General features: G+C 44.7%; 7 protein-coding genes across 13 annotated transcripts in view; 2 read left to right on the forward strand and 5 right to left on the reverse strand.

Annotated features, from left to right (window-relative positions):
• Positions 1 to 8,185: 8,185 nt before the first annotated feature.
• LOC120311970 (urokinase plasminogen activator surface receptor-like) lies at positions 8,186 to 26,075 on the reverse strand. 3 transcript variants are annotated; one of them, XM_039352103.1, is made up of 9 exons: positions 25,963 to 26,075; positions 19,876 to 20,322; positions 16,544 to 16,657; positions 14,724 to 14,759; positions 13,941 to 14,087; positions 11,398 to 11,535; positions 10,557 to 10,733; positions 9,499 to 9,630; positions 8,186 to 8,536 (listed from the first exon to the last, which is right to left on the reverse strand). In XM_039352103.1, exons 2-9 carry the CDS (start codon positions 19,964 to 19,966, stop codon positions 8,352 to 8,354), a joined length of 1,020 nt encoding a protein of 339 aa, XP_039208037.1. In that variant the 5' UTR covers positions 19,967 to 20,322; positions 25,963 to 26,075; the 3' UTR covers positions 8,186 to 8,351. The 3 variants fall into 3 exon arrangements, with proteins under 3 accessions (XP_039208037.1, XP_039208039.1, XP_039208040.1); XM_039352105.1 differs by having other exon boundaries at positions 19,876 to 19,977; positions 25,963 to 26,069; XM_039352106.1 differs by having other exon boundaries at positions 19,876 to 20,060; positions 25,963 to 25,994.
• A 75-nt stretch (positions 26,076 to 26,150) lies between these two features.
• On the reverse strand, positions 26,151 to 41,676 carry LOC120311971 (urokinase plasminogen activator surface receptor-like). Of its 3 annotated transcripts, XM_039352108.1 has the most exons (8): positions 41,438 to 41,676; positions 39,544 to 39,663; positions 38,292 to 38,426; positions 37,315 to 37,455; positions 35,644 to 35,787; positions 32,297 to 32,434; positions 28,682 to 28,865; positions 26,151 to 26,235 (listed from the first exon to the last, which is right to left on the reverse strand). In XM_039352108.1, coding segments are annotated over exons 1-8 (909 nt in total). In that variant the 5' UTR covers positions 41,484 to 41,676; the 3' UTR covers positions 26,151 to 26,234. The 3 variants fall into 3 exon arrangements, with proteins under 3 accessions (XP_039208042.1, XP_039208041.1, XP_039208043.1); XM_039352107.1 differs by lacking the exon at positions 26,151 to 26,235 and having other exon boundaries at positions 28,314 to 28,865; XM_039352109.1 differs by lacking the exons at positions 26,151 to 26,235; positions 28,682 to 28,865 and having other exon boundaries at positions 32,336 to 32,503.
• A 4,859-nt stretch (positions 41,677 to 46,535) lies between these two features.
• LOC120311973 (interferon-inducible GTPase 5-like) lies at positions 46,536 to 55,785 on the reverse strand. The gene is made up of 3 exons (XM_039352112.1): positions 55,653 to 55,785; positions 54,291 to 54,924; positions 46,536 to 48,607 (listed from the first exon to the last, which is right to left on the reverse strand). The coding sequence occupies exons 2-3, from the start codon at positions 54,872 to 54,874 to the stop codon at positions 47,404 to 47,406; spliced, it is 1,788 nt and encodes a 595-aa protein (XP_039208046.1). The 5' UTR covers positions 54,875 to 54,924; positions 55,653 to 55,785; the 3' UTR covers positions 46,536 to 47,403.
• Positions 55,786 to 55,927: 142 nt separating this feature from the next.
• LOC120311972 (interferon-inducible GTPase 5-like) lies at positions 55,928 to 61,435 on the forward strand. Of its 2 annotated transcripts, none has more exons than XM_039352110.1 (3): positions 55,928 to 56,063; positions 57,427 to 58,128; positions 59,880 to 61,435. In XM_039352110.1, exons 2-3 carry the CDS (start codon positions 57,434 to 57,436, stop codon positions 61,042 to 61,044), a joined length of 1,860 nt encoding a protein of 619 aa, XP_039208044.1. In that variant the 5' UTR covers positions 55,928 to 56,063; positions 57,427 to 57,433; the 3' UTR covers positions 61,045 to 61,435. The 2 variants fall into 2 exon arrangements, with proteins under 2 accessions (XP_039208044.1, XP_039208045.1); XM_039352111.1 differs by lacking the exon at positions 55,928 to 56,063 and adding an exon at positions 56,737 to 56,829.
• A 2,858-nt stretch (positions 61,436 to 64,293) lies between these two features.
• On the reverse strand, positions 64,294 to 67,989 carry ZNF576 (zinc finger protein 576). Its single transcript, XM_039352113.1, has 3 exons — positions 67,413 to 67,989; positions 66,397 to 66,595; positions 64,294 to 64,948 (listed from the first exon to the last, which is right to left on the reverse strand). Exons 2-3 carry the CDS (start codon positions 66,587 to 66,589, stop codon positions 64,416 to 64,418), a joined length of 726 nt encoding a protein of 241 aa, XP_039208047.1. The 5' UTR covers positions 66,590 to 66,595; positions 67,413 to 67,989; the 3' UTR covers positions 64,294 to 64,415.
• A 2,551-nt stretch (positions 67,990 to 70,540) lies between these two features.
• On the reverse strand, positions 70,541 to 75,099 carry ZNF428 (zinc finger protein 428). 2 transcript variants are annotated; one of them, XM_039352115.1, is made up of 4 exons: positions 74,916 to 75,064; positions 74,485 to 74,588; positions 72,977 to 73,072; positions 70,541 to 71,887 (listed from the first exon to the last, which is right to left on the reverse strand). In XM_039352115.1, exons 2-4 carry the CDS (start codon positions 74,561 to 74,563, stop codon positions 71,319 to 71,321), a joined length of 744 nt encoding a protein of 247 aa, XP_039208049.1. In that variant the 5' UTR covers positions 74,564 to 74,588; positions 74,916 to 75,064; the 3' UTR covers positions 70,541 to 71,318. The 2 variants fall into 2 exon arrangements, with proteins under 2 accessions (XP_039208049.1, XP_039208048.1); XM_039352114.1 differs by lacking the exon at positions 74,485 to 74,588 and having other exon boundaries at positions 74,916 to 75,099.
• A 25,892-nt stretch (positions 75,100 to 100,991) lies between these two features.
• The window catches only part of LOC120311977 (basal cell adhesion molecule-like), a 16,353-nt gene continuing 11,079 nt past the window's right edge, over positions 100,992 to 106,265 (forward strand). The window contains exon 1 of the mRNA XM_039352116.1: positions 100,992 to 101,366. Within this exon, the coding sequence (XP_039208050.1) occupies positions 101,294 to 101,366 (73 nt within the window). The 5' untranslated portion in view covers positions 100,992 to 101,293. The remainder of the gene's footprint in view (positions 101,367 to 106,265) is intronic.

Here is a 106,265-nt window from a genome sequence, read left to right on the forward strand (position 1 = left end):
CTCGCACGGCCTCTGGACCCTCCGGAAGTTGCACACAAGCGCCATGCTCCAACATGGCATCTGGGACCTTTGAAAATTGTGCAAGAATGGGGCATGTTTTCGTGGAGCTTTGGGAGGGGGCTGCAGAGGCCATGGAAGGGCACTCTTTGAAGCCACTTCAAGAACGAAGGGCTTGTGCAACCCAGAGTAGCCTCGGGGCATGGCAGGTCCTGGCTGGACCGTGAGGTAATTGTGCCATTCGCTAAGGCTCACAGGCCTTGGGGAATGGCGTGAGGTGGCCTTTTCGAGTGGCAGGATGGCCTGGGGCTAAGGTTGAGGCCTGCGCCTCTACTTCAGGCCCAGCCTTGAGGCTGCTACTGAATGCCACTGTTGGCCTAGATCAGGGGTAGGGAATCTTGGCTCTTTTATGACTTGTGGACTTCAACTCCCAGAATCCCTGAGCCAGCATGGCTCAGCATGGAAACCTCTCCCTTTCCCCTCAGCATGGCTGGTTCAGGAATTCTGGGAGTTGAAGTCCACAAGTCATAAAGTTGCCATAGTTCCCACCCTGTCTTGAGGGATGAGGTTAGGACAAGGGTAGGCAACCTTGGCTGTTTTATGACTTGTGGACTTCATCTCCCAGAATTCCTGAGCCAGCCATGCTCATTTGCCCAACCCCCAATTCACATTCCAGTGTCTTTCTAATACTTCACAAGAAAAAAAAATCTTTCATACAGGCACCTCACTAAAAGGCCCTTTAAACCAGTTATAGCTTGGCTAAACCCTCATTCATACACAAGCATCCAGGCAAAATGTCCCAAGGCATTTAACTGCCAGTGACAAAGCTATAAATTGCATCCCTTATGTTGTGCAGTTCCTCCAGGCTACAGAGAAGAGAAGAGAAGAGAAGAGAAGAGAAGAGAAGAGAAGAGAAGAGAAGAGAAGAGAAGAGAAGAGAAGAGAAGAGAAGAGAGAAGAGAAGAGAAGAGATCTCTTGGAGCAACTATCAATTGTCTCTTGAACAATGTCTTCACACGCTCTGCCACTGTGAGAAAGCTGGCCCTCCAGAATGGCCCCACCAAAGACATGTTTCCATCAACGAAGGCCAGCTCCTGATTTCAGATGATAAACTACAGGCCTTTCACCTCCACCTGCTGTTTATTGCCAAAGGGAAACACCCATCCCATATAATCTGGTGAGACAGAGAATGTGGATCGACGGGTCCATCCAGAAAGATTATTCGGTGTCAACCTCAGAAAACTAAAGTCATATCTGTAAGCCAAAGAGCAACATCCAATCAATCTGCTGTGCTTCCTGGAAGGTTGGGGGTGAGGGTGGAAGCATTTAATACTCTCAAGCTGATGAGGAACAGGTGCAGGAAATGTACATGTCTCCCATAAGCTTTTCAAGGCATCCAGTGGTGCCTTAGCAACAGCACTTAGACTTAAACACTGGAAGTTTTTAAGAAAAGACTGCACAGCCATTTGTCCGAAATAGTATAGGGTTTCCTACCTGAGCAGGGGGTTGGACTAGATGATCTCCAAGGTCTCTTCCAACTTTATTATTATTATGGATCATCGCACAGTCAGCCAGATATTCAGACTGGATTTGGCATTTTGTCTACCTATCGAGTCCTTACCCCGGACCTGGGATAGGTAGATGTGGATGTTTGATGGTATTACAGATACTGTTGCAGGATGGAAGCAGTTCCTGGTAAGGCCGCCTTTTGCAATTGACTAATGGCAAATTTGTCAATGCCAATGAAGGTGTTCAAGTGGTGCTCCAGTTGTTTTGGGATTGCACCCAAGGCGCCTATTACTATTGGTACTATATTATTATTGTTGTTGTTGTTGCTGCTGCTGTTGTTGCTGCTGCTGTTATTTACCACTTCATCATGCTTTACAGCACTCTCTGATCAGTTTACAAAGTCAGCATATTGTCCCCAACATCTGGGTCCTCATTTTACCAACCTGATGATCAGGACTTAGGAGACAGTATTAATTGTGAATATGTGCAGATGGCCCCATTCTCTCTGGCCATTTGCAGGCCCATGAATGCAGGGTCATGAAAGGACAGCAGAGGAAACACCCAATATTCTAAATCCACCTGAGGACAGCTGGTGTCTTAGGGGAAACACCCAAACCACCCAACAGTGAACATACGGTGTCTCGGGGGAAACACCCAAAAGGAAAGATACTAGCTACTTCTGCTTTCTTCCTTCTTATCCACAGTGTGCCAGCCTTAAAGGGCGAAGTCTTTATCTTATGTGTGTCAGCTTTGCTGCGTGAATTGCTTATATAATCAAAGTAGGTATGAAAATAAGGTTTTTCTGCTATTTGGGGCTTTTTGTCTCTTTGTAGAGAAGCCCATTCTTTGTTCAGTTGAATAAAAAACATAAAGCTTGAAGGCAACTTCTGGTTTCCTGTATTTTCTAAGCAAAACCTCAGAACCTGCATATCAAACCTTGGAAGGATGGTAGGCTGAGTCAGCCTCAAGCTCCATCAGGATCGAATTCCAGGCTGTGGGCAGAGTTAGCCTGCAGTCCTGCCTTCTAACCACTGTGCCTTAGCTAAAGAATCACCACCATTGTTTCTTGCCTTGTTTCCAAGTCTCTGTCCTTCTTTTTTTAAAAAAAAAATGGAGGTACATGTCCGGAATCAAAATAGGGCTTGTTTCCTAGAAGAAAGAAACAGACCCAACACATTTGGAGACATGCTATATTATATATTTCAGAGCGCCATAACTCAGCAGAAACATCTTGATCGAAGGCGAAATGGACTTGGAAAGTTCCAGAGAAGGTCAGTTTCAAGCTTTAAAAACAAGATTAGCTGCATAAAATATCACATGCATATGAACACTTTCTTTCATTTTTCTTTCAGGTCATTGAATGTACCAGAAAATTAATCACAAGGAAAAGCAAGTTCTCCTAATACTGTAATTATTATTGCATGCTCTACTTATCTATCAGTTCAGCAGGTGATCTATATGCTTCCTTATACCAGTATGTTATCTTTTCTTCTAGAGCTGTAAGAGGGATTTTTCTCTTGCACGATCCCAGTAAGACAGGGGTCTTCAAACGTGGCCCTTTTATGACTTGTGGACTTCAACTACCAGAATTCCTCAGCCAGGCACAAGGAATTCTGGGAGTTGAAGTCCACAAGTCATAAAAGGGCCAAGTTTGAAGACCCCTGCATTAAGATAACCATATTTCTGTAAAACATGTCCCTCTTGAACACAACATTGCAGCCCCAAAGTCCTTGAGGTCCCCAATGGCACATATCTGTAAAGGCAGCATATTTATGTACTACAAAAAACTCTCTGAAGTTCCTCCCTTTTATGACACACATTCACGTCTCATAAGCCATTTTCAAATGATCTGTCTATTATTATTATCTGCATACACACACATTGATGTGCCATCGAGTTGTTGTTGATTCTTAACAACCACTTAGATCAGGGGTCTCCAACCCCTGGTCTGTGGACCGGCACTGGTCCACAGCATGCGAACAAGTGGGCTGCACAAACAAGCAAAGCTCCATCCTCGGGATGTAGGCAGTATTCAAAACCACCACCACCCCTCTGGTCCATGGAAAAACCTTCCTCCATGGCACCGGTCCCCGGTGCCCAAAAGGTTGGGGACCTCTGACTTAGATTGATGTTGTCCCAATCTGGTCCTTCAGATCTTCCAATGGTCCACTCATCACCAACGTAACTGAGTCCATCCACCTTACCACCAGACAGATATTATTATCAAAGTAATTCTTCAAATTTTGCACATTAGCTCTTTGTTTGATTGACTGGTCCTGAAATGCTACCTGATTTCCAAATGGCTCTGGGGGGGCTTCCATAGTTCAAAGCAGAAGAAGCCAATGAAAAACAAAAGGGCCTGTGCAGTTAGGCAAAATCATGCATTACGTTACAAAATAATGAGCCGGGGTGGCGCAGCAGTTAGAGTGCAGTACTGCAGGCCACGTTAGCTGACTGTGTTCAGCAGGTCAGCGGTTCAAATCTCACCGGCTCACGGTTGACTCAGCCTTCCATCCTTCCGGGGTAGGTAAAATGAGGACCCAGATTGTTGGGGGCAATGTATGTATATATATATATATACATTGCTTACTGGTGTACACCGCTTAGAGAGTGCTTGCACTTAAAGCGGTATATAAGTCTATAAATAAATAAATAAAATAAAACCACCAGGGAACCAACCAACTGTCTAACTGTAAGCCTGGTTGTAAAGCCATTTTTCAAAGATTAATGGAACCTTGTGAATTAGGAATCTATCCAATCTTACTGAGCAGGCAGAAACCGCAGGAGACACAAGCCATGGAAGTCTCCATAGTGACAATCAGCACTCTGAACTGCATGCAGAAGCAATTCTTTGGCATAACCTCTTAGGAAAACTGTTGAGATCTGGGCTTCAATATAAATATGTTGTGTCAAACTGGAACTCTTACCATGGCATAGCCAATGAGCTAATAATGCAACAGAACCAACAAAAGGGGGGAAAGGAGGGGAATAATAGTTGGTTGTCTACTCCTTGCAACTCCTCTCATAGACCACAAGAGAGCAGAGATGTTCTACCAAGATTGGCTACCTGCTCCTAATCCATCAACTATGTTCAGGATATTCCTATAACTCTCCATCCTCACACCTGTAGTTGGATGGTATGCAGCCAGATCAACAGTCAGGAACTTTGACTAAATTAATGGGGGAGAGGTTAAATTTGTTCTCTGCACTCAGCTAATGGAATGAAAAAGGATTTGGATAGACCTGGCAGAACTGTTCTATAGTGCCTCAATGAAACAAAAATTGCCAATAAAGGAGAATATTTGTAACTTGGGTTGAAACAAGGAGTCCTTGGTGCTCTCTGAGCTTGGTGCCTTGTAAAGATTACCCCTTTGTTGCCGGGAACAGTCCTTCCTCTTCCCATACTTGCAAACATGGAATTTCTTATGGAACGAGAACCCCATTCAGTTATGGCCGGTCAGTCCTAGAGGAGATCAATCCCAACTGGTCTTTAGAAGGCCAGATCCTGAAGTTGAAACTCAAGTCCTTTGGCCACCTAATGAGAAGGAAGGACTCGCTGGAGAAGGGCCTAATGCTGGGAAAGATGGAGGGCAATAGAAGAAGGGGACGACAGAGAATGAGGGGGCTGGATGGAGTCACTGAAGCAGTAGGTGTGAGCTTAAATGGACTCCAGAAGGTGGTAGAGGACAGGAAGACCTGGAGGAACGTTGTCCATGGGGTCACGATGGGTCGGACATGACTTCACAACTAACAACAACAAGGAACTGCCCTTCTCAAAATAATGGGGATCAAAATTACATGGGATTTCAATTCATTTGTACATGGCTTTCATTAAAATTAATTCATATGATTACTCCCTGGTCATGTGTTTATTAATTTTTTTTCCTTCTGTCAGTGTAAGGAGTATAGCTTGCCACACCCAGGATTTTTGAGGACCACATACAGTTCTTGGTACTCAAGTTACTCATCTTTGGATTCCACATCCTTATGCCAGTTCCAAAATCTGGAGCATTGGGAAGAAAGTCTTGGGCTGAGATGGACTCGTGGGTGCATTTGTCTCCTCCACAATTATTTCCTGCAAAAGGTACTAGAGCTGCAGAGTTCTCCAAAATGCCTTTTTACAGAAAGACTCACACCTCAGAACACAACATCTCTGCAAACTGTGTTTTCTTTAATAAGGGGTCTTCTCTCTTTTGTGTCCCCTACATCCCTCATTTGAAGGTTCCTGAAGATCCTTTTGCAGACTAGTGACATTGGCAAATTTCTACACTGGAGAACCACCCAGGGAAAAGGCAGAAACCACAGCCGTTAGTCAGCCTCCACAACATGGACAACAGATTCTCTCAGGGCTGTGTTCTGATTGTCCATCTTTGTGTAAATGTATACACCGCCCATCTCGCTATCCCAGCGACTCTGGGCAGTTTATAGCGATCCTTGGTTCTAGTTCTCTTAGCTCAGTGGTTCTCAACCTGTGGGTCGGGACCCCATTTGGGGTCGAACGACCATTTCACGGGGGTCGCCAAACAACACAGTCCGCCATTTTTTTTTTCCCTTTTCCTTAGCTGTGCTACTCCCTTTTATTCTATTGGCTTTTGAAAGCCAATAGAATAGACTCTCTTGAATAGAGTCTAATTCTATTGGCTTTCAAAGCCAATAGGAATTGTCCAGGCTGTCTCTGCCCTGCTGAGCCCGCCAAAAGTCCCAGTCTGCAAACGGTGCTGCACCAGTTGAGTAGTCCTCGACTTACGACCGGTTGGGGGTCGCGGCATTAAAAAGGTTGAGAACCACTGTCTTAGCTGAATAAAAGCAGGTAGATCCAACCAGTGTTTGTGCAGTGAAATGCAAGGAGTGTGATTTTTGACCCCACTTTGATTCCTTGCAACAAGGTTGGCTAACATCACATCAGCTCGGTGTGAAACAACATGTTTTGGAACAGCCTTCCCCACTTTGATGGTCTCTGAAGCCTGGAGGAAACGCCACGGGGCAATTCCGGATGAAGACGCAGGATCATAAAGTCCACAATCTTGAAGTCCACCAGCAGGGCAGGGAGAGAAATCTCCTGTTCCTGACCGGAGAGCCAAGTCATCCCAAAAAAAATATCGGCAGCATTTGGAATACTGCAGCGGCTGTGGCTTGAGACGATTCTTACCATCCTGGCGAAAATTGGTTCTCTCTAGAAATCATACCGGTTAGGGAATTTTTGCTTATGCAAACCATCGATTTCCATTTAGGCATGAGAGCCCACAAAGAAAAGCACTTGTTTTCACCCCATGAGGGCAAGGAAGCAAAGCTGTTAGAGTCCCTTGGCAGGAGTTAGCCTCAAGAAACTGCAAGGCAGAGAAGAAGCTGATAATATTTCAGGACAGTGAACTTCTGCCCCCATGCCACCCTCACCTTTGCTTGTAAACCAAACCCTCTTTCTTGCATAGGTCACTAAACCTGTCCTTGGAAGCTTCCTATTTAAAGGCAGTGGGGAGAATCACTAAAAATGTGGTCATGTAGGCTGGAGCGATTAAATCCATCTTATGTGCAACACTTGTCATGTTGAATGGTGTGAGGCAAAAGGTGGGCAAGAGGGACAGTATGTGGCTGCAGTGAATAGAATAGAATAGAATAGAATAGAATAGAATAGAATAGAATAGAATAGAATAGAATAGAATAGAATAGAATAGAATAGAATGGAATGGAATGGAATGGAGTGGAGTGGAGTGGAGTGGAGTGGAGTGGAGTGGAGTGGAGTGGAATGGAATGGAATGGAATAGAATAGAATAGAATAGAATAGAATAGAATAGAATAGAATAGAATAGAATAGAATAATGGAATGAAGTAGAAGAATAGAGTATATAGAGTAGAGTAGAGTAGAGTAGAGTAGAGTAGAACAGAACAGAATAGAATAGAATAATGGAATGAAGTAGAAGAATAGAGTATATAGAGTAGAGTAGAGTAGAGTAGAGTAGAGTAGAGTAGAACAGAACAGAACAGAACAGAATAGAATAGAATAATGGAATGAAGTAGAAGAATAGAATAGAATAGAATAGAATAGAATAGAATAGAATAGAATAGAATAGAATAGAATAGAATAGAATAGAATAGAATAATGGGATGGGATGGGATGGGATGGAATGGAATGGAATGGAATAGAATAGAATAGAATAGAATAGAATAGAATAGAATAGAATAGAATAGAATAGAATAGAATAGAATAGAATAGAATAGAATAGAATAGAATAGAATAGAATAATGGAATGAAGTAGAAAAATAGAGTAGAGTAGAGTAGAGAAGAGTAGAGTAGAGTAGAGTAGAGTAGAGTAGAGTAGAGTAGGTAGAGTAGAGTAGAGTAGAGTAGAACAGAACAGAACAGAACAGAATAGAATAGAATAATGGAATGAAGTAGAAGAATAGACTAGACTAGACTAGACTAGACTAGACTAGAATAGAATAGAACAGAACAGAACAGAATAGAATAGAATAGAATAGAATAGAATAATGGAATGAAGTAGAAAAATAGAGTAGAGTAGAGTAGAGTAGAGTAGAGTAGGTAGAGTAGAGTAGAACAGAACAGAACAGAACAGAACAGAACAGAACAGAACAGAATAGAATAGAATAGAATAGAATAGAATAGAATAGAATAGAATAGACAGAGTTGGAAGGGACCTTGTAGGTCCATCTAGTCCAACCCTCTGCCCAAGCAGGAGTCCCTACACCATTTCGGACAGATGGCAGTCCACTCTCTTCTTGAAAGCTTCCAGCAATGAAGCACCAACAACATCAGTCCTGGTGACATTGGGCTCTCTGTTCTCCAGCTTTCTTTGATTTCCTTGAAATTTGGACACTCCAGGCTTTTATCAGAGCAGCCAGAAAAGCAGGAGCAGAAGGACCAAGGCAACATCTCCCATTGGGGTCAAACTTCGGTTGCAGAGAGCGCTGGAGCAGCAGTTGATAGCAGAATTTCGGTCCAGGCCCAGCAACTGTGGTTTCTCCCAACAAAGCTTCTCCAAGCTACAGCCACGCAGTAATGTTTGGCCTTTCTCTAGAGAAAACAAATATAGCAGTAACACCAAATGTCTGAAAGTGGCTGCTAGAAGAAACCACTAAGAGCAGAGCTGTTCTAGAGGTGAGAATGTGGAGAGGAGGAGAGGAGGAGAGGAGAGCAAAATGGAAAGGGACTAGTGGATCATTAGTGACTTGACTATTCTTACATTAAAAATGAAATTAAAGATCAAACCATTATTTACCCATTGGGGTTCTCTGTCTACCCCATCGTGCCTCCTCACAGGGTGATGCTGTCCCTGAAGGAGCAGGTCTACAGCCTGGTGGTCCTCCTGGATCCTGCTAGAACAGCAGATGGAGACTGCAACCAGGAGGACCTTCACTCACCTTTGGTTGGTGAGCCAGTTGAAGCCCTATCTGGATGTTGGGGGGGGAGACCTTCCTATAGCAACTCACACCCTTCTTACTAGCTCTCTAAATGACTGCAACACACTAATAGAATCGCTTTTTAAAGACCACTGAGAAGCTACAATTGGTTTAGAGTATAGTTACCTAATACTTACCAGTGGAAACGCATTATACCAATTATAGAATAAGAAATAACTCTGGTTGAAGAAAATCAGAAGTCACTTCTTTATATTTTCTTTCTCCCTTTTTTTGCATTTTTGACTTTGTCTTTTTTCTTATCTCTTTCCCCTTTCCTTTTTATTCTAAATATGAATTCCTGATATCTTCTTTAAAAGATAAGAGATAGATACAAAAACAGATACAGATACAGATAAAGATACAGATACAGAGAGGTAGAGGTAGAGGTAGAGATAGAGGTAGAGATAGAGATATAAAGATAAAGATATAGAGGTAGAGGTAGAGGTAGAGATATAGAGAGATGTAGATCTATAGATATATAAAATACTGTTCATTTGCATCCCATTTTTCCCTTTGGAGAAGAGAACTGTGGGTGCAGCTCCAATACCCACCTACATATATGCTCACACAACTCACCTGTAACATTTACACACTTGGTCTGCTCCCCAACACACTTGACGTGAGTCCAGTTTCCGTGAGCACATTCACCTTGGCCTGAATCACAGCAACTGGCACATTCCAAGCCATTCTCAGGCTGCTTCTTCACTCCTGGAGAGCAATCAATCAATCAATCATATACAGGCATTAGCAAAATTTCAGAAAGTGAATTGAGCCCCTGCTGATGAAATCAACACCCTTGCTGAACACGTTCCATCATCCTAGACTTGGTTCCTCCTTCTGGAACGTTGAGATTTTTGTGCCTGAGGAAGCTAGGCAGATGCCCTCAGGGACCAGCCCTTGTTTCTTGCGAAGATTTGAGGCTGCATCTGGTATATCCCATCCAGAGGTATTAGGATATAATTTCCAGAACCAATTGGTCCAATTCATCTGGTGGACGCCAAACATAAACATCTGTTTTCCAGCTCAAAAGACAGTTTGACAACTACTGCCCTAGTCGTCTATGGGGATTCTCAGTCAGCCAGGTCATATTTGTCCCAAAGATGCTTTTTCATGAGGCAACTGGACTTTCTTGTTTTTCATTTGAAAACATTTCGCTTCTCATCCAAGAAGCTTCTTCAGCTCTGACTCCCCACCATCCAGAGAATGCCTCCACTTGAGAGGCTGCATCCAGCACCCTTCTCGTTCCTCCTCAGATGTGACATCCTGCTCTCCAAAGAGGAGATATTACAGGGCTACCAAAAATTACATCACAGGAGGGATACAGTACATCTGGTTGCACTCTACTACTCCCACTGTAGGAGATGACCAGACTGATCCCTTGGGAGGGATCAAATGTGTCATAAGTCATGAGTCCCTGCACGGCCTCAAGTGATCTAAGTCCAGCCCACCTTGAATTCCTTTCTTCTCTCCCGCTCATTTCCCTTGACCGTTAGTCGGCCAGATTCTTGCAGAGAGCTTAAGCTTGCAACAAATCTTTATACTCATTTGAACTGCCTGAATCTCCTGATTTCCCTGGTGCTTGACACCAGCCCATATCTCACAGTGTTCTTCCTGGTGGAGGACAAGAAAGCTACCTTGCTCTGAGAAGTGGCTGCAGATGCTTTTAAGGCCAGGTCGCCCATCGTTACAGAGAGGAGTAGAACAGCAGCTGATCTCCAGTCTCCCTGAGAGTTCTGGCATCATATATTGTCGGCGACACAAGGTTTCCAAGGCACATGTCCGGTACGTCATTTTCCAGGCGCCATTGATCACTAGGAATCAAAGAACATGATGGAACACAATGCATCAGACTGTACCAGGGGGACCTCATATTTATGCTGATTTAGGAATGAGGATTTTCCTGAGTTACAACCCACAGAAGTGATCAGCTAGCCTAAATAGTGATTAGCAAAGCTGGAATGTAAGGTTCAACAAGATCTGGAACCCTACATGTTCCCTATTCATAAGTTCATTGTTTCACGTCAAGAAGGAAAGTTCAGGTTTCGGCAATCTTGTAGACCAAACTTGCCCAATTTGAATAATTTTCAGGTATGTGGACTTCAATTTCCAGAACGTCCAGAATTTGCCAGTTGCTGAAAAGTTTAGGAGTTGAAGTCCACATTGATGGTACTCAGAGTATCTTTGCACTCTTCTTTTGACCATCTGTCTCTGTCTCTCTCTTTCTTTTATCATTATCTCCCCTACTTGCCTCTCCTGCTATTTCTCCAATCTTTGTTTCTTCATCTCCTTCAGAATTGCACTGTGCTGTCTAGTTTATTCGTGTCTAGTTAGTGGAAAATCTTACTTGCTAATCTGTGTTCACCTTTCAGGTAGATGGGTAAAAAGATCATAGATATAGTTCATGTATTTGCACTCGGCAGTTCTTCACTCCCTTAACATCCTTCCCAAATGTATTCAAGAAACATCTCAGTTTACCAGTAAAATCCATGCACTGATTCATATCTCCCAAACATTTGACCCGAGTAGCATTCCCTTCAGCACAATCGCCTGTACCACGATCAAAACAGCTGTAGCACTCCATGCCATTGGCTGCTTGGGTGGGGCTGGCTGGAGCTGGGAGAGAAGAAGAGAAGGCTACTGCTGATTGTGGATCTTTAAAAATATACCTCTTTCATTATTGCATTTATTTCTATACCATGCCTACTCCACATTTTGAGGCGTTTACATGTACCAAAAACCAAACATGGTACCATAAAATTGAAAAAAAAAACTCAATATACCTACAAATTCCAGCCCATAACATCCTATCCCAATTAAAAATTGATGAACCATCACCACTAAGATTCAAAACTCCACCACAATCAAATCAACTTTCCTGGCTTGCAAAAACGTCAAAGATGAGTGAGCTAGGAGTAGCTCTGGAAAGGTGTTCTAAAATATCAAGGCTACCACAGAGAAAATTCTGCCTTCAAGTCCGTGTCTCCTTCACCTCTCAAAGGATCAGAACTTTAAGCATCTCCTCCCTAGAGGATCACATAAGATGATTAGGATCCATCTGCAGGAAGCTGATTTTAAGGTACCCTAGAATTTCATAGCACAGAACTTTACAAGTTAAAACCAGCGCTTTGAGTTGGTTTTGGAAGCACTTTTTGCTAACCAGCGAAGGGTCCAAAAATCATTTTGCTCTTCAGAAAAGCTAAAACTCTTCAGCTTTAATGCATTTCTATCAGGCAGAACCAAAGTCCAGTAATTCTATTTTCTGTTTCAAATAGTTGGGAACTGGGAGGACACCAGAAACCTTCTCCTCCCCACCCCACCTCCCACCCCACCCATTTGTCTCCAGAATAATATTACAAGATAGGTTGGGCTGAGACATTGGCCCAAAAGTGCTTCCTTGGCTGAGAGTGGACTAATGACTAGGTCAACCCAAGTCCTAGAATTATAGAATAGCAGAGTTTGAAGGGAGCTTAAATTGGTTGTCCTACCAGTCCAACACTTTAAATCTTACTGTCAACACTGCTAAGAGAGTAGGAGGGGAGGAGAGAAAGAGGAGGGAAGTAGGGAAAGTATTAGAGAGGGTGGATGCAGCGTGGGGGGAAGGAGCAAGCGGCACCTATGGTTATGGTTATGGTTATTTTGTAAAGTGAATTTTGTTGTATATGTTGAATAAATGGAAAATTAAAAAAAAATTGTGGATGGTCCATCATTAGTCCTGGGGGAGGCAAATTTACCTCCCTCAGTGCAGGCACACAACTTGGGTGTCCTCCTGGACTCACAGCTAAATTTGGAACAACATCTATCGGCTGTGGCCAGGGGGACCTTTGCCCAGGTTCGCCTGGTGCACCAGTTGCGGCCTTATTTGGACCGAGAAGCTTTACTCACAGTCACTCATGCCCTTGTCACCTCAAGACTGGATTACTATAATGCGCTCTACATGGGACTACCCTTGAAGAGCGTTCAGAGGCTGCAGTTGGTTCAGAATGCAGCCGCGAGAGCGATTGTGGGCGCGCCAAGGTACGCCCACGTGTCACCTATCCTCCGCGAGCTGCACTGGCTTCCTGTGGGTCTCCGGATGCAATTCAAGGTGTTGGTTATCACCTTTAAAGCCCTTCATGGCATAGGGCCAAGTTACTTACAGGACCGCATACTGCCGCACAGTTCCCAGAGACCGGTGAGGTCCCATAGATTGGGCCTCCTTCAGGTCCCGTCGGCCAGACAATGTCGGCTGGTGGGCCCTCGGGGAAGGGCCTTTTCTGTGGTGGCTCTGACCTGGTGGAATCAACTTCCCCCCCGAGGTTCGAACAACTCCCACCCTGCCGGCCTTTAAGAAAGCTGTTAAAACTCTCCTGTTCCGGCAGGCCTGGGGCTGATGTCCCCGGGGGGGGGATATGATCGGACTTGCGGTATGATTGTATTATTTTATTGTTTTATTGTTAGATGATTGTTTTAATTTTGTACGCCGCCCTGAGTCCTTTGGGATTGGGCGGCATATAAATAAAATTAAATAAATAAATAAATAAAATAAATAAAAGAACACTGCTAGCATCGAATGTTCTACCCTGACAACAAATAGAAATGTAGCCATCTTTTTCCCTTTCGCTTTTAGAGTTAAATGATGGGAGGGGGGAGTATGAATGAGAGTCCAGCTAGACATAACAACACTAAACTTAGCCTGAGAATCAAGGTTATTGAGTCCAGAGCTGATAAAGAATTGGCGGGCTGTAGAGCTGGAGAGCTTCAAGCTAATTGGAGAATGTGATTTATGACTGTTAATTGGAGGAGGGAATTGTGCTTTGATACTATGTGCCCAGGGGAGGGGAATTCAGTTTTTGGCTTTGATTATGCATTGCCAATATTATGCTATTCGAATAAAAGATCCTAAAAGGTAAACAATGCCTCAAAGTTCTTTTGAAGAGTTTCATCTGTCGGAACCATGACACTTACATCATGTTGTTTCTTACTGTTTCTTACACTTTTTATTTACTCAGCAGGTTGGTGTTCTAACTTTCTGTACTTACCACCTGTGAACCGGATATTGCAGAAATTAGAGTCACAGTAATAGGTGTTGTGTACTTCATGATCATCTTCTGAATAGACTTTAGCTGTGCGATTGGATACACCTTCCCCTGAACAGCCTTTCATCACGTACTCAGCAATCTCTAAATCTGGGGTTTAGAAAGACATTGGCTTGAGGAGGCCTCAGCTGAATTGATGCAGAAGCCATTCCATTCTGGCTTAAGAGTTCTGTGAATTAGGCCGTTATCGTCTGATCAGCAAACTTTAACTTTTAAAATCTAAGCTGAACTTGATGGCTGAGGGCAGTCAGAAAGAGCAGAAGATGAGCTGAAATCAGCCCCATAGAATTTCTGTAAAATTGATACCACTAACTGATTTTTTCCGGCCTTAAAATACATTAACTTTTTTCTAAACGTGTATTTATTATTTACTAAATATTTATTATTTATAAATAAAGCACAACAATTACTATTTTCACACATGCTTAACCAAATCGGGTAAAGATTGGGGTTTTGTGTGGCTTAAGACACATACAAATTCAGCCTGTCTTTTGTTTTGTCCTTGAATGAGGTCATTTTCGGTTTTGGCTCAGCTTCTTCTCATATGCATATGAAATAAATTAAGAAAGGTAGCATGTGAGCAAGTGTAGAGCGGATTCCAACCTCATGGTTAAATAGTCACAACCGATCAACATATGGATTGGTGTTTTTAAAATTAAAACATTCCCTGTTCACGGTTGAACCTTGTCTTTCTGGATCAAAATTAATAAGTGCCATCCAACTTACCTGGAAGCAAAAATATTCCTGTATAGTTGTTTGAATCTGGAAAAGAATGGAGAGCCAGAAGGTCAGTCAAGGATGCAGGAGTTATTTTATACAATATAAGTATGATATAAGAAAATATCATTTAGCTTTTGAATAATTTATATTTAAAGTTTAAGATATTACTTGGAAGTGTAGAATAGTTTTTGTTTTTGTTTTTTTATTATTTTTCTTATCTTCTTTCTTTTCTTCTTTTTCTCTTTCTGTTTTTTATATATAATGGAGTTAAAGTACTTAACAATTTGTTTATTGAATGTAATCATATTTGTTTGAGGTTAAAAGTTTTTTCTTTTAAGTTCTAGTTAACCCTGTATTCAGCTCTGGGAAGAATGAGGGAGGGTTTTGGGGTGGGTTGGGAGGGATTGGGAAAGGGGTTTTTATTGTAAAATTGTAAAAATTTATAATAATAAAAAAAAGAAGGATGCAGGAGTTTGTCACACTCAGAATTCAGATATTGCAAATGTTCCCAAATTGGCTGTGCTGGGCTAGAAATTCTAGGAATTGGCATATGGGAAGGATACCAGATTGGAGAAACTGCAGTTTTCCATGTGTTGATGGGCTCCAGCATCTCTCACACCCAATCAATCGTTGTTGCTAAGAATATTAGGGTTCAAATTAAATGTACGTGGAAAGCCATAGGTACCCCATCCCTCAATTACCTAATACAGCGTTTCTCAACCTTGACAATTTTAAGGCGTGTGGACTTCAACTCCCAGAATTCCACAGCCAGCAATGCTGGCTGTGGAATTCTGGGAGTTGAAGTCCACATGCCTTAAAATTGTCAAGGTTGAGAAACATTGGCTTAGATTGTCTAAATCAGAGGTAGTCAACCTTGACTCTTTTATGACTCGTGGACTTCAACTCCCAGAATTCCTGAGCCAGCATGGCTCAGCATGGAAACCTCTGCTTTTCCCCTCAGCATGGCTGGCTCAGGAATTCTGGGAGTTGAAGTCCACACGCCTTAAAATTGTCAAGGTTGAGAAACACTGATCTAATACCTGACTAGCCCTCCCATGAGATGGTGAAGCAGCCATATTGTGCTGGAGGGATTCCCTGGCTATAAGAGGCCCTGAATCCTCCAGCCATTCTTCTTTCTTGAAGAAGGTCCATTGAATAATTTGATTTCAAAAGCCCGACCATTTCCAAAAATGGTTGACAAGAAAGGCCACCCTCTCTTTCATCTCTTCAGGAGAAATGGACCAGAGTGTTGCCAATTTCCAGGGATTGACCAAAACAAGGAATATACAACTCCCATCAGCTTGAGGAGACTCTGCACCAGAGAAGGAAGCATTCAGATTAAAATCAGGATGAGGACTTCTGAAGGACAAAAAGATAGACCAGCGGTGATCGCCATGAAAATCAGAGCTGATGACTGGGGTGGAAAGAAGAGCCAGGGTTAGATCGGTTCTTCGAAACCTCTCTGGACAAGGAGAGGACTTGAGATTACTCATAAGTGTTCCAGACAGCTACTCCTTGCAAGGAGACTGTAAGGCAGCATCCTCTGGCAGATTTAGAGCTCTGGGAGACAAGGGGATGGTCATCTTGGTCAAACTGCAGTCAGTGCTTTTGAAATGGCATTAAGCTTGCATACTTTTTTTTCTAATTATTTTTTTTGAAATTGCTGGTGAACTGGCTAACAAATGTTAGGTCATCCCCTCCTTGTGGAAAGCATTGGGCCATTAGTCTGGACTTCTTGCAAGCAGATAAAAATGGTCCATTTTGAACAGAAAGGTGAAGTAAATGAGCATCCTAGTAGATACATAAAATTGGGGGAGTCTACTTACAGAAAAGTTTGATGGTAGAGGAGAAGCAGGACCGATCCCTTGATGCACACAATTGCTCCGACTGGACACATTCATGGAACATCCCAACACACTGATAGCACCACAGGCCACTCACTATAGAGAAGGAAAAACAACAGGCAAATGGCAACTGTTGGGAAAATGCCAGCCAATCTGAAAGGAGGGAGTCAAGTGAGGGCCTAGCTTGGAATCCTTGTGCCACCACAAGCAACATAAGCTTAACTTCCCCCAACACCTCTGAAACCTTATCTGGTCATGTCCAGGGAAAGACAAGCAGTCTGGTAAGATTCTTGTAACATAAGATGGTTGCTGACTTTTCTTATTCACAAATGGTTCTGGTTTGTTTCACCTGACAATAACATTTTGAAAGCCTTTTGTCAAGTCTTCTAGCCACTGCATAATATGCAAAGCTCTTCTTCAAGCACAGTTCTGATTTCTCCTTATCAAGATTTACTGAGATGGATAGGAAAGGATTAGAAGAATCCCAGCAACTGAATTCTTTCCTATTTAGAACCAATATACGCTATGTGCAGTAAGATAGAAATGTATTTATTTTCCTCCCAATAGCCTGTGATCAGCTAGATCAGGGCTTTTCAACCAGTGGTATGGGTGCCACCTGTGGTACATTGGCACCTGGCAGGTGGTACGCCAGCATCCTAGAAAGGTAGTGGGGGAGGGGAATGAGCTGAACCCATGGCAGCACCACACAAGCCTGAGTGAAAGATGACTGGAGCTGCAGGGCTGTCAGGGCTCAGAAGAAGCACCAGGATCAGCGCTTCTTCGGAACTGTCAGGGCTCAGTGGAAGCACCAGGATCAGCACCAAGCTCCAGCTGGAGCTCGGCGCTGATCCTGGGGCTTCCGCTGAGCCCAGAAGCGTCGATCAGCTGGAATGTTGCAGCCTCTCCAGGGTCTTGTGATTTACATTCAGATGCTTGGCAACTGATTCATATTTATGACGGTCACAGTGTCCCAGGGTCATGTGAAGTGACCGAAACCTGCTGCAACCACCCAGCAGATGGGGGGAATAAAAACCAAACACCCCCCACCCCACCCCCGCTGCCAATCCTCAACAGAAATGCTCACAACAATGAAAACCTCGGACAGGAGGAAGAGCAGCGCCAGGCGGGCAGGCAGGTATCTTGCTCGGTTGTGGCTTGGGGGGGCACTTTTTTCAGTGCCATTGTAACTTCAAACAGTCGCTAAGCGAACTGTTGTAAATCGAGGACTACCTGTACTTTATCACTTTTTTCCTTTTTTTTTTTTTTTTGGTCATCAAGGTTTTGACACCTTGCTAGGCGACTGGTGGTACTTGGATATTGCCATATCCTAAAAGTGATAAAAATGGGTGAAAAGATTGAAAAGCCCTGGTCTAGATTGCTAGAAGGCAATTCACTAATCACAAAAAAGTAATAAAAGCTGGCTATTTACATCTGCCCTTTTTGTCAGCCTGGGGATCAACTCTTACAACTGACTTAAGAAGCAAGTAGAAAGAATAATATCCCAATCTATATCTGGGGTTTTTTGGATGAGCAATAAGGAATTGTGGGGAAGGAGGAAAGAACAGGTAGAATAGAGGACTGTGTGCCAGTTGTATGTCTTGTGTCCTCGGAAGAAGCCTGATATTGGGTTGGAATCACTGCCTTGCCAGCATTGTCGAAATAAGATTAGGCTGCTACACTGGAATTGGACCTAAAACTCACCTGGTCACATAGTTGATTCACACACATAACTGACCACTGTCTCAGCTTGCCTGACAATACCCACCTGATTGGTTTTGGTCTTTTCAGGTCTACCCAGACCTTGACCTATGATGGTTTGGGGTAAGGATGAGGAAACTGTACATGAAAACATTAGCATTTTCACTAAGGTAACATGGCTACCTTTCCTGCAACTAGTCTGAGGAACAGACAGGCTTTTTGTGCATGTGCAAAGTGGCTGTGGGTTTCCCACATTATAAAAGGCAGCTTCTAGTTGAAGGCAAGCCCCATATGGAGATCTAACCCTCCTGGGTGCAGGTTAAAGACCAAAGGGACAGCTGGAGGGATTGTGAAGTTACTCAGCCACTTATTGCCTTCAGAGAGCCAATTCTATTACCCTGATCTCTGCCTGCTTCTTAATGATAAGGCAGATTTACCTTTCTACTAGACCAGGGGTAGGCAACCTTGGCTCTTTTATGACTGGTGGACTTCAACTCCCAGAATTCCTGAGCCAGCATGGCTCAGCATGGAAACCTCTCCCTTTCCCCTCAGCATGGCTGGCTCAGGAATTCTGAGAGTTGAAGTCCACGAGTCATAAAAGAGCCAAGGTTGCCTACCCCTGTACTAGATTAATCATTAGCAATTATTTTAAAAAGTACATCTAAATGTACACACTAGTTTTTGCAAAACCTGTAACTTGATGTCACTGGGAGGAGAGAGTGCAATGCCTTCTCTTTTTTAAAAAAAAAAAAAGCATAAATGACTATCCCATATCCTTGTGTGGCTTCTACCTTCAGTATTATAATTTTTTACATAAATACAGTACCGTATTTATTCACTGTTGTATTTTTAAATGTAGCCCTACACTTAATCTATATTTTAAGAATGTTCATGATTTATGAATAACATTAATTTACCTCTTTTTGGGTAAACATGGAATGTATAGTTTCAGTTTGAATTTTTACATATCAAAAGCCATTTCAATTTAACCTGTCACCTATATGATATGATTGAGAATTTTCTGTTACCTGTTTTCTTTTCGCGTTGCATTTCAAAATTGGTTTTTGTGACCTTCCAACTAAATTAGACAGGAGGAACATCTCTGGAATCGATCAACCAGTCACTTTGCTTAATTTATATCTCATTCGTTTCAAGGGGAGATAATTAGGGCTAGCTGGCTATGCTGACACAATAGGCTTAAATTAACTGTTTTTGGGTATTGCACAGTGCAGAGATGGAACAACACATATTTACCAACTAGTAAGTAGTTGGTTCACACAAAACCCTAAACTACATTCCCCTGCAATAGTTTAAACATAACTGGAGTAATGCTTTTTATCCCGGGGTTTCATCAAATCCTGTGGGCCACAGTTTCTTCACTTTTGTCTTACTGAGTTTAATGGAGATTATTTATGTAATTGGTTCTGCTAAATATTTACGCGGTATTGACCCATAAAGAGGAAAATTGGGGCTCAAATCAGGAGAAAGCTAACGTTTTCCCTGTGTCCATTTCCTTCTATAAAATTTGAAAGGCATCTTGAAGCTCTTTCCTAAACAGTAGATGGTTCCCCTCATCCCACTGAGAAGACCACCCATCCCGACAGGTTTGTTCTTACCTGCATCCAATAGACAGAAGACAAATGTGATAGTCAGCAGTAAGGTCTTGATTTGTTGGCAGTATTCTTCCCACATAGCCATCTTCCTCATACGTTGGACACCTTGTAGTAAGAGTTGGTGGAATAAGCAATCAGGCTAGATTTGATTTACAAACTTGCTCAGTGGGCGAGAAGCAATCTACTATCTACAACAAGAGATGATATATTTGGCTGAAAAGAGGATGAAAAAATGTCATCTGTTCTTGTTGAGAAGTTTGTCACTATACACTGGTGTTTAACTGGTGGCAAGATTAACCAACTGAGGGCATATGTGCAATTGTGTGGGCGGTGGCAATTTACCGCTTGTTTTGGTATGTTTCGGGTTTTGCAATGCAGAGTAAGAGTTCTGAGTTTTGGAAATATACTCGGGGCAGTTTTCTTTCAACTTCTGGAATAACCATCAATCACCTGTCAAGAAGAAAAGAAATTTCACTGGTCAAGAGAATGCCACATCAAACCAGTGGCATTTCCATATATCATGATATCTTCCAGATATTTTTCTTTTGCTTCCAAAATGATGGCTTGTAGTTTCCTGGCTGTATCTCCAGCTGCAAAGATATCCATTTCAGGGAGCAAAAAAATACTTGGTTCTGTTGTTGTGCAGTTGTAAAAAAAAAAAAAGGATGCTTGGCCATCATCACCATGATATATTCTCCAATGTGTTGTCCTTACCCCTGGCAAAATTGGGCAATGCTACCTATAGGGAAAGAACCTTTGCTAGTAATTGAAAGGTCTCATGAACAAGGAAGCAAAACGTGACCTCAGATGCCACAGAGATATTTCTAAAGTTAGGGGTCATAAAAATGATGCAGTGGCTGAACCCACCCAAGGCAGGCCTTCTCTAACTTTCTGCAAGCAAATTTTCCCACTCTGCAAATTTAGGCACTCACTTCCAGAATGTTTTCGAAAACATGTACTGTGTATACCAGGGATGTCAAACTCAATTTCATTGAGGGCCGCATCAGCATTGTGGTTGCCCTCGGGGGGCCGGGTGGGTGCAGCCTACTGGGTGGGCGTGGATGGAGTGGGTGTGGCCTGCTGGGTGGGCATGGCCAGCTCTACATCATTCGCATCAAGGGTGCCTGTGGGGGCCTGGGCAGGAGTGGGATAGATCTGAGGGTCCCTGGCAGAAAGTGGTGGGACCAGGACAGAGCCCATCAAGCCGGATATGTGAAGTAGGAGAGGGCCATTTGCTGGCCACTTTCAGGCAATGGTGCATTTCTTCATTCCTCATAAAGGGTGACACCTCCCCAGCATGCACCCAGGGGGTAGGGCCGATGCGGCAGGGGCTGGTTCCTCGCTGTTTGTAGAGAGCCTTGTGGAGCTAAGACTGAATGCATTTCAGCATAGATGGCCACCACAAAATTGTACATTGGCTCCAGGCTGGCCTGGGCCAGGGCCAAGGCAGCGGGGGCCGTTCCCTCACTGTTTCCAAGATGGCTTCGCGGGCTGTATCCGGCCCCCGGGCCTTGTGTTTGACATGTCTGGTGTACATTGTGGGTGTTATTGCATGCCAGTAGGAATGCATTTATTTGATTGGGTTTTTTTATTCTGCCTTTATAAATAACTCAAGGCAGCAAACATGCCTAGTACTCCTTTCTCCTCCTATTTGCCCCACAACAACAACTTGTGAGGTGGATTGGACTGAGAAAGAATGACTGGCCCAAAGTCACCCATTTGGCTTTCATGCCAGAACTCAGAGTCTCCTCAAGACTGATCCAAAGTCCTCCAGTCAGCTTTTGTGCTTGAGGCAGGAGTAGAACTCAGAGTTTCCTGATTTCTAGGCCAGCACCTTAACCACCACACCAGACTCACTCTTGTGTATTTGTACTACCAGAAAACAGCATCAGAAGTTCTGAAAATGTGATGTATAAATTCTGCAAATAGCCACTGAAAGACTCAGCTTACAAGGTTTAATACCAGCACTTAACGCAGAATCTTCCTCTCAAAGACATTGACCACAAAGCAGAAGGGATCCACTTGTTTTCCAAAGCACTTGAAGGCAGGACAAGACACAAGGGATGGAAACTCATCAAGGAGAGAAGCAACCTGGAATTAAGGAGAAACTTCCTAACAGTGAAAACAATTAGCCAGCTTGCCTCCAGAAGTTGTGGAGCACTGGAGGCTTTTAATAAGAGACTGGACAGCCACTTGTCTGAAATGGGATAGGGTCTCCTGCTTGAGATCTCCAAGGTCCCTTCCAACTATATTCTGAATTAATTAATTACATCTCTTCTCTGTCATGTGCAATCCAGTTTTCAGCACTTTGCACCCATCCTTCAGTTAGAACAGCATTCACTCCCCCTGTGACTGAGCCTTATGCTGCCCCTAGTACTGCCTCTGTTCCCAATCACCACCAGTCCTCAGATCTTCCTCCAAAGCAACCAGTGACAAAGGGTAACTGATTTTGTTCTCAGGCACCACCTTAGTAATGGATAGGTTGCATCACCAGCTGCTTTCATCCTGGAGCTGCCAAGCAGGTTTTAGGCCAAGCCGTCTGTCTCAATCAAATGGGACAGAGACTCAGAACTAGGAATGTTTACCAAGCCAAGCCGCAGAACAGGACAGACTGGAGAAGTGAGACACGAAACAATGAAAGCAGATCCAGAGCTCATCGTTATCCTATTTGCCTTGCTGGCCACAGTTGGGTTGTTGCCAAAGAAACTCCTTGCTACAGTTGAATAATCTTTTATCCTTTCTGCTAGGAAGGGTGCTTCTGATTTCCAGCTTCCCTGGGTTGGGAGATCAGATGCAATAGAGGCAGAACTTCTAAATAGTGAGAAGATATCATTTCAGCAGGGGTTAGCTTGTCCTGTCACTCTGGTCCAGGGTGGAGGGGGAAAAAAATCTGTTTGCCCAAATTCTCTCTTCTCTGCAAGGAGCAAAGGAGAGGCTCACACTTAGCTTAACAATGGTTTGCTTTCCTGCAAAATGGAATCTGGCATGGGGCATCTCAGATTTGCTATTATATCCCATGATGCTTAATCTATGGTATGCATATATGGTATGCACAGTTTAGGAAAAAATCCTCTGTTTGGGGGAAATTCTACAGACAGGTAATAGGGAGGATGAATCAGTTCTCTGGCCTGCTCTGGATTGATTTTCCTCTGAAAGGGGTTCAGTTAGTGCCTGCAGTAATGCTTCAGGCCTCGTTTGTTACACATGCCTGAGCACTCAAGAAAACTGCACCAACCAAGAGCAAATTTGTATCAGGACTGAAACCGTCTGCATGGAAGAAACACGAGCTACTTACAGTAGCTGAGAACTGGTTGGTGCTCCTGGTTGGTGCAGTTTTTTAGGGTTGCTAAGGGAATCGCAGTGACTTGATCTGCAGAAATCAGCAGTGAGGACTACAAACTTGGGCTGATTTTCATCTATCACCTGCTCTCAAAGGCATCGCTTTTGAGTCAGCTGAAAAGTTGGCAGTCCAGCTTGGGAATAATTATGTTTTATGATTCATGGTACAATCAGCCAGATGCTTAGACTGGATTTGGCATTTTTGTCCAATGTTTTGAGTGCTCCCCAAGCATCTGGGATAGGCAGATGCTGCTGCTTAATGATGTTAAAGGTATCCTCACAGGATGCCAGCTGTTCCAAGTGATGCTGCCTTTGGATATGGACTGATGATGATTCTGTCAACGCCAATAGTGCTCCAGTGGTGCTCCAGATATTTTGGGATTGCACTCAAGGTGCCTATTACTATTGCACCAGATTGGGAAAAGTGCTACAGATGGAGATATCAGCTCACCCTCCCCGAGTTCATCTTTTGATTCTACTTTTTTAAGCAAACATACACATAAAAAACAGAAGCAACAAATAAAGTATTAAATACAAGGGTGGGGGGAGCTCTTGAATCTGCATCTAATGGTTACCTTTGCCCAGAGGCAAAATGATTTAGCCAAGGTTAATGGGGGAATGTTTAAAAAATGCAAAGATTTTAGATAAGAGTAGTCCTGACTAAATTCCATACTAACCTGCCTGAATAATTTGTGATCCGTGAAGCCCAACACAGTCCCCAAACAATTTGGTAGCTGCTGCTCTATTCTATTCTATTCTATTCTATTCTATTCTATTCTATTCTATTCTATTCTATTCTATTCTATTCTATTCTTATTTCCTGTTCTTATTCCCTATTCTTATTCTCTATTCTATTTTATTCTTATTCTCTATTCTTATTCTCTATTCTATGCTATGCTATCTATTCTATTCTAATTCTACTCTACTCTACTCTATTCTGTATTTCTATTCTATTCTATTAATTCTGTTCTATTCTATTCTATTAATTCTGTTCTATTCTTTTCTATTAATTCTGTTCTATTCTAATTCTAGTTCTTATTCTAATTCTATTCTACTCTATTCTATTCTGTATTTCTATTCTATTCTATTCTATTCTATTCTAATTCTATTCTACTCTATTCTGTATTTCTATTCTATTAATTCTATTATATTCTATTCTACTCTATTCTATTCTGTATTTCTATTCTATTAATTCTATTATATTCTAATTCTATTCTATTCTATTCTATTCTATTCTAATTAATTATCCAGAAGAGCAATTCCTGCAGATGTGATAAAAGCAGGTAATCCTTCAGGATGGGCAGAACATAAAGTGCCACTGCAATGATTATAATGATGATGATAAATTGGAGAAAAAGGAGCATTCCACTGCATGATTGATTTCCCTGAGAAGGAAGGAAGGGAGACCTTAGACTGGTTAAAATGGGTAGCAGAAAAAGCTGCCATAACGTCATGACGTAGCCATATACTTTATTTATAGCCATATACTTTTCACATTGACATATACTTCTTAGAATGTGATATATTTTCATGACCTATTTTATACCTATCTTATTTGCTCAGTGTTGAATGTTACATGTTCGTAATTTGAAGGCATGTCTGACACGGATAAAGAAAGGCGTCAGAGCCAACTCATGGAAACTCATGAAAATTTAGCCCTTTTTGTAACTAAAAACAAAATCAGCGACTATGACCTGGAAAGGTTGCTGAGGGCAGATTTAGAGAAGATCAGATGCCAGAATATTTCTTTGCTCGGTTACAACTTTTTTTAGAGTTCCCAAAAGGCAGCAGAACATGTAGTAAAATTCAACCCAGTCAGACTCATGAGTAGCAGGCTGCCTCCCCCGCCATCCATTGGAGTTGTAAAACATCCATTGGAGTTGTAAAATATCCATTGGAGAATTACAACAGACACCTCAACTGCAATCCGTTCTCAGATGAGTCATGACAGAATTGCATATGACAGAATCTCACCTCTCTCTCTCTCTCTCTCTCTCTCTCTCTCTCTCAGCAAAGAAGGAGAAATATTCTTAGCTGGGAACAGAGATACAAGCTGAACTACTCATTGGTGAGGTAAAACGCTTGACTATTTCACTGATTTGTTCTTACAATTAAATTGAAAATTGATATACCAAGCTAGAGGTTCTCAATCTCTTGGGGTTAATTTTTTTAAAAAAAGATCAGAATATGAATACAAAGCAAGAATAAAGAAGAGAAAAGCTGGAAGGAAAGGAGTGAGTCAAAAGTATAAGGGCAAAAAAAAAGCAGACATTAAATGATTTAAAAATAAATCTTGTACGGCAAGTTGAAGGCAAAAAGAGCATGATTTTTCCAAGCGTGGCTGCTAGGAAACAGTCCTCAAAAAAGTCCTCAATAAGATCAGTGATGGCAGATCAACCTCTCTGAAAGACATTGATTTTCCCCTAAAGAGTGCAGCTGAGGACACATTTTGAGGTCCCGTCTCAATTCACGGAGGTGGGGAAGAGATGGACACCACAGGTGTTCTTGGAAGCACCTGCCATATACAGGGAGAGGAGGACTTCCTAGGTGGACCACTACAGAATATGGTTTTCTCCTGCTCCTCAAAAGCTTTGGGACACTTTCTTGATTAAATACAGAAAATAAAATAAAGCTGGGAGAGAGTTCTAGCATTAACAGATGCCTCTGAGATGACGTTACAAGGATCACCGTGTCTCCTTTGGATGTTTCTGCACAGTGCAACAGCTCAGATCTCAATCTAAGACATCTTACCTTGGACACAGGTTGAGGGTGCAGGATCTCCACGTAACTTTCTGTCCTGGGAGTCAGTTGGCCATTCTCTAGAACCTTTCCTTCATTCCTTCTCTGAAATTCCAAATTGGGCTCCCATAGCTGGTATGGAGGCAAGAGAACTTTGCTTGTCCGCTGAACATTCAGCAGGATTTCCAGTTGTTACTCATCTTCTGCAGATCAAAGGCCCCTCCCTGAGTTGGCTGCACCTCCTTCATTATTGTAATTACCCTGCCTCTTTATGAACCAGGACATCTGGTTGCAGTTGTTCCCCAAACAAGGATTGAGAGAGTTGTGGCAGGAGACAGAAAAGGAAAAAGACCTTTCGCCACTTGTGAGATAAAACACATTTCTCATTCTATAATCTTTCATAGACTGATACTATTAATGTTATCGGACAGACAGTTGTGTGCTATACACAGTGCATATTCATGCCTAAAAATATAGCTGGACAAACACACACACACACACATACACATATATGTGGATTACTAGAAAACCTGTATGTAGTGGAATGTGGTCTGGATTCCCAGAAGGGAGGGGCTGCATTCCAGAGGAACAAGAGAAGTTTAGATACCTTGGTTGGGAGGAAGAAGCTCCTACCTAGATATACTCCAGAGTATATCTTTAATTACGCAAGTACTTTGCTTTAGTTTGGCAAGATTCCATAGATTGTTGTTGTTAGTTACAAAGTCGTGTCCAAGCCATCGCGACCCCATGGACAACGTTCCTACAGGCCTTTCCTGTCCTCTACCATCTTCTGGAGTCCATTTAGGCTCACGCTTACTGCTTCAGTGACTTCATCCAGTCACCTCCTTCTCTGTCGCCCCCTTCTTCTATTGCCCTCCATCTTTCCCAGCAATATATAGGTGAGGAACAATAAAAGAAATTGCTTACAAAAAAAAAAAAACAACCCATCACTCATCATTTTGGGTTTTGGAGCTTATCACTGTGACCCGATGGGTCGTTGTTTCAGAGAAATTTCCTTATGTAAATAGAGAAAGGGTGACGACCGCTGGCAAGCAAAAAAAAGCAGTGGAAGCAGGAACAACTTTTGACTTCCTGCCGACTTCCCCATTGTCTTTCCTTAGGGAAAGCTGGCAGGCATCCTTGGAAATGACAATCGCCTGGCCATGCCTGAGAGTGGCAGCAGACTGGCATGGGAAAGCGATGGCACTTAAAAGGCCACAACTTTGTCAAATTTTAGTTCAATGGGACTAGCGAATCCCAAGATTTGGGGGAGCCTTCTTTAAGTTGGCTGATTTGAGATACATTGATTCCAAAACTGTTGCCCTACAATGTACTGTTTTGCTGAGTTGAAGGTTCCAGTTTTGGTAACATATAAAGCAGAGGTGTCAAACTCAATTTCATTGAGGGCCGCATCAGCATTGCGGTTGCCCTCGGGGGGCTGGGTGGGTGTGGCCAGGGTGGGTGTGGAGTGGGTGTGGCCTATTGGGTGGGCATGGCCAGCTCTGCGTCAAGAGTGCCTGTGGGGGCCTGGGCAGGAGTGGGACAGATCTGAGGGTCTCTGGCAGAAGGGGGTGGGACCAGGGCAAGTGCCAAGGCATGGTCCACTGGAGGAGCCTCACCGTTCCTCTCAGGCCATGTGGGCGGCTGGATGGTGATGCGGGCTGCCTGGAGCCCTGGGCAACAGAGATCAAATGCCCAGCCTGGCCCTCGAGCACCCATGGCACCAAGCCCAGCCCCACTTCCCCAAGGGGGCACCCAGCTGCACTTACCTCCTCCTCAAGGCTGCTGCTGCTGTGCTTGCTCTCCTTAGCCAGGTTGCTCATGATGGGTACGAGGGCAAAGACAGAGGAAGGCCCATTCCCTCTCCATGGGAGAAGACCCAGCTTTGTATCCAAAGCTTCCTTATCAATAGGACGGGAGACCCCAGGATAGGCCAGGGGGAAGGGGCAAGGGGATGGTAAAAGGGCAGCAGGGCAGGACTAAGGCAGGAGTTCCCTGAGACCCTCCCTCCCCTTCTTTCCTTTCTTCCTTCCTAAGTACAGAGTGATGGGAAAATATTTGAGATGAGGGAGGGAGAAAAACAGGCAAGAAACACAGCCAGGGCCAAGGCAGCGGGGGCCGTTCCCTCAGTGTTTCCAGGATGGCTTCGCGGGCCACATGAAACCACTTCACAGGCCGCATCCGGCCCCCGGGCCTTGTGTTTGACATGTCTGCTATAGATCAAGGGCAAAAAAATAAATAGTAGCAGAGGCATCCACGGGGGGGGGGGTCAGAAAAGTCAAGATGGTGGCTGCAAACATGTGATCAAAATCCTCTCCTTTTACCTGTGAGGGAATTTCATTTTTCTACTAGTTTTAACACTCTCTAGTTTTACTTCCAACAGTCAATATCTGGTTAGTATTTGGAGGGAGAACACCAAGGTTTCCATTTCAATTGGAAAGTCTGAGAAAGCATTTTGGAGAAAGACAGTATCTTCTGTACAGTGGCCTAGAAAACTACATATCTGTGTTTCACCTAAAAATGAGGTCAACTCAAATGAGACCTCATCTTCTCAGTGGGCAAATTGGGAAAAAGAAAAACCACATTTTTAGAAAAGCAACAAAGATTTTACATTTGAGTGGCAGAGCCCCCCCCCCCCCAAAAAAAGAATCACCACCAAAATGTCCCAAATGTATTTCTATGCCCCAGAGGAACCTGGGGTGGTTATTGATAGACTTTGAACACCACCCACCATGAACTAAGAAGGATCACCAGTTCCGGGCTGGTAGGACGGTGGGCTTTGTTACAAAGATTGCTTTTACAACATTCAGCGTGAGAATTTTCTCTCTTCAGTCTAAAATATATATCGGTGTCTCTCCTGCACATGGATTCCGTGGCGCAGCCCTTTTGGACAGTCACCGCTGTGGTTTTATTTTCTGGAAAACAATAACAAAAGGGTATGTGGCAATTCCTTTTTTTAAACGTAATTTTCTGATTGAAGAACCTAGAGAACCTAAACAGTTAAATAAGGCCGTTAAAGTTTTGTGCCCAGTGACGCATCCCCAACAAGAAAAAAGTTTAAATTGCATCAGAAGATTTCCCTGGTTTTGTTTTTTTAAAAAAAAAAAAAAAAAACATTGTGTGGGCTTTTGCAGGAGATGGAGGCCAGAGCTGGGAAGCATTTAGCATTGACATTAATAATAATAATAATAATAATAATAATAATAATAATAATAATAATAATAATAATAATAATAATAATAATTAGACAAAATGCCAAATCCAGTCTGAACATCTGGCTGACTGTGCGATGATCCATAATAATAAAGTTGGAAGGGACCTTGGAGGTCATCTAGTCCAACCCCCTGCTCAGGCAGGAAACCCTATACCATTTAGGACAAATGGCTGTCCAGTCTCTTCTTCTCTCTCATGCTATCTAGCATATTGGGCAGCAAGGGATCTCCAGTATTGACTCCACCATTGCCAGTCCTAAACCCGTATGAGAAAGGAGGAGAGTTGAGTGGCGGGCTAACAACGCATTCCTGTAAAAATTATAACCACTACAGAAACGGAGGAAGAAGAATCTCAAGAAAATTGAGTCAACCAGGTTAGGTGGGAAGAGAAGCATTAAACTACAAGTCACACAGTAATGGGACAGGGAGATTCTCCTGAGAGGTGAAGCCATTTTGCTGCATTATTTTAACAGGGAGGATTGTGCCTGTCTGGTATCTGGGGATAGATGGATGGATGGATGGATGGAGGGATGGAGGGATGGATGGATGGAGGGATGGAGGGATGGATGGATGGATGGAGTGGCTGGAGGAATAGATGGATGTATAGATGGATGGGTTGATATGATGGATGGATGGATGGATGGATGGATGGATGGATGGAAGATGGATGGATGGATGAAGTGGCTGGATGAAAGGCTGGAGGAATATATGGATTTACAGATGGATGGGATGATTGGATGGATGGATGGATGGATGGATGGATGGAGGAATAGCTGGAGGGAAGTATATATAGATGGGGTAGATGGATGGATGGATTGGCTGGATGAATGGATGGAGGAATATGTGGATGTATAGATGGATATCTATATATAGATATATAGATGTATGTATGTATGTATGTAGTGGCTGGATGGATGGATGGGGTAGATAAGGGGACACTGCAACTATGTTAAACATAGTTTTATATATATATATATATATATATATATATATATATATATATAGATGTTTTCTGAGGTTTTCGCGGGTATTTGTATGTAGGTCTTTGGTTGTTCGGGTTTTCTCCCACGTAAAATTGGAAGTGTCTTGGCGACGTTTCGACGAACTCCCATTCGTCATCTTCAGGCTGGTGCTTTCAGCTTCGTGCCTCGAGCAGCAGTGTGTGGTCTTGGCTGTTTCTTCCTTTTAACTGCCAGTGGGGTATGAACTGATTGGGTGGGAGCTTGGCTGTGTTCTGATTCCAAACACATCTTAGATCTGACCAACCACTGCCTATCCAACACATACTTCATCTATAATGGACAAAAATACAAACAAACAGAAGGAGCACCCATGGGATCACCCCTCTCACCTGTCATTGCCAACCTCTACATGGAACACTTTGAACCCAAGCTCTAGAAAAATCTGATCACAAACCCAAACTCTGGCTCAGATACGTAGACGACACCTTCATAATCTGGCCACATGGGAAAGAAAAACTGGACAACTTCCTCACACACCTCAACAGCCTACACCCCAAAATACAGTTCACCATGGAAACAGAAACTAACAACCAACTTCCCTTCCTGGATGTCTTAGTCTACAAGAAATCCAATGGCTCCCTAGGACACACCATCTACCAGAAGAAAACACACACAAACCGCTATCTGCACGCTCTCTCACACCACCACCCAGCACAGATCAACTCTGTAGCCAAGACACTCATCTCCAGAACAAAACGCTTAGCTGACGAACAACACCTAAAACCCGAACTACACACTCTCACCAATGTACTAACATCCAATGGATTCCATAGAAATAAGATTACAAACCTAATCCAAAAAGAAACCCCCACTAAAATCCAAGACAAAGAACAAGAAAACGGCAAAGCCATCCTCCCATACATAAAAGGCATCACAGACAGAATCAGTAAGATCCTCCATAAACACAACATCAAAACAGCATTCTGCACAAACAGAAAAATATCCACCATCCTTAGAAACCCCAAAGATAAAATTGAATTAGAAAATCAAGGAGTATACGAAATCCCATGCACCACTTGTCCCACCACATACATCGGACAAACCAACAGAAGAATAAGTGCACGCATTGAAGAACATAAGAACTCAGTCAAAAAAGAGGAACCAACATCTTCCCTGGTCCAACACCTTAAAGCTACAGGACATGAAATTGACTTTAAAAATACCAGAACCATTGCCAAAAGTGAACATTTTAATAACAGAATAATCAGAGAAGCCATCGAGATAGAAAAACGCCCACACAGCATGAACAAGCGAGATGATACCTCCCGCCTACCAGCCATTTGGAAACCCGCCCTCATTGACAAACGACTCCCTAACACAAAAAATGATACCAGACCCACACTCACAAAAACCACACAGGAGGTCACCACCAAACATCCACGCAAAAAACAAACCCAAAGCCACACTGACTATGAGGCACGACCACAAACCAGAAGCCAGACCACAGCTGCATCATTAGCCACTTTAAACCCCCCCAATCCATACATGAAGCAAACTGACACCCTCCATGAAGAGGAAGCACGACCACGAACGCGAAGCCAAGGAATGGCAGGGCAGCCCAAAATCTTGAATCCCTCTGCAACTCAGACTAACCTGAGCACAACCAAACAGAACACTCCCCCAGCCAATCAGAGCACAGCCAACCCCCCAGCCAATCAGAGCACAGCCAACCCCCCAGCCAATCAGAGCACAGCCAAGCCCCTAACCAATCAGAACACACCTCCACCCAATCAGAACACAGCCAAGCTCCCACCCAATCAGTTCATACCTCCACTGGCAGTTAAAAGGAAGAAACAGCCAAGACCACACACTGCTGCTCGAGGCACGAAGCTGAAAGCACCAGCCTGAAGATGACGAATGGGACTTCGTCGAAACGTCGCCAAGACACATAGAGCCGAGGTGGCGCAGCAGTTAGAGTGCAGTACTGCAGGCCACTTTAGCTGACTGTGTTCAGCAGGTCAGTGGTTCAAATCTCACCGGCTCAAGGTTGACTCAAGGTTGATAATCCTTAAACAATCATGGCCTTAAGTTGAGCACTACCTGTATAGAGATTTTTTTTCACCTCTCTTTCTCTGTCTTTCGTATCAGCTCAATTTTAAGCCTTCTCTTTACCTCCTTTTATGATGCGCACACACCGGTTCATGGCTCCAGGGCACCTCAAGATCTGCCCTTTGTGGCAGGGGCTCTCTCCAAGGCCTGAATCCCGACAGGTATAACACTGTAGCCCGTTGGGCTGTCCAGCGAGGATCTCTGCAGGCAGGGAAAAAAATAAAGGCGCTGATCACGGTTTCTGCCAATGATAAGTGGACACCAGAAGGCCTGAAGGGAAGCAGATGAAATGGAAGAAGTGAGGAAGTTAAGGCAGTTAAACAGTTGCAGAGATTTTATTTATGGTAAGCTAATTGCTGAGCCGAGAGGAAAACTGCTCTTTGTTGTTTGCGTTCAATTCGTTCCCACATTTTTTTTTCCAAATAACTTTAGGTGGATTATAAACTAAAATGTACAAATACAGAAAAAACAATCACATAAAAGGGCCGCAAAAGAATGCCTATAGACAAATAAAATAACACAAAACCAAAACCATGAATTTGCTTTCTAGGAAAATGTTCTTAAAACTGATGCAGTGACTGCTTTTCAGTCTAAGGCAGACATGGCAAACACAAGGGCCGGGGGCCGGACGCGGCCTGCAAAGTGGTTTCATGTGGCCCGCGAAGCCATCCTGGAAACAGTGAGGGAACAGCCCCTGCTGCCTTGGCCCTGGCCCAGGCCGGCCGGGAGCCAATGTAGAATTTTGTGGTGGCCATCTATGCTGAAACGCATTCAGTCTTAGCTCCACAAGGCCGTCTACAAACAGCGAGGAACCAGCCCCTGCTGCGTCAGCCCCGTTCCCTGGGTGCATGCTGGAGAGGTGTCACCCTTTGTGAGGAATGAAGAAATGCACCATCGCCTGGAAGTGGCCAGCAAATGGCCCTCGCGTACTTCACCTATCTGGCTTGATGGGCTCCGGCGGAGGGGTTTCAGAAGGCAGTGAGGCTCCTCCAGTGGACCATGCCTTGGCGCTTGCCCCAATCCCACCCCCTTCTGCCAGAGACCCTCAGATCTGTCCCACTCCTGCCCAGGCCCCCACAGGTGCCCTTGACGCGAACGATGTAGAGCTGGCCATGCCCACCCAGTAGGCCACACCCACTCCATCCACGCCCACCCAGTAGGCCACACCCACCCTGGCCACACCCACCCGGGCCCCTGAGGGCAATCACAATGCTGATGCGGCCCTCAATGACACCCCTGGTCTAAGGAATCCTCGACTTACAACTGATTAGCAACCATTCAAAGTTTCGACAATCCCCCCTCCAAAAGGTACTTATAACACGGTTCCTGAGTTTCAGAATAACAGAGTTGGAAGGGACCTTGGAGGTCATCTAGTCCAACCCCCTGCTCAAGCAGGAGATCCTACACCATTCCAGATAAAGGGCTATCCAGTCTCTTCTTAAAAACCTCCAGTGTTTGAGCACCCACAACTTCTGGAGGCAAGTCATTCCACTGGTTAATTTTTCTCACTGTAATTGTTTCAATGGACCAGGTCACGTCCCTGCAGTCATGTGACCTCATTTTGGATACCGCCCACATTTCTGGCCATCCCATGGTCCTGACAAGGTGATTTACAATATTGTTGCCCAAAACTGGCATTTGCTTAATCTGTGTGAACTTGAGCTATTTATCTGCCTCTATTTTTATTTATTTTCATTAAAAAAATTATTTAACAATGACACAGCATATATATATATATATATAATATATTAATAAGAATAGTGAAAATAAAAATGTGATTCCTGGGTGAATCCATAGTCAATTACCAATAAAACATGAACACCAGGAATATAATAAACTATAAAAGTTTAATACCATCACCGATCACCAAGCTTTCGTCAGATACTTCTGACATCGTCAGGGTTAATGCTGGTCTGTGGGAGAGTGCCTTTATAGGTGAGCCATCATTTGCACATGGCTCTTAGATCTTGTCGTAGGTCCTAATTGATTTAACTGCTTTTTAATTATGGCTTCCATACTGATGACTCCTCTTTTCTTGCTTTTACTGCTTGTGGGTGTGTCATTATTCCCCTCTACCTCCCACTGTCTTGAATTAGGGAGGTTCTTTCCTCCCCTTTTTTGGTCATTCGTATCTCTAAGTTGTTCCCTCTTCACACCTCCGTGTCTCCTACCTTCTTCCTTCTTCTGATCTTTACTTGTTCCCCAATTGTCATCCCTCATTCTGTGGGGGCACACTCTCAGCCTTTCTCCCCATCCCTTGCTTTCCATTTCCCTCCCACAAGCAGTAAAAGCAAGAAAAGAGTCATCAGTATGGAAGCCATAATTAAAAAGCAGTTAAATCAATTAGGACCTATGACAAGATCTAAGAGCCGTGTGCAAATGATGGCTCACCTATAAAGGCACTCTCCCACAGACCAGCATTAACCCTGACGATGTCAGAAGTATCTGACGAAAGCTTGGTGATCGGTGATGGTATTAGACTTTTATAGTTTATTATATTCCTGGTGTTCATGTTTTATTGGTAATTGACTATATATGTGTTATATATATATATATATATATATTATATATATAATGTTGTGTGTGTGTGTTGTGTGTGTGTGGTGTGTGTGTGTGTGTATATATATATATATTTGTTTTCTGAGGTTTTCGCGGGTATTTGTATGTAGGTCTTTGTTGTTCGGTTTTCTCCCACGTAAAATTGGAAGTGTCCAAGACACTTCCAATTTTACGGGGAGAAAACCCGAACAACCAAAGACCTACATATATATATATATATATATATATATATATATATATATATATATATATATATATATATATATTTAGGTTTTTAGGTTTTGCTAACAAAGAATAAAGAGAGAATGGTATAGCTATATATATATAAAGATACTCATTTTTGTCTTCCCTTTCAGCAACTCTGCTTGTTTTATGATTATTATGTCTTGTTATAATCCTTTTTTATTTAAAACAAAGGCACAGTTTCCAAAAAGGTATTCTCTATAAATAAACGGATCATTGCTGAGATTGTGCAATTGTTACTCCATCTGACTTTAGTAAAGATTCCGGGCAGAGTAGATTAAGTCAATGTTTCTCAACCTGAGCAACTTAAAGATGTATGGGCTTCAACTCCCAGAATGCCCTAGCTAGCATGGAATTCTGGGAGTTGAAGTCCACAGATCTTCAAGTTGCCCAGATTGAGAAACACATTATTACAGTAATCAATTATATTTCCATACCTCTTTACTGTCATCTAGTGGTGAACTGGATAGGGTTTGGATGTAGCTCTTTATAGTTACATTTATTCATGCCTCTATTTCTATATCACTCCACTTCAAAGGATTCAGGGCACTTGACAATATGACAGAATAGGATGAAAAAAAGAAGTACAATGACTTTGTTGGACTTACCTGGAAAACTTCTATTATTGCAGTTGGGTTGGCCACAAACTTTTTGGTCAAGGAAAGCAAAGTCTTTTCCAATCTGGTAGAGCACCTGCAGATCTTGGAAGGAGTTATTTCCACATCCCTTTATGATGGGTTCTAGTTCTTCTCCTGAAGAGGACAGTCATCCAGTAATTCTTAGGTACCAGGATCATAGTCTATCATAATCTGTTCAAAGTGCTTTAGCAATACTTGTAGAAGACAGAATAAGACGATTGGAAGGCATCTTATAGGTCTTCGGGTTCAAGTCCCTGCTCCGACAGGTGACCTTACACCAGGGGTAGGCAACCTCGACTCTTTTATGACTCATGGACTTCAACTCCCAGAATTCCTGAGTCAGCATGGCTCAGCTTGGAAACCTCTCCCTTTCCCCTCAGCATAGCTGACTCAGGAATTCTGGGGGTTGAAGTCCATGAATCATAAAAGAGCCGAGGTTGCCTACCCTTGCCTTACATCATTCTGGAGGAATGGCTATCCAGTCTCATCTTGAAAACCTCCAGTGATGGAGCACTCACAACTTCTAGAGATTACCCATTCCACCGATTAATTGTTCTCACTGTCAGGAAATTTCTCTTTATTTCTAGATTGGATCTTTTCTGATAAGTTTCCACCCATTACTTCTTCTCCCATTACCGCTTTGGAGAATACATATACACACACACACACACACACACATGTTCTCTGTGGCAGCCCCTCAAGTACTGCAAAAGTATTATCATGTCACCCCGTAGTCCTTCTTTTCAGCAGACTACACATACCTAATTCCCTCAATCATTCATCTTACAGTGTGATGGAATGTAGTCTGGATTCCCAGGAGGGAGGGGCTGCATTCCAGAAGAGCCCAAGAAAACTGTGTGAGAAAATGCGGGTGAAGATGGCACCTCCCTACTAGTTCCCAGAGTACTATGATGCAAGAAGTCTGCTTTAATTTGGGAAGATTTCCATAACCATTCAACTAAAAATAATGCCATATACTCTTCTATTATATATATTTAACTGGCCAACCTGTGAATTTACTTACACACACACATACATCCAAACACACACATACAAGTTCAGAAGCAAATTCACAGGTTATCCAGTTAAATAAAATAAAATCTTGAGTTCTTTTACTTTTAATTAAAAGCTTTCTGCAAAATTTGTACTACTTTTTTTTTTCAGTATGGCTAAGGCAGTGGTTCTCAACCTTTCTAATGCCGCGACCCCATAATACAGTTCCCCATGTTGTGGTGACCCCCAACCACTTATACATCACTGGGTGCCAGGGGCGTGGCCAAAGAAAAGGGGGGGGAAATGGTGGACAGCCTTGTTTGGCGACCCCTGTGAAATGGTTGTTCGACCCCAAATGGGGTCCCGACCCACAGGTTGAGAACCACTGGGCTAAGGGGTTGAGTTGAATTGATCTTGAACTGCTCATGAGCCACATTTACACAACAGATAGCTGCACCTTAAGGGGAGAGTTTTTTTAATTCTCTTATTTTCTTTCTTCAATAGGAAAGTAGCTATTTTTCACTATGATAGAAAATTCCAAGCGACAGAAACCATGAATAAAACTTCTGTCCACCAACTGGAACAGAGAAGTTGTGCATTTTGTCACACAGCCCTGCCACGTTATCTCACATCGACACCCACTGGTACCTGGAAGGAAACGTTGGGAAATTTGCACGCATCGATCTGCACTCCCGTAGCATTGCTGCGAAGGGGCCGTAAAACCACATTCGTCTTTGTTCCCAATGCAACTTTGACACACCAGCCCGTTGTGCAATCCATCTCGGTTGACTGTTTAAAATGATAGGTAAGGAGAAAACTCACTCAATTCACTCATCAATTTCCATAATGGGGAGCAATCCAAACACACACACATATGGGCAAACGTACTGAAGCCTACCCCAAAAATGAATCTGCAAATATTTAAAGTTTTCCTGATCCTTTCAGAATGCATGAAAAGTAAGAGAAAGGGATAGAAGACCCACAAATTAGCTCCACATGGTATAGTAAAAAAAAAAAAAATCCCTGTGCAAAAGGGATAGCAAATAACACCTATAGCAGGGGTCCTCAACCTTGGCAACTTTAAGACTTGTGGACTTCAACTCCCAGAATTCCTCAGCCAGCTTTGTTGGTAAGCAGGTCTTGAGCATGTTGCTCCCGTTTTATTCCCTTTTGGTTTAGTGGTTTGTGTTGTCATACAAAGCTTAATTTGTAGCAGGGGTGCCCAACTTTGCCAATTTAAGATTTGTGGACTTCAACTCCCAGAATTCCTCAGCCAGTTGAAGTCCACAAATCTTAAATTGGCAAGGTTGGACACCCCTACTACAGATTAAGCTTTGGGGACCCCTGCTACAGATTAAGCTTTGCTGGCTGAGGAATTCTGGGAGTTGAAGTCCACAGGTCTTAAAGTTGCCACGGTTGAGGACCCCTGGCCTATAGCATCTTGGACTGAATTTGCATTATTTCACTGGCAGCAAAGTTGACATGTTCAAGTAACTATTGTACGTCTCACGGTCCACAAATCATTGCACTACATAGTCACAATTCCACAAGCCACCTAGACTTCCTCAGGAAGTGTTGCATTCTGGGATCCGGACACACTTTTGTGGCTTGCTCCTTTTACGTACCTTGCAAAGTCACAGGTTGGCAAAGATTTGAAGAGCAACACCACATTGTTCGGAACAAGGAGCCCTCGGTTCCCGCCGGGTACCGCCGGCAAGCATTTGAGGAGCCACAGCCCTGCTTGGCTGTATCTGCGTTCACTACCGAGAAAATAATAAATTATGAGGTTACTTATCATCATGTGGAAGTATTCTCTGAAGACTCTTTTGGGGAGCGGCACAATTATCCCGCACAGTTGGTTGCAATCTATGAGGTGACTTATTGTGTCGTATAGGTCAGGGCTTTTCAACTTTTTCACCCATTGTACCACTTTTAGGATATGGCAATATCCGAGTACCACCAGTCGCCTAGCAAGGGGTCAAAAACATGATGACCAAAAAAAAAGGAAAAAAGTGATAAAGTACAGGTAGTCCTCGACTTATAACAGTTCGCTTAGTGACTGTTTGAAGTTACAGTGGCACTGAAAAAAGTGACCCCCAAGCCACAGCCGAGCAAGACAGCTGCCTGCACGCCCGGCGGCGCTCTTCCTCCTGTCCGAGGTTTTCATTGTTGTGAGCATTTCTGTTGAGGATTAGCAGCGGGGGTGGGATGGGGGGGTTGTTTGGTTTTTATTCCCCCATCTGCTGGGTGGTTGCAGCAGGTTTTGGTCACTTCACATGACCCTGGGACACTATGACCGTCATAAATATGAATCAGTTGCCAAGCATCTGAATGTAAATCACAAGACCCTGGAGAGGCTGCAACATTCCAGCTGATCGGCGCTTCTTCTGGGCTCAGTGAAAGCACCAGGATCAGCGCCGAGCTTCAGCTGGAGCCTGGCGCTGATCCTGGCACTTCCACTGAGCCCTGACAACCCCGAGGAAGCGCTGATCCTGGCGCTTCTGCTGAGCCCTGACAGCCCTGCAGCTCCAACCATCTCTCACTCAGGCTTGTGTGATGCTGCCACCGGTTCAGTTCATTCCCCTCCCCCACTACCACTTTTCTAGGATGGTCGCGTACCACCTGCCAGGTGCCAATGTACCACAGGTGGTACCCATACCACTGGTTGAAAAGCCCTAGACTAGATAGTCCCTTGAGCCCAATATTTCCATTGTTAAGCAAGACAGTGATAAAGTGACTTTTGCCCCATTATTAACTTAACAGCTGCGGTGATTCGCATTAACGACTGTGGCAAGAAATGTTGTAGAATGGGGCAAAAGTCACTTTATTACTGTCTTCCACATGATGATAAATAACCCTTTGAATTACAAGACTTACATCCATGGTACTTCTTGATCATGGAGAAGCAGGAGTTTTGGTTGGGCTTACAAACTTCAACTGGGGCCTTAGAGCAGTTCCCTTCATTTGTTAAGCACTTGTGGCACTCCAGGCTATTGGCTGAAAGAAAAAGACACGCCACCAAACAATGTAATTTCATAATCTTTCCAAAGCGACATTCTCCAGATATGGCGGGACTGGACTTGCAAGAATTCCTGGCTCACTTTTTCATCTGCCCTGCGTAATCCCGTCTTTCCAAACCTGGCTCAGGATTTTAAGAATGAATGTTCCCCATATTTTCCAACCACACCAATCTGGAAGACTGTAACAGCCATCCTGAAAGGGTGATAAAAATTTGTAGGACATGTCGCTAAATTGTCCATCTAGCCCCGTGGTGGCGAACCTATGGCACGGGTTCCAGAGGCGGCACTCAGAGCCCTCTCTGTGGGCACACGCGCTGTCGCCCCAGTCCTAGGCCTTCAGCTGGGTTTTATAAAACCTTTTCGCTTTAGGCCTCTGCCGCCATGTGCAAAAAAAAAAAGGTTCAATCAGTCAATTTCAACTTCTCGCGGGAAAAAAAAGATCTTGCAAAGTTGGAATTGATTGATTGAATTTTTTAGTCCCACCCAGTCTGCCATTACTAATGCAGTCACGCCCACCCAATGGGCCACACCCACCCAATGGGCCACACCCACCCAATGGGCCATACCCACCCGGCACCCGACGATACATAAGTGGGTTTTGGGTTGCAGTTTGGGCATTCAGTCTCTAAAAGGTTCGCCATCACTGATCTAGCCTCTCCAGAGTCGTTGGTTAAGAGATGGGCAGCAAATAAATCTTATAAAGAAATACACAGAAATAAATAAGCTGATTGTGTTGACGTGCAGGCTTTCTCAGGAGGTCTATCCAGATATAACTACAGAGCTTTGTAAAACAGTGTCTCTCAATCTTGGCAAGTTTAAGATGGCACAGCTGGCTGGGGAATTCTGGGAGTTGAAGTCCACACCTCTTAAACTTGCCAAGGTTGAGAAACACTGTTTTGGGATGTCATTTTCTCATTCTTTGAGGAAAAAACAATTTGGTTTGGTTGACACAGTAATTTCCCTTGAAAAGTGAGTTAAACAAACTGATAAGGATGCCTCCTATGCTTGTGGTTTATCGAAATGACAAGAAGCATTGTTATTGCTGGGAGACCATTAATTATCTAGCCATTAATTATTTTCCCCAAGCTGATTTTGTTTCCTTTTTAATATTCTTCACTGCTTCCCTTGATTGCACTAATTTATCATGTCTTGGATCTGCTCTATGCTTTGTCCTCTGAATGAAAATTTCATTTTAAAACATTCCAATTTTTATTCGTTAATCTCCTAGTTTTTCCCCTTGTTCTCAGTTGTTCTCAATTGCACTCCATTGCAATATGCTTGATGCTTTGCTTTTAACCATTGACTTAATCATTTTTTTTCTGATTTGCCCATTACATTACTCCATAAACCAGCAAAGAATTGATTTGACTAATATGAATTTTGTTTCCTGTGATCTTATGTTGAGGCTGATAACAGAAAACACTGCTTTTTATATATGGGGCACCTTGCAGGGCTTGGACTAGAAGACCTCCAAGGTCCCACTCAACCCTGTTTAAGAAGGATTGGTTGGTTGCAGCAACCTTTCAAATGGAAGGAGGCACCAGAAAATCTCTTCCATATCATGACATCACTAGACTACAAGCCTAACTTGAAGACTTCATCTTTGTTTTGGTTTTATAAATCATCCAGACAACTTTAGTTTAAAACAATATATACTGATATTATTTCAAATACCGAACGACACTTAGGCAGGGAGGTTTCATGTGTGTGTTACAGACACTCAACAACAGAGAGCAGTGATTTGCACTTACCCATCCCAAGACAAAAAATGAAGATTGTAATGGACCCTTTATCCATCACAGCAACTCTATCAGAGAAGGGGAAAATAGGAAATTATATAATGTGCTTCAGAGACCAAGGAATTTGTCCACAATTGGTTTCAGAATTGAGTTTCCACTGGATAGGTCCATATTCTGCCCCAGAACCTTGACAGTAGGATCTATATCAAGAGTCTCCAGACTTTAATACTTCTGGACTTCAAATCCCAAAATAATAATAATAATAATAATAATAATAATAATAATAACAACAACAACAACAACAACAAAACAACAATAATAGTAGTAGTAGTAGTAGTAATAATAATAATAATAAAAAGTTGGAAGGGATCTTGGAGGTCATCTAGTCCAACCCCCTGCTCAGGCAGGATACCCTATACCATTTCGGACAAATGGCTGTCCAGTCTCTTCTTAAAAACTTCCAGTGTTGGAGCATTCACTGCTTCTGGAGGCAGGTTGTTCCACTGGTTAATTGTTCTAACTGTCAGGAAGTTTCTCCTTAATTCTAGGTTGCTTCTCTCCTTGATGAGTTTCCATCCGTTGCTTCTTGTCCTGCCTTCCGGCGCTTTGGAGAATAGCTTGACTCCCTCTTTTTTGTGGCAGCCCCTGAGATATTGGGACACTGCTATCCTGTCCCCCCTCGTCCTTCTCTTCGTTAAACTTGACATACCCAATTCCAGCAACCGTTCCTTATATGCTTTAGCCTCCAGTCTCTGTACTCTTTCTAGAGTCTCAACGTCTTTTTTACATCGTGGTGACCAAAACTGGATGCAGTATTCAAGTGTGGCCTTACCAAGGCATTGTAAAGTGGTATTAACACTTCGGGTGATCTTGATTCTATCCCTCTGTTAATGCAGCCCAGAACTGTGTTGGCTTTTTTGGCAGCTGCAGCACACGGCTGTCTCATAGTTAAGTGATTATCCACTATGACTCCGAGATCCCTGTCACAGTTACTACTAATTCTGAGAGTTGAAGTCCAGAAGACTTAAAAGTGTCCAAGTTTGGAGACCCGTGATCTATCCATAAAGAGCAAAGAGAAAGAAGTTTTCAAAACTGGCCTTATTACTTTCCTGCTGGAGACAAACCACCCCTAACCTCCTTCATCCCCATTTACCCACACTTCGTTATCCAACGCAGGATCAAGTACATCCAAACAACCTCTAAGAAAAGACATCCAAAGACTTAAAACCTGAGCGATGCATTTCAGGTTGCTTAAACGAAGAAGCTACGGAAAGTGATCTGGCGAGCCACCCCTTTGTATTATCTTACCAGCAGTTGGTGAACTTGATGTGACAAAGAAACTCCTGAAATATGGCCAAGCTAAGGAGGAGGGTTGGATTGCCCCTCCTTCAGAAGGGTTAAGCAGAAGGGTGGTGTTTCCTGATTCTTCGGCGTTCATTGGATAATCCAAATTCAATACCACATTTACTTTGTTCCTTTTTTAAAAAAATACCCCCTCAAAAGAGCTATCTCGATTTGGATGAAACTCTACGTATGCTCCATCCTCGTCTCTTCCATTCTCTGCCTTTCTTTGAATGAGTATATATTTTATTGTAGCAATAGCACTTGGACTGATATATACCACCCCCGTAGTGCTTTTACAACACTCTCTTGCAATTTCAGCATATCCCCCCACCGACAATCAATCAGCGTAACACACAAGCCAATGCAAGACCTTCAAAACATCCTAGGCAGATCAAAAGACACAACAGCCCCAGAAGGAAACAAAAAACAGGAGTCATCCACAACATACTATGTAGGACAAACAGGCAGAAGACTGTCAGAACGCACCCATGAACACCAGCTAGCAGTCAGAAGACATGATGAAAATGCTTCCATTTCACAACATGTAGACAGATTTCGCCACCGTTTCAGTTGGGAAAATGTGACAATCCTAAACGAGGCCAAGTCCAAAAACGCCAAGGAATTTCTAGAATTCAGCCATCAATAGATACATAGATATTAACAACATCTATAGACTATGCAAAAGAGACAATCACCCAGCCCAAAAAGGAAAAAACACTCAGCACCCAGATCAACCTAGAATCAGGGGTAGGCAACCTCGGCTCTTTTATGACTCATGGACTTCAACTCCCAGAATTCCTGAGTCAGCATGGCTCAGCTTGGAAACCTCTCCCTTTCCCCTCAGCATAGCTGACTCAGGAATTCTGGGAGTTGAAGTCCATGAGTCATAAAAGAGCCGAGGTTGCCTACCCCTGGCCTAGATTAACTTCAAGGTTAACATCAGATCAACCATCAAGTAAACAACACCCCAATCAAGAAACTGCCCCACAGCTAACAGTGAACAGCCCAACTGAAGAATATCTAAGACCACCCCCACCAACACCGACAGGTCAAGCCCCCAAACTATAAACTGACTCCTTACCAGCACTGATGATGTTACCTAGTTTGGGTAATGAAACGTCGGCAAGAAAAGAAGCAAGCTCAGAGAGCACCAAGCAGCCCCCACCCCGACAGTCTGGGTCCTCATTTTACCAACCTCGGGAGGATGGAAGGCTGAGTCAACCTTTATGTTCAGTTAGACCACAGGACACCGTATTGTCAGACAGCAGACAGTTAAATTGCAACACATTTAACAATTCAACCAACAAGCTAACAAGAAATCTTGTAAATGTTGGCCCCTTCAACTGCATTACTGAGGTTCAAGGTCTTCTCCAAAATAACTCCTGGAAGGTTTTTAAGGAATAAGTCAGCCAATTTTAGTCGGACAGCACCTAACTTTAACTAGCTGCTTGAAATGTTAATGGGAGGAGGCTGAGGTTCAGACATCACCACTCAACTGGGTTAAAACGGTTGATGCTGAGTCATTTGTGATTCAGCTTGTCTCAAGAAGCTACGTGCCGCCTTAACCATCAGTTTGGTGTCCTTTACCGAACCACAGTGACCTAGAGCAGTGATGGCGAACCTTTTAGAGACCGAGTGCCCAAAAACTGGTCCCGCCCCATTCCACCCCTTGCTCCGCCCCCGTCCGCCCTATCCTCCACCCCACCTGCCCGCAGGGCCACTCATCGCCTCCAATGCCCATCGCAGATCGCCCAGGCAGCCCAGCAGCGCTATGATGGTCATGCCCTCTGCCGCGCCCCGCAGCATCAACTGGGCACAATGGGGTGTGAGGGCAGAGTCTTGTCTACGCTGCCTGGCTGCCATGTCCTTGGCTGCACTGCTCCGCGTGGGCCACACTCGGGGGCGACTCTCCTTCAGGGGGCTGCTGGTGAGGGGGTCACAGGGGGTGGCAAGGCTGGGGCAACGGCACGTGTGCCCCCAGAGAGGGCTCCAAGTGCCGCCTCTGGCACCCGTGCCATAGGTTCACCACCACTGACCTAGAGTCTAGTAAGAGACATAGTTCAAATACTTGTAAATAAATAAATCAGGTGTTACATTAAACCATCCTTTGGTTTTGCTCGATATCACACGCATATTAGGCGAATGCAACTACACTTTCTTATCTAGAATATCAGGTTAAAGAGGCTGTGTGAATCCAGCCAGAATGTCTCTCTAATCCACCAGATTCCAACATCTTTATGGTTGGTCAAAATACCATCTCGAAATGTCGAGTGATAGAATTTGGGTCCATAACACCATGAAGAAAGTTATGAATTGGGAGGTCATAACAAGTTCCAAGTTCCAGTCCAAACAACTTCCACAAGTTTAGACCAGAATGAACTCTTAACTATTGCTTGCTTTGAGTCATGCTATGATTGTAGAGTACTGTATCTCCCCTGCACAAAGAACAAATTGGTGTCATTCTGGCATCTCTAGATGACAGCCATGGGCATTTAGCAATCCTCTGAATGCATACACTGCACTATTGCATTAAGCCACCATATGATATGTTTCGTTTGGGTGGTGTTGTATGAACACTACTCCTGTGGCCTGTAAACCATGGGTGGTGGCATTGCCTGAGGGAATCAGGACCCTGTTATCCTGCCACGATTTAGCGTGATGCACACCCCAGGCCCAAGAAATAGCAGGGTCTTTTGACCCACAAATTGTGCAAAGCCCAGAAAGGTTTCCATTTTGGCTCTAGAATCTGTACCCTTACATAATGTCTTTGCAGAGATGAGGTGTTCCTGCCATCCACCACCCCCACTTTGCTCTACTTTCGTCTCAGTTTAATCTGACAATCTGCTTTTCTCCTGAGGCTTAAGGTGAGTTGGCAACACTGTGCAGTTACAAATAGGAAATGTTGCTTGGGTGCTTCCAAAGAGCATATTCTACATGATCTGAAGTCAATCAAGCCCCACTTCTTGGCAGCTGCTCTTCTGGGACTGGAATTAGCTTTAGAAAGATGGTATTTTTAATTTTCTTTGGCTTAGGAGCAGACATAAATCTGATTTAAGAGCAGCTGCCCAGCTGCCCTTCGACCAACAGCCTATTTGGGGGGGGGGGGAGTCCCCTAACCAATTCCCTCAAGGTTGCACTGCCAAAATCCAGCCTTCAACTGCAGCAGAATAATTTTTCACTCTTCTCCTAACCCAGGAGTAGGCAACCTTGGCTCTTTTATGACGTGGACTTCAACTCCCAGAATTCCTGAGCCAGCCATGCTGAGGGGAAAGGGAGAGGTTTCCATGCTGAGCCATGCTGGCTCAGGAATTCTGGGAGTTGAAGTCCACGAGTCAGAAAGCGGCCTAGGCCTAGGCCAGAGGAGGCAACCTTGGCTCTTTTATGACTCGTGGACCAACTCCCAGAATTCCTGAGCCAGCCATGCTGAGGGGAAAGGGAGAGGTTTCCATGCTGAGCCATGCTGGCTCAGGAATTCTGGGAGTTGAAGTCCACGAGTCATAAAAGAGCCAAGTTTGAAGACCCCTGGTTTAAATATTTAAATATTTTTCCTCACAGTCACATGATCAAAATGCAGGCATTTGGGCAGGGGTAGGCAACCTTGGCTCTTTTATGACTGGTGGACTTCAACTCCCAGAATTCCTGAGCCAGCCATGCTGGAAGCAGTAAAATGAGGGCATTCAGCCCGATAGATTTACCATCTGGGAGGCATGACTAAATTGCTCCAATAACGTCAATGTGGCACTTCAAAGAATTCTTTGAGACATAATTGTATTTCTCCACCATCTTTTTATTTATGGCGTTTGAGAAACATTTCTACAGCATGGGAGGAAACAGAGAGGGAAAGGTCTTGTTCGATCCTTTGCACAGCATGCAGTTTTATATACATTTGATGTACATGTACCCCTGCAAGACACCCATCAATTGCAATTCAACACGTGTCTCAATCAGTGTTTTGCCACCTCATCAAGTGTGGACTTCAATTCCCCAAATTCCCCAGCCAGCCATGTGACCAACACTTTTTTTTTATTCCGACAAACACACAGCACCACCCTCTAGTGGCAAGCCAAGGGAGCATCACCATAAATAAAGCAACAGGGAAATTTTAAGATTCAAGCCTTATGCTCCAACTAAGTTTTCCCACTGGACAGCTCTATGGCTTACATTGGGATCTAACTCTGGAAAATATGATTAGATATTATGCCCCGTCTTTCCCCTCCTCTTTCCACACTTCTGGTTAGTCATTCCAGGGCTAGGGCAGTAATTTGCCACAAAAACCTTAAATTTCATTCCAATTCATGCCAGAAGAGGGAGGGGCAATACATTTAAATGAATAAATAATTATAGGGCCAGTGGAACCTTCTGAGACCAGGTGGCTCATCTGAACATGGTCTCCAGAACATCAAAGTCAAAGCAAACGCTGGTTCCTAGTCCTCAAGATTCTACAGGCCACAGTGCTGAGTAGCTTGTTAGTGATAGAAGCTAAGCGAGGAGCCTCCACGACAAGACAAAACCTCCAGGGAAGATCAGAAACGGGAACAAGGAAAGTCGTTCTCCTGCAGCCAGAAGCCAGACCAGCTGAGAATGATGGGAACTGTAGTTGGAGGGGACCAGACAGGTAAACTGTCTTAACCGCATCAGACGTTGCTTTCGCAGGCCTTTATAAGAACGCGTTGGGAGTCAGCAGCAAGCTCCTCCAGGCACTGCCTCAACATGGAGTAGGTGGTATGGAAGGAGATGCCCCCCGAGGCCAGTGCTCCGTAAATCGGGAAGCGGTGGAGGAAAAGGTTGGCCACCATCAGGCCTGTTCCAGTGGCCTTTCCCAGCAAACTGACCACCACATCCTTGTTGATGCTACGGCCTAGGCAGCTGTGGACTTCTTTTCTCAAGACCTCCATGGACTTCCCGGATCGTTCAGCCAGTCGGGTCAAAGATGCTGCATCGAGGCCAAAGTCCTGTCGGTAACTGGACAACTTCTTCAGCAAAATGGAAACATCACAGGTGAAGGCCAGGCCCGGCAAAGGGACAGCAGCGACCAAACTGGAAACCAAGGCCACTTTCCAGATCTCCTGTTGAAGGAGCTTCTTCTTCTTGTCTATGATGGACGAAGAGGCGTTGGGCAGAGACAGGAGAAAAGCCTGCTGCTTATGGGCGGGCAACTCGTGCTCCAGCGTTTCCTCAAAAGCCTGGAAGTCAAATTTCTCAATGTAAAAATTGCTGAGAAGGAACACTTTGGCATCGTTCAGCCCAGCCTTGGAAAGCTTGGTCTGGCAGTCCTTTCTGATCACCTCCAGAACTTCGGCTTCCGTGGGTGGATTTTTCTTCCTCCGCTCAGCGTCCAAGTCATTGTCTATCTTGGTGCGTATGAAGTAGAACTGCTTCCCCTGTTGGACAATGGCCCGGGCCAAACGAACGTGGTTTTCTTTAAACCGCTCGGAAGCCAGGATGATGAAGAAATCGTAACGGGGAAACTCCACCATTTCCAAGTACTTATCAGCCTGGAAGTTGGGCGTTCCTATACCAGGCAGATCCCACAGGATGACGTTGGCGTGCCCAGGATAAGCGTACGCCGTGGGCTCCATCGTGGTCTCGGTCACTCCCGTTGCGGCCGCCCCTTCCACTTCATCACTCAGGCCCCTCAAGATATTAACAAAGGTGGATTTTCCAGCGCCCGATTCTCCTGTGACTGCAATATCCAGCTGGGTGTTCCAGATGGTTTCCAGACTGCACTGGATTCGAGTCACCACCTCGGAGAGGCCTCCCAGTTCATAGGCTTCCTGGATCTCGGCAATCTCTTTTTCACTGAACTCTTCGAAGCTGAAGCTGGTGGGCTTCTGCAGCCTGTGGAAAGAGGCAAGAGACGGTCAAAGGAATGGATAATAATAATAATAATAACAACAACAAAAACAACAACAACAACATTGAAAATTGAAGAAAGAGATCGAGGGACTAATTCTGGCTGCACAAGACCAAGCCTTAAGGACAAATGCATACAAAGTCAAAATTGAGAAGACAGCAACAGACAGTAAGTGCCGCCTATGCAAAGAAGCTGAAGAAACAGTGGATCACCTGGTAAGCTGTTGCAAGAAGATTGCACAAACTGATTACAAGCAGCGGCATGACAAAGTAGCAACAATGGTGCATTGGAAGATCTGCAAAAAATATCATTTGCCTGTAAGCAAAAACTGGTGGGATCATAAAATAGAGAAAGTCATAGAAAATGATAAAATTAAACTGCTCTGGGACTTCAGAATTCAAACAGACAAGCACCTGCAACATAACACCCCGGACTTAACAATTGTCGATAAGAAAGACAAAAAAGTCTGGATAGTGGACGTGGCAGTGCCTGGAGACAGCAGAATAGAAGAGAAAGAACTGGAGAAGATAACAAAATACAAAGACCTACAAATAGAAATAGAAAGACTGTGGCAAAAGCAAGCAAGGGTAGTACCAATAGTCATAGGCTCCTTGGGTGCCATCCCAAAACAACTGGAGCACCACTTGAACACCATTGGCATTGACAAATTCGCTATTAGTCAATTGCAAAAGGCAGCCTTATTAGGAACTGCTTCCATCCTGCGACGATATCTGTAATACCATCAAACATCCACATCTGCCTATCCCAGGTCCTGGGTAAGGACTCGATAGGTAGACAAAATGCCAAATCCAGTCTGAACATCTGGCTGACTGTGCGATGATCCATATAATAATAATAATAATAATAATAATAATAATAAGAAGAAGAAGAAGAAGAAGAAGAAGAAGAAGAAGAAGAAGAAGAAGAAGAAGAAGAAGAAGAAGAAGAAGAAGAAGAAGAAGATGATGATGATGATGATGATGATGATGATGATGGAGGAGGAGGAGGAGGAGGAGGAGGAGAAGAAGAACAACAACAACAACAAAAAACATCCACATCTGCCTATCCCAGGTCCTTGGTAAGGACTCAATAGGTAGACAAAAATGCCAAATCCAGTCTGAACATCTGGCTGACTGTGCGATGATCCGTAATAATAATAAAGTTGGAAGGGAGCTTGGAGGTCATCTAGTCCAACCCCCTGCTCAGGCAGGAAACCCTATACCATTTCAGACAAATGGCTGTCCAGTCTCTTCTTGGAGCATTCACCGCTTCTGGAGGCAGGTTGTTCTACTGGTTAATTGTTCTAACTGTCAGGAAGTTTCTCCTTAGTTCTAGATTGCTTCTCTCCTTGATTAGCTTCCATCTGTTGCTCCTTGTCCTGCCTTCAAGAGAATAGATTGACTCCCTCTTCTTTTGGGCAGCCCCTGAGATACTGGAAGACTGCTATCGTGTCCCCCTCGTCCTTCTCTTCATTAAACTAGACAAACCCAGTTCCAGCAACCGTTCCTTATATATTTTAGCCTCCAATCCCCTGATCATCTTTGCTGTTCTTCTCTGTACTCTTTCTAGAGTCTCAACATCTTTTTTACATCGTGGTGACCAAAACTGGATGCAGTATTCTCAGTGTGGTCCTACCAAGGCATTATAAAGCGGTACTAACACTTCATGTGATTTTGATTCTATCCCTCTGTTAATGCAGCCTAGAACTACGTTGGCCTTTTTGGCAGCTGCAGCACATGGCTAGCTCATATTTAAGTGATTGTCCACTAGGACTCCGAGATGGAGGACCTGGATTAAAATCCCATGCCAGGGTTAAATGCCAGAAAGGTAAACCCAAGCGGGAGAAACAGAGGCAGGCAAAATATTAAATATGCATTGCAAAGTCCTTTGGAAAATAAATTTGCTTCCCCAAAAAGGACCTACAAATGATTTGGTCTTCTATAACATACAGGTAGTCTTCAACTTATAATAGTTTGTTTAGTGATCATTCAAAGTTACGATGACACTGAAAAAAGTAAGTTACGACCGTTTTTCACACTTAAAACTGTTGCAGCATCCCCACAGAACTGTGGTCAAAATTCAGACACTTGGCAACTGATTCATATTTATGACCGTCGCAATGTTCCGGGGTCATGCAATCCCCTTTTTATTTATTTATTAAAATTTATAGACCGCCCCACTCCCGCAGGACTCCGGGCGGCTAAGAATAAAAACACAATATAACTTAACAAAACAAACAATACAATAACATTCATCCAGGGGTCAGATTTTATAAACCCCAGGCCTGCCGGAAAAGCCAGGTCTTAAGTCTTTTGCGACGTTTTGAAAAGCAACATCAAAGGGGAAGCCAGATTCACTTAACAACGGTGTTACTAACTTAGCTGCAGTGATTCACTTAACAACTGTGGCAAGATGGTCGTAAAATGGGGTTTTCACAAGTGTCTTGCCCAGCAATGGAAATTTAGGCTGGATTATGGTCGTACGTTGAGCACTGCCTCTACTCAAGAGAAATAAATCTAATTCCAAATGATTAACGATGATATCTAAACAGAAAAGTCCACACTGTCCACAATCGGTTTCTCAACTCTGCCCCCTGGGGCAGGATTCTGGCACAGTTCATCTAAGCCAGGGGTAGGCAACCTTGGATCTTTTATGACTGGTGGACTTCAACTCCCAGAATTCCTGAGCCAGCCATGCTGAGGGGAAAGGGAGAGGTTTCCATGCTGAGCCATGCTAGCTCAGGAATTCTGGGAGTTGAAGTCCACGAGTCATGAAGGGGCCATAGTTCCCCCATGCTGGCTCAGGAATTCTGGGAGTTGAAGTCCACGAGTCATGAAGGGGCCATAGTTCCCCCATGCTGGCTCAGGAATTCTGGGAGTTGAAGTCCACGAGTCATAAAAGAGCCAAGGTTGCCTACCCCTAGTCTAGGTTTATGCTAACCACACAGCCCAGCTCCCTCTAGGACAGGGGTAGGCAACTTTGGCCCCTTCATGACTCCTGGACTTCAACTCCCAGAATTCCTGAGCCAGCCATGCTGAGGGGAAAGGGAGAGGTTTCCATGCTGAGCTATCCTGGCTCAGGAATTCTGGGAGTTGAAGTCCACGAGTCATAAAAGAGCCAAGGTTGCCTACCCCTGGCCTAGGAGGCTTACCACTTAGAACAGGAGGACTTAGGACAGGGCTAGGCAACCTTGGCTCTTTTATAACTTGTGGACTTCAACTCCCAGAATTCCTGAGCCAGCATGGGGGAACTATGGCCCCCTCATGACTCGTGAACTTCAACTCCCAGAATTCCTGAGCCAGCATATCTCAGCATAGAAAACCTCTCCCTTTCCCCTCAGCATGGCTGGCTCAGGAATTCTGGGAGTTGAAGTCCACGAGTGATAAAAGAGCCAAAGTTGCCTACCCCTGGTATAGGGTTTCCTGCCTGAGCAGGGGGTTGGACTAGAAGACCTCCAAGGTCCCTTCCAACTCTGTTATTCTATTCTATTCATTGTCACACTGCAGATCAACCATGTTTACACACCAGAGGAAAGAGACAATAAGAGGCTAAGAAGGAAGCAACCCACACCCTAGCAACCCACACTAAGCAGGAAATAACACCAGACTATCAAGCAGGAACCCATAGCCTAATCAAGGAACCACAGAGGAGGAAAACCGGAACCACATCAACACTGGCAGAACAAGCTACAGTTAATCCTTGGCTTAGGTCAGTAATGGAGCCTGCCCGTCGCAGCTGTAAGTTTCAACTGTCATCAAGGAGGTCTTTTATGACCTGATTTTACAACCTTTTTTGTAGTGGTCATGAAGGGAAGCCATTGTTTGCTACCGGGTGGTTTTGCCAAACACAAGGAAATTCCAATTTTCGGCAAAAATATAAATCTGTCATGTGATTGAGCAAGCCAATTGCTGAGCGCCTGAAATGCGGTCACATTCATTGTCAGAACTTCAGAACCAGGTCATAGGTACCTATTGGGGAGAACCCATTGTAACTTGGAATGGTCACTAAAGTGACCAGCCGTAAGTCAAAGACTATCTGTTCTGTACATAAACAGGGAGCAAACTCCACATTTGCACTGTTGATGTTACCTAGTTCCACAATGAAATATCTCCAGTCAAGCTCAGAGCACCAAGGACAATATTAACAGCAAGTTAATACTAAAACAAAAAACCATCATCCCAACACAACTGATTGCAACATTTATAAAGCACATTCAGAAGTTCTCTGAATGTGGGCACTGGTGTTTCCATCCTCCCTTCCTCAGCCTCAGAAATATCAGCCTAGAAAGGTGATCCAGGAGGATCAGCTATGGAAAATAGGAGGATGTTAGTGTATCGGGAGTCTTTTAACCAGAACTCAAGAGGCAGCAATTCCAGGATCCAATCTGGGTCGGTCACCAGGATCCGGGGTTTTGTCCTCCGAGCTTTTGGAGTTGTGCTGCAGCCCATCCTCAAGGAACTTTCCTCACAATCTTCTCACACACACATTCTGGCAAGAGGATGGGCTCCAGGATGTGTCTGAAAGCTTGGAAGACGAAACCTCTGGTTCCGGTGATGTTGGATCCTACAACATTATCCTGCAGTGGTGTCCCAAAGGTGTGATTCCAGGAGGCAACTGGACTTTCTTGTTTTTCTTTGAAGACGTTTCGCTTCTCATGCAAGAAGCTTCTTCAGCTCAGACTGGAGGGTGGGGAATGGAAGAATTTATACTTCTTGCAGACGGTTGGTCATTTGCTTCTTTTTAGAGAGAGCCGTTGAGGCCATGTGGAGATTTACTTGTGTCTTCAGGGTCACCTGAATAGTGCAAATGGGTATGGAGTCTTCTTGGAACTGCCGAAAGGACTGGAGATAGATGATGTCGTATCTTTCCCCCTCTGTTGAGAGAGGGCTGTTCAATTTGGACATCAATGGCCTCTTTGACCCCTCTTTCAAACCAGCAGTCCTCTCTGTCCAAAATGTGGACCTTGCTGTCTTCTAAAGAGTGGCCTTTGTCTTTTAAATGCAGCTGGACAGCTGAATCCTGTCCTGATGGGTTTATTCTCCTATGTTGTGCCATGCTTTTAGGAAGTTGTTCTGTGTCCTGAATCAAGATGCTTTTATAATTCAAGCACACAGACAGATGACTCAAACAAAGATGATTATAAAACAGACATTTAATCCAGCAATACTGCTGAACTCACGTTTCTTGGTAGTTTCATCTGAATATTGTACATCTGTCTATCTTTATTAGGTAAGAAATCAATAATTCCTCCCTATCAACTTCTAACGTGGAATGGGACCCTATATATCCTCTGATGGTCCCATGCTTATCCCAGACAAAGAACATTCCAAACTGGCACATAGTCAGGATATCCTGTGATAAACTTAGTGGCTCCTCCTACTGACCTGCTAACATGAATATTAACTGAATAGCTAAACTATATTACCCATAAGCCATCTCTTAAGGAGACAGCGCTTAACCCAATAAATGCCAAACATTCTAACATATAGACCCATGATCCAGAACACTTCAGTTGCCAAGAAAGTCCAGTTGCCTCGTGAAAAAGCATCTTTGGGACAACCATGACCTGGATGACTGAGAATCTCCATAGACATTATCCTGGGACACGTATATTCGCCTTCCTTCGAGAGCAATTCCACCTTTCGGTCGGCCGGCTGTCCTACCAACCTTTCATACAGGTGCAGGTCTTTCAGCAAATCTTCCCGCAGACGGGGGCAATCCAGTGCATCAGGCTCAAAAGCAGAGATGAGATATACAAAGGGATCCACCAGAGGGAAGGTCCCCAGGGATTCAGTACAGGCCTCCCGCAGGGCCTGGAGGACTTCCGACTGATTGTAACGCTGCCCCATCAGCCGCTTGAGAGTGTGAAGTTCCAGATCAGCCTTGGACCGGGCAAAGTACACTTTTTTGCCTGCCTGCCGGGCCTCCAGCACCAGGCGGGCGTGAGAATCCTCAAACCTGTCTTCAGTTACCAATACAATCAGGTCGGCCTCTCTCATCCATTGATCCGCATGTCCCTTGCCATCCATCGAGCGCTCCCACAGAAGTAAATTACTGTAAATTGGGTCAGGGTACATGATGGGCTTTTCAGATTTCACCGGAGACCCCACGGGGGCTGATCCCACATCATCTTCGGTCATCCCCCGTACGGCATTCAGAAGAGCTGATTTTCCGACTCCAGATTTTCCCACAAAGATGACAGAAACGTCCCCACAATCGGGGGAACCCGGAGCAGAGGTCTCTAAGGACATGTTCGGTGTTGACGAAGAAATTATCTTTTCTTCTGAGCAGCCTGTAAACCCTTCAAGAAGGAAAGACAAAGGTCAGAAGGGAAGAAATGTCTTTTTTTTAGGCTAAAATCAAATCCTAAGCACGGCTATAGATATTTTAAGCATGTTGACTACCAGTGCTTTTTTTCTAAAAAAAAAAAAAAAGGTGCCGGAACTCACGCACATCATACAACCCGCCTTGTCTACCCTACAAGGTTCCATCCAAAAAAGGTGCCAGAATTCCGTTCTGGGCGTTCTATGAGATAAAAAGCCCTGTTAACTACCAAATCAAAATCAATTGGTCTCAGGCCTGGAGCGCAACAAGGGTAACAATAATTCCATTTAATTTCACTGCATGCCCATAAAAATTGGGACGGGCCATATTATAACTGCAGCACGGGGGGGGGGGGGTTCTGGAGAATAGCTTGACTCCCTCTTCTTTGGGGCAGCCCCTGAGATATTGGAACACTGCTATCATATCACCCCTAGTTCTTCTTTTTATTAAACTACAGACATACCCAATTCCAGCAGCCGTTCCTTATATGTTTTCTGGAGCTGCCAAGGGCAGCCCAAGCGCGGAAAAGGAGCATTCCGGATTCTCACGGCTCAAGCAACCTGGGTTGCAGAGAGAGAGAGAGAGACACGCTTCGCTCCTCGATCAGCCCCGGCTGGGGTTGCACGAAACGGGCTCGCCAAGCCCGGGCCGGGCCGGGCCCTCCATATCTGGCCGTTTGCAAAGCCGCCCTTCCTCCCCACCTACCTGCGGGTCGCCCCTGCAAGGATCGAGGGCAGGTCGGGCGTCCGGATTCCCGGGGCAGAGAGGCGTCCGGCGACGCTTCCCGGGCTGGGGTCTCCTCCGGCCGCTCCCGTTTCTCGGCTCTGCCCTTCCCGGCGCGTCAGAAGAGGCGGTTTTTGCGCCGCCGCGGTGCGAGCAGCAGCCGGGGTGGGGGGGGGAGGCTGGGAAGAAGGTGCAAAAGCTGCTTCTGGATCGCGCTTGGGCCGCTGCTCTTGCTCGGGCCGCCCCAGGAAGCGCGTCGGAGGCTCCCCGCGCGGAGCAAGAGAAGAAGGGGTGGGGGGGACGCGACTGCCCACGCGAGGAATTGGCCGTGGATCTCTTCTTGGCCGCCCCTCGACGGAGGCCAAGCGGCTCCTGGACCCCTTGGGAGGAAAGGTGAGCGGCGCTTTCCCGTAAATCCGGAGAAGTGGTGTGTGTGTATGTGTGTAGGTGGGGAGGGTCACCTGGAAAGGCAGAGGAGAGGGGAGCGGCGCTTTCCCGTAAATCCAGGGAAGTGGAGGGGTGTGTGTGTGTGTGTGTGTGTGTGTGTGTGTGTGTGCAGGTGGGAAGGGGTCACTTGGAAAGGCAGAGGAGGGGAACGGCGTTTTCCCGTAAATCCAGGGAAATGTGTGTGTGTGTGTGTGTGTGTGTGTGTGTGTGTGTGTGTGTGTGTGTGTGTGTGTGTGTGTGTGTGTGTGTGTGTGTGTGTGTGTGTAGGTGGGGAAGAGTCACCTGGAAAGGCGGAGGGGAGGGGAGCGGCGCTTTCCCGTAAATCCGGGGAAGTGGGGGGGGTGTGTGTGTAAGTGGGGAGGGGTCACCTAGAAAGGCGGAGGCGCGACCCCGGACCTCCCCCCCCAATAATACGGACTCCCCCTGCCAGATGTGAGCTGCAAAACTGCGGGCGATTGGCGGAGCGCAGCCAAAAGATGGGCGTTATTCCCTCTCTTTGCTGCCCCCTCATGGTGGTCTGAGGTATGGCAGCCCTGAAGACGCGGTCGAGACGCGGTAGCTTTCGATTCCTCCGGATCGGGGCTGGACCCGGGGAGGGAGGGGGCGAGGGACCAGCGGGCAAAAGACGAAGCAGCGTCGCAGCAGCTGGAGCGGGAGGGCCTTTGAACCCCTAAGAATCCCTAAGATCACCCTCACCCACCCACACAGACAGGCAAGACACCAGAATGTAAACTGACAGCAAACAGCACTCCTTACTTTTTTGTTTGTTTGTTTTAAGCTGGTTAACTATTTTATTTTTTAAATGTTTTATTCATTTTTTAACACAATCCCCTTAATATTCGGTAAACAGTGTGTTGTCTGGGTTTACATTTAAGAAACATTCACTAAGGCTGATTTGTTTTTAAGAAGAAACTAGACAGCCGTTTGTCCGAAATGGTATAGGGTTTCCTGCCTGAGCAGGGATTGGACTAGATGACCTCCAAGGTCCCTTCCACCTTTATCATCATTATTATTATTATTAACCGTTGATTTCTATAATCGATAATCCACATAATAACTTTTACTTGATTTACTCGACTTTTAAGATTTGCGGACTTCAACTCCCAGAATTCCCCTGCTGGAGTGGAATGCCATAACGTAAGTGTTTCTCATGCTGGCTGGGGGATTCTGGGAGTTGAAGTCCACCCATCATCAAACTGGCAAAGTTGAGAGAGACTACAATACATGGTTGCATATGGTTGTGTGAAGGAGGTTCAGCCTGGGTTCTCGCCCTGGGCCATTACTCACCTCCTCTCTTCTATTCCTGCAGCTCAGCCATGGCCAGCTTCCCCTATTTAGACGAAGCAGAGTTGAGGAACCGCAAAGTTCAATATCTGGCCCAGAAATCCTTCGCAGCTGCCTCTCAAATCCAGGAAATGCTGGATTTTTTGAACTTCTTCAAGGTCCAGGTTGGGATCCTAGGAGAGCACCGTGCAGGGGTCAGCATGCTGGTTGAGGCTCTACTGAGCAAGTCTCGCCCGGTGACAAACCTTGCTGCTTACTTCCGGAAAGCCCCACAGCCCTCACTCTCTGCAGAGGTCCACGTTCATCCCACCTTCCCTCACCTCATCTTGCATGAACTACCTGGCTTTGAGGCCACCGAGACACCAGCTGCCTATCTGAAGAAGCTGGGTGACCTACAGCGCTTCAGCTGCTTCGTAATAGTGGTAGGAACCACGGGCTTAAGAGACGTTCATCTACAAGTCCTTAAGGCCATCAAGCAAAAGAAGAAACCTTTCTTTGTGGTTCACACCAAGATTGACCTGGATCTGCACACAGCTAGAAGGCGCCTTCAATACAGATACAATCCTGCAGAGCAGCTGGACCGGATCCGGAAGGAGTTGTCTGAGACTTTGGCCAAGGATGGATTGGAGGCCCAGAAGATTTTCCTGGTGTCTGGGCTGCAGGCTGAGAGATACGATTTCGCTTGCTTCGAAGACACGTTGGAAGGAGAAGTGCTCAACTTGAAAAGGTAAAGAGGTCAAGGGTTGGATCAGAACATTTTGACTTTTCCTCCAGGGCTGGAAAACGTGTCCAACTCTTGCATATCCATCGTTCTGCCCTTTTACGTTAGCCTGTTGAGCTAATGTCCTTTTTTTCTTAGTTGTTTTCTATATGGAAGTCAACTGAACATGCTAAAATAGAATATTATCAAAGAAAGTAGAAACAGTTCTTAAACAGTGGTTGCTAAGTGGGAAATCATGTGACCGTGACTGTTTTCTTTTTTCCTGGTCCCTTGCCTTTTGGAATGCTTATTCTGGTGCTGGGATAATTAGGGATTACAAGAGAGTAAGCAGACACACAGTGAGAAATACATATCGAAAGGAATGTAGTAGTGCCAGCAGCCCAAGCATACTCAGGACTGGAAGCCACAAGCGCGCTACACAATCATATTCTCCATTTTGCATTTGCTTTGTCTCTTATAATCCCTTTCTCTTCAAACTTCCTGCTCTGCAAGGGAGGGGGGGGGAAACAGGTCAAGCATAGAACAACACATACTTTTAAAGGCGATCACATGACTAAGGGGCACTGCAAAGGCATTGATCATAAAGTTATTTTTCACTACTATTGTAACTTCAAATTGTTGCTGTTTGAAACTGTCGAAAGCAAGGTCTATCTTTACATGGCAGTTTAAAACACTCCAGCAAAATCTTTCAGATTATTTATATTTATTTATTTATATTTCATATTTCTAAACCACCCCTCTCCCTCAAAGAGGGGCTCTGGGTGGTGTACAGTATAGCCAATAAAATGTATAAAAAATTAATGTTAAAATTAAAAATTAGGTTTAAAAAAAATTAAAATTATAGAATAAATGACAATTAAACATCAAAAGGGGAGAAAAATCCTATGATAGCATGGACGTTATTGGGCATGCCCAATGTAGTCTGAGAAAGTCAGTGTTGAGTTCTTGATGCATGCTGACTGTAACTTTATCTCTAATTGCAGCTAATGACTATAGCAGTGGTTCTCAACCTGTGGGTTGGGACCCCATTTGGGGTCGAACGACCATTTCACGGGGGGTCGCCAAACAAAGCAGTCCGCCATTTTTCCCCCCTTTTCCTTAGCTGTGCTACTCCCTTTTATTCTATTGGCTTTTGAAAGCCAATAGAATAGACTCTCTTGAACAGAGTCTAATGTCAATGCTGCAAATACTGTATATTCTTGCTTTGACAATATGCAAAACTGTCTGGCATTTATTGGGTTAATACTTAGCTTAGACTGGGCGGGGAAAAAGGGGGGGGGAAGAAAGAGGAAGCAAACTTTTGACCTTCTCACTAATTGGATAATATGACCTGTGACTGCATGAGAAGGGAGGGGTTTAGCAAGGAAAGCTTGATGCCAGCGAAAGGAAGTTCAGATTCTGGCATCAACCAGTCCATCATGGCGGGCGACCGGCAAAACTGTAGCTCTGCAAAAAGATTTTAGGAAACATGCCTGAAAGTTCTTTGAAGTGCTTCATTAGTCGGAACATGTGACATCTAATTCTATTGGCTTTCAAAAGCCAATAGGAATTGTCCGGGCTGTCTCTGCCCTGCTGAGCCTGCCGAAAGCCCCAGTCTGCAAACGGTGCTGCACCAGTTGAGTAGTCCTCGACTTACGACCGGTTGAGTAGTCCTCAACTTACGACCGGTTGGGGGTCACGGCATTAAAAAACGTTGAGAACCATTGGACTATAGGAAGACAATGTATATATTTACAGTATATTTCTGTTCTTTCTAGGCACCATGAGGGAAATCTGAAGAACTTCCCTGCAGTAAGTCAAAAGATGGTCAAGGAGCTACTTGAGATTTGCAAGTTCAGCACCTTGGCTGAAGTCCCAACCATGATCCAGGGTTTGCTGGCCAATCCCACTCAGATCCACCTGAACGTAGCTGTGATTGGAGAAGCAGGCTCGGGAAACTCCTCTCTAATCAACGCACTGAGAAGAGTAGGCTCTGAGGAGAAAGAGGCGGCCCCCACCGGAGTAGCAGAGACCACCTGGAGAGCCACAGTCTACCCATTCCCATTCGTCCCTAACATGTACCTTTGGGATCTACCCGGAGTGGGATTGATGGAGGATGACGTGAAGCGCCTGGATTTCAGCCGCTACAGCGTCTTCCTTCTGGTGGCCTCGGAGCGTTACAAGCACATCCACAGCTGCTTGGCCAAAATTATTGCTTCAGAAGGGAAACAGTCTTTCTTTGTGAGGAACAAGATAGATGTCGACGTGGAAGCCCAAGCTGGAAACCAACCCAACTTGAAGGAGAAACGTCAGGAACAGATCCGGAAGAGCTGCGTAGAAGCTCTGAAGAACGACGGCGTTGACTGTCCGGTTTTCTTGGTCTCTTCCTTCATGGCTGAAGCCTACGACCTCCCTCTCCTTCGGGAAGAACTCCAGAGACGGGCTTCCGAGTTGAAGAAGGAGGCCTTGAGGAGAGCGATCCCCACCGTCTTCTCCCAGCTGGTAAGGCTCAAGAGCAAAGTGCTGATGAGGGACGTGTGGGGGAAGACCTTGCAAGTTGGCCTCTCCTCTGTGGACAGTCTCAAGGAGACGGTGGTTGAGAAGCTCCTGGCCGTCATCACCAGCTTCTGCATCCACCTTGGTCTGGATGAAATATCTGTCAGGAACACAGCTGAGTGCACTGGCAAAGCAGCCCACCAGCTTCAAGCAGAGATCCAAAGCCGCTTTGCCCGGCCATTGCATCCCACCGACGTGCTCAACCTCATAGTTAAGCCTCCCTCATGGAGCATCTGGGCGTGGAGCTACGTGCCCTACTGGGGCCAAGGAGGTAAAGTGGAGGACCCGATCTCTGTGGAGAACATTTACAATCTGCTGCAACAAGCTGTAGTGGAACTGTCCAGTGATGCAGAGAGGCTGCTGCTGGCGGCCTTCTCGGAGGACTAGAGGTGGAGGGGAGATTGATGGGGAGGGGGGAGAGAAAATATATCTCATCGTAGGACAGGCTTCACATGGCTTGGCTTGTTCAGAAAAGCACGCCCTGTGCCTAAACCTCTGAATTCCCCAGATGTACACATGCTTAGCTGCTTTCTGTCCAGGAGAATTCTATTTTGTAGATTGAAATAGTCATTGTTTGCATTTGTTTGTCCTGGAAGTAGGTCATGTTACACAGTTACTAAAAAAACACTGGTGAGCGGTAGGGATTGTCTGCCATTTGCTGCACATAACGCAAACTGCAGTAAAAAATTCTACATGTACATCTAGCCGTGCCACAAGTTAAAGCAGTTGCCTGTTTGTAATTTGCTGCACGACAAATTAAAATTTATTGTGCAATCTTGTTTTGATGGTTCTTGTTTACAGTAAGCTACTCATTGGGTTTCTAAAATCTTCACCCTTGGTCAGGCCTAATTGTTTTGTGTTTTTTTTAATTGTTCCTCTTGATTTGTTTTGCCAGGCAACGCAGTCCAAATTCCCCTGGCTTTTACAAAATATTTGCCCAGCATACTTGCAGCAAATTGTATTCACAGTGATGCAAAAGCATTGTGGCTTTCTGTGACACTCAAACTACTGGGGGGGGGGGAAGACTCTCATTTGGATGACAAAATAAGTCTATTTGGTAATTGACAACTAATCCAGTACCTGGGACAGAAATTAATTCAACAACTTAACCTATCTTTCTCCAAATTAGATGGGAAGTCAAGACTACTATTACAGTGTTTCCCAAACTTGACAATTTTAAGGCATGTAGACTTCAACTCCCAGAATTCCACAGCCAGCGTTGCTGGCTGTGGAATTCTGGGAGTTGAAGTCCACATGGCTTAAAATTGTCAAGTTTGGGAAACACTGCACTATTAGAAAAGATGTACAAATAAAGGTTGTCCTCAAGTTATGATCATTCGCGTAACTGCTGTTTGAAGTTACGACCGCACTGGAAAAAGCGACTTACATATAAGATTATTGCAGTTCCCCAAGGTCACATGATCACAATCTGGGGACCTGGCCACCAGCTCACACTTGCGACAACTTCAGCATCCCAAATCACACGATTGCCATCTGCAACCTTGCTAGCTGGCTGCCAACAAGGAGTTATTCTTTTTGCTTTATTTTCTTCTTACTTTCTTTTATATTTCATGATACAATAAAATATCAAAGGAAAAATAAAGTGCCAGGAAGCATTAACCTCCAAAGAGACAGAAGTACATGTATAGATCACAATGCATTTGCAGAACGTGTAAATTGACACGCAGAAGGCCTTGACCCACAGCAACTTCAGCTTAAAAAAGATCTTTTGCTTAAAATTCTCTCCACCTTAAGTATCCAGAAAAAGAGCAGCCAGAAGAAATAGTCCTGCACGAGACCAAACTTGACAATCCTTGGGTTTACTTCATTCTGAGCCAATCTCACACATTTAAAATCTAGATTCACTAACACCGTTGCAAAAAACAATTTCAGGTTTGATCATTTTTAGGATCACAAAGACTATCTCACTATCTCAAGACAGACGCCACTTAAATGATTAAAAAGGTAGCAAAGAAATGTAAGTTTTGTAAGGATGCAGAGTGACGCTTCCAGGGTCCCTTCATTTTATAACATATGGTTACTTGCGCTGATGGGTTTCCTGAAAAGGTGTTCAGGGTTTGGGGGGGGGGTTTGGTTCACATTTCTGATTGTTCTCTACAGCGTGAATTTTTAACAATATTCTCACGAGTACAGAATTCAACAATACGTGTCTGTATCTCAGAAGGCTCACTCCAAGCCCTGGGTCTTCAATCTGTCGTACATACTTAAAAAATAATAATAATTAGTAATCTGCAGCAATGTTGCATCTTTAAAGACCCACAACTATATTGCTGGAACACTCAAGCTATGCACACAAGCAACCTTCTGCTTGGCAGAAAGTACTGCATTTTACTTAGCAGTAAGATACCGAGAATTCAGTAGACTGATATACCCTGTGACGAGGCTGTAACGTGATTTCAGTGTAACCTACATTAGACATAAACTTCCTGAAATAGCTAACAACTAGGAAGTAGTTATCCCTATCGAATGATGGCGCTGATATTTGCAGTTGGCACTCAAAGGAGCCGAGTTCAGCGTTGGCATCTTGTGCCTTTCAGAGTGATCATTCTTCTTTGCTCTTCAGAGCAGCACAAATCGGCTCCCTTTACATTTTCTTAAATAAAAATAAGGGGGTAGTCTTGATGACTGGGGGGGGGGGATGTTGTATAGACACCAGTTAGGATGTGAAGGCTGCTTGACGGAGAATTAGGTGGAAGTATCTCCAACTAAGAACACTGCCTTTTCTGTCCTTAGTTTAGGGAAGTTTTTCACCTTTAGCAACTTTTAAGGCGTTTGGATTTCAACTCCCAGAATTCCCCAGCCAGCTACAGATAGCCCTCAACTTACAACTGTTCATTTAATGATCATTTGCAGTTACAGCAGCATTGAAAAAAAAAATGACCGTTTTCCACACGTACGACCCATGGTCACATGATCAAAATTCGGATGCTTGGCTACTGACTCATATTTATGATGGGCTGCCATGTCCTGGGGTCATGTGATTCCCTTTGGTGAAGTAACAAGTAAAGTCAACGGGGAGGCCAACTTCACTTAGCCACCCTTCTACTGGCTTAACACCTGCAGTAATTCCCTGCACAACGGTGGCAAGGAAGCTCGTGAACTGGGGCAAAATTCACTTAACAAGTGTTTTGCTTAGCAAGAGAAATTTTGGGCTCAACTGTTGTAAGTCAAGGACTACCTATACCAGAGGTAGGCCACCTTGGCTCTTTTATGACTCGTGGACTTCAACTCCCAGAATTCCTGAGCCAGCATGGGGGAAACTTTGGCCCCTTCATGACTCGTGGACTTCAACTCCCAGAATTCCTGAGCCAGCATGGCTCAGCACGGAAGCCTCTCCCTTTCCCCTCAGCGTGGCTGGCTCAGGAATTCTGGGAGTTGAAGTCCACAAGTCATGAAGGGGCCAAAGTTTCCCTCATGGTGGCTCAGGAATTCTGGGAGTTGAAGTCCACGAGTCATAAAAGAGCCAAGGCTGCCTACCCCCTGACCTATACGCTGGCTGAGGAATTCTGAGAGCTGAAGTCCACCCAGCTTAAAAGCTGCTAAGGTTGAAAAACACGGAGCTAGGGAAATGTTTCTTTACAGATTGAGCTATCTTTCGAAAGGGAACATAAGTAGCCCTCCATTTCCCCCCCCCCCCCAAAAAGGGGGAATATGGCTCTCCATCCCAGGCAGCAACGTCCATTGCCTTCCATTCCCCACCCAGACTCAGGAAGCAGAGGGGTTGGTTAGTGCTACTGCTAGAGCTCCCCGCGAGCATGGCGGATATAGTGCTCGTGCAAGCCTGCCTCGTAGCTAAAACTCTCCCCACAGTCCATGCAGGAATAAGGCCAGGAGGGTAGCAACTCCTGTGTCTGCCGGTGGAACGCCTGGTGTTGACGCAGGCTGGAGATCTGACGGAAACTCTTGCCGCAATCCGAGCACTGATGAGGCGAGCTATGACCCGCCGCTTGTCCTTGGCAGTGATGCTTATAGTTGGCCAGCTGATCAAAACGGCGGCCGCAGTCCGGACAGCCAAAGATGGAGTGCAAGCAGTTGCTGTAATCAGAGGGTGAGGACGTGGCATGGCTTCGCTGATGGCAGATAAGTGCCCGGGAACTCTTGAAAGCCTTTTTACAAATGAAGCAGAGAAACAGGGCATCCCGCAAATTGGCCTGAACAAAGTCCTCCGGATGTTCTCGCTTCATATGCCGTTCCTTGAATTTCTCGTCAGGGAAGGTAATCAGGCAGTGAAAGCACTGATTAGCACCCAAGCCGTTGGCACCCAAGCTATCTAGAAATGGATAGGGAAGAGAGGCAGCAGTGAGTATCAAGTTATTTAGGTACATCTTTTAATCTACAGATTCCAAGACAAGCAATGGTATAACAGTATGGCAGTACCACAGCAAAGAAACGACTGAATAATCTACAGGTAGTCCTCAATTTACAGCTATTCTGGACCATATAGCTCTATGCACCATATAGCTCTATGTTGGAGTGTCCGGCAGTTATTGGGTTAAATGCTACGTATGTTGATGGGTCAGTGGGAGGAGTTCCAAAGGTCATTGGGAGACTCCCTGGACACAAGCCACATGGGAATCTCTTTGTCTGTAAGAAGCATGGGCCATGGAAGGTCACACAATGAGGCTGAGTCATTATAAAGATGGTATGAAGAGCAATATTTCTTACCTAAAGGGATGATCTAAAAGGTGGACAAAGATGTATTTCCAAGAGCACCAATCACAACGTGAACGCAAGTAATCTTTCTCATTAAAATATATTTTGTTTATTATAAGATCGTTTCTTTTGAGTTAACTGTCTGACTGGATTTAAAAGAAAGCACTTTAGATTTGAGTCAGAATAACAGCCATTCGTTTAGCAACCATTAAAAATTACAAGAAAAGTCTTATGACCGTCCTCACACTTGTGATTGTCACCTGATAAAAATTTAGGCGCGTGGCAACTAACATACATTTACAATGGTGGTAGCGTTCTTGGGTCATCGCCATTTGCGACCTTCCCAGCTAGCTTCTGACAAGCAAAGTCAGTGGAGGGGGGGGGAGAAGCCTGATTCGCTTAACAACCAGGTAATTCACTGAACGAATGCAGTGATTTGCTTCACTTGTAACTGTGGGTTTGTGTGCCTACAAGTCAGTGTTGATACCTTGCAACTGCCAGGAAAAGTCCCTGAAGTTTTCTTGGCAAAATTTCAGAAATGATTTGCCACTGCTTGCTTCTTAAGGCTGAGAGTCCACGGTCCATGGTTGCTCAGCTCACTTTGTGCCTGAGTCGAGATTAGAACTCATGGCCTTCCAGTTTCTAGTCTGATGTTTTAACCCACGGGTATCAAACTGCCGGCCCGCAGGCTGGATGCATCATGCTGAAACGGCACCCAGCCCAGCTCCGGCAATGGGGAAAAAGTCGCGATATGTCGTGACACATCATGTGATGTTGTGAGTTTGACACCCCTGTTTTAACCACTAAACCAAGGGGGCTGTGGACCAGTACCCATCATCAGCCTGTTAGGAACCAGGCCGCAGAAGCAAGCGAATCTGCATCTGCATGGGATCTAGATAACACATGAAATCATCCTCTTGTGTATCCCCCCTCCCCACGGAAAAAATTGTCTTTTCCAGAAACCAGTCCCTGCTGTGAAAAAGGTTGGGGACGACACCATCTCTCTTAATGTAACTATAACCTGCTAGAAATCCTCTGGCATCCAGGACCAGACTCAACACTCACAGATGCCAGCGTCCTCAGAGCATTCTTTGCCCTCTGCTGGCATTATTGCAATGTTTCCCTCTCGCCGGAGAGATCCTGGTTTATAGGCTGGCAGATGCTTCTGGGATGGGGATGCGCCACTGTTAAAGTTTGACACCTTTTCAAGAAAGGGCTCAGCCAATGTCAATTTGCCAACTGCAGAAAATTCAGCCATCGCTTCCTGTAACCAGCAAAATCAAATAGTGAGCAAAAAAACCCAAAACATCCAGACACATCTACACACCACAAATGGAGACTTTCTAAAGGCACGTGAGAGAAACAATCTGGAATTGAGGAGAAACTTCCTGACAGAAATCGTGGACGCTCCATCACTGGAGATTTTTAAGAGGAGACTGGACATTCCACCTGTCTGAGATGGTATGGGTCCTCCTGCTTGAGCAGGGGGCTGACTAGAAGACCTCCAAGGTTTTGTCTATTCTATTCTATTCATTCTATTCTTCTATTCTATTCTATTCTTCTATTCTACTATTCTATTCTATTTATTATATTCTTCTATTCTACTATTCTATTCTATTTATTATATTCTTCTATTCTACTATTCTATTATATTCTATTCATTCCATTTTTCTATCCTATCCTATTATTCTATTCTATTTATTCTATTATTCTATTCTATTCTACTATTCTATTCATTCTATTCTATTCTACTATTCTAGTCATCCTATTCTATTCTATTCTTCTATTATATTCTTCTATTCTATTCTATTCTATTCATTCTATTCTATTCTTCTATTCTATTCTATTCTATTCATTCTATTCTATTCATTCCATTCTTCTATCTTATCCTATTATTCTATTCTTATTCTATTCTATTCTATTCTTCTATTCTATTCTATTCTATTCTATTCACGTTGGGCGTCATCTCCCTCTGCCTCCAAGTTAATTACAGGACATTGTGCCAATTCTAGAGCCCCGAATATCCACATTTCCCATTTTTCCCCCCTGCATAATTCAGCTCCAGCCCCAGCACATCGTACCTCTTTTTCAATACTCTTTGGGTCAGTTTCCTCTTACAGCCAGCTTAAGAGGAATATTTAAGAGCCTTTTCTCCTTCTCGGGTCAACCAAGACAAGCAAGCTCAACGCAGGAGATCCAGAAGGAAGAATGTGGGGTGTGTTTCTCCCCCCCCCCGCCCACACACACACACACACACCCCATCACCAGTTTGTCGAAAGGAGGAAGATCCAGCTGGGCCTAAGCAAGAGACGGAGGAAGCGGCGGCCTGCGTTAGCTTTTGCGGAAGGGTCTGGAAGGCTTCTGCCCAGAGGACAGGGGCCAGGCAGGGGCCTGGGAGAGGGACGAGGGGCTCCCCCTCAGCTCATCCTCCCTTCTCGGCTTCCCGTTAAGAAAAGGCCTCGCCTCGAAAGAGGCTCTTCTGCCTTGCTGGGGAACCGGATCGAGGCCTCAAGCCCTGGACGAGCCCCTCTGCCGCCCCACGCCGAGGCCAGGTCGGAGCCTTCCATCGGGACCCCTTCCAGAAGACCTGCCCCAAATCCGTGCCGGCTCCTCGGTTACCCTAACCAGACCACCCCGTTCCACACTAGGCCTCGGTCCTTCTCCAGAAAGGCCCCCGCTTGCCGTGAAGCGAACCACTCCAAACGCCTGCACGAAATTCTGACTCTTATTTCCTCTGTGGGTGAAGGACTGCCGCGCGTTATTTTCATACAAATAAATAAGACATTTAGGGAAGTGCGGGAGCTTCCGGCGCTCAATCTTTAATCCAGATCTCATAAATTATTGTAACTTGTTTCAAGGCAATATTATAGACAGCCTCGCGGGAGAGGAGGCGAGGTCGAGCAACGGCGCACGCGCACCACAGAAAGCGTTCTACCAAGCGCCGTTAGACCTTATGAGTGAGACGCAGCTGGGCTCCAGAGTGCCGCTGGCTTGTGCCATCTGCGCATGCGCCTAGCAATGCGATATTCCCAGCCATTATGCACGAGGCGCGCAGGCGCCATCCGCTCTAGCCTGCTGGTCAGTTTTCCAGCAAAGCTCCTGCTTTTTAAATTGCACGTCATGCCACGTGTTGGAAAGAATATTCTCCCGTGGGAATTCTATCATTTCCTCTGCTAAGACAATTTTCCTGTACGGCTACAAATAGGAAATAAGAGTAAGAGTAATTTTGCAATTATTTATATTTCAGGAATATCTTGCGTCTGTTATATATTAGGAAGATTTGTTTTCATAGAATCAGCATCTGATGACGAAGGAACCGCGTAGGGGTTTTTAAAAAAAAAAAAAAAGTTCGGAAGCAGTAAAGATTCAATCCAATGAATTTATAAACATGGGACTGCATCAAATTGTTGCAGCAGTTTGTTCGTGGTGCATTTCAACTGAAATTCCCTCCAGGTGGAGCGTGGAATTACAGTGGCTGTTGCTTTTTGAAACGGTGGAAGCCTTAATAGGCACAGTACAACTTTCTCTCTGAACAGCTAAGTAATACCTTATTGTCGCACTAAACGCAATGGAATTTTCCAAAGTCAAAAGGCACAAAATTGCTTCCGTACCTATATATGCGTATTTATGTAGTTATGGGAGATTCGGTGAATACACATCTATTTGGTAGAAACTAGATTTAGGGATTGGGTTTGGTATATTTGGACAAAAATAGCAATAGTACTTAAGATTCATATAGTGCTTGACAGCACTTTCTGAGCAGTTTACAACGGGATATTGCCCCCGCCAATCTGGATCCTCATTTTACTGACCTCAGAAGGGTGGAAGGCTGAGTCAACCTTGAGCCCCATCAGGATCGAATTCCAGGCAGTGGGCAGTTAGCCTGCAATACCGCATTTTAACTATTGTGCCATGTAATTTTCTTAACATTTTCAATGTTTGAGTATTTAAAAAATAGAAAATGAAATGCCAACAGTGAGTTGCATCAAGGATTAGATAATGTGGGTATAAAATCCCTCTACTATAGGTACACGTGCATAAGGTATTAATTCGCCTCCTAAACCTCACCTAACAATTGTATCAGAGACTGGTAGCATCCAAAGTGCTGATCAGCAAATCAAACAACGTAAACTCTTGTCCACTCATGATTTGCATTTTTCATGTTCACCCAAGTACACAATTTCAGGAGCAAATAAATGCCCAAAGCGAGTGCCAATGCTATTTCATGGTTTAGATCAGGGGTAAGCAACCTTGGCTGGTTCAGAAATTCTGGGATTGAAGTCCACAAGTCATAAAAGAGCCAAGGTTGCCTATCCCTGGTTTAGATCCTCAATAAGCACTTTAAACTATGAACAGCAAATGAGGATAGTAGCTGGATTCAGTCCCTGAATTGACAGGCTTTTAACCATGGTTTCCTCACAACCACTATAGTGGCATGATTTGTGCTGAACTCAAACGTGTGAACCACGCATTTGATGTCCTCTTTCAGTTGTTCCTCAATTTCTATACAGCTAAATTCTCCACCTATGACTGCAATGGAGCCTGACCATTACAATCGTAGCTTGTATGGTTATAACATGGGTCATGTGACCAACCTCATTACATCACCTATTTTGTGGTGTTTAAGCCACTTGTCAACGCTGCAAATATTGTATATTCTTGCTATGATTTAGAAGTAACCACTGCAACCAGAAAGTAAATCAGCTGTTCACTATGGGTTGGCCAATGCCACTTTTCAGCAAAAACGTTGTAAAATGTGGTCAGGTGACCACAGAACTCTGCAAACAGCCATAAATGTAGGCTAGTTGCAGAGGGCCTGAAATATGATCATGTGGCCTGGGGAGTCAATAGAACTTTAGAATAGGATTGTCATCTCTGGGGAGATCTATTGTAACTTCCACCGGTTGCTAAGCGACTGGTTGAGGGCTACCTGTAATATGCCTGGCAAATAACCCTAAGGTCTGCTTCTTCGGTGATGGCAGACTGAATGGTTGCTATCCTAAAATCTCACAAGGATATAAGAGATCCTGGGTTTGTAAAGAATGACTGTGCACCATTAAACTCTGATCAGGCAGCTTCATTTGCAGAGACAGTCATTGCCTTTCAGACCAGAGCTGGCTTCGTTTTAAGAGAAATCCTGGCGAAGAGCTGCACAAAATCAGCACCCCCGTTTCTCCCATTTGCAGACAGAGATGGGCACAATAAAAAGTCGTATACATACAGAATTGTTTTTATTAAACCATATCTCCTAACTACTGTGAAGAGATACTGTTGAAATTCATGAGTTAGGTGGATCAGGCGCCATGCCCAGGAGCTGTTTTGTTAAAAGCCAAACACGCACACGCACACACGCACACACACACACACAAACAGAATACAGCTTCAGTTCAGCATGGACCACCCAGATGCCAACATGACGACAATGGAAACGGGACCCTGCCTGAGAAGGAACCGTCTTGAAAAGCAGGATCTTCCACACGGGACAAGCGATCCCAATCCATCCCTTACTATCTTCCCCCCTCCCTCCCCATTTGGGATGGGTCTGGCAGAAGACAATTCTGCTTGCATTAATGAAAACGGATCCACAGAGCACAATTCTGCTAGTGCCACTGTTACAAAAGTTCATGAACAAGATTCTCCTTTGGGGGTTAGAATATTTTAGGGACCGTCGGATCCAGATCACTGGATCTGGGCAGGGACAAGGGAAAACTTCACTTCCTGCAGATGGGCTGAGGTTTTTTGTTTTTTAAGTCACTACACTCACCGCCAGGGAGGCAGGATACAAAAGCTCACGTCTCTCCTCGCTCCAAAGCTAAATTCATTTCAGAAATATAGAAATGTCTTTTTTTTTTTCCCCCTTAAAGGAACGAACAGCAAAGGAGGTTTCTGCTTTTCCGTATCCTAGCAGGATAGATCCCTTAGCAGGGGCCACCTATCACAACAAGGGAAAATGGAAGTGAGCTGGGGGAAAGGGTCGAAAAAAGGACCTACAGCTCTCCGCGAGCATGGAGCATGTAGTGCTCGTGAAGTTCGGATACCAAGCCAAATTCGCCTGGGCACTCGGTGCAGTGGTACGGTCCATCAGCCCCATCTGTGTCCTGATCCCCATTAGCCTCTCTGGGAGCAGGAGAAGAAGGAGTAAGCTTATTACGAGAAGGGGCGGGAGGGCTCCTGTGCCAGCTGTGTTCACAGCGATGGCCCTCCAGCGTGGCAGGCGAGGTAAAGCCCACGCCACACTCAGCACAGATGTAGTGAAAAGCTCTGCCCCGGCCGGAGGTCAGGGCCATTCGCCCGTCCTGGCTGTCAGGATTCCCCGACAAGATCAGTGGGGGTGGCTTGGCTGAAGAGGAACCACTGTGTGGCCTTTTGCGCCCCACGTGGTAGCTACGGTGCACCTTCAGGGCCCGAGAGGTGCCAAAGCCACGCCCACACTCAGGGCACTCGTGCCACTCGGGGCTCGGCGCCTGGGAGGAGCTGAGGCGGTCCTGCCCTCCCTCTCCGCCATCATCCACCTGTTCCCCAGCCGTTGATTTTTTGGGTTCTTTGCTCTGGGGACCTAGCAAAACAAAGGGAGAGAAAACACAGTGAGGTATGCACGTAGAAAGCACCTTGGCTTGTCCCCCACTCTAGAGCAATGGTTCTCAACCTGTGGGGTCCGGACCCCTATTTGGGGTCGAACGACCATTTCACGGGGGTCGCCAAACAACGCAGTCCGCCATTTTTCCCCCCTTTTCCTTAGCTGTGCTACTCCCTTTTATTCTATTGGCTTTTGAAAGCCAATAGAATAGACTCTCTTGAATAGAGTCTAATTCTATTGGCTTTCAAAAGCCCATAGGAATTGTCCAGGCTGTCTCTGCCCTGCTGAGCCCGCCAAAAGTCCCATTCTGCAAACGGTGCTGCACCAGTTGAGTAGTCCTCGACTTACGACCGGTTGAGTAGTCCTCAACTTACGACCGGTTGAGTAGTCCTCGACTTACGACCGGTTGGGGGTCGCGGCATTAAAAAGGTTGAGAACCACTGCTCTAGAGCTTTAACATGGCAAGCGTTTGTCTACGGAGATTCTCAGTCGTCCAGGACATAGTTGTCCCAAAAGTGCTTTCCCAAAAGACAATCAGGACCTTCTTGATTTTTTTTCCCCCTTGAAAACGTTTCGCTTCTCATCCAAAAAGCTTCTTCAGTTTTGTTCTGCTTTTGGAAAAAGCACCTTTGAGACATTCCTCCTTTGCCAGCGCCATGGAGAATTGGCTAAATCAAATTTTACGTAACTCGTGGAATCATAAAGGAATGTGAGGAAAGCAACTTGCAGAAAAAATACCTTAAATTAAGAAGGTGGAAGAGCTACAGCTGTTCAGTGGTGCTGGAAATAATACCCTTCATATCCCCTAAAGCAGGGGTTCTCAACCTTGGCAACTTTTAAGATTGAGGAATTCTGGGAGTTGAAGTCCACAAGTCTTAAAAGTTGCCAAGGTTGAGAACCCCTGCCCTAAAGTAATACTTTGATTGCTTTTTTTTAGAGATTACCATCCCAAGCACAATAAATTTAATAGCTGAGCCTGTGCCCAGCATCAAACCCAAATATCTCCTCTACTGCCCTACCTATTATCTGACAGGTCCCGAATATTCCTGTTATATATGCCTATTATACCTGGATAGCCATTGGCAGATGGGGTTGCGGGACTACTGTCACCGGAAGATACTGAGGTTGCTTCTGATTCGTCCTCCTCCTGCATGGCCAATATACCTGGAACAATTAAAACCCTCCATGAGTTCTGCTATTAACTGTTCTCTACCCTACTCTTAAATCATGAACATTTATATGCTTAAGTCAGGGGTCTTCCAACGTGGCTCTTTTATAACCTGTGGACTTCAACTCCCAGAATTTCTAAGCCAGGCACACATGCCTAAGCCAGTCCACAAGTCATAAAAGGGCCAAGTTTGAAGACCCCCGACTTAAGTAATGAATCAAGAAGCAGTTTTTGATCACCGAGCCTCAAAGGCAGACCAAGAGTATCATATACTACAAGTTTCTCAATGGTCCCAAATAATGGCTATCCTATGTAGATAACCCTAGAGATAGTTGCTATCCAGAGCAAAATACCACAGATACGTTTTCTTCAACCGCTGGTAGTCCTTGACTTACAGCAGTTCATTTAGTGACCATTCAGAGTTACAAATGACTGATGACCATTTTTCACACTTACGACCATCGCAGCACCCCCACAGTCATGTGATTAAAATTCAGGCGCTTGGCAGCTGATTGATATTTAGGACGGTTGCAACAGCAGTGTTACTAACTTAACTACTGTAGTGATTCACTTAACAGCTGTGGCAAGAAAGGTCATTGGAATATAGAATAGAATAGAATAGAATAGAATAGAATAGAATAGAATAATGGAATGAAGTAGAAGAATAGAATAGAATAGAATAGAGGAATGAAGTAGAAGAATAGAATAGAACAGAACAGAATAGAATAATAAACTGGACTGGACTGGACTAGAGAATAGAATAGAATATATAGAATAAATAGAATAGAATAAACTGGACTGGACTGGACTGGACTAGAGAACAGAATAGAACACAATACTTTATGGTCACTTTAAATGTACACTAATCAGCCTACATTAAAATGAGATTTCATTGCATATAGCTCTCAAAGGTGAGCACTAAAATATACACTGCACAAACATGACAAAAAAATAAGTTATGCATACACACACACACACACACACACAAACCTATTTGTCACAACAGGGCAACCTGACAGCAAACGGCTGCTTGTCATTTCGGGCCCCGTGGATGCTTTGCCAGCCTCTCCAGGGCTGCTCGCTCTGAGCTCTCGTTGCCCAATGCCACCCTCTAGTGCTCTGGTGCAACACGTGCAATTAACGGGAAAGTTAACGGTCCCTCCCAGAGGCTGCCTGCCTGCCTGTCTTTGGGCTGGACTAATTTCAGATCCCAAGAAAAGGGGCGATCCCGACGTTGCAGAGCCCCAGAGCCGTGGTTTTTGAGGTGGCCTCTGGCCTTGGTTCCCCCGACGCTCTTTCCCAGGAGCATCGGGGGGGGGGGCTTTTCGACCTCGGGGAGCTCGCGAGAGCCCCCAGCCCCAGCTCCGCAGGGCCGGGGAAGCCTGGCCCCCGCCTGGCCTGTGCTCACCGGTCGAGGTCCCATCCTCCTCCTCAAAGCCAATGTCCTCGGAGCTCCCCACTTCCACCTGCTTGGCTCCTTCGGACATCACCCCTCAAGGCCGGCGGCCCGACCTGCAAGAGGAGCAGAACCGGGACACGAGAGAGAGAGATGGCGGGGAGCCCGCACGCGCCCCCCCCCCATTTTTCCCCCCGGGCCCCCCATCCCATAATAAGCCCAGGGCTGCCCACCGCCCCCGCCAGCCAAGCCAAGCCGGCCCCTGCGCCCATCATGCTCTGCGACCAGCGGACCGCGGCGGAGCCTACGGTCCCATCATGCACCGCGGCTGGGGAAGAAGAAGAAGAAAAAAAAAAAAGGACCCGCGAGCCAAGAGTAAAGGAGAAGCTGGGGGGAGGGAAACTACCCCTTTCCCATAATGCCTTGCACCTTCTACCACTCACCGGTTCCTCCGGATTTGGGGAGGGGCAGCCCGGTCCCCTCCGGCCACAGGATCCTAGCTGCGCAAGCGCAGAGAAAGAGAAGGGGGGGCAAATAGGCAGGAGCCGCCCACCAGCCCTCGGGCCTCGCGCGTGCGCCGCGAGGCTCGGGCTCTCCGTCCGCACTGCGCATGGGCGGGCCGCGAGCCGCTCTCTAAACGGGCGACTAGAGGTTTTTTTTCTCTCCCCCCCCCTCCAGTGGGTATGGCGTTTCATTCGTTCCGCGCATGCGCCCACCAGAATCTCCTGGAAGTTGGGGGTGGGGGGTTGCGAAGTTGTCCAGAGAGAGAAAAGCGATTAAAATGAGTCGTGATAAAATGTAGTTTTAAATAGGCGTGTTTATTCGGAAATGAGTGCAGCTGGGTTTTGTGAAATAGGCCCCGGATTGCCAATTAACTTTCTTCTCTCGCCTCTTCTCTCTGTTCTCTCCCTCTCTCTTCTCTCACCTCTTCTCTCTCTTTTCTTTTTTCTCTCTTCTCTATCTCCTCTCTCTCGCTTCTCTTCTCTCTCTCTTCTCTCTCTGTGTTCTCTCTCTCTCTCCTCTCTTTGCTCTTTTCTCTCTCTTATCTCTCTCTTCTCTCTCTCCCCCCCCCCCATTGCAGAATGAAAATATAAGCCAGGATCAAGAATCAAACTTCCCCAGTCTGGCGGCCCAGGATAGGCTGCTGCTGCTACTATTATTCCCTTTCTGAGGATTGCAGCCTAAACTGTCTTGATCCTGCTCGGGCTAAACCTGACCTGGCTGAGGATTCTGGGAAATGAAGTCCCAGGAAGCCTGATTGGGAAAGACTATGCACTTTTAATACTGCTTCCCAGAATTTGGTGGACTTCACCTCCCACAGCTTTTAGTGGAAATTCTGGGAGTAAGAAGAGAAGAGAAGAAAAGAGAAGAGAATAATAGAATAACAGAACCTTGGAGGTCTTCTAGCCCAGCCCCCTATTCGAGCAGGAGAACCTATCCCGTTTCAGACAAGTGACTGTCTAGTCCAGGGGTAGACAACCTCGGCTCTTTTATGACTCATGGACTTCAACTCCCAGAATTCCTGAGCCAGCTATGCTGGCTCAGGAATTCTGGGAGTTGAAGTCCATGAGTCATAAAAGAGCCGAGGTTGCCTACCCCTGGTCTAGTCTCTTCTTAAAAACTTGCAGTGATGGAGCGCCCACAATTTCTGGAGGCAAGCTGTTCCACTGGTTAATTGTCCTCACCATTAGGAAGTTTCTCCTTAATTCCAGGTTGCTTCTCTCTTTGATCAGTTTCCAACCATTATTTCTTGTCTCACCCTCTGGTGCTTTGGAGAATAGTTTGACGCTCTCTTCTTTGTGGCAGCCCCTCAAATACTGAAATTGTGGCACTAGCACTCCTGGAAAGAGAGAAAAGGGCAGTTGGAACAGAAATTGCCGCGTGGTTGCCTTCCCATCGGCTGGCGTGATTTTTATCAGCCTCCATTGCTAAACCTCCTGCGCTTTGGAGTCAAGCTATTCTCCAAAGGGCCTGAAGGCAGGATAAGAAGCAACAGAAACTAATCAAGGAGAGAAGCAACCTAGAACTAAGGCAAGACTTCCTGACAGTGAGAACAATTAACCAGTGGAACAACCTGCCTCCAGAAGCGGTGAATGCTCCAACTCTGGAAGTTTTTAAGAAGAGACTGGACAGCCATTTGTCCGAAATGGTATAGGGTTTCCTGCCTGAGCAGGGGGTTGGACTAGATGACCTCCAAGGTCCCTTCCAACTTTACTACTACTACTACTACTACTACTACTACTATTTCCAAAAAGGCCTTAAAATAGGAGCAATTTTGGAGAAGTTCCCCCTTGAACTTTGCAATCGGGCAACTGCATTCGCGAGACGGTCCTGCAGCACGGAAAAACCTCGGGAAGAGTTTTCCATCAGGGACGCTAGAGGGCGCTCGGACATCGAGACCGCCGGAGGAGGAGGAAGAGGAGGAGGAGGCCTGCCAGCAGAGGGCGCCCTCGAAAGGGAAAAGGAGCGGTCACCCCTTAAAGCAGGGGTCTCCAAGCTTAGCAACTTTAGGACTTGTGGACTTCAACTCCCAGAATTCCCCAGCCAGCTCCTCTGACATCGGTGGCTTATTTGCAGAGCTTCAGTTATTTGCTTGCAGGGGTTACTCAACTATTATTAATAAATCATAAATATTTTATTAAATAATTTATGGTTGGATTAAATAACAGATTTCTAAGAAATAAAAATAATGGCTTTTTATAATGGCTTAAGTAAGCGGTGGCGAACCTATGGCACGGGCGCCAGAGGCGGCACTCAGAGCCCTCCCTGTGGGCATGCGCGCCGTCGCCCCTATCCTAGGCCTTCAGCTGGGTTTTATAAACCCTTTTCGCTTTAGGCCTCCATCACCGTGTGCAAAATAAAAAAAAAGTTCAATCAATTTCAGTTTCTCGCGGGAAAAAAAAAGATCTTGCAAAGTTGGAATTGATTGATTGAACTTTTTAGTCACACCCAGATTGCTGTTACCACCGTAGCCACACCCACCCAATTGGCCACACCCAGCCAATGGGCCACACCCACCCGGCACCCGATGATGCATAAGTGGGTTTTGGGTTGCAGTTTGGGCACTCGGTCTCTAAAAGGTTTGCCATCACTGGCTTAAGTCAAGGAAGCCAACATATCAAATATGCCTATTTTCCCACTACCACAATTGTTTTCATGCCTTAGCAGGACTAGAACTCACAGTCTCTTGGTTATTGGTCTAATAATCAGGCTGGCTTTTGTCCTAAGGCGGGACTAGAAGTCACTGTCTCCTGGTGATTGGCCCAATAATCCAATCAGCTTTTGTCCTAAGGCAGGACTAGAACTCACAGTCTCCTGGTGATTGGTGCAATAATCAGGCCGGCTTTTGTCCTAAGGCAGGACTAGAACTCACAGTCTCCTGGTGATTGGCCCAATAATCCAACCAGATTTAGTCCTAAGGCGGGACTAGAACTCACAGTCTCTTGGTGATTGGTGCAATAATCAGGCCGGCTTTTGTCCTAAGGCGGGGCTAGAACTCACAGTCTCCTGGTGATTGGCCCAATAATCCAGCCAGCTTTCATGCCTAAAGCGGACTAGAAATCATATTCTCTCACTTTCTAGCCTGGTGCTTTAACCACTAGACTCCCTCTTCACAAACACACTGTAGTGGTTTGTGTAATAACACCTGAGGGTTTGAAAATGCCTCGGAAAGGGGCTACACTCTAGACATCTACAAGCCGTTGGGTAGAACTATCCCACTGTACTCAGGGATGTATCTCAAAATTAGCGTGGCGAGCTTTCACTGATTAGTCAGTTAAAAACATCAAACAATTAACCTTTGAGTTAATCAAAATGACATCCCTAATTAATGAGGTAGCATTTTTAATTTTGTAAGCTTTGAAGACAAGCCCTTCAAAGAACTGCCATCAAAAAATTCAGGCCTTAAATTTGCTTCCAGGGCATAGAAGAAACTTGCTAAAATGCTAACATCTCCTTCTCTACCCAGAACAGATGTTTTACATACAGATTTGAGGAAATGTAATAATGATGGTGATAAATAAATAGGATTATTTGTTTACTTGAGGGGTCGTTGGTGCCCCCTGACCTTGGTTATCTTCTTACCGATGTCTGCAAGTCAACAACTGAGAACCACTCTTTTCAACAAATATTCTCCTTTCTCGGTATTTGTTTATTTACTTATTCGATTTTTATTCCACCTTTAACACTTTCATAAGTACTCGAGGTAGCAGAGATACACCACACTCAAGCCTCCTCCTATTTTCCCCACAACAACAACCCTGGGCTGGCCCAAAGTCACCCATGGCTTTCATGCCTAAGGCGGGACTAGAACTCACAGTCCCTAGTGATTGGCCCAGCCGGATTTCATTAAAGAAAGTTGTACGTTGATCTCAGTGGTGGGATTCAAATAGCTGGGCAACCAGTTCTCTGTGTGGATGCCCCTTCCGGAAGTCCATTCTGGGCCTGGGCAAGAAAAAATTAGGTACCAGTTGTGCTGAACTGGTGCGAACTGGCTGAATCCTACCACAGGAAACAAGGAAGGAAGGAAGGAAGGAAGGAAGGAAGGAAGGAAGGAAGGAAGGAAGGAAGGAAGGAAGGAGTGGTGGGATTCAAATATGTCAACAACCGGTTTTCTGTGTGGATGCCGCTTCCGGAAGTCCATTCTGGGCCTGGGCAAGAAAAAATTAGCTACCGGTTCTGCCGAACTGGTGCGAACTGGCTGAATCCTACCACAGGAAGGAAGGAAGGAAGGAAGGAAGGAAGGAAGGAAGGAAGGAAGGAAGGAAGGAAGGAAGGAAGGAAGGAAGGAAAGAAGGAAAGAAGGAAGGAAGGATTCAAATATGTCAACATCCAGGTCTCTGTGTGGATGTTGCTTCTGGAAGTCCGTTCTGGGCCTGGGCAACAAAAAATTAGCTACTGGTTCTGCCGAAGTGGTGCAAACCGGCTGAATCCCACCACTGGTTTATCTCCAATTTCCTGGGAGCAAATTCCACCGAGTCACACCCCTGCCTAAAATTGCCCTGTAAGCTTTCTCTAACTTTGATTCTCGGAATCCCAGAAAAGCCTCAGGGAAGGCAGGCAGGAGGGCTTCCAGCTGCCTTTTCAAAAAGGATTTCAACAGCAAGAAGAAGGTTTCGGAATAAACATGATGTCATCTTCCCCTAGCTAGCATGGAGCTTTGCTAATCAGATTCATTTTGTTTCTTCATTCATGCAGAGAAATGGAATTTAATCCGCCAACACACGCCTGGCGCTCCGGTAGCGTTATCTTCCGTGTGTCATATTCCTCCACAGAGTTCGCATAACCCTCTCGCTTTAAAAGAATCCATGGAAAGAACGGTGATTCCTTAGGAGCTGTTGGAAAGTGGGAGAAATCTGGTACAGGCCAGATTTCATTTAGTGACCATTCAGAGTTACAACGCCACTAAAAAGAGCGACTTAGGACCTTTTTTCGCATTTACAACGGTTGCAGCATCCTCGTGATCACACGATCAACGTTCAGATGTTTGGCAACCAACTCATATTTATGACGGTTGCCGTATCCTGGGATCCTTTGCGACCTTGTGCAAGCAAAGTGAATGGGGAGGCCAGAGTTATCTAACAACGGTATTACTAACTTTACTGCAGTGTTTCACTTAACAGCTGTGGCAAGAAAGGTTGTAAAACGGGGCAAAATTCATTTAACAAATGTTTCACTTAGCAACAGAATTGTGGGCTCAGTGGTGGTTGTAAGTCAAGGACCACCTGTCTTTCTGTAGGATCCAGACTTCCATCAAGGAAAAACGGGGCTCAGCTGGGCAATACGTTCCAAATAGTATTTGGGGTTTTTTCCACCAAAGAAGGTGATGTTTCTGCTTCTTCTTCTTTTCTTTTCTTTTTTTTTCATTTGTCCTGAAAAGCCAAAGAATGTTGAAATCCCGAAATAGTTAGGAAAGGCCCTTGAGCATATCAGCTGGCAATTCTCAGCAGGATGAAATTCATCCACATGAAGCTAAGTTAACGCCAGCTTAATCCATTGAGCAACACAGCCAGGCAGAAGAGCTATAACTCCATGCTAAAGGAGAGTCTAGGCCAGGGGTATCCAACCCTGGCAACTTTAAGACTTGTGGACTTCCATTCCCAAAATTCCCCAATCATCTCCCAGAATTCTGGGAGTTGAAGTCCTCAAGTCTTAAAGTTACCAAGATTGGATACTTCTGATCTAGGCCACGGATTATGTGTGTGGTATCTTTTAAGTGAAGTCACACCCATTTCCCAAGCTTTCAAACCTGGGCTGGGTCATTCAGCCATTTCTGAAACTTATTTTTGCAGCTGTGTTCAAAATGTATTCACGGGGGGGGGGGAGGTACGCCTTCCTTTTCCGCGCTATGAAGCTACCTTGACCTGTGAAAAGTGGCAGGCTTAAGAATATTGAAGAATGCATTTCTGAATCTGCTCACAATCCGTATCGTTAAGGTGACCAACTTTTTCACAATGAAAAGGAGGACACAAATAAATTGAAGAAAAAAATATTGTAAATAAAAGAAACATTTTATTCATTGCAACAATAATACAGAATACACTATAATATGATAAATGCATAACAAAAAAACATTTGTAACAATAACATTTTATATTGTAATTATGCTTACATCCTGCGCCTGCAGCTGCCCCGCCAGCACTGCTGCCTTGCAGCGTAGAGCGGGCCCTGCAGATCCCAAAGCACCAGCTGTGCCGGCTCCGGCCCCAGGGGGGCAGCCCGTTATCAACATACCCCGCCTGCAGCCACCCCGCCAGCACCACCGCCCACCTGGCCACTGCCGACCCTCACAGCACCACCCGCAGCAGCCCCGCTGCCCCTGCTTTTTGCGCCCGCAGCCATTATTGCCCTAGCAGGGCTGAAGATCAAGAGAAAGTTACCATGGCATCGCCGTTCCAGTCTCCTCCAGCTATCTTTGGGACTAACTAGGAGATGGTATAGCAGGGAGGGGTGCAAAGTTCCTGCTAATTCACCTTCGCTGCAGACAACTTACATGTGCAAATTTTGCCGGCCGGGTGTTTTGGCGCACTCAGCAGCAATTCCTATTGGCTTTCGAAAGCCAATAGCGGGAGTAGCACAGCTCATGCAAAAGTTGAAAAAAAAACCATCCAAAAAAAGGTGCCAGAATGCTATTCTGAGCATTCTATGAGGAAAAAAAAAGCCCTGCAGATTAGTCTTCAAATATCGAAAAGGAGGACATGTCGGAGGACACTTTTCAAGGGAGGACAGAACTCACAAAAGGAGGACTGTCCTCCCTAAAGGAGGACAGTTGGTTACTTTAGTATAATTCAGAGATCACAGATCAATTTCTCTAAAAGTTTACAAGCAGGAGTTATTGTTCCCAACATCTGTTTCTCAAAAACAGATCTAGGCCAGTTCGGAGTAGATATCACATTCTGTCCTCTTTTTTGTTTTCCTTTTTTAATCTTGCATAAATATTTTGGGAGCTTGCCATGGCTGTGACCTCCCCAAATGATAAGGAAACATCAGAGCAGTACTGAAACTCAAGTTCATCGTAACCTCCATGAAGAGCTTTCAAGGTTTGTTTGAGTATCTCTGCAGAAGAGGAAGATAAAAGTCAGCGGGAAGCAGTTTAGAGCAGTGTTTCTCAACCTTGACAATTTTAAGGCATGTGGACTTCAACTCCCAGAATTCCACAGCCAGCGTTGCTGGCTGTGGAATTCTGGGAGTTGAAGTCCACATGCCTTAAAATTGTCAAGGTTGAGAAACACTGGTTTAGAGCCAGCACTGAAAATGCCTCCAATTTTTGCCTACGAAATTCTCAGGAATAGAGAGCCTATGGAAAGACACACACACACACCCCCGCACACACACACAAAGGGGACCGATACAGGAGTCCTTGACTTACGACTGCTCATCCAGCAACTCATCCAAAGTTACAAGACTGCTGCATGAACTGACTGGTCCATTGCATTGCAATGTCCCGTGATCACGAAAACAAAATTTGAGAGCACTTAGCAGCCAGATCAGTTGAAGCGTCCCACAGTCATGTGGGACCTTCCCTGCCAACTTCCCACATGTAAAATAAACGGGGAAGCTGGCAAGGAAGATCAAATAAGTCTCCCCCCCCCACCGGCCTTTCTTCACTTGCACATCCCTTAGCCTCCTTCCACCCTTAGCTCACCCCGCCCCCTCTCTTTCCCCAGCCTCTTTGTGAACCTAAACCATTTCAGACAAATGGCTGTCCAGTCTCTTCTTAAAAACTTCCAATGTTGGAGCAGTCACCGCTTCTGGAGGCAGGTTGTTCCACTGGTTAATTGTCCTCACTGTCAGGAAGTTTCTCCTTAGTTCTAGGTTGCTTCTCTCCTTGTTTAGTTTCCATCCGTTGCTTCTTGTCCTGCCCTCAGATGCTTTGGAGAATAATGATGATAATAATAATAATAATAATAATAATAATAATAATAATAATAATAATAATAATAATGTTGAAAGGGACCTTGGAGATCATCTAGTCCAACCCCTGCTCAGGTAGGAAACCCTATACCATTTCAGGCAAATGGCTGCCCAGTCTCTTCTTAAAAACTTCCAGTGTTGGAGCAGTCACCGCTTCTGGAGGCAGGTTGTTCCACTGGTTAATTGTCCTCACTGTCAGGAAGTTTCTCCTTAATTCTAGGTTGCTTCTCTCCTTGTTTAGTTTACATCCATTGCTTCTTGTCCTGCCTTCAGGGGCTTTGGAGAATAGCTTGACTTCCTGTTCTAGGTGGCAGCCCCTGAGATATTGGAATACTGCTTTCATGTCACCTCTTCTGCACCATATAAATTGAAGGGAGAAAAACATTAAAGTCTCAGGGGATTTTATTTTAAGAATTTAAATATTTAGAATATAATATTTAGAAGTCCCCCCTCAACATCATTTTAAGCATGCATGAATCTTGCACCCTTTTTCACTAGTCTCCCAGTGGTGGTATGCACCCTGCACCCCCTTTTCCCAACCCTCCTGAGCTTGCACCCTACTGCAGCACCCCTCTCCCCCGACTTGTGCACAGCCAGCCCAGGATCACCCAGGGTCTCCCAGGGCCTCCCCCACCATGTGGCACCCCCACCGTCTTTCACCTGGGATTTTCCACCCTTCCCGCTCAACGGCCCGCCTACAATGCCATCCCGAAGAGATGCGTTCAGATATTGTCGTGCTTTCCAGCTGCATCACTTAGCAACGGCAATTCCAGTCCCAACTGCAGTCATAACTCAAGGATTCTCTCCCTTGGCTTATGACCACAATAGAGCCCAAAGTTGCTATGGCTAAGCAAGGCAGTTGTTAAATGAATTTTGCCCCATTTTATGACTTTTCTTGCCACGGTCGTTAAGCGAATCCCTGCAGTTATTAAGTTAGTGAAGGGAATCTGGCTTAGCCTTTGATTTGCTCAAGAGAAGGTCACAAAAGGTGACCATATGACCTCGGGACTCTGCCACCGTCATAAATATGAGTCAGTTGCCAAAAGCGTCTGAACTGTGTTCACATGACCTTTAGGATGCTGCATATATAAAATAAATGCTAATGTCAAACTTAAACATACTAAAATCATAAGCACAATAAAATCCCTTCAATGGGTTGAAAGTGTCACTTTTTTCAGCGCCCATTGTAACTTCCAACGGTCACTAAACGAACTGTTGTAAGTTGAGGACTTCCCTGTGGGAGGGGGGCATGGCTGAACGGAGCAATGGAGCTACTTCAGCATCCGGTGGCAATCCCTCCGCTGACTGGGGGAGACGGGAGCTGTCATGCAACCGATCTGGAAAGCACTCGCTCAGAGAGAGGTATTTGAAAGATTAAAAATTAATCTCAAATCAAATGCTTGTAACCCCCGTGCCGTGCCAAATCAATAACAGGAGAAGCGCTTTGAACATTTCAGCGTCATGTGTATGAAAGCGAGTTGCTCTTAAACAAGTCAAAAGTCCTGCCAGGAAGAACAGAGGAGCTGGCAGGGAACGTATCGCAAACAACTCATCTAAGAAGTTTGGCCTCGTCAAGGTGGAGATTTGATCCTGTGTCAAAGGAGAGCCACGCGCGTGAAATCTAAATGTTCCTCGGTGGTGACATGAGATACGCCACCTCAGCCTGCAGATCGGTTTCTTCCCGTCAACCGTCCTTTTGAACAGCCATCCCCTCGTCGTCTCCACTACCCCAAGTTCAATGCATGCCACTACTTGCAGGCTTTTCCCCGCTGGGGGACCCGGGAATGTATCTTCCCTTCTTCACTTGCCAGCCATCCAAGCCTTGATCTCCACTACGCCGGGTTAATTGCTGGCAGTGCTAAGCCGGGAGATTGCATTTGGCTGCTTCCAGCTTCAAACCACTTGAGTTTTTCAACGTGGCTCAGCTGCTAACAATACCTAAACCTCCAAGTTTAACCCATGTGGGATCTAAATCCTCAAAGCCAAGAATGTCGATTTCCCCCCCCCCCATCCCTTTTCCCTTTCATCCACCCCATTCCGTTCCCTTCGGCAAAGAAACCCAGATAAAATTAGCAGATAGAGCGACGGGAGAAAGCTTCCCTTGTTAAATTTTGGCTTAGGAGCAATAAAACATTTGGGATGCAATCGTATGATTAATCATATTTCAGTTCATCTATCTTTGCCCCCGGGCATCACGCATGGGATTATGAACTGTCCTTTTCTCTCTTGCCCCATAAATCCCTTTATAGGTTATTGTTCTTTTTTTATGTTATCTATAATTGAGGTTTCTGAGGTTGGTTTTTTTTTTTTTTTACAGTTGCAAATTGTTCTGGGCTGCCAGAAAAAGCAGCATAAATCTGGATTTTATTTTTACAACAGCCTAACAAAGACGAGTAGCCTAAGAGGGGATGTGCCAGGCTCAAAAATATATATATATATATAAAAATACAGGTAGTCCTTGACTTACAGCCATTCATTTAGCAACTGCTCCAAGTTACAACGGTATTGAAAAAAACTGACTTAGGTCCAGTCCTTACACTTACAACCATCGGAGCATGGTCCCTGGAGCTGGGCAACTGGCACGTATTTAAAGGTCATGTGATCGGCATTTGCTTAACAATGAAAATTCTTCCCCCAATTGCAGTCGTAAGTCAAGGAGTTGGGCTGCACAAGGATTCGAACCCGGCTCTCCTTGGCACGAATGTAATACATCTGCTACTCCCACTTTGGCATTTTGGCCAGAAAACAATGTGAAGTTTCCCACTTTGTACATTTTCATCCTCAATGAAATATGTGAAGATCTCCAACTGTTTCTCTCCCTCATCCGTCTCTCCTTGTAAACACCCCTCCCACACACACACACACACTTTTGGCTCGCTTGCACCTTCCAAAAGATGGGGAGGTGAAAGAGAGAGAATCCAAACTCAAAGCAAAACTACAGAATTTTAAAGCACAAATAGACTAATAGGATTAGAGTGAGCAAAAACTGCCAATCAACGACCTTCTAATTTTAAAACCGTAAGCCACTCTTAAAATGATGTGGAAGGAGACTTCTAAATATTATATTCTCATTTCTCCCCAAATCCTTAAAAAAAAAAAATCCCAAGAAGCTTTAATCTTTTTCTCCCTTCAATTTATATGGTGCAGAACCGGTGACGTGATAGCAGTATTTCAGTATTTGAGGGGCTGTCACAAAGAAGAAGGGGTCAAGCTATTCTCCAAAGCACCTGAAAGCAGGACAAGAGGTAACGGATGGAAACTAATCAAGGAGAGACGCAAGTTGGAATTCTGGGAGTCGAAGTCCACAAGTCTTAAAGTTGCCAAGATTGGATATGTTCCATGTTTCTCACCTCAAGAAGACACCCACGTTTCATGATTAGGTGAAAGGCTTAGCCTTAGTTCCACAAGGCAGGTATTAAGTGTCCTTTCCTTAGCCAAAATTTACATCTATAGGTAATGCTTGACTTATAGCCAGTGCTTAGCACCCATTTGAAGTTACTATGGACCTCCCCTGGGATGCTTAAAACCTTGTTTTAAACTTTTGATGGCTGCCTTCCCACACCCCACACCCTCATAGTCAGGTGACTGCATTTGGGGCGCTCGCCAATAACCCTGTATTTAAAGCCAGTTATGGCATTCCGTGGCCACATGAACACGTTTATGACTTTTTTGCCAAAAAGCTACAATAAATTCGTAAAATTGGATCGGTCACATGACAACCTGCTTTAGGGCTATCATAACTTACGACCATAATGGACAGGCTCCATTATGGTCGTAAGTCAAGGGACTACTGTAGAATGACTGCAAATATGTTAGATTCATAAACTATCCTGGCCATAAAAGCTGGAACATTCAACAATGTGGAGCCACAGACTAATGATAGATTAAGCCCCACCTGGAATCTCGAGAGGGTCTTCTATGGGTCCCCCAGCCTATAGGAAGGAACGGGGAAGCCATGTTATGAAACTCTGAACCAGTGGTGGGATTCAAATAGATGAACAACTGGTTCTCTGTGTGGATGCCACTTCCGGAAGTCCGTTCTGGGCCTGGGAAGGAAGGAAGGAAGGAAGGAAGGAAGGAAGGAAGGAAGGAAGGAAGGAAGGAAGGAAGGAAGGAAGGAAGGAAGGAAGGAAGGAAGGAAGGAAGAGATTTAAATACATAAACAACCAGTTCTCTCTGTGGATGCCACTTCCGGAAGTCCATTCTGGGCCTGGGCAACAAAAAAATTAGCTACCGGTTCTGCCGAACTGGTGCGAACCGGCTGAATCCCACCACTGGTCTGAACCCAGACCTTGGGGGTGGGGGCTACTTTGTCCTCCATAAAGCTGTAAAGGTGGCATAATTCTGAGTAGCTTTAAACACAGATGATGGACCTCAGCTGGCTGACCTTGTGGGTTAAGGTCCAGTTTTGTTAACTTTACTGATTTATTTCTGTTGTACTTCCAACTTCCTTTTAAAGCAGGGCAATACATCAATGTTTTAATCAATCAGTCCTTCCAGTTTAGTGGAACGTGTCCATTAGTCTTGCAGGGAGCAACTGAAATCAAAGGGATTTGAACTAGTCATGGTTCAATCAGCTCTGACTGATATCTGGCATTATACTTTGCATCCAAGGTCCTGTACCACCCATACCTCATCTAAATCTGGTGCATTTTAGATAGGGCGTCTGAAAAATTTCTATCTATTGGGTCATGCTGATTTACAAAGGGAAGAATATATAGGAAGTCCTCGACTTACAACTTACAGCTCATTCAGCGGCTGTTTGAAGTTACAACAGCACTGACCGTTTTTCACACTTAACAACCGCTGCAGTACCCCCATGGTCATGTGATCAAAATTCAGAAGCTTGGTGACCGATTTATGACAGTCACCGTGTCCCTGGGGGGTCACGTGAACACCTTTTGCAACCTTCTGACAAACAAAGTCAATGGGGAAACCAGATTTAGTTAACAATATTATCATGGTTAATTTTTATCAGCTTGGCAACTGCAGTGATTTATTGAACGACAGTCGTAAAATGGGGCAAAGCTCACTTAACAACCGTCTCGCTTAGCAACAGAAATGTTGGGCTCAGTTATGGTTGTAAGTCGAGGAGTGGCTGCATTTGATATTTCAGTCTAATTGTGGAGTCCTTGGTGCTTTCTGAGCTTGGTTGTTTTCTTACAGATGTTTCTTTATCCACTTAGACAACATCTGCAGTGCTAGAGGAGAGCGGGGTTCACACACATAAAAGTATTTAAAGGCCAGCGCTCTGACAGACAAGCACAATTCAAAGTGCACTGAAGGTGTCCCCCCTGAATGGAGACGAAAACGTTTGCAGCCAAATTGATCAAGCTTGGACATCAAACGCACAGCCCAACCACCGACCCGAGCGACTAATATTCACACACATCTCAACTCCCTGTTTATACATAGTAACTGGTTTTGTCCCTGTTGTTAGGAGTATTATTTCCTCTTTGGTAGTTCCTTGAATAAGGTATTGGTTTCCTCTTGACTGTTTGTTCTAGTGTTAATCCTGGAGTTAAACCCTGTTTATCTACACGCTGTTTTCTGTTCTGATCTTTTTGCTTCCTTGTAGCTTTTTTTACTGTCTCTTTTGCTTGTAAATGTGGTTTATATGCCTTCTCGCACAGAAGAGGTTACCTAGGTGAGGAAGAAAAAGTCTACGGAGAAAATTACCAAGTTTGGAGAAAACCAACGACTCCACAGTTCAACCCCGAGTTGTAGAAATTCTCTTCTATTGAAACCGTCTAACTCCAGCATCGCACCAAATACAAGCCGGGTTTTAAAATGCAAGTGTTTTTGCTCCAGATCGCCATATGCCTGCCAAGTCTTTATTTAAAAGAAAGAAGACTGATGGATGACCCTTTAGAGCAGGGGTGTCCAATCTGGAGCTGACATCAAACAGTGGAAGAAACAGCATAGATAAGGGGTGTCCAACTATTGTGAGAAGAATCCAGAGAAAGAAATATTTTGGGGAATATTAAAAAGAATATATTTCCCCAAAGGAATAATGGAGAAGATCTTTAAAAAGATAGAAACCAGTCCCCAGAAACCAGCCAAGCAGAAACTAGGCAGAGACCAGCTTTTAGAAATGCAGATGTAATAATCCATTCAGGAAGGTTAGAGCCCTCCAGCTAGAAGCTTAGGAAGACAAAGACACTTAAAATCTACATACCCCTACCCAAATTCTAAGGACAGGAGACATAATAGGATTAACCTACCAATACCAAAAGGGCACACTCAGACTCAGGTCATGACACAGGAAATACAAAACCTCAAACAGGAACAGAAAAGAACCTCAAGAGCCCCAGAAGGTATAAAAGCCCACTACTCCCAGCTACATGGAGTTAGTCTTTTCCAGAGCCATCTTTCTGTCTGGTTCTCTTCAATAAACTGCAACTTTCTTTCTAAAGCAGTCTCCATTTTGATTATTCCCGGCTTGGACTGGACCCTGGTGAAGATTTTTCCTTCAACACAACCTTGTCAACTTTAAAACCTGCAAACTCCCATGGCTGGCTGGGGAATTCTGGGAGTTGAAGTCCACAAGTCTTAAAGCTGACAAGGTTGGGCACCCCTGCTCTAGATAAGATAAGATAAGATAAGATAAGATAAGATAAGATAAGATAAGATAAGATAAGATAAGATAAGATAAGATAAGATAAGATAAGATAAGATACCTTTATTGTCATTTTTATACTGTGGGCACGATGGCACACATCAAAAATGAAATTTAGTTGCCCGCTCTCAAAGTGAAACACATACATGACACACACCTAAACATACTATGAACAACATATGTATAGACCCACATCCCTACATATACATAGCAAATAAATATTAAATATTGTCCATCTTGAATATATAACGGAAGGAGGAAGCTTGAGAGTTCACAAGGTTAATGCTGTATGGAATGAAACTCTGGCTGAATCTGGATGTCCAGGGTGAATGTCCTGTGAATGACCCACATTTTTAAATTAACACCCAAGAGAAAGAGACAAACCTGCTCTTTCTATTTTCTCTTAGGAACTGCAAGATAACCAACTTTCTGCTCTAATCCCACTTAGAGAATTATTTCCCTCTCTTATCTTGGCAGGCATTCAATAACCTGATAGACATTTAATCATCATTAATATCTAACCCCTTGTAAGTGTCTGAGATTAGCAGCTTCAGGGAGGTGGAGAACAAGGCTGAAGGGCTGTGCAAGTTGCCCAACAAAAGCAGTGGCTTTGTGAGTCCAGTTCCATACTCACCACTCTGCGCTCAGTGAGAAAGGACCCACTGATGCTGTAAATGATTCTTTGGGACAATTTTAATAAATGTAGTTCTGGGGTTTAATGGGGATTAAACTCAAGGGGAAGAGTCGAACCTAATGAGCTAACTTTGGGTTTTGGCTGTAAAATGAAGGGTTTTCTCTCCCAATGACCACAATTAATTGGGTTTCAGCAGCATACAGAGCCATAAGCCTTGGTCTGCAAACAATGGGTTTGGCCATTGTGCTAGATCCAAATCTGAAATCATATTACAACAATATGTAAATGAGGCCAAGGAAACTCATGGGGTTAATTTATCAAAACTTTTTCCGTTGACAGAAAGTCTCTATTTTCAAAAAACAAAAAAATCAAATGTTTGCTAACCTCCTACTAAATAGGGCATTTTCCTTGTGTCTCGCTGTTTATCGGAACTTAAAAGGGGGAAATATCCTTCCTTTTTTTCTTGAAAGCAAAGGGATTTTTTTTTTTTTTATCAGTTTAGATGTTACCTTCTCAGCCTGGGAAATTTTGTTCCTCCTAATGAGATTCTTTTAACTTTTGCCTTTAAATTCTCACTGACGTTTGGCTCTGTGGAACTCCTCAGATCTCCTTTGAAATGTAGTGACAAATCAACTTACACCTCAGGGTCCTGCCAGATAATCAGAAGTGTCAATTCATTTTATTTATTCTTATTTAATTTTTATTTGTCAAATTTATATACTTCACGAAGAAATGACCCGGGCAATCTACAGGGACTAGAAAAGATCATGCTTGCCCGCCCTGATGCTCTGAGCCAATCCAGAAGGATCTAGAATAACAGAATAACAGAGCTGGAAGGGACCTTGGAGGTCTTCTAGTCCAACCCCCTGCTCAGGCAGGAAACCCTATACTAGAAGACCTCCAAGGTCCTATTCTATTCTATTCTATTCTATTCTATTCTATTCTATTCTATTCTATTCTATTCCATTTTCTATTCTATTCTATTCTATTCTATTCCATTTTCTATTCTATTCTACTCTATTCCATTTTCTATTCTATTCTATTCTATTCCATTTTCTATTCTATTCTACTCTATTCCATTTTTTATTCCATTTTCTATTCTATTCTATTTTATAATCTATTCTATTCCTCCACTCCACTCCACTCCATTCTAATTCTATTCTAATTCTATTCTATTCTATTCTATTCTATTCTATTCTATTCTATTCTATTCTATTCTATTCTACTCTACTCTACTCTACTCTATTCCTTCATTCCATTATTCTATTCTATTCTATTCTATTTTCTATTCTATTCTACTCTACTCTATTCCATTTTCTATTCTATTCTATTCTATTCTATTCTATTCTATTCTATTCTATAATCTATTCTATTACTCCACTCCACTCCATTCCATTCCATTCCATTCTAATTCTATTCTATTCTATTCTATTCTATTCTATTCTATTCTATTCTATTCTATTCTATTCTATTCTATTCTATAAAAGAAATAATCCAGGGGAATTTTCTTATTTCTTTCCTCCAGCAAGATCTGTTAGAAAGAGATGGGCCCTCCTGTGGTCTCTTGAGCCACATACTTAGTTGATGATGTGGTCATCAGCAAGTGACCCCTTTATGGTCACCAGCCCTCACCAGCAGCCCACCCACTTGCTCTGTGATGTCACTGAAGCTCAGAGCTACTGAAAGGCAACAGGAGACGCATGAGGTGCCTGACTCTACAATCATGACAGGTGGACACCAATGGATGGTCTCTTTTCTTCCCTTCCTAAGAGGTCAGGATTTGTTTTTCCTTTCTTCTGATTAAGGCCATCCACAAATATCTTGTTCTTTAAAATTTTGTCACAAGGATCCAAATCTACCTTGTAACAAGAGCTGGTTTCTGGCTCTGCTATCTGATATAGGAGTCCTCACCATTCATGGTGGTGGTGGTACCTACGTTCTTCTTCTTGAGCAGGGGTAGGCAACCTTGGCTCTTTTAGGACTCGTGGACTTCAACTCCCAGAATTCCTGAGCCAGCATGGGGGAACTATGGCCCCCTCATGACTCATGGACTTCAACTCCCAGAATTCCTGAGCCAGCATGGCTCAGCATGGCAACCTCTCCCTTTCCCCTCAGCATGGCTGGCTCAGGAATTCTGGGAGTTGAAGTCCACGAGTCATAAAAGAGCCAAGGTTGCCTACCCCTGCTCTTGAGCGTTCACTCTGTTGCACGCAGGTTCCACAAGTTATTCAAAGAATGGGATCTAAAGCCATTTCCTTAGTAGTATTTTCCACTACTATATTAACGGTCAAAAGTCCATCTTCCTCGCTGTTGTCCTGACAGCAGCGGTGGTCATGTGACCATCTCTTGAAAGAAGATAATGCATTGTATTATTGGGCAGAAGGCATCGATTTATGAAATGCCCTTGCTTGACAAAGGCAGCAAATGCTCTTTTTATTAAATTGCAAGCAGTAGGTTACGACTTCTAGTTTGCCCTACGACATCACAGAGGTCTGGTTTGATAGAACGATAACGCCAATGAATGGGATGCAGGGGCATTTTTATGCGATCGTGTTCTTGTTTTTTTCATGTGGCTTTTCGCTAACTCAATAAGCTGATGGAATGATTGCTTTGTGTGTGTGTTTTGTTTTGTTTTTAAAAAAACAAAAACAAAGTATGCTGTTTATTAAGACATCTTAAACAGATTGTTCTGTTTCTTCCTGCAAGAAGCACTTTGGAGTGTAATCTTAAATTGGAAAAGTGAGCGATGAGACTAATCCTAAATGATAATGGTTAATGGTGAGTGCCGTAGGATTCTGTCCACCGGCCTGCCCCTGGTTGATCCTCGACACTGGGAAGTTAATGATACTTTAAACAAATCAGTTCATTTTTGCTACCCAAGTAGCCTGAAGTTAATATCTGGAGCTGATTTACTGCAGCCACCGGAACCAAAGCTATTTTAACACTTTCGTAGTGTCCAAATGGACTGCCGCAATAGTTAGAAAGACTGCCCCATTGGATATATTAGATTTTCTGCTCCCTTTTGATTAGATTGTTCCTTGTACGCTAATGAGGAGCAGCTGGCTTCACCTGCAGGGATGTTAGGATTACCATGTTTTGCTGAAGAAGCCACCATTCACACATAATTATATAGGTAGTCCTCAACTTAACAACAGTTCATTCAGGGACCGTTCAAAGTTATAACGCTACTCAAAAAAGTGACTTTATGACCGTTTTTCACACTTTTTGACCGTTGAGGCCTCCCCATGGTCACGTGATCAAAATTCAGATGCTTGCCAACTGACACGTATTTCTGACGGTCGCAGCGTCCTGGGATCACGTGATCTCCTTTTGTGACTTTCTGACAAGCAAAGTCAATGGGGAAGCCAGATTCACTTGACAAGGGTGTCGCTTACTTAACTGCAGCGATTCACTTAACAACTGTGGCAAGAAAGGTCATAAAATGGGACAAAACTCACTTAACGGTTGTCTCGCTTAGCAACAGAAATGTTGGGCTCAGTTGTGGTCATAAGTCAAGGACTGCCTATATTAGATTTTCTGCCGCCTTTTGGTTTATATTGTTCATTATGTGAGAATGAGCAGCAGCTGGCTACATATGCAGCGGTTAATAATAATAATAATAATAATAATGCTGAATAAGCCACCATTCATACATAATTATACAATATCACTATAATTATTGCTAGATTTGGGGGGGGGCTGATTTTGAATGCCTAAAATTATAGCATAACAAAATGTATCTTGTAATATTTAAAGACACCTGGCTAGGAACTGGGACATCCCAAGTTCTAGTTCTTTAACCACAAACCCAGATGTGTGATCTTGGGCCAGTCACCCCCTCTCAGCCCTAGGACAGAGCCAATGGCAAATCACTTGTCAAGAAAAGTTGTCTATGCAGTCATCAGGAGTCAAGATTATCTGGGAGGCACCCACACAAACACACCCACAAATCTCTCTATCTGTATTTTTTTATCTTTATAGATACACGCACCAACATACAGTACAGCCATATGTGCTTTTGGATTCTACCCTGGTTTTTATGCACTCTTTGATCCTTTGTCTATCCGCCCCGTATTTTTGATGTGAAAAGATCAAAGGTAGAAAAACTTTGCCAAGTTAGAAAACGTGGGGTGACCGGGAGAGACACCAAGGGGAATGCAGGAGTATCCTACATCTTTTTCTGGTGCTTGGCTCAACCGGAAAGAGATTCTTCCCCTTTCCTTTGAGTCAGGTGGACTGGACACTGCACGTTTCCCCCATCTAACTCAAGTGGTTTTCAAACTTGGCAACTTTTACGATGCGTAGACTTCGACCTCCAAAATTCCCCACCCATGGCAGAATCCAGAGAGTTGAGTAACTTGTTCTTAAAAGATCCGTTCTCAAGCCACTTTGTGTTTTAATAGAATGCCGTATGCATTTCCTCTTATGACAAACGGTGGGGCAGATGTTTCTTGAACCAAAACAAAAAGTGAGCATTCTTGGACAATGCTCTGCAATGTTTAGTGAAGCTGATAAATCTATTTGTCTGTCTGTTTGTCTGTCTTTCTTTCTTTTTTTTTATTAAAAATTTTTAAAATTTTACAATAAAATTTCCTTCCCCAAACCCTCCCAACCCACCCCAATACCCTCCCCCCATCTTCCCAGAGCTGAATACAGGCTTAATTAAAACTTAAAAGAAAAAATTTAAACACCAATAAACCATAAACAAATTTGATTATAGTCATTAAACAAATTATAAAATACTTTAACACCAATATATATAGAAAACAGAAAGAGGAAAAAAAAAAGAAACAAGAAGGAAAAAAAAGAAAAAAAGGTAGTAATAATTATACTTCTAATTATACTTCTAAATAATATCTTTGTCTGTCTTTCTGTCTGTCTGTCTAGCCAGTTAGATAGCTAGCTAGCTTACCAGAGTATAGTAATAAAGGCAGGATAAAAAAAAAGCAAATAAAAGCAAATAAATAAATAAGTAGATCTATAAGCAGGATAACAAAGCAAATAAATAAATAAGTAGATCTATCTATCTACTTATTTGTTTATTTGCTTTTTTATCCGGCCTTTATTACCGGTAAGCAGCTCAAGATGGCAAACATACATAACACTCCTTCCTTCTCCTATTTTTCTCATAACAACCCTGTGAGGTGGGTTGGGCTCAGAGAAAGCAAGTGGCCCAAAGTCACCCAGCTGGTTTTCATAGCTAAGGAGGGACTAGAACTCAAAGGCTCCTCGTGATTGGCCCAAAGTCGCCCAGCTAGCTTTCATGTCCAAGATGGGACTAGAATTCACAGTCCCCTGGTTTCTAAACCAGCACCTTAACCACTACACCAAACTGACTCATTTCCCTGGATTTGTACAGCAGTACAAAGCTAGAAGGTCTGCAAGATATAGTACAAAAATTCAAGATGTCAGCTGCAATGGTGTAATCAAAGTGCTAAAAGTAAGTCTTCATCCTGGTTCATCCAAGCCGGGAATAAATAGGCAACATGGAGACTGCTTTGGGAAGAAGATTACAGTTTATTGAAGAAGCAGAAAGATGGTCCTTGCAGGAAGGAGCAGAGGAGAGGAAAGAGATTGAGCACATGGGCAGTAGGTTTTTTATACCCTCTCTAGCCTTGTTTGGAATAGTTTCCTGTTCCTGTGGCATGAACCTTGAGGCTGTTTCTGAGTGTTTGTCTAGGTCTTGATATCTGTGGTTTAATCCTATTATCATATCCTGCTTCCCAGGTGATGGGGCTAATGACTCCTAGAGTTTGGGTGGGGTATGCAGATCTTCCCTTTTGTCTTCTTGATTGCTCTGGCTTCAATTCTCTGATGGTTTTACATCTGCATTCGTATGGGGCTAGCTCTTGCTTGGGGCAGAGAGATAGATTTGGGGCCAGGTTTGGTTTTTAAAAAAGTCCTTTGGAGGAAAAAATATATTTTTCTGCCTTTTTAATATTTCCTTCTCTGGGCTAATTTCCCTCAAAAGCCTCACCCATTTTTACATGTTTCACACATGCAAAAATAAAAAATAAAAATCAAGATGGCGGCAGCCACGACGGTGCAATCCAAGCTCTGCCCGCTTTGATCTCATCACGACAGCCATTTTGTGTGTGTATGTTTTTTTTAATTGTGTTCTGCAGACGTCCCTGCTACAAAGCCAAAACCAGAGACATTATAGCCCAAACTACCTCACAGGGTTGTTGTCATGGGAAAAATAAGAGGCGGAGGGAGTTATTAGGTATGTTGGCTGCCTTGCATTGTTTATAAACAAGAATAAAGGTGCCTCAAAGGTGGTTTTTTTTTTCTTCAAAAGGCAACCAGACTTGCTTGTTTTTTGTTTGTTTTTGTTTTTGTTTATTTTTATTCACATAAAAAACAGTGCAGCTGCCTTTTGAAAAAAAAACAACAATTTTGCGAGAACTATGACCCGGATTACTGAGCATCTCCATAGGCAAGAATAAAAGTAGGATAAAAATAAAAGAGTGTGGGGTTGGTTTTATTAATTTAATAATTATAAAAAACAACAGAGCTCGGCTGATTTAGAAACCTAAGCCATATTACTCTGGTTTTTAGCTGGATGGGCAACCAGGAGAAAAGGCAGTGAAGTTTAAAAAGTCAACACGGCAAAGCGAAAGCTTCCCCAGAGGCAATAACAAAAACCCAAGGCCAAGAAAACAAGATAGAGCAGATTTGTCTTGAAATCCCCAGGAGTTGAGCGTGGCTTTAAACTTTTCTCGTCTTCTTTGCCATTTTCCCAATAGGGATTTCAAAATAAGTCACACGCCTCCTCCTTTGTCTCTCTCGTCAAAACAAGGAAATGGTGACTTTTCTGTGGTGAGGCAGTCGTTAAAACCCCAGGCATCCGGCACAGAGTTTCTCATTTTAATTATTTTTAGCTTGCAGACTTAAGAGTCCCCCCGAAGCTTGTTTCGTCTGCCCAGAATTTGGCCTCTCTCACCAGAGTCCCAATTTGAATGCAAACAACAAAAAAACCCCACCAACAAAAAAATCCTCCAGAATCATAACCCGTGTTGCAAAGTCTGAAAGTGCGCACATCACTTTTCTTTTTGGTTTTTGTTATCTTTTCTGAAGGGCTTGGGGGGGGGTGGGAACCACAACTTTGTGCTGTGCAATGTTCGTGCCAGCAGAAATGGAGGAGGGGCGGTGGAAATGTGCAACTTCTCTAGGCTGGTGGAAATTCCCAGAGACAAGAAGTCTGTGCTTATATTACTTCACCTTGAGAAACTGTAATGTTTTTGATCGTCACTTTCCCTCTTCTCTCACTTCGAGCAGCTCATCCTCCGGCCTCTTTCTTAACCTTCCACAGGCAGTCCTCGACTTAGGACCACAAAAAGGGGGCCAGAAATCCCACTGCTAATTATTGAATCAGTGGTGCCCAATCTTACCACCATTTTTTTGGTCACGGTGGTTAAGCGAATCATGGCAGTCGTTAAGTGAGTCACGCAGTCGTTAAGCGAATCCCGCTTCCCTTGTTTGACTTTGTCGAAGGCAGCTGGGAAGGTCGCAAAGGGGGGATCACAACACCCCAGGAGGCTGCAACCGTTGTGAATACATGCTAGTTGCCAACCACTCAAATTTTGATCATATAAGACGGTGGGGAGTGTTGGGACAGTCGTTAAGTGTGAAAAACAGTCATAAATCAGTTTCTCAGTGCCACCTCAGTCACTGAACGAACGGTTGCGAGTTGAGGACTATCGGAATTCCTCCAAATCCTATCTTAGCTTTTCTTCGAAGATAAGAGTTGGAAGGGACTTTGGAGGTCATCTAGTCCAACCCTCTGCTCTGGCAGAAACAGCAGGCAGAAACTTGCTAACTGTACCAGGCAACCTCTTGGGAGCTTGAGATGGGATGGCTGGAATGAAGTGTGCTTGTGGCATGTGTGTGTCAGAGAGAGTGAGAGAGGGAGAGAGAGAGAGAGGGAGGGAGAGAGGGAGGGAGGGAGAGAGAGAGGGAGGGAGGGAGGGAGGGAGGGAGGGAGAGAGATCCTCTCTAACAGAATAACAAGAGTTGGAAGGATCTTGGAGGTCTTCTAGTCCAACCCCCTGCTCAAGCAGGAAACCTTATACCAGAGGTCCCCAACCTTTTGGGCACCAGGGACCAGTTACTTGGAGAGAGGTTTTTCTGTGGACCAGAGGTTGCGTGGTTTTGTGTGTTGCCTGCATCCTATGGATGGGGCTTTGCTTATTTGTGCAGCGCAATTGCTGGCATGCTGTGGCCCAGTACTGGTCCACGGGCTGGGGGTTGGGGACCCCTGCTTTATACCATTCCAGACAAATGGCTGTCCAATCTCTTCTTAGAAGCCTCCAGCGTTGGAGCACCCACGACTTCTGGAGGCAAGTTGTTCCATTGGTTAACCTAACGGTTAACACAGCAACTTCATCCCCAACCTCCCTGTTATCTATCCTGTTATCTATCCAGCTCCCACAAGGCTTAAAAGTTTGCCAAGGCTGGACATCCTTGATCTATACTTCTAAAATCCTTGTACCGTATCTGTAACCTTTTACTGGGCAAAACAACTGTATTCCAGAGCAGAACATTTTTTTTTTACCAAGGTATCTCAAATGGACTAATTCACAAGAATCTGGAGGCCCTGGCTCCCATGGAAATTTATGAAATTTGACAAATTTCGTAAAACATTTCATGACCTAAAAATGATCCATATTTTACTAGATAAAATAAAATGTCATAAAACCTTTCCGGTACTCAGCTGCTAATGTTTGGCTGTATTATACAGTTCAACATGGGCTACTTTCAAGGCAGAGACATCTCTGAATGCCTCCCTCAATTTTTAAGAAATTTTCAGTGGATTAGAAGCTCTGCCATTGTTGGAGGCAGTGAGGAATCTGCTAAGGAATCTGGTGTCTCTCAAATGATGACTCACTGGTTGTCTGGTTTGTCATTATTCTTGTGTAAATCCTGTGTTTCTCTTGTATAACACAAAGTGATGGGCATAATGCTCCCACCTCCTACTTTCTCCACAACAACCCTGTGAGGAAGGTTGAACTGTGATAGAGTAACTGACCCAGTTGGCTTTCGTACCCAAGGCGGAACTAGAATTCAGACTTCTGGTGATTGGTCCAAAGTCACCCGGCTGGCTTTCACATCTATGGGGGAACCAGAACAAACCACCTCCCAACTATGGGAGAACCAGAACTCGCCTCCTTCCAATTTCTAGTGCAACCATCACACCAAACTAGTTCTCAAATCACTGGAAGTTTTTAAGAACAGACTAGACCAGGGGTAGGCAACCTTGGCCCCTTCATGACTTGTGGACTTCAACTCCCAGAATTCCTGAGCCAACCATGCTGAGGGGAAAGGGAGGTTTCCAAGCTGAGCCATGCTGGCTCAGGAATTCTGGGAGTTGAAGTCCACGAGTCATAAAAGATCCAAGGTTGCCTACCCCTGGGCTAGACAGTCACTTGTCTGAAATGGTATAGGTCATGGTGTCAAACACGTCATGTGACGTGTTGTGACATATTGCAACTTTTTTTGCATTGTTGGAGCTGGGGTGGGCACGGCCTCCATATGATGCAACTGGGCCGTGAGCCGGCAGTATGACACCCCTGGTATACATTCTCCTGCTTGAGCAGGGGGCTGGACTAGAAGACCTCCAAGGTCCCTTCCAGCTCTATTCTATTCTATTCTATTCTATTCTATTCTATTCTATTCTATTCTATTCTAGTCTAGTCTAGTCTAGTCTAGTCTAGTCTAGTCTGTTTGCTAATCTGGGCCTTGTGACATTCTGCACAAACTGAAAACTTGAATCCAGCTCCGATTCAACCTTCCCCAATTTGGACGTGTCTGACTCAGTTGGAATACAAAACCCATCAGCCAGCAGGGCTGAGCATCCAGAGGGCTTACATGCAGGGCCTTTTGGGCCTCCACATAAAACCAGGAGAAGAATGAGCCAATTTCTCCAAGTTGGGTGAAAATCCATGTTGTTGCCCCTTTATTGTTTGTTTGCGGCTGGTTAAAGACAGCAGGTGAATGCTAGGCCTGGGCGCACATGCACGTCTAATAAGCAACTTTCTCCCGTCCTTTGTACCCCAGATCACAAACCGTGGGCTTATCAGTTACAACTGTCTGGGCCCCGAAGCACCCATCGGCCGGCCGCCCGAGGTGGGGCAAACAAGCCCCCATCGGTCCCACCACAGGGGCAGCTGCCACCCAACACCCCCTCGTTCTCTCCTCGGTCCGCTTTCCTGGAATCAAGCCCCCATCGGTCCCACCACAGGGGCAGCCGCCACCCAACACCCCCCCCGTTCTCTCCTCGGTCCGCTTTCCTGGAATCAAGCCCCCATCGGTCCCACAACAGGGGCAGCCGCCACTCAACACCTCCCCCCCCCCGTTCTCTCCTCGGTCCGCTTTCCTGGAATCAACTCGACCGATTCCAGCGAGGATCGGTGAGCGCGTTCCCCAGCGGAGGAGCCCCTCGACGGAGCGGTCTTCCCTGTTGCGGGACCTCCCCATCGTCCGCCCGGACTTCCCCGGGCTCGCTGGGGCCAGTGCGCCACCCGGGGCAGGGCGGGGCAGGGCAGGGCAAGGCAAGAAGGCCACCGCCCGGGCAACCGCCAACGCCTCGAGGGCGCTCGGACTGGCCCGACGGCGGCGGTTAGAATGAAGCCGCGGCGGGGGGGGGGGGAGTTGCGGACGGTCCTGGGCAGCCGCGGTTGCCAGCCAAGCGAGAGATCCGGCAGGCAGGCAGGCAGCAACAGCAGTAGAGGCGCTGCTCTCCGGGCAGGAAGAGGAAGAAAGAAAAAAAACACCACAACCACAAAACAAAACAAAAAAAAACCCACAACGCAACAGCCTCCCGCCCGCCCCGCGTCTCCCTGCCCACTGGCCGATCCGAGCCCTTGAACCGGTTTCGCTGGTTTGGCGATTAACTTCCCCGCCCCTCCAGCCCCGCTAGCGAGACGCCTCTGCTCCCGAGCCGAGAGCGCCCAGAGCTTTGCAGGGAGGAGGACGCGGCCGTTGCGCAGCCAGGACTCCGACGGCCTTGCTCGCCCCGCTCGCTTTGCCCTCGCCCCGGCCAGCCTTTGCAGCAGCGGCCGGACGCTCCCGAGCCCTTTCCAGACGACCGTGCGCCTTTCCTGCTCGTTTCAGCCCGAGCGCCGGAGCCCAGGAGGAAAGCCAGCCGTTGGAGTGCCATGGCGCAGTTGGGTCTTCGGGCTTGGCTCCTAGCCGGGGCCTTAAGCGGGATCCTCCGCTTCTGCCAAGCAGGTGAGTCAGATCGCGGGAAAAGCAAGCAAGCAGGCAGGCTGCGGGTCAGCGGGTTGTGTGAACCCAGCCGACGGGGACGGTCAGAAGCTGGGTGAAGGGGCAAAGTCCTGGATCGACAAATGGTGTGTATAAGAATAGCGGCCCAAGGCAGCCAGACTCTTGCACGCCTCCTTAAAAAGTCACCTAGGAGAGTGTAAGCAACTTCAGATGCCTTTGGGATGTTTGGGACCTCAACCTTTGCAAGTCACCGGTCAGGAATTCTTCCAGAAAACATCTGGACACTGCAGGTTTCCTTCCTGAAAACATCTGGACACTGCGGGTTTCCTATGAACCACGTTGGATTAGCAAGGGGAGCATCTCCGCCAAGCTCAGATAAGGCCAGCTTAATGCCTCACACCAAGACTGTGATTTCTTATCATCTTGGGTTCTTATTATCTCGGGATGAGGTCGTCTTTCGCTAAGCCACAAACCATAATGCACAAAAGACTGGGTTCACACGTACAGGGAAAGCGAAACCGAGTAAGCCACTTTTATTTATGAAATATTATCTAAATCCTAGTGCAGTCCAGGTGCGGAACCAAATAGGCGGAAGTCCTTTCTCAGCCTCAGATATATTGGATGATTTTAAGCCAGTCTTAATTGCTCAGCTCAGCCTACTCCTAAGGCTTTGAGCGATTGTGTGCCATCAAGTTGTTTTTGTCTCCTAGGAACACACAGATCTCCATGACAATCTCAACCCCTACCTGATGTTTCAGGTATTCCAACAATACACTTCTATAACCAGGGCCGTTTCCCCCCTTGTTGCTGGTCATCAGTATCACTTCCTTTCCCGTTTTTCCACCATTAGACCCTTCTCCCAAAAGCTGGATCTTTCACGTGTATCCAAAATGCAGGCAGTCCTCGACTTACGATAACAACTGAGCCCAAACTTTTATGTTGCTAAGTGAGGAATTTGTTAAGTGACTTTTGCCCCCATTTTACGACTTTTCTTGCCGCATTTGTTAATTGAGGCACTGCAGTTGTTAAATTAGTAACACGGTTAAGTGAATCTGGCTTTGCCCACTGACTTTACGTGGCAGAAGTTTGCAAAAAGAGATTGCGTGACCCTGGGACACTGCAGCAGTCATAAATGTGAGTCAGTCGTCGAACATCCGAATGTCAATTACATGACCTTGGTGCTGCAGGGGTCGTAGTGTGACAAACAAATGGTCATAAGTCACTTTTTTCAGTGCTGTTGTAATTTTGAACGGCCGCTAAGTGGACTGTTGTAAGTTGAGGACTACCTGTAGAGTAATTGGAGCCTGGTCATTTGTGCCTTGAGTAGAGATGGGAAGGCCTGGAAAAAAATTGGAAAAGTTTGGGGAAAAAATGTGGGGTTTTTCCCCTGTTGTTTTGTTTTTTCTTTTTTTCCAAAGCTGGGAAAAAAAAGGGAGAGAAAAAGAATTCCCCCCCCCCAATTTTTCCAGGTTTTTTTTTTCAGGCCTTCCCATGTCTAGCCTTGCATGAGAACTCTTTGAGTTGGTTTACTCAAGTGATTTACTGGTTTTCTTGACCACCCACGGCTTTCCGAGGTCCTCCTCCAACACCAGAGTTCAAAGGCGTCAATACTCTTCCCTATCTTGCTTCTTCCGAGTCCAACTTTCACTTTCGTAAAGTGTCCCAGGGACTACCACGGCTTGCACAATTCTGACCTTTCCAGATACGGACAAGCAAAGATTGCGTAAACTGGTTTCAGTTGCAGAAAGGCAGAGAATACTGCATAAATCCGACAAATAACCGACAAGGTTAAAATGAGGGATGTGACTGCAGGGCAAAACATTTTCTGCTGGGTTTACCTTTTTAAAAAAACAAAACAAAAACCTGCTCACAAACCTCCATTTGGTGGTAGGACAGAACCTTTTGTGTCTTTAGTCGCTGGAAGAGGTGAGGCAGGTCAGGAGAAAACATGTATTTCATTGGACATGTGTAATCCTGGTCTCAAGGATTTCCTCTTTTTTTTCTCCTTTTTTCTTTTTTTGAATGTTGACATTTCTGAAAGGAAGCACTTTTCATGACTTGGAGATGGGGGGAGGGCAGCTGGGAGGTTTTTTTCCCTCCATGCTTCAAATGGTTTCGAAGCAGAGCTATCTATATCTCTGTCTATCTATAATATCTATCTATCTACCTATCTATCTATCTATCTATCTATCTATCTCTGTCTGTCTACCTACTTACCTACCTACCTACCTACTTCTATCTATCTATCTATCTATCTATCTATCTATCTATCTGTCTGTCTATCTCTATTTATATCTATATCTATCTATATCTCTGTCTATCTCTATATCTATCTATCTGCATCTATCTATATCTGTCTGTCTGTCTATCTGTGTATCTACCTACCTATCTACCTACCTATCTACGTCTGTCTGTCTGTCTGTCTGTCTGTCTATCTATATCTATTTATCTATCTATCTATCTATCTATCTATCTATCTATCTATCTATCTATCTATCTATCTATCTAATAATAATAATAGATTGGATGGGACCTTGGAGGTCATCAAGTCCAACCTCCTGCTCAGGCAGGAAACCTTATACCATTTCAGACCAATGGCTGTCCAGTCTCTTCTTAAAAACTTCCAGTGTTGGAGCATTCACAACTTCTGGAGGCAGGTTGTTCCACTTCTCAAGCAGAAAATCCTATAGCATTTCAGACAAATGGTTGTCCAATCTCTTCTTAGGATCCTCCAGTGATGGAGCACTGGATGATTCTAATTTTCAGGAAATTTCTCCTGGGTTCTAGGTTGCTTCTCTTCGTGATTAGTTTCCACCAGTTGTTCTTGTCCTGCCTTCAGGTGCTTTGGAAAATAGCTTGATTCCCTCTTCTTTGTGGCAGCCCCTGAGATATTGGAACACTGCTATCATGTCCCCCCTTGTCCTTCTCTTCATTAAACTAGACATACCCAATTCCAGCAACTGTTCCTTATATGTTTTGGCCTCCAGTCCCCTAATCATCTTTGTTGCTCTTCTCTGTACACTTTCCAGAGTCTCAACATCTTTTTTACATCGTGGGGACCAAAACTGGATGCAGTATTCCAAGTGTAGCCTTACCAAGGCTTTGTAAAGTGGTATTAACACTTCACGTGATCTTGAAGCTTCAAAGCAATTCCGGGCAGCTTACAGCACTAAAAGCAATAAAGCCATGAAAGATAAATGTTTTTAAAAGGGGTGTTTTCTCCTTCATGGGTCATTGCCTTGTGGTGGCAAAGGTCCTTGTGCAGCTCAAGGAAGCAATGAGCTAAGCCATGCAGGGCCACCCTAGACGGACAGGTCACAGTGGAGGCTTGTGACAAAACATGGTCCCCTGAAGTAGAAAATGGCAATGCAGTTCAGTATCTCTGACAAGAAAACCCCACGGGTGGTACCCAAAAGCTTTTTTTTAAAAAAAATGGTGTTTTACTTGATCTCGAAGTGAAGTTCATTTGGATTAAAGGTGCAGATGTGTAAGATCTTTGTGAAGAAAACATTCAGCAGGATAAACAGGGGGGGGGGGGAGAATGAAGCTGTTATTAAGAAGTAAACAGCTCTGAATTATCTTAAGCAAAGCATCCCGAACTGCAACTTTTCCTTGGTTGCGCTGAATGTCAAGGCAAGATTAAAAGCCATGTATCCTTGAATTATATTAGCTTGCTGTTTGGTTAGATTGATAGCCTGTCTTTGGTTAGCACCTGAAGGCAGCGTACCTGCTGCCAGGAGAATTTGCAGCAGGGGTCAAAATTTGCAAGCTCGGGGCTGCAATTTTGTAGATTTTGAGCGTTCCTTCATTCCCCCCCCCCACAATAACCTGGGGTGTTGGCTGGGCTAAGAGGGTGTAATTGGCCCAGAGTCACCCATGAAGCTTCTAAAAAGGGAAGATAACCCATATCAGGGTTTCCCTGATGGTCACCCAAAGACCAATCATTCTGAGCCATCATGGTGCAGCGCTCAACATACAATTGGCTAATTCTCTTATTGTCAGAGTCAAGCCAGACCAAGAAGAGTGTGGTTTTAAAGTGGCCAGTTTCTCCCAACCTCAATTCTCAGTTTTTAAATTTGGGGACACAGATGCTTCTCTATAGGGCTGTTGCAAAGGGTATATAATAGGATAAGTTTATTTATTTATTTATTTATGAGACTTATATACCGCTTTTAAGTGCAAGCACTCTCTAAGCGGTATACACCAGTAAGCAATATATATATATATATATTTACATTGCCCCCAACAATCTGGGTCCTCATTTTACCTACCCCGGAAGGATGGAAGGCTGAGTCAACCTTGAGCCGGTGAGATTTGAACCGCTGACCTGCTGAACGCAGTCAGCTAAAGTGGCCCGCAGTACTGCACTCTAACTGCTGCGCCCCCTCGGCTCTTCTGTTCTGTTAATCAGCGCTGCTGATTAATAAAAAAAGAGAATTGGGGGCCAAGGGGATGTTTGAAGTTTTTTGTTTCACAATCTTCTTGCTAATCTATTGGGTAGTAGCAAGAGATGCATTGATGGATGGATTGATTGACGATGTGCCATCAAGTCCGTGTTAAACTCTTAGCCAATACATACAGGTAGTCCCCAGTTTATAATCACAGTTGGCACCAGAATTGCCTTAACAAGTCAGTTGTTAAGTCGTAGCCTATTTTATGATGTTTTGGCCACAGTTGTCAGGCAAATCACTCTAGTTCTTAAGTGAGTCATACTGTCATGAAGTGAATCTAGCTTACCCCATTGACTTTGCTTGTCTGAAGCTGGTTGGGAAAGTTGCCCAGGATGACTTTACAACCCTCCAGAATGCTGCAATTGTCGTAAATACATGCCAGTTGCTAAACGCCCAAATTTTGATCAAGGGACCCCCCCCCCCGGGGGATGCTGCAACAGTTGTAAGTGCA

The sequence above is a fragment of the Crotalus tigris genome, unplaced genomic scaffold (assembly GCF_016545835.1).
Source record: "Crotalus tigris isolate CLP2741 ecotype Arizona unplaced genomic scaffold, ASM1654583v1 scf7180000018413.2111637, whole genome shotgun sequence".
In the NCBI taxonomy this organism is placed as follows: domain Eukaryota; kingdom Metazoa; phylum Chordata; class Lepidosauria; order Squamata; family Viperidae; genus Crotalus; species Crotalus tigris.

Excerpts from the sequence above, each read along its gene's own strand:
- LOC120311970 (XM_039352103.1), bottom strand. The coding sequence starts at position 19,966 with ATGAGGAAGATGGCTATGTGGGAAGAATACTGCCAACAAATCAAGACC. Across the intron at positions 14,088-14,723 it reads AGGAATATTTTTGCTTCCAG|ATTTAGAGATTGCTGAGTAC; the intron begins GTAAGTTGGATG and ends TCTAAACCCCAG. Across the intron at positions 8,537-9,498 it reads CAAGTGTGTAAATGTTACAG|AGAAAGGCCAAACATTACTG; the intron begins GTGAGTTGTGTG and ends TGTTTTCTCTAG.
- LOC120311973 (XM_039352112.1), bottom strand. The coding sequence starts at position 54,874 with ATGTCCTTAGAGACCTCTGCTCCGGGTTCCCCCGATTGTGGGGACGTT. Across the intron at positions 48,608-54,290 it reads GACCTGCACCTGTATGAAAG|GCTGCAGAAGCCCACCAGCT; the intron begins GTTGGTAGGACA and ends CTCTTTCCACAG.
- LOC120311972 (XM_039352110.1), top strand. The coding sequence starts at position 57,434 with ATGGCCAGCTTCCCCTATTTAGACGAAGCAGAGTTGAGGAACCGCAAA. Across the intron at positions 58,129-59,879 it reads GAAGTGCTCAACTTGAAAAG|GCACCATGAGGGAAATCTGA; the intron begins GTAAAGAGGTCA and ends TGTTCTTTCTAG.
- ZNF576 (XM_039352113.1), bottom strand. The coding sequence starts at position 66,589 with ATGGCTGAATTTTCTGCAGTTGGCAAATTGACATTGGCTGAGCCCTTT. Across the intron at positions 64,949-66,396 it reads CTCTGAGGACGCTGGCATCT|ATAGCTTGGGTGCCAACGGC; the intron begins GTGAGTGTTGAG and ends ATCCATTTCTAG.
- LOC120311971 (XM_039352107.1), bottom strand. The coding sequence starts at position 41,483 with ATGGATAAAGGGTCCATTACAATCTTCATTTTTTGTCTTGGGATGG. Across the intron at positions 37,456-38,291 it reads CCAACCTGTGACTTTGCAAG|TCAACCGAGATGGATTGCAC; the intron begins GTACGTAAAAGG and ends CATTTTAAACAG. Across the intron at positions 32,435-35,643 it reads CAATAATAGAAGTTTTCCAG|AGATCCTCGCTGGACAGCCC; the intron begins GTAAGTCCAACA and ends CCCTGCCTGCAG.
- ZNF428 (XM_039352114.1), bottom strand. The coding sequence starts at position 75,084 with ATGCGCAGTGCGGACGGAGAGCCCGAGCCTCGCGGCGCACGCGCGAGG. Across the intron at positions 73,073-74,915 it reads CCCCAAATCCGGAGGAACCG|GTATATTGGCCATGCAGGAG; the intron begins GTGAGTGGTAGA and ends TAATTGTTCCAG. Across the intron at positions 71,888-72,976 it reads ATCTGCCAATGGCTATCCAG|GTCCCCAGAGCAAAGAACCC; the intron begins GTATAATAGGCA and ends TTGTTTTGCTAG.